This window comes from Carcharodon carcharias, chromosome 6, assembly GCF_017639515.1.
Source record: "Carcharodon carcharias isolate sCarCar2 chromosome 6, sCarCar2.pri, whole genome shotgun sequence".
NCBI lineage: Eukaryota > Metazoa > Chordata > Chondrichthyes > Lamniformes > Lamnidae > Carcharodon > Carcharodon carcharias.
In genome coordinates, this window is record NC_054472.1 from 47,298,782 (window position 1) to 47,442,960 (window position 144,179).

Below are 144,179 nucleotides of genomic sequence, written 5' to 3' on the forward strand. Positions count from 1 at the left end.
CTTTAAACTAAATCTAAACTCCAGGGGATCTAACACCGAGTCCACCTTTAAACTAAATCTAAACTCCAGGTGCTCCAACCCCGAGTCCACCTTTAAACTAAATCTAAACTCCAGGGGTTCCAACCCCGAGTGCACCTTTAAACTAAATCTAAACTCCAGGTGCTCCAACCCCGAGTGCACCTTTAAACTAAATCTAAACTCCAGGGGATCTAACACCGAGTCCACCTTTAAACTAAATCTAAACTCCAGGTGCTCCAACCCCCGAGCGCACCTTTAAACTAAATCTAAACTCCAGGGGATCTAACACCGAGTCCACCTTTAAACTAAATCTAAACTCCAGGGGCTCCAACCCCGAGTGCACCTTTAAACTAAATCTAAACTCCAGGTGCTCCAACCCCGAGTGCACCTTTAAACTAAATCTAAACTCCAGGGGATCTAACACCGAGTCCACCTTTAAACTAAATCTAAACTCCAGGGGCTCCAACCCCGAGTACACCTTTAAACTAAATCTAAACTCCAGGGGATCTAACACCGAGTCCACCTTTAAACTAAATCTAAACTCCAGGGGTTCCAACCCCGAGTGCACCTTTAAACTAAATCTAAACTCCAGGGGTTCCAACCCCCGAGCGCACCTTTAAACTAAATCTAAACTCCAGGGGATCTAACACCGAGTCCACCTTTAAACTAAATCTAAACTCCAGGGGCTCCAACCCCGAGTCCACCTTTAAACTAAATCTAAACTCCAGGGTAACTAACACCGAGTCCACCTTTAAACTAAATCTAAACTCCAGGGGATCTAACACCGAGTCCACCTTTAAACTAAATCTAAACTCCAGGGGATCTAACACCGAGTCCACCTTTAAACTAAATCTAAACTCCAGGGGCTCCAACCCCGAGTCCACCTTTAAACTAAATCTAAACTCCAGGTGCTCCAACCCCGAGTGCACCTTTAAACTAAATCTAAACTCCAGGGGTTCCAACCCCCGAGCGCACCTTTAAACTAAATCTAAACTCCAGGGGCTCTAACCGCGAGTACACCTTTAAACTAAATCTAAACTCCAGGGCCTCCAACCCCGAGTCCACCTTTAAACTAAATCTAAACTCCAGGGGATCTAACCCCACATGAACCTTTAAACTAAGTCTAAACTCCAGGTGCTCCAACCCCGAGTGCACCTTTAAACTAAATCTAAACTCCAGGGGATCTAACACCGAGTCCACCTTTAAACTAAATCTAAACTCCAGGGGTTCCAACCCCGAGTGCACCTTTAAACTAAATCTAAACTCCAGGGGATCTAACACCGAGTCCACCTTTAAACTAAATCTAAACTCCAGGGGTTCCAACCGCGAGTGCACCTTTAAACTAAATCTAAACTCCAGGGGCTCCAACCCCCGAGCGCACCTTTAAACTAAATCTAAACTCCAGGGGCTCTAACCGCGAGTGCACCTTTAAACTAAATCTAAACTCCAGGGGCTCCAACCCCCGAGCGCACCTTTAAACTAAATCTAAACTCCAGGGGCTCTAACCCCGAGTCCACCTTTAAACTAAATCTAAACTCCAGGGGCTCCAACCCCGAGTCCACCTTTAAACTAAATCTAAACTCCAGGGGCTCTAACCGTGAGTGCACCTTTAAACTAAATCTAAACTCCAGGGGCTCCAACCCGAGTGCACCTTTAAACTAAATCTAAACTCCAGGGGCTCCAACCCCGAGTCCACCTTTAAACTAAATCTAAACTCCAGGGGCTAACAACAAGATGCAGCACTCATAAATGTAAGTTCAAGGGACCATGAGCACAAGAAGGACTGGTCAGGGTTGATCTTCTGTTCTACAATGTTTTGTTAATACGGGTTACTGGTGTGACCATTAATACCAGATATAGTGTGAGTGCCAGCATGATATAAATTTTGAACGGTCCAGGCATCAGAAGCACATCTTCAGCAGACTAATGGTCCTCTCTATCATTGTCCTTGTGGGAACATGACTCCTATTATAACACTGCTCTGCCTCTGTTCTTCGGGGACGGAGAGGCGTCATAAGCCACCTTTTCAACGGATAGCACCTGTCATCCAGCAGCCATCCATCCAGCTGAGCTGGAGCACTGAAGAGCCTTGGCACCTGTGAGTTTCTGAGGATATAAGCATCATGGGAGCTGCCAGGGAACCTTTCCTAGACTTGCAGAACCTGCATCTTGTGGTCACACACTATCTGAATGTTCATTGAGTAGAATCCCTTCTGGCTGACCCACTGGCGCCTTGATGGCCACATGTGTGCAGTCAATTGCACCCTGGACACAGCGGAACCCAGCAATCGCTGCAAACCCTCTGGCTTGCTCAGGCTGGTTGGCTTCATCCATACGGTAATGAATAAATGGCATTACCCACCTGAACAGAGCTTCTGTCACCAGCTTGATGCAACTGTGGACGGCCGATTGGGACACTCCACACAGATCCCTCACTGACCCCTGGAAAGAGCCAGAAGCAAAGAAGTTGAGGGCCACTGTGACCTTCAAAGTCACTAGCATGGAGTGTCCACCCACACAGTTGGAGGTGATCTCAGGCCCAGGTTTCTGACAAAAGGAGGTCACAGTCTCCCTGCAGAGGCAGAGGCTCCTTTGGCATTGCAACTCGGACATATTGAGGTAGCTGCATCGCTGCCTGTAAATCCTGGCATCAAGATAGTGGTGTCTTCTGCGGCCCTTCCGCCTTGGACTACCTGTTGGCCCTGCACCCCTTATGCCTGCGCCTCTCCTCCCACAGGTCCCCCCCACCTGAAGCTGCATAGGGACACATGGTCTCCTGTCCCTCTGCCCCTCTGTTCCTCCTCAGAGGAGTTGCCACCAGCGGAGACCACAATCCCCATTACCAGGGTTACTGAAGGCTGCCTGGTGCCTGGAAGGGTCCGCATGGTCAAAATCCTCCGGGGGCCTTGGAGACACCAGTGAGTCCTCAAATGAAGCCTGGAATTGCTAAGACTGAATTTCAGGATAGAGATGAAGCTGTCAAGTTCAAATAAGCAACCAGCAGCAATCTATCTTCTGAACTTCTCACTACTTACACGGACAATGCTGCTGATGCTTTCTATCCCGCCCTTGAATGAGGTTTAATTAAAAGTGGCCTGCCCGCCTGCCCATTTTGCCTGTGCGACAAGCGTGAAATTGCAAGGCCAATGTAAAATCAGGATTAATTGGATTTTTAATGGCCTTAAGTGGCCCTTTTTTTGTTGGCGGGTGTGGCTCCGACAACCGTGCGTGCTTGCTGACCTGAAGATTGCTCGCGGGACACTTGCCCGACATCATCTGGCATTATTTCATGTCCATTTGGGTCAGGTGCGCACCCACCGTGAGGTGTAAAATTCTGGTGTTTGTGTGTGTGTGTGTGAGATAAAGAGTATGTAAGCTAGAGAGTTAATTTGAAAGAGAAAAGGAAGTGTTAATTCCCAAATACTCTGCTGTGCAAGACCTCAAGGCTTGTCATCTACAATATGGCAGGCCCTGCCTGTCAAAGATATCGATGGCTGCTTCCTCCATTAGAGCCAAAGCTTGCAAAGAGGCAGGAACACTTCCTATTCTAAAGGCCTCCCTCTGATTGTGTGCCAGCTTCCCCTGCAAGAAAAGTGAGAGTCTGTTGGTTTGTGCTATGTTGAACAACTTCAAATCGTATGCATGTTTAGAGGAAACTACAGCAAATGAAAGGAAGAATGAGAAGTTCTTGTGAGGGGATGTGTTCAGTGTGTGAGTAAAGGCTGAAGGAGGTGTAATGAAGTTTCCCACTGTGAATGAAGGGGAGATTAGTGAGGCGAGGCAGGGAAGCGCTGCTGGTGATGGGGCCAAAGTCTGATGTTTGCAGGGTCATCCAAAGAGTAAGGAATATGTGGAGAGGACTCACCTCAGTAATCCTGGTAAGATAATTAAATTTCTTCCTGCCGGTGATGACTTGTCCAGCCATCTCCCTCCACTAATGCTGGTTAACGAACCCATTCTCCATCTAAAGGGAACATGGCTTCTTTCCTGGTCCTTACTTTCTCCAGTGACACCTTCTACCGCAGTATTTGATAATTGAAGTCTAGTGGCTGTCATCATTCTTCCAGCTGCTGCACTGACACGAAGCCCACTCACCATCACTGAAAACTCTCCTTCCCCCTTAACAGCTGAAGGCTGGATTTAAGAACTAGCAGGTCCACAGAAATTTTCACCTTCCCAAGCAGCGAACTGCCTGTAAAAGACATAATTAATGCTGACCTTGCCTCTGATGTTTGGATGAAGCCCAGTTATGAAAATTGATCAGGCCTCCCACTGATATAATTGGCCTTGTGGTAAGGCTGCAGTGCCCAAAAATCGGTCACTAAAAGCTTCTGTGTTGGTGCAAAATTTCTACTGATCAGATCAAGAGTCTGAATCCTGGTTTAAGATTCAGAACTGTGTTAAATTTAACAAATGATGGCCAATGTGACATGTTGATTGGAAGCTGCAGACTCTCAGAATTAATATATTAATTGCATTTGATGACAAGTAAGTGAACTAAAACCCTAAACAGCTAATGTGTAACCTCTCTTAGCACCCAGACCCTTAACCAAAGGAATATTTTAGTCATATGTAAGTGACTTATTTTTTTGTGCAATCATGCTAGGGAGTGTTGATCTGTAGAGCTCTTCTGATTCTAATTTTTGAAAACAGATGGTGTAATAATTCAGTCTAAATTCTTAATCTTTTCTTTTCCAGAGAAACAAGCCTTGTTTAGTGATGTAAGCAGCGAGCACCGGGAAGATAACTTGCGGGCCACATACCCACCCATAGGACGAGGTACATATGGACAGTCATTGTCTGGTGCAACCAATTGCAATACCGTCATTCATAAAAGGAGTTGCTGTCTTGCTGCCCATTCTAAGACCAGTCCTGCAAAGCCTAGGATAATGACAGTAATAAAAGCAGATGGGCAATCACATAAGAAGGTGACCATTCTTTTGAACAGACACTGCACGCAGACATTTGAGCAACTTGTTAGTGATATTGCAGAAGCTTTGGGACACCTCCATGGCAAAAGTGAATGTGTGAAGAAACTCTACACTTTGAAAGGGAAAGAAGTGAGAAGTATTTCTGACTTCTACAGAGGAGATGATGTGTTTATTGCTACTGGGAGAGCGCAGCTCACTCTGAATGATATACAGAAAGTCTTAAGGGAACTCTACCCCAACAATCCATATGCCCAAAGCTTGATCCAGCGACACTGGTGTCATTCTGAGAAGCCTCACCACAGATGCAATGAGATGGGATTAAAAGCAACTGCTGAGTCTGAGCATACTGAGATTGCCCCTTCTGAAAGACAAATTGCAAAAAAGATGGAAGAAGTCAGAGCCAGAGTGGGACAACAAGAAAGGGAAAAAGCTCGGAAATGGGAACAGGAGAGGTGGGAAAGAGAGCGGAGGGAGCTGGATGAGAAAGCAAGGCAACAGAAGAAGGAGAGAAGCTTTGACAGGGACAAAGAAGAAATGGAGAAATGGCAAATCACCAAAAAGGAGAAGCATAAACAAAAAGAGAACAATAGAGAAACAGAGAAGGATGTAGGAACATGTGAAAGAGGATGTAAAAGAACAGAAGAAATAAAGATGCTGCATATAGGAGGACCTGAATGGGAAGAAGATAAAATTGAAGTCCCTAGTAAGCAAAAAATGTCTTATGAGGTTCAGGAAATAGAAAGGAGAGAGGGAGCAAAAAACAGAAGTAAATGGAAAGAAGATAAATGTGATACAGAAAGAGAACAGCCAGTGAAAAATATAAGAGGGGGACAGAAGAAAATTAAAGTGGAAGAAGGATTAAATAAATGGGAGAAAGTGAAGTCTGAAAGACAGCAAGGACAAATCGAGGATCACCAATGGAATACAGAAGATAAACTGCCTGGTATAAGACATGAAGTCTGTAAAAATACAAAGCAAGAGGATACAAGAAAATGCTGTTGTGGCCATGAAACATCAAGGAATGAGGAAAAACAAATATGGGGCGATAAAGAAATGGAAGAAACTCAAAAGAAACATGTAAAAACTATTAGAATGGAACAACTTTTAATGAGAAAAGACAATAGCATTCACACGAGAGAAACAGAGGTACTTGTGTCAAGACCACAACAACCAAAACCTCAAAGAGAAATTGAACGTTATTATGAAATTGGCAGAACTATTGGAGATGGTAACTTTGCTTTGGTAAAAGAATGTCGGCTTAAGAATACAGAGTATGAGTATGCAGTGAAAATCATTGATAAATCTAAGTTAAAAGGAAAAGAGATTCTGATCGAAAATGAAATTGCAATTGTAAGGAGCCTTTCTCATCCTAATATTGTGCGGTTCATTGAGGAGTTTGAGACAGAAGAGGAGATATATCTTATTATGGAGTACATTCATGGAGGAGATCTATTTGATGCAATTACAGATAGTGTTAAATTTACTGAAAATAGTGCTGCCTTTATGATGAACAACCTTTGTGATGCATTAGCATACATCCATAGCAAGAACATTGTACACAGAGATTTGAAACCAGAAAATCTTCTTGTAAGTATTAACAAGTTTTTACATTATAGAATACACCTATTCTTAATGTTGCATTCTTCTTAATTTATCCATGACCAGTGAGTGCCACAGTGTTAAATCCGTAATTTCCATCACCCCACCAATTGGTGGTTGTTGCCTTAAGTGGTTTAGCTCTTAAGCTCATGCATTCCCAGTTCAAACCTCCCCTTCTCTCTCTTCTCCTTTAAGATACATGCATATGAATATAAGACTTAGGAGCAGGAGTAGGCCATTCGGCCCCCTGAGAATGCTGTGCCATTCAGTAAGATCATGGCTGATCTGATTGTGGTCTCAACTTGACACTCTGCCTACCCCCCGATAACCTTTGACTCCCTTCTTAGTCAAGAATCTATCGACTTCTGCCTTAAAAATATTCATTGACATTGCCTCCACCGCTCTCTGGGGAAGAGTGTTCCAAAGATTCACGACCCTCTGAGAGAAAAACTTTCTTCTCATCTCTGTCTTAAATAGGAGACCCCTTATTTTTAAACTGTGTCCCCTAAATCTAGCCTCTCCAACAAGGGGAAACACCCGTTCAGCATCCACCCTGTCAAGTCCCCTCAGGAACTTATTTGTTTCAATAAGATTGCCTCTCATTCTTCTAAACTCCAATGGCTACAGGCCCAGCATGTTCAGCCATTCTTTGTAAGATAACACCCCCATCCCACGTATCAGTCGAGTGAACCTTCTCTGAACTGCTTCTAATGCATTTAAATCCTTTCTTAAATGAGACCAAAATTGTCCGTAGAGGTGGTCTCACCAACACCCAATACAACTGTAGCAAAACATCTCTACTTTTATATTTCATTCCCCATGCAGTAAATGACAATGTTCCATTTGACTTCCTAATCACTTGCTGTACCTGCATACTAACTTTTCCTGATTCATGGACCAGAGCACCCAGATCCCTCTGTACCTCAGAGTTCTTCAGTCTCTCCCTATTTAAATATAATGCCGCTTTCTATTCTTCCAGGCAAAGTGGACAAGTTCATATTTTCCCACATTATACTCCATCTGCCGAACTTTTTCCCACTCACTTCACTTATCTATTTCCCTTTACAGACTCTTTATGTCCTCTTCACACTCACTTTCCTACCTATCTTTGTGTCATCAGCAAATTTAGCAATCATACATTTGCCCTCTTCGTCCAAGTCATTGATATAAATTGTAAATAGTTGACTTGATGTTCCTTAAAACTTCATTTTGATCATGCATTTGATTAGCTGCCCTGAAATCTTATGTGGCTCATTGTTAAATTTTATCTGATAATATCTTGGTATGTTTAAAGGCACTATATATGTGCAAGTTGTGGTTTAGAGAAAATCATGGCTTTGCCCACATTGTATTTTGAAAACCGTTGAAATAACATCCATTGATATTGAAATGTGAAGAAAAAATTCAGTATGCTCCACCTTACTCTTTAAATGTAATTTGTCCTTCACATTATCCAACTCTAACCTTCCCAGCGTACTTATTTCTTTGCTGTAGATAGTTTAGAGATTTATCAAAGACAGTGGATGGCTGAACATAGATTACAAAGCACCCATCTGATCATGTAATAAACAAGGAGTAAAATGACATGAGCCTTCACAATCTCTCAGCAAATTTCAGATAATGGATTAAGAAGCTTTCCCCTTTTAAACCTTAGGGTAAAGTTTAGGGTTTGAGGCTTTTTATCTCAGGAATGTAAAATGTGAGTTCAAACACGGATCTGATTTGCTTTCTGAATATATTTCTATCTTTTGAAACACATGATGAATATTAAAGTATCTTCAGCAATCCTTGATGGGAATATAGAATGGGGACCCGTGGGATATGCTTTTCATTTCAAAAGTGAGGAAACCATTGTAAACCTGTGAGCACTGAATTTGTAAATGATTTGTGAAAGTTGTCCTCATGGCTTGAGTGAATCTTTGGTTCTGGCTTGTACAATATTTATCAGTGGATGAGTTAACAATTCTGTTCAATGCATTTGAAGTTCTATATTAACTTTTAAAAGTGTTACTTTAATAGAGATTATCACGAGAAGAAAGGTATTCTAGTTCCTCTATTCGTTGAACTGACAGCAGATGGTGGAATGTAACTTTTTTCACTCATGAGCTACTTTTGCATTTCTTTCTGCCCAAGAAACTGGATTAAAATTTGATGATTTTCCTGTAGTTTAGTTTGCAATGATGTATGTTGGCCCAGGACACCAAGTGAGTGTGATAATTGATTTCTAACAAATGTTGGGATTCTTAAGACTTCATTATCAAAAAAGCCAAGGGGGAGTAGTTTTAACCTTTGACAAAAGAAAAATCTGTAATTGAGCAACCAATCCAATATGCTGGAATTTATATCATTGCCAAATGTTAATATGTTAAAAGACCCCATTCTCTAGTAGGTGATAGTCTGGTTTTTCCATTCCACAGAAGCAGCAGGAGGGCCCATCTTTAATATCCAAACCCCTTTTGGACTCACAAGCTGAGGCATTCATTACCTTCAACACAAAGGTGGCCCTCTTACTTAAATATAATTGGCACAAAGAGCTTCTTTGTAGACCATTATACTCATGAGTCAATGGGGTCCTCACAAACGCAGCTGTGCAGATGAAAGTAGTCTGGCATCTTATCCACATGGAGATCTTTAGCCCAGAAAGGCTTTCATAATCTGTCCACCTATCCATGTCCCCGCTAAAAATAAGTTTATGAGAGGAAAACCCCATAAAGACCATAATGGTCATCTTGGATTTAATTTGTAGGTCTGTTTAAAAAAAATCAAAAGATTCCGAACTAATTATGATCGACTTTTTATCCTTGGCTGCATATCCAGGGTCTTCTCATGAACCTGCAGGGCAGGCTGATCGTTTGTAAAAGTGTCTTTAAGTAAATAAATTAAGAGCGTTAGAAGAGAATAACGAAAATGGAGAGGAGAGTGCGAGAGGAGGTCACTGGGACAGGCAGTCATCAGTACCTAGCGGAGAGTGTGAGAGGAGGACTCTGGGACAGGCAGTCAGCAGTACCTGGAGGAGAATGTGAGAGAGGGACCCTGGGGCAGGCAGTCAGTTGCACCTAGAGGACAGTGTGAGAGAGGGACCCTGGGGCAGGCAGTCAGCAGCACTAAGAGGAGAGTGCGAGAGGAGGACCCTGAGCCAGGCAGTCAGTAGCACCTGGACCTAACAAGACAGGAGAAACATAAGTTCATTGGTTGGTGAAAAATTGCTGTTAGGGAGTGTCATCAAGTAGCTGACAATTAGAAAAATGCATTCTTTTTAGAAAAAGGGGCTACTTTCATTTAAGTAAGAAACACAGGCAATAGGGAAATAAAGTTAAGTCGAGGTGAGGTAAAATAAAGTTGCATAATTAGACCAAAGTAAAATAAAGTTAACGCAAGGTATGTAAATTGAAGCCATGGCAGGATAGCTCAGTCGTGTGGAATGCATGTCTTATATTATGTGGGAAGTCGTGGATGCTACTGGTGTCCCAGATGAAGCATCACCAGCTGCAGAACCTTGAGCTCTGGGTTTTGGAACTTGAGCGGCGGCTAGAGTCACTGTGGCGTGTCCACAAGGCTAAGAGCTACCTGGATAGCACTTTCAGAGAGGTCGTCACACGCAGCTTTAGGAGCCTGGAGGTAGAAAGGGAATGGGTGACTGCCAGGCAGTGCCAGAGAACCAGGCAGGTAGTGCAGGAATCCCCTAGGGTCCCACTCACCAATTGGTTTTCTGTTTTGGATATTGGTGAGGGCATTGGTTCCTCAGAGGAGTGCAGTCAGAGCCAGGTTTGAGGCACCACAGATGCTCTGCTGTACAGGAGGGGTAAAAGAAGAGGGGAAGAGCAAAAGTGATAGGGGATTCGTTAGTTAGGGGAACAGACATTTCTGTGACTGTAGAAGTGATTCCAGGATGGTAAGCTGTCTACCTGTTGCCAGGTTCAAGGATGTCATGGAGCAGCTACAGGACATTCCTCTGGGGGAAGGTGATCAGGTAGAGGTTGTGGTCCATGTTGGTACCAATGACTAAGGTAGCGTCGGGGATGAGGTCCTGAAAGCAGACTTTAGGGAGCTAGGAAGAAGTTTGAAAAGCAGGACCTCTAAAGCAATAATCTCAGGATTACTCCCAGTCCCACATGCTAGTGAGTATAGAAATAGGAGAATTAAGCAAACAAACACATGGCTGGAAAGCTGGTGTAGTTGGTGGGGGGGCATCAGTTTTGAGGCACTGCGACCGGTTCTGGGGAAGGTGGGACCTGTACAAGCCGGATAGTCTACACCTGAACAGGACTGGGACGAATATCCTCGTACGGAGATTTGCTGGTGCTGTTATAGGGGGAGGGGGTCAAACTAGATTGGCAAGGGGATGGGAACTTGAGGACAAATCCAGAGTAGGGAACAGGAGATGGAGAATTAATGAGCGACTCTGAATGACAGAAGCAGCACAGGTTAAAAAGTGTACAGCACAGGAATTTAGCAATGTTAAAAGGTATACTTGTAAATGCAAGGAGTATAGCAAATAAAGCCAATGAACTGAGGGCACCGAGAGGCACATGGCAGCATGATATCATCACTATAACAGAAACATGGCTTGAGGAGGGGCAAAAATGACAGCTCAACATTCCTGGTTATAGTTTTCAGGCAGGATGGGGGGGATAAAAAGGCGGGGGTGTAGCATTATTGATTAAAAAAACAATTACAGCTGAGGAGGGATGATATACTAAATGAAGGGTCAAACGACGCCATATGGGTTGAGCTCGGAAATAGAAAAGGGGTAGCCACACAGCTAGGAGTACACTATGGACCTCAAATAATGGAAGAGAGTTAGAAGAGAGATATGCAGACAGATTTCTGAGTGCAAAAACAATACCCTAATATCAATTGGGATACAAACAGAGTGAACAGAGGGCGCAAAATCTTGAACTCTTTCAAGAGAACTTTTTTAGCCAGCACGTAACAAGCCCAACGAGAGGGGGTGCAATTTTAAATTTAGTCTTTGGAAATGAAGCTGGGCAAGTGGATGAAGTAGCAGTGGGGGACCATTTTGGAAATAGTGACCACAATATAATTAGATTTAGCATCATTATGGAAAAGGACAAAGATAGAACAGGGGCAGGATGTTTAGGTCAGCGGGCGTGATCGGCGAGTCCAGGATCGGCCAGGAAACGGACCGCCGACTATGATCGGCCCCCTGACCGTGATCGGCCCCCTGACCGCAATTTCATGCTGGCTGACCAATTGATGGCCAGCCAGCACGAAACGTGCACTGAAATGCTCAGTGTTGCCGGGGTGGGGGCAGGAGGAGGGTGGGCACTGACGTAAATGCAGGTGAGCACTGAATGAAAGCTCCCCCTAGGCAGAAAGCTGCCTCAGGGAGCTGAAGACTTCAAAACAGTTAAATAAAACTTGTAAAATAGGGGAAAAAATGTGCAAGCATATCAGGCAGTTGAACATATATATGATAAAAATGCTGTCCATAGATTTTTTTTTCTATTTAATGACGGAAACCTTATCCCACCCTTGGATGGCATTTCATGAAAAATGCATGTCTGCCTGGCCAATTCACCCGTCCATGAAAAATTGGAGACAATTACAACTTCAGTGACCTTAATAGGCCTCTTAATTGTCGGTGGGTGCGCTTCCGACTTGCGCGCATGCCCGCTGACTGAAATATCACACAAGCACGGGATGACATCGGAACGCTCGCCCGATGTCACCTCACGTGACTTCCCATCTGATCAGGTTGGGCGGATGCCCACACGCTGACCTAAAATTCTGCCCCAGGAGTCAAAGTTCTAAATTGGAATAAGACAAATTTTACAAAGCTGAGAGGTAAGCTGGTGAGAGTGGATTGGATATAGGTATTAGAAGGAAAAACTTTGTCAAATCAGTGGGAGGCATTCAAAGGCAAGATTCTACAGGCACAGTGTAGACACGTCCCCACAAAGTAAAGGGTAGTACTGCCAAATCTAGTGTCCCCTGGTTATCCAGAAGCATAGCAGCCAAGACAAAGCAGAGAAAGAAAGCTTATGACAGTCACAAAAGACTTAATACTGAAGAAAGCCTAGAGGAGTATAAAAAGTACAGGGTTAAAGTAAAAATGGGAATTAGGAAAGCAAAGAGAGGATATGAATTAATATTGGAAGGTAAAAGCAAAAAAAACTCAAAGATGTTTTACCAGTACATTAAGAGCAAAAGAATAACTAAGGAAAGGGTCGGGCCTATCAGAGATGTACATGGTAACTTATGTATTGATGCTGAAGATATGGGCAGGATTCTTAATGAGTACTTTGTCTCCATCTTCAGTAAAGAGAGGGATGATGCAGACATTCCAGTTCAGGAGGAGGAGTGTGAAACATTAGATACAATAAGCATAAAGGAAGTACTGAAGTGACTGACATCTTTGAAGGTGGATAAGTTACCAGAGCTGGATTGATTGTATCCCAGGCTGTTAAAGGGAGCCAAGGAGGAAATAGTGGATGCTCTGAGGATCATTTTCCAAACCTCACTAGATACAGGCCAGGTACCAGAGGATTGGGGGTCTGCAAACATTGTGCCATTATTCCAAAGAGGTGCAAAACATAGGCCAAAGAATTATAGACCAGTCAATCTGACTTCAGTGGCAAATCATTGGAATCAATTCTGAGAGTCAGGATAAACTGTCACTTAGAAAGGCACAGGTTGATCAGGGACAGTCAGCATGATTTTGTTAGGGGAAGATCATGTCTTACAAACTTAATAGAATTTTTTGAGGAAGTAACATGGAGGATTGATGAGGGTAGTGCAGTGGATATTGTCTAGATGGATTTTAGTAAGAAATTTGACAAGATCCCACATGGCAGACTGGTCAGAAAAGTAAGATCCCATGCAATATAGGGGAAGATGGCAAGATGGATCCAAAATTGGCTCAGTTCAGTGACAGGAAACAAAGGGCAATAGTTGGAGTTTCTTGCGAATGAAAAACAGTTTCCAGTGATGTTCCACGGGGCTCAGTGTTGGGGCCCTTGCTGTTTGTTGTACATATTAATGATTTAGACATAAATGTGGGAGGCATGATTGGGAAGTTTGCAGATGACACAAAAACTGGCTGTGTAGTTGATAGTGAAGAGGATAGCTGTCCACTCCAGAATGATATCAATGGTTTGGTTGAGTGGTTGGAAAAGTGGCAGATGGAATTCAATCCAGAGAAGTGTGAGGCAATGCATTTGCGGAGGGCGAACAAAGCAAGGGAATACTCAATAAATGAGAGGATACTGAGAGGAATTGAGGAAGTGAGAGACCTTGGAGTGCATGTCCACAGGTCCCTGAAGGTGGCAGGACAGGTGGATAATGTGGCAAAGAAAACATATGGAATGCTTTCCTTTATTGGATGAGGTATTAAATGCAAAAGCAGGGATGTAATGATGGAACTATCTAAAATGCTGGTTAGGCCATAGCTGGAATTTTGTGTATAGTTCTGGTCATCACATTACAGGGAGGACAGAATTGCTCTGGAGAGGGTGCAGAGAAGATTTACAAGAATGCTGCCAGGGCTTGAAAATTGCAGCTATGATGAAAGATTTGATAGGCTAGGATTGTTTAACTTAGAACATAGGAGGCTAAGGGGGTGACCTGCTGGCATAAAACATGTGTTTATTTACCTGAAGTTGATTTACTCAGCAGTCCGCAAAGTGGAGCCTCTTTGGTACAGACTCTATTCAACTTGCTTGCACACATAATTTAGCCTACACACGAAGGGGTAAGTTCCTCATATACACAAGGTCAGCCTCCCAATGAAACCGTATGCTCTTACCGCAAGAAGTTTTTCAGAATACTTCTCTAACTGTTTGGTGACTAGTGAGTATCTAGTAAGTGTTTAAGGTTTATTCTATCGCTAAGGTTTAAGATAAAGTAGGAACTATACTTTTTGTAAGATTTATTAAGTAGGGCCAATTGATATAAAGCTAGTAAAAGTAAACCAAAGTAAGATGAAGTAAACATAAAAGAAGTAACTTGAAACCATAGCAGGACAGCTCGGTCGTGTGGAAGGCGTGTCCTGTAATATGTGGGACGTCGTGGACGCTCCCGATCTCCTAGACGACCACATGTGTGGGAAGTGTCACTAGCTGCAAAACCTTGAGCCCCAGGTTTCAGAGCTCGAGCGGCAGCTGGAGTCACTGTGGCGCATCCACAAGGCTGAGAGTTGCGTGGATAGCATGTTCAGACAGGTGGTCACACCGCAGCTTAGGAGCCTGGAGGTAGAAAGGGAATGGATGACTGGTAGGCAGTCCAAGAAAACTAGACAGATTGTGCAGGAATCCCCTGGGGTCCCATGCACAAATCGGTTTGCATTTTGGAAGCTGGGCGCTGGTTCCTTAGATGAATGCAGTCAGAACTAAGTTTGTGGCACCACAAGCAGCTCAACTGTACTGGAGGGCAGGAAGAAGAAAGGAAGAGCTATTGTAATAGGTGATTCGTTAGTTAGGGAAAAAGACAGGGATTTCTGTAGCCGTAGACATTACTCCAGCATGGTACGTTGCCTCACTGGTGCCAGGGTCAAGGATGTCACGGAGCGGCTACAGGACATTCTTTAGGGGGAGGGTGATCAGCCAGAGGTTGTAGTTCATGTTGGTACCAATGATGTAGGTAGGAAAGAGGATGAGGTCCTGAAAGCAGACTTTAGGGAGCTAGGAAGGAGATTGAAAAGCAGAACATCTAAAACAGTAATCTCAGGATTACTCCCAGTGCCATATGCAAGTGAGTATAGAAATAGGTGAATTAAGTGACTGGAAAGTTGGGTAGGAGGGAGGGCATCAGATTTCTGGAGCATTGGGACTGATTCTGGGGAAGGGACCTGTACAAACTGGATGGTCTACACCTAAACAAGACTGAGATGAATATCCTCGCAGGGGGATTTGCTACTGCTGTTGGAGGGGATTTAAACTAGATTGGCAGGGGGATGGGAACCTGAGGGCAATTTCAGAGCAGGGACGGAAGATGGAGAATTAGTGAGTCACTATGAAAGACAGAAGCAGCATTGGCTAAAAAGGGTGCAGCACAGGCAGTTGGCAGTTTTAAAAGGTGTATATGTAATGCAAGGAGTATAGCAAATAAAGCCAATGAGCTGAGGGTGCACATAGACAAATGGCAGCATGATATCATCGCTATAACAGAAACATGGCTTAAGGAGGGGCAAAAATGGCAGCTCAACATCTCTGGATATAGAGTTTTCAGACAGGATAGGAAGGGGGATAAAAAAAGGTGGGGGTGTGGCATTGTTGGTTAAAGAAATAATTACAGCTGTGAGGAGGGATGATATACTAAATGAGGCATCAAATAAGGCCATATGGGTTGAGCTCAGAAATAAAAAAGGGGCAGTCACTCTGCTAGGAGTACACTATGGACCCCAAATAGTGGAAGAGAGTTAGAAAAGCAAATATGTAGGCAGATTTCTGAGTGCAAAAATAATCGGGCAGTAGTGGTTGGGGAGTTCAACTACCCTAATATCAATTGGGATACGAACAGTGTGAGGGGCACAGAGGGCACAAAATTCTTGAACTGCATTCAAGAGAAATTTTTTAGCCAGCACATAACAAACCCAATGGGAGGGGGCAATTCTAGATTTAGTCTTAGGAAATGAAGCTGGGCAAGTGGATAAATAGCAGTGGGGGACCATTTTGGGGATAGTGACCACACTACAGTTAGATTCAGCATCATTATAGAAAAGGGCAAAAATAGAACAAGAGTAAAAGTTCTAAACTGGGGGAAGACAAATTTTACGAAGCTCAGAGGTGAGTTGGTGAGACTGGACTGGATACAGCAAGTAGAAGGGAAAACAGTGTCAAATCAGTGGGAGGCATTCAAAAGCGAGATTCTACAGGCACAGTGTAGACATGTCCCCACAAAAAAGGGTGGTACTGTCAAATCTAGAGCCCCCTGGCTATCCAGAAGCATACAGGCCAAGATAAAGCAGAAAAAGAAAGCTTATGATAGTCACAAAAGACTTAATACTAGACAAAGCCGAGAGGACTATAGAAAGTACAGGGATGAAGTAAAAATGGAAGTTAGGAAATCAAACAGAGGATACGAAAAAACATTGGCAGATAAAATAAAGAAAATCCTAAGATGTTTTACTAGTACATTAAGAGCAAGAGAACAACTAAGGAAAAGGTAGGGCCTATGTTAACTTGTGGGTTGATGCTGAAGATGTGGGCAGGGTTCTCAATGAGTACTTGTCTCTGTCTTCACTAAGGAGTGGGATGATGTAGACATTCTAGTTAAGGAGGAGGAATGTGAAATATTAGATGCAATAAGCATAGTGAGAGACAAAGCACTGGACAGATTGGCATCCTTGAAGGTGGACAAATCACTAGGGCTAAATGGATTGTATCCTAGGTTGTTGAAGGAAGCCAGGGAGGAAATAGCAGATGCTCTGAGGATCATTTTCCAATCCCCATTAAATACAGGCAAGGTCCCAGAGGATTGGAGATCTGTTATGATACGACAGAGGATATGTGCCAGGCAGATCAAATCCATGAGGGAAACTTGATCGCGCTTTCACAACGGTTTTGCAATTTCTATTTATTTCGAGACGCATGCCCTGGATTCAAAAGTAATAAGTCTACCAATACTTCAGAGATCTTTTAGAAAACTAAATTAAACATTTATTAACAAAAGGAAAGATTTCAAGCACATACATAGGTCTACAAATTACGACTGTAATCACTCTTAAAACCCCTGGTTAACCTCGCTTCCAGTTACACACCCATTAAGGCAACAGTAAAAAAATATTGGTTTTAAACAAATCTAGTAAGTTCAACACAATATCCTGGACAGTAGAATTCAAACTGGCTTTTCCCAACTTTGGTTTCTGTAGACATCCATGAGAGCATTATGGATAGCACATTTAGAGAGGTGGTCACACCCTAGCTGAAGGGACTTGAGGAAGGAAGGGAATGGGTGACCACCTGGCAGTCCAACAAAAACAGGCAGGTAATTCAGGAGTCCCCTGGGGTCACGCTCCTAAATTGGTATTCCATTTTGGAGGCTGATGAGGGCACTGATTCCTCCGGGGAGTACAGACAGAGCTAAGCTTCTGGCACCACAAGCAGCCTGACTGTACAGGGGGGGAGGAAGAGAGGAAGAGCAATAGTTATCAGTGATTCTATAGTCAGGGGAACGGATAGGCGCTACTGTGGCCGTCAACGTGACTCCAGGATGGTGTGTTGCCTCCCTGGTGCCAGGGTTCGGGATGTCACTGAACAGCTGCAGGGCATCCTGAAGGGGGAGGGTCATAAGGCAGAGGTGATGGTACATCTTGGTACCAATGACCTAGGTAGAAAGAGGGATGAGGTCTTGCATCAAGAATTCCAGGAGTTAGGCAGTAGACTAAAAAGCAAGTACTCTCGGGTTATAACCTCTGGATTACCGCCAGTGCCATGTGCTAGTGAACTCAGAATTAGGAGAATAGCGCAGATGAATACGTAGCTTAAGAGTTGGTGCAGGAGGGATGGTTTTAGATTCCTGGATCACTGGGACTGTTTCTGGGGAAGGTGGGACCTGTACAAGCGGGACGGTCTACATCTGAACCAGAGTGGGACTAACATCCTTGAGGGCAGGTTTGCTAGTGCTGTTGGGAGGAGTTTCAACTAATTTGGCAGGGGGAGGGGACACAGAATGTTAGCAGAATAGGGACACATCATAATACAGTAAAACAATCAAGTAAGAGGGAGTACAGCTGCATCAAGTTTCAAGGGCGTAAGGCAAGGCTGGATGGCCTCTACTTTAAAGCCAGGAGTATTACAGGTAAAACGGATGAGTTAAGGATGAGGATTGACACGTGGAATTGCGATATAGTAGCCATCACTGAGGCATGGTTGAGGGAGGGGCAGGATTAGCAGCTCAACATTCCGGGATATAGAATCTTCAGGCGAGACAGGGGAGAGGGTAAAAGAGGAGGAGGCGTTGCATTATTAGTTAAGGAGTCAGTTACTGCAGTAAGGAGAGATGATATTTGGAGGGGCATTGAATGAAGCTTTGTGGGTAGAGTTTAGGAATAAACAAGGGGCAGCCACATTGTTCGGTGTTTATTATAGACCCCCAGATAGTCAGCGGGAAATTGAGGAGCAAATATGTGCACAATTTGCAGAGGTGTGTAAAAACAATAAAAATAGGGTGATTTCAACTTTCTCAACATTAATTGGGATAGACTTAGTGTTAAGGGCTTGAATGGAGTGGATTTCTTGAAATGTGTACAGGAACCATTTTAGGTCAATATGTAGAGGGTCCAACAAGGGACGGTGCAGTGCTGGACCTAATTCTGGGGAATGAAGCTGGACAGGAAGCTGAGGTGGTGGGGGGGGGGGAGCATTTTAGTGATAGCGACCACAACATGGTACAGTTTAAGCTTGTTATGGACAAAAAAATAAACAAGTTGCAAAAAATGTTTTGGATTGGGGGAGGGTGGATTTTTGTAAAATAAGGCAGGATCTGGCCAAGGGAACAGCTACTTGTGGGGAAATCTACAGAGGAGCAGTGGGGGGCATTCAAAAAGGAAATGGGGAGGGTACAGGCTCAACATGTTCCCTCTAGGGTGATAGGAAGGAGTAACAAGCCCAGAGAACCATGGATGACCAGAGAGATATTCAGAATATGAGAGAAGGAAAAGAGAGGCTTTTAGTAGGTACAAGGGAAGCAAATCAGCGAGGCATTAGTGGAGTATAGAAAGTGCAGGGTGGAGCTTAAGAAAGCAATTAGGAGAGCAAAGAGGGGATATGAATAAGCTCTGGCTGGTAAAAGTAGGGAAAATCCCAAGATATTCTATAAGTATACCAATGGGAAGAGGATAACCAGGGAAAGAGTAGGGACTGAGGGAGTAATCTATGGGTGGAGCCGGAGGACATTGGTAGAGTGTTGAACAAATAATTCACATCCATCTTCACCCAAGAGAATGAGGATGAAGATATCGAACTCGGGCAGAGAGACTGCGAGGTTCTTGAGCAAATTGATATAGGGAGTGGCAAGGTATTGGAGGTGTTGTCAGGCTTAAAAGTGCACAAATCTCGAGGTGTTGGCAGGCTTAAAAGTGCACAAATTTCCAGGTCCGGATGAATTGTGTCACAGACTGCTGAGGGAGGCAAGGGAGGAGATCGCAGGGGCTCTGACCCAAATTTTTAATTCCTCTCTGGCCATGGGGGAGGTGCTAGAGGACTGGAGAACAGCTAAAGTGGTTCCGCTATTTAAGAAGGGTTGTAGAGATAAGTCATGTAAGTACAGACCAGTGAGTCTCATGTCAGCGGTAGGGAAACTGTTGGAGAAAATTCTGAAGGAGAGAATCTACCTCCACTTGGAGAGGCAAGGTTTGATCAGGGATAGTCAGCTTGGCTTTGTCAGAGGGAGGTCATGCCTAACAAATTTGATTGAATTTTTTAAGGAGGTGACCAGGTGTGTAGATGAGGGTAGTGCAGTTGATGTAGTTTATATGGATTTCAGCAAAGTCTTTGGCAAGGTCCCACATAGGAGACTTATAAAGAAGGCAAATGCACATGGGATACAGGGTAATTTGATAAGGTGGATTCAAAATTAGCTTGGTTGTAGGAGACAGAGGGTGATGACAGAAGGCTGTTTTAGTGACTGGAAGCCAGTGTCCAGTGGCGCACCACAGGGATCCATGCTGGGTCCCTTATTATTCGTCGTTTATATAAATGACATAGATGACTATGTGGGGGGCGGGGTGGGTAGGATTAGTAAATTTGCGGATGACACATAGATTGGCCGGGTGGTTAACAATGAGGTTGAATATCTTGGGCAACAGGAAGATAAAGACGGGATGGTCAAATGGGCAGGTAAGTGGCAGATGGAATTGAACCATGAAAAGTGTGAGGTGATACACTTTGGAAAGAGTAATTTGACAAGGAAGTATTCAATGAACGGCCTGACACTAGGAAGTTCTGAGGAACAGAGGGACCTTGGCTTGTGTGTCCATAGATCTCTGAAGATGGAGGGACATGTTAGTGGGGTGGTGAAGAAGGCATATGGGACTCTTGCCTTTATCAATCAAGGCATAGATTACAAAAGTAGGAAGATCATGTTGGAGTTGTATAGAACTTTGTTGAGGCCACAGCTGGAGTACTGTGTGCAGTTCTGGTCGCCACATTATAGGAAGGATGTGATTGCATTGGAGGGGGTGCAGAGGAGATTCACCAGGGTATTGCCTAGGATGAAACATTTAAGTTATGAAGAGAGGTTGGATAGACTTGGGTTGTTTTCGTTGGAGCAAAGAAGACTGAGGGCGACCTGATCGAGGTGTACAAGATTTTGAGGGGCATGGACAAGGTGGATAGGGAGAGCAGCTGTTCCCCTTAGTTGAAGGGTCAGTCATGAGGGGACATAAGTTCACGGTGAAGGGGGATGTTTAGGAGGATGTGAGGAAAAACGTTTTTACCCAGAAGGTGGTGATGGTCTGGAATGCACTGCCTGGGAGGGTGGTGGAAGTTGGTTGCCTCACATCCTTTAAGAAGTACCTGGATGAGCACTTGGCATGTCATAACATTCAAGGTTATGGGCCAAGTGCTGGTAAAAGGGATTAGGTAGGTACGTCAGGTATTTCTCATGTGTTGGTGCAGACTCGATGGGCCAAAGAGCCTCTTCTGCACTGTGTGATTCTGTGACAGTAGGCTTAATGCACAAGTACTGGAGTCTTCTCACACTTCTGGTAGATCTTACAATGCCTTCCCTTACACATAGCCTCATTCTCCTTTATATATGTTTATCCCTTTTAATGTAAATTCCATTGTTCCCATACGTCTTTGGAACTTTACCTTTCTCATACAATAAATCTTTTCATGGTGCTAATATTGTTGATAACCTTTAGGAAAAATAAACACACTGCTTGGCCTAGCTTCTCTGGACAGGTGTAAATATCCTACCATCTCTTTGAAATTCAAACTGCCCTGATTTATCTAAAAATGCAAATTCTCCTCACCTTACATTCTAAGACTTCAGGCATGTTTACATATTTAGTATTTCAAACCTAGCTTCTTTTGATGAGTCAAAGTCTCCAGACCAGCTGTCTCCAATTCAATTAAATCCCCCCCGCCACACACAGAGAAAGTATCCAAACCCCACTATTAACCTATTTTTAAAATAAATCACAGTAATATTATGAGAATTATTATGTTTTTGTGACAACCCCTTCTTATGAGAAAATGAACTATTATAATTTAAAAAGATGGCTTCATTTTCTTAACTCATTTTACACTGTCTCCTTATATACTCACTGTATTTATCTGTGTACCCACACTTTTACATTACAAGACCCATGCTTTAACATAACAATATACATACATATTTATATATACAAATCCTTGATATCAACAGAAGTCATTTCAGTCTAGTGTCCAGTTTTTAAATGTCCAATTTCCCTTTTAGCTTTAAATTCTCAAAATTCGGTCTCAAAATTTATCCAGAAACTTTAAAGGACTGTGGTCTGTATAAATAATTGTATCTGAAGAATTGTTTGCAATGTAGATCTTGAAAGGCTGCAATGCTAACACCAGACCCATAGTCTCCTTTTTCAATTGTTGAATATCTTCTCTGTTGTACATTCAACTTCCATGAAAAATACCTTATCGGTTTCTCAATTCCAGTGTCATCTTTTTGCAACAGTACAGCCCCAATGCTTATATTGCTTGCGTCAATGGCCAACCTAAATTGCTTGGCATAATTGGATAGCCAAAACTGAGTCGTAGTCAATCCAGTTTTTAAACTGTCTAATGCCTTCTGATACCCCTGTGTCCATTGAAACTTCTTGTTTTTTTTAATAGTTCAGTCAATGGAGCAACCACGCGGCTAAAATTTGGTACAACTTCCCAGTAAAATCCACTCATGCCCAGAAATTTCAAAACTTCTCATTTTGTTTTAGGCACGGAGAAATCCACGATAGCTTTGACTTTCACATCTCTCAGATGTTATGAATGTTATGGCCCAGATATGTAACTTGCACTTCTGTAAATTCACTTTTAGCCAAGTTCATCACCAAATTAGCTCCTTGAAGTCAACTAAATACTGCTTCCAGATGTTGTAAGTGCTACTCCCATGTTTGATTGAAAACTATCAAGTTGTCAATATAAACGGCACAATTGCTCTCTCCTGCAATTACTTAATTTGTCAGTCTTTGAAATGTTGCAAGTGCATTTTTCCTACCAAATGGCATGACTTTAAACTAGTATAACCCATCTGGCATCACAAAAGCCAATATCTCCTTTGCTCCCTCCGATAACGGTACTTGCCAATATCCTCTCAGCAAGTCAATCTTTGTGATAAACTTTGATTGTCCCACTTTCTCAATGCAATATTCCAATTATGGTATAGGATATGAATCTGCTTTTGTCACTGCATTCACCTTTCAATAGTCCACACTCAGTTTTTGTGCTCCATCCGGTTTTGGTACCAGCACAATAGGCAAACTCCAGTTACTGCAACCAGACGCAATTATATCATTTTGAAGCATGAATTTAATTTCTTCCCCTACTTGTGATAACTTTGCTGGATTTAATCTATAAGGATGTTGCCTTATCGAAGATGAACCTTCTACACTCACATCATTTGTAGCTAAATTTGTCCTCCCCAGCTTATTCCCACAAATCTCCTTGTGTGACGGCCATAGCTTCTCCAAATCACTGACACTTATCTGGAAGGTAACTTAATATTACATTTAAATTTTCAAGTACCCCCTCATTATCCAATTTGATTAGTGGAAAATCAATTTCAGAATCCTTCATTTCTATCTCTTTCTCCTTATCTACCATCACTTAATACGTCATTTTGTTCCTCTTCCTTGTTAAAGTACTTATAAGCATGTTTACATGACATACCCTCTGCTTCTTTCTTCTATCTGGATAATTTGTCAAATAATTTACTTCACTCAGTTTCTTTTCAATCCTGTAAGGCCCACTAAACCTTGCCTTTAACAAGTCAACCAGTACTGGTAACAAAACTAACACCTTTACCCCAGCAACAAAACTATGAGCTGTAGCTTTCCTCTCTGCCTTCGCTTTCATCACTTGCTGTTATATCTTTAAATGTTCATGCTGTATCCAATCCTTCTCTGAAGTTTGATACATAATCCAGGAGAGTAGCTTCCGAATTTTGACTCACCAATTTCTCATGAATCAATTTCAATGGTCCCCTTACCTCAAGACCTTAGACTAATTCAAAAAGACTAAATCCAGTCGATGCATTAGGAGCATCCCTAAAAGCAAATAACAAGAATGGAATTTCCCTAACCAAATGTGGATAATCCTGACTACACAGCCTCATCATAGTTTTTAAAGTTTGATGCCATCTTTTGAAAGCCCCTTGTGATTCAGGATGGCTGTTGACTTAAACTGTTTTGTCTCCAAACCGTTCATTACTTCCTTAAACAGCTGTGACATGAAATTTGAACCCTGATCTGATTGCATTTCTTTTGGTAAACCATATATGTTAAAAAAAATGTAGTCAACTCTTCTGCAATTCTTTTTGTTATAATATTTCTCAAAGGTATTGCATCAGGACACCTTGTAGACACACCTATTATTGTCAGTAAGTACTGATTTCCACTTTTAGTCTTAGTGAGTGGTCCTACACAATCAGTAATGAATCTAGTAAAAGGTTCTTCAAATGCTTGAATTGGAGTTAAAGGTGCTGGCTTAATCACTGCTTGTTGTTTCCCTTTCACGTGCCTTGTGTGACATGTTCTACAGAATTTGACTACATCTCTATGCAATCCAGGCCAGTAAAAATGTTTTTGTATTTCACCTGTGTCTTTCTAATTCCTAAATGTCCCCCCACTTTGAATTTCATGAACTATTCTTGGTATCTCATCTCTATTTCCAAATGGTACAACAATCTGATGTACTTCCATCCAGTTTTCATCTGCTGAAACCTGATACAGCCACCACTTTCTCATCAACACATTGCCCTTAAGGTATAATATTCTGGAATTCATTCTGCCTCTGTTTCTGAGCAAGCTGCCTGATAAAACTGATTTATTTGTGAATCCTTTTTCTGCAACTCTACCAACAGCCTTGAGCTAAATACCTCAGCTTCATTCTCCCCCATTCTTTCTTCCTGAAAATCTTACCAAAGACAGTGTCAGTTAATTTAACTTCAAAGCCTTTGCCCTGCCTTTTAACTTCCTCTTCTTCCTGTTTCAACCTGTGAGCTTGTGATCTTGTTACCACACAATCTGGAAACAATCCAGGATGCTCTTTCTGCAACACTTCTGTTGAAAACACTTTACTGGCTGCTCAACTATCAAAGACATCACCCACATCTGTGACCCAGCTATATCATAGAAACATAGAAAATAGGAGCAGGAATAGGCCATTCGGCCCTTCGAGCCTGCTCCGCCATTCATTATGATCATGGCTGATCATCCAACTCAATAGCTTGCTCCCGCTTTCTCCCCATATCCTTTGATCGCTTTCACTGCAAGAGCTATATCTAGCTCCTTCTTGAAAACATACAATGTTTTGGCCTCAACTACTTTCTGTGGTAGCGAATTCTACAGGCTCACCACTCTCTGGATGAAGAAATTTCTCCTCATCTCAGACCTAAATGATCTACCCCATTTCCTCAGACTGTGACCCCTGCTTCTGGACTCCCCACCATCGGGAACATCCTTCCTGCATCTAACCTGTCTAGCCCTGTTAGAATCTTACAGGTTTCTATGAGATCCACCCTCATTCTTCTGAATTTCAGTGAATATAATCCTAACCGACTCAACCACTTCTCATATGTCAGTCCCGCCAGCCCAGGAATCATTCTGGTAAACCTTCGCTGCACTCCCTCCATAGCAAGTACATCCTTCCTCAGATAAGGAGACCAAAACTGCACACAATATTCCAGGTGTGGTCTCACCAAGGCCCTGTATAATTGCAGCAAGACATCCCTGCTCCTGTACTTGAATCCTCTCGCCAACATACCATTTGCCTTCTTTACCGCCTGCTGCACCTACATGCTTACCTTCAACGACTGGTGTACGAGGACACTCAGGTCTCGTTGTACATTCCCCTCTCTGAATTTATAGCCATTCAGATAATCTGCCTTCTTGTTTTTGCTACCAAAGTGGATAACCTCACACTTATCCATATTATATTGCATCTGCCATGCATTTTCCCACTCACTCAGCTTGTCCAAATCACCCTGAAGCATCCCTGCATCCTCCTCACAGCTCACCCCTCCCATTCATTACCCATATCCTTACCTAAAATAAATTGAACCCCTGCAAAGGGGAATTTATCCACTACTCCAACAATCACTTCACCTGTTTTCCCCTTACTCTTTAATTTTACCTTCAACAATAGAATAGTTTTAGCATCTCCATGAACCCCACTTATATTATCACCTGTTCCTGCAATACTCCCTCTGAACAACAAATGACACTATTCCACAACATTAAGGATTGACTAGCCCCTGTGTCTCTTAAAATTTTAAATCTTTACCTGCTCCACCCTGTACACATAGAAAGACTTCCCTTTCACATACAAAATCTTTAAATATTTCTGCAACCTGCTCCTCAGAACTCCCTTGGGTAAATTCTGAATACATTCCCACTTCTTTACTTATCACTGATTCTTCCTTTTTTACCTGTACACAAACCACTGGTTTTTCCTGTCCCTGAACCCCAGAACCCACAGTACCTTTACCTCCAGAACTTTTCTGCATCCCAATAATTCTAACAGATTTTCTCTGTAATTTCCAACACACTGACTTTGTGTGCCCAACTTTATTACAATGAAAACATTTCAATTTTAGAGTGTCACTTCTACCCTCAGCACCGTTCTTTTTAGTCTGAGAAAAAACTTCCTGGGAATTTCCATCTACTCTTCTTCCCTGACTACCCACCTTCCTTTCACCTTCCCACTTTCTACCCTTCTCTGATTTAAAAGTGTGACGAGAAAAATGTTTAGATCTATGAACTAACTCATTACAGAATCACCCCTCTGTTCCTCCTCATGAGTTCTCACTGCCGAAGGAATTGAATCTTCAAATTCCTCCAAAAGAATTACTTCTCTAAAAGCTGCATATGTTATCTCTATCTGTTATGCCTATATCTGCAGGTCAAAGTTACGTTGCTTTACACTCTCAAACTCAATACAAGTTTGCCCAGCCTGTTTTCTTATATTCCTAAGTTTCTCCCTGTATGCCTCAGGAACCAACTCATATGCACTCAAAATAGCCCTTTTTAACACATCATAATTCACTGACATTTCTTCTGACAGTGAAGCTGAAACCTCATGTGCTCTACCCACCAACCTAGATTGTAACAGCAATGTCCAATTTTCTTGTGGTCATTTCATCTGTTTAGCTAATTTCTCAAGTGAAATAATTCTTTACATCTCCACATCTCTTTCTTCAAACTTGGAAGAGCTTGCACAAATTTAAGCATCTCCCCACTGGGTTTTAGATTAAAGGTTTTTTCACCAAGAGAACTTTCCTCAGCATCTGAGGACTCTTTTTTAAGTCCAACTTTTTAAGTTGGTACTTTCTGTCTCTTTCTTTCTCTCTCTCTCCTCCATTGTTAACTTTTCCTTCTGGAGATTAAGTTTTCGCAATTCCATTTCTTTTTGAAATAATCTATCTTGTTTCCTATGGCTTTCTGCTCCCTCTAGCCTTTTCAATTCCAATTATTTTTATTTTGCCTCCAATTCAAGCTTTTTCAGTTCCTTTTCTTATTCAAATTCAAGCTTCTTCATTTCTAACTGACGTCTCACTACCTTCAACTGTGATTCACTAATGTCAGGTATCACTTCCAATTTCAAATGCTGTGCTATTATTTCAACTATGTCTGCTTTCTTTGCTCCTACAAGTAACCTCAACTGCAATTTATCCACCAACTCTTTTCAGTGAATAACATACTTTTTGTAATCCAATCAGAGTTATATTTTCTACTTCCAAATAGGTTTTAGCCATGGATACAACCATGTTTGCAGTCTCACTACTTTAAAAAATCTCTCACAGCAACTCCTGAATTCAAAGGGCTTCTCCTACTCATACCCTTAAGATTCGCCAACTCCAAACTAATCAAGGAATTTCAATAATCCCAATAGTTAATTTGTTACGTCATGGCAGATGATGTGTGCCTGGTGGAACAAATTCGCGAAGGAAACAATCATGCTATCACAGCGGTTTTGCAATTTGTATTAATTCAGAAGTAATAAATCCACCAATACTTCAGATATTTTAGAAAACTAAATTAAACATTTATTAACAAAAGAAAAGATTTCAAGCACATATATATATCTACAAGTTACTACTATAATAACTCCTAAAACCCCTAATAAATCTGGCTTCCAGTTACAGCCCCATTAAGGCAACAGAATTCAAACTGGCTTTTCCCAGCTTCAGTTTCTATGGACAGCAGGCTTAATGCACAAATACTGGAGGCTTCTCACACTTCTGGTAGATCTTACAATGTTTTCCCTTACACATAGCCTCATTCTCCTTTATACATGTTTCCCCCTTTTAATGTAAATTCTATTGTTCCCATATGTCTTGGGCACTTTACCTTTCTCATAATATAAACCTTTTCATGGTACTAATATTGTCAGTATCCTTTGGGAAAAATAAACGCACTGCTTGGCCTAGCTTCTCTGGCTAGGTGTAAAAATCCTACCATCTCTTTGAAATTCATACTGCCCTGATTTATCTAAAAATGCAAATTCTCCTCACCTTACATCCTGCACCTCCAGACCAGCTGTCTCCAGTTCAATTAAATCCGCCCCCCCACAACACACAGAGAAACTATACAAACACCACTATGCACCTACTTTTACAATAAATCACCATAATATTATGAAAATTATTATACTTTCGTGACAAGGTCTGTGAATGGTAAGGAGGACAGTGTAGAACTTCAAAAGAACATATACAAGTGGTGGAGTGGACAGATAGATGGCAGATAAAGTTCAGTGTGGAGAAGTGTGAGGTGATGCATTTTGGTAGGAGGATCATGGAGAGACAATATAAAATAAGGGGTACAATTTTTAAAGGGATGCAGGAGCAGAGGGACCTGGGTGTATATGTGCATGGATCATTGAAGGTGGCAGGACAGGTGGAGAGAGCTGTTAATAAAGCATACAGTATCCTGGGCTTTATTAATAGGGGCATAGAGTACAAGAGCAAGCAGGTTATGCTGAGCTTATATAAGACACTAGTTAGACCTGGGCTGGAGTATTGTGTACTGGTCTGGGCACCACACTATAGGAAGGATGTGAACGCATCGGAGAGAGGGCCGAAGAGCTTTACAAGAATGGTTCCAAGGATGAAAAACTTCATTTATGAAGATAGATTGGAGAGATTAGGACTGTTCTTCTTGGAGAGGAGAAGGCTAAGAGGAGATTTGATAGAGGTGTTCAAGATCATGAGGGGGCTGGATAGAGTAGATAGGCAAAAACTGTTCCTGCTCCTAAAAGGATCACGACCGAGAGGGCACAGATTTAAAGTGATTTACAAAAGAAGCAAATGTGATTTGAGAAATAACTTTTTCACACAGTAATTGGTTCGAGTCTGGAATGTACTGCCTGGACATGTGGGAGAGGCAGATTCAGTCAAAATATTCAAGAGGGCAACAGCTGATTATCTGAATAGAAACAATGTGCAAGGGTATGAGGAAAAGGCAGGAGAATGGCACTAAGTCATAATGCTCATTTGGAGAGCCGGTGCAGACATGATGGGCCAAATGGCCTCCTACGCTTTAACAATTCTGTGATTCTGTGGATAACCTATTTATTCATTAACCATTATTTATTGGATCTGCTTCATTTTAACTCCATGGTCTTGGTCACATTTCCTGGAAGTTATTTCCATAAATCTGGGGAGAAGGCGATGTAGCAGTAATGTTGCTATGATAGTAATCCAGAGGCCCAGGCTGATTCTCTGGAAACAAGGGTTCAAATCCCACCACAACAGGTAGTGGGATTTAAATTCAATTAATAAAATCTGGAAATGAAAAGGGTAGTTTCAGTAATGGTGATCATGCAACTATCATCAATCGTTATAAAAAACCCACCGGGTTCACTAGGGAAAAGAACCTAGCCTCCTTACCTGGTCTGGCCTATATGTGACTCCAGCGATATGGTTGGCCTGTAAATGTCCTCGAAATAGCCTGGCAAGCCACTCAAAATAAGGGCGGTTAGGGATTGGCAACAAATGCTGGCCTTGCCTTTGCTCCCTGCTTCAGAACCAATTTTGGATCCAATTTTCCATTTTCTCTTGGATCCCAGGGGCAGGATTTTCCCTCCGTTGGGCAGGCGTGGCGGGCAGGCCTGGGAGCGGCTGTGAAATGGACTGCCACCCACAATCAGGCCCTGACCATGCTTTCACACTGGCAGACCAATTAAGGCCCGCCCAGCATGAAACATGGCTCTACCCTGGCTGGGTGCAGGGGCCTATTGGCCACTGGGTCCAATGGCGACCCAGCAGCTGGTTTAAAAGTGGCCCAGGCAGCCCCTGGAAGGCTGCCGCAGAGAACATTCCCGGAGTCGACACTGTGCAACTGGACACAGCAGGTGGGAGGGCAGTTCAGGTGGGCACTCGGTCCTCCTGCTTCTCTGATGAGTGCCTCGCCATCCTCCTGGAGGAGGTGGCTGCCAGGAGGGATATCCTTGTCCCCATGGATGGGAGGAGGAGGCCACCCCACCTCACCAAGGTGGCAACGCTGGTCAGCAGCCATGGTGTGGTGTGGCACTCCTGGGTGCAGTGCCGGAAGCCTTCAATGACCTGTTACGCTCAGGAAGGGTGAGTATCATGTTGGCATGAATCATTTTGCAGATGTTTTAAGGTCTGCCCCCAACCACCACCACCACCACCACCACCACCACCACCACCATGGTCCTCAGGGGTGCTAGAGTCTGAATGCCAACTAGTAATCATGCAGAGCCGGCCAAGGGGATGAGACCTGGCTGCTTGGACTTGGTGACTTGGGGTAAATAGTGAGGAGGATAGCCTTAGATTACAGGAGGATATAGATGGGCTGGTCAGATGGACTGATCAGTGGCAAATGGAATTAAATCTGGATAAGTGTGAGGTGACACACTTGGACAGGACAAACAAGGCACGGGAATACACGATGAATGTTCGGACCCTTGGAAGTACCAAGGATCAGAGGGACTCTGGTGTGCATACCCACCGGTCCCTTAAGGTAACTAAGACCTCAGGTGGTTAAGAAGGCATATGGGATACTTGCCTCTATCAGCTGAGGTATTGAATATAAGAGCAGGGAAGTTATGCTGGAACAGTATAAAATGCTGGTTAGGACACAGTTAGAGTATTGCGTGCAGTTCTGGAATCCGTATTTTAGGAAGGATGTGATTGCACTAGAGAGAGTGCAGAGGGGATTTACCAGGATGTTGCCTGGGCTGGAGAGTTTGGTTATGAGGAGAGATTGGATAGACTGGGGTTATTTTCCTTGGAGCAGAGGAGATTAAGGGGGGACATGATTGAGGTGTATAAAATTATGAGGGGCATAGATAAGGTGGACAGGAAGGAACTTTTCCCCTTGGTGGAGGGATCATTAACCAGGGAGCATAGATTTAAGGTAAGGGGCAGGAGGTTTAGAGGGGATGTGAGGAAGAATTTTTTCACCCAGAGGATGGTGGGAATCTGGAACTCACTGCCTGAGAGGATGGTAGAGGCAGAAACCCTCATAACATTTAAGAAGTATTTGGATGTGCACTTGCGATGCCATGGCATACATATGGGCCTCGTGCTGGAAAATGGGATTAGGATAGTTAGGTACTTGTTTGACTGGCACAGATTCGATGGACCGAAGGGTCTTTTTCTGCACTGTAGACCTCTATGACTGTATGGCTCAAGGGCCATGACTTGGGTGTGCCCTGCCAGGTGTTCCTCAGGTGGGGTTGGCCAGGCTGCAGTGCGCTGCATGTACAGAGTGGACTAATCAGTACTCCTCTGTTTCAGGAGAAGACTACCCACAACAACATAGAAAGGTCGTGGACCGGCATAGGCCTCCTAATCCTCTCAAGGTATGAGCAAGATGCCTTAAAGTTCGAGAGCTAGCACACCCCACGTACAACCGGGTGTGGAGAGGCGGGTGTGCCAGACGAAGGTAAGAGTGCAGTGCACAGAGGTGAGAATTTCAGCTTGTGCAACCATTCCAGTGTAGTATTTTCATTGATGTGAGCCTCGAACCTGGAGTCCCCGTTGATCATTGGAATACGAGGGCACCATGATGCAGATCTCCATCATCTCACCAGGGTGTCTGACATGCACAGTGACAGTGTGATGGCTTTAACTAATGACATGTCCTTCTTTTCCCTTTTAGGTTCACCAGCAGGCGCCCGATCTCTGGTCCCTGAAGTCCACCCCTGACACCGGAGGACCACTGTGCGTCATTTGCACCTGCGTCACACACATTCTCTAAAGCAGGCACCAGTACAGATACCAGCACCGCGGTGGCTAGCATCTCAGTGCACATTGGTGAGGACACTTCACACTCGCTTGAAGTGCAGTTGGAGGCGGAGAGTGCCCAGGGCGCCGGCAGTCAGAGGACTGCTGGGGACCAGGACGATGCTCAGTCGAAGGCAGATGATGAGCTTCTGGAGTCGTCCATTAGGTGGTAGATACTGGAAGTCCAGCGAGATGTGTGGGAGGATCTGGCGGAGATCCATGAAGTCATGCATGCCACGGTCTCCATGATGGAGGCATCCATGCAGACCGTGAGCACCACGTTGACCCTCATGGTCGAGCACACTGCCTCCTCCATTGTTTGAGTGGCGACTCTCATGGAGAGGCAGCTCCAGGTTCAGAATTGGGGGTTCCTGGGGTTGCGCTCAGACTTGCAAGCCCTCAGAGTGGCATTGACCTTAGGTGGTCAGTGTCCGTGTGTGAGATGGATGAGGCACCCATCAGTGGTGTGCAGGGAGGTCCAGAGCAACCTCACATTGGTGCATGAGCTGTCTGTCATCTTTGTGGGCTCCTCTCAGGGCACTCTGGATGAAGGCAGCAGCTGCTCCGCCCCTCCGCCGGTGATCATGGCATCTGACGAGACTGCGGCAACTGGAGAGATGCCAGGCATGGCACTGGCTGCTCCCTCCCAGGCAGGACCAGCACAGGCTCCACTGGCGAGAGGACAACCACCAAGGTCATCAAGGCCAACAAGACAACCGAGTCAGCAGACTGTTTCCAAAGCTGGTGCCAGCGAAGGGGGAACACCTAGATGTAACACTCACAAACGTAAGTTAAAGACTTCAGAGCACAAGACCGACAGCTCATGGGTGGTTTTGTGTTCATTTTTGTTTACTTTATGGGCTGAATCTTTGGCTCGGTGAGTGGGGGCGGGGCCCACTCGCCAAGGCATAAAATGATGCACAGTGACATTGTGCATGCGTCCCGATATCATCGTGCATCATTTAGATTTTCAGTTTGGCAGGCATGCAGCCCTGTGTGTGAATATATGTGGCTTCTAGCATGCGTACGTGAGCCACACTGCAAGCCGGACCGACCGTCGTAGATTGGTTTTTAGAGTAATTCTTAGCACAATCAGGATTGTTTAGCAAGTGTTGTCCAATCGTGGAATCACATCTAATGTTGGACACAATGGCTGGGATTTTCAAGTCCCGTCAGTGGTTGGCATCATCGTGGGCGGACAGGAAAATTTAGAGAGCAACCGCTCTCCAAATTTTCTTGTCCTGCCCGTAACGATGCCTGTCACTGGCAGGACTGGAAAATTGCACCCTGTGTTTTGCCTTTTGCAGGCACAGCTGGTTGGGTATAATCAATACTTTGGCTGTTGTGAACAGCTGAAGGGATGTGCTGTTGCTTGGCAATAGCTCCACTAATCAGAGCCCACTTGCCAACCAATCAGCACTCTCTTCTCATGCAGTATAAATTGTTGCTCCCCCCCTCCAGTTTGGTAATTTCTTGCAAACTATCCTGATGAGTGCAAGAGGAAAAGCTTAAGTAGCATTTCTTTTTTCAGCAACCTCCTCTTTCTAATAGCTTTAAAAGTTCTACATGAAATGAGATTGGGTAGCCTCAGCCAAGTTCCTAATGGGAATGGTCCCACAACATAATAGAGTCCCTAATTCTTGCACAAAATCAGTACTCTCTCTTGTAGTGACCATAGGATAGATGGTGCAGAAAACAGAAAAATCACACTAATACACTAGGCGTTGTGGCATATTAGTACAATGCGGAGGGAGTTATACACTGCATCCAGGTATACTCCCCGATCAACATCTATTTGATTCTGCCTGAAAGGGAAAGTGTTCCGTTCCCTAACATCACCAAACTTTACATTGAACAGCAGGATATTTACTATAATTGTCAGTGCCATGGACCGTATCATTCTTATGGTTCTATGGGGTTTGTTCTCCTACTGCAGGTTCAGCACAAAACTGATGGAAGCACCGTATTAAAACTAGCTGATTTTGGCCTCGCTCTGAAAGTGACCAACCCCATATTCACTGTGTGTGGAACGCCAACATATGTGGCTCCTGAGATCCTCTCTGAGACAGGTATGAAAGACAAAAGGGAAAATGTATCCTAATGTCAGGAATGAAAGTGTTATAAACTTGATAAGTTTATTGTGAAATTTTGTTAATCATTATCCCTATCATCCCACAAAAACTCTGTAAGATATTTACTTGTGACGCGGCTTATATTGTTATTTGTACTTCATCTTGGTAATGCTTCTTTAGTTGTGTATTGTTCTTGTCTTCATTCCTGTGCTTCATTTATTGTTCTCCATTATCCATCAACCTCTACCATACATCAGAGGGCTTCCATCCCTTAAGGTAAATAATGGAATAACATCATGAGCCACTTAAATGAGAGATATTGGCCACCGCACGCAGACTGCACCTTCCAATAAAAACATGAGCCTTGGAATGTGCAAAAGCAATTTAGCTCACAAAACCAAATCCTTAAACCCATTATGTGTAACAGACCTTATTGTGGGCTTTGCACTTCCTATTATATGATCCAGGGGGAGAATCTTGTATAATTATTCATGGCTCAGACCTCTTCCACTCTAGCACTGCAGGAACCACTGTGGTAGGTGTCACCATGTAGACCAGGTTTTTTAAAAATGTATTCACGTGATGTGGGCTTCAATGGCTGAGCCAGCATTTATTTCCCATCCCTAGTTGCCCTTGGGAAGGTGATGATGAGCTGTCTTCTTGAACCGCTGCAGTCCATGTGGTGTAGGTACACCCACAATGCTGTTAGCAAGGGAGTTCCAGGATTTTGCCTCAGTGACAGTGAAGGAACGGTGATATATTTCCAAGTCAGGATGGTGAGTCACTTGGAGGGGACCTTCCAGCTGGTGATGTTCCCATCTATCTGCTGTCCCTGTCCTTCTAGCTGGTAGTGGTCATGGGTTTGGTAGGTGCTCCTAAGGAGCCTTGGTCAGTTTCTGCAGTGCATCTTGTAGATGGTACACACTGCTGATACTGTGCGACAGTGGTGGAGGGAGTGAATGTTTGGATGTGGTGCCAATCAAGCGGACTGCTTTGTCCTGGATGGTGTCCAGCTCCTTGAGAGTTGTGGGAGCTGCACTCATCCAGGCAAGTGGGGAGTATTCCACCACACTCCTGACTGGTGCCTTGTAGATAGTGGACAGGCTTTGGGGAGTCAGGAGGTGAGTTACTCATCACAGGATTTCTAGCCTCTGACCTGCTCTTGTAGCCACAGTATTTATATGGCTGGTCCAGTTCAGTTTCTGGTCAATGGTAACTCCCAGGATGTTGATCATGGGGGATTCAGTGATGGTAATGCCATTGAACATCAGAGGGTGATGGCTCTTTTGTCCATGAGCAAGGGTGTAGGGTTTTGTGGAAATGTGGGCGCAGTATAACCAATTTGCAAACCATGTGATTTCCCATCGATTCATTTAAATGACAAGTAATAATTCCTCCTACAACAGTTTTCTTTTCTCCTTTAAAGAAGTTCATTAGGTGTAAACATATGGTGGTATATTTTAATTCTACGCCGCTCAGTGGGTGCAAACACATAAACAATTATAAGCAGGTAACTTACACACTGATGTCCCACCGAGATTACACTATTTTCAATTTTTACTAACACTTCTGTAAATGTAGCCAAGCTGCCCACCTAAAGCCGGTGGGGCTTTTTTTTTTAATATGCACATTGGAGCCCAATTTTGTAATTGGGCATTGACTGCAATTTTAACTTCTGTCTGAGTAGAGAGCTGCTGCAGCTTCCTGGCAAATGAAGGCCCATCAGAAGAGGATTGGGTTCTGCCAGGTCCATTTGGCTTCAGACCTCATTAGAGTCTTTCCCCCAACATGGACAAAAGAGCCGAACTCCTGAGGTGAAGTGAGAGTGACTGTCTTTGACATCAAGGCCGCGTTTGACTGAGTGTAGCGTCAAGAAGCCCTAGCAAAACTGGAATCAATGAGAATCAGGGGGAAAATGCTCTGCTGGTTGGAGTAAGAACTAGCACAAAAGGAAGTTGGCTGTGGTTGTTGGAGGCCAATCATCTCAGCCCCAGCATATTGCTTCAGGAGTTCCTCAGGGTCATGTCCTAGGCCAACCATCTTCAGCTGCTGCAACAATGACCTTCTCTCCATTATAAGGTCTTAAGTGGGAATGTTCACTAATAATTGCGCAGTGTAAATTCACATTGGCAGTTCCTCAGTTACTGAAGCAGTTTGTGCTCACATGCAGCAAGACCTGGGCAATATTCAGGCTTCAACTGATGAGTGACAAGTAACTTTTGTGCTACACAAATGCCAGGCAATGACGATCTCCAAATAGAGAGAATCTAACCATCTACCCGTGACATTCAATGGCATTACCATCACTGAATCCCTCACTATCAATATCCTGGGGGTTACCATTGACCAGAAACTGAACTGGGCCAGCCATATAAATACTGTGGCTACATGAGCAGGTGAGAGACTGGGAATTCTGTGGTGAGTAACTCACCTCCTGACTCCCCAAAGCCTTTCCACCATTTATAAGGCACAAATCAGGAGTGTGATGGAATACTCCCCACTTGCCTGGAGGGGTGCAGCTCTACCAGCACTCAAGAAGCTTGACACCATCCAGGACAAAACAGTCTGTTTGACTGGCACCCCATCCACCACCTTAAACATTCACTCCCTCCATCTTTGCCCAATGACAGAAGCATGTACCATCTACAAGATGCACTGCAACAACTCACTAAGGTTCCTTCGATAGCACCTTCCAAACCCGCAACCTCTACCACCTACAAAAACAAGGGCAGCAGACACGTGGCATCATCACCACCTGCAAGTTCCCTTCCAAACCACACACCATCCTGACTTGGTATTATATTGCTATTGCTTCACTGTTGCTGGGTCAAAATCCTGGAAGTCCCTTCCTAACAGCACTGTGGGTATACCTACACCACATGAACTGTAGTGCTTAAAAAATGTGGCCTCACTACCACCTTCTCAAAGGCAATTAGGAATGGCAATAAATGTTATACTTGCGAGCGATGCCCACATCCCATGAATGAATGAAAAGGAAGCACAAAAGCCATTCGATGTAAGTTTTTTGCTTTACCAATAATCTGAGTGGCACCAGACAGCCAAGGACCATTCCATAGGCTAATAGTTACTTCCTGCCTTGAACTAGTGCAATAGTATCAATAAGGACTGGTAGCTTCACTCTACCACAGGAGACAATGAACTTGCCACAAGATCATAAGAATCAGAAGCCTATCGAGCCAGCTCCACCATTCAGTAAGATCATGGCTGATCCGATTGTGGCCTTAACTCCACTTGCCTGCCCCTCACCACCCCACCCCCCACCCCACCCTGCCCATAGCCCTTGACTCCCTTGTACATTGATTTTTCTAGCTCAGCCTTGAATGTATTCAATGACCCAACCTCTACCGCTTGCTGAGAAAGAGAATTCCAAAGATAAATAATCCTTTGAGGAGAGAAAGCCCTAATCCCCATCATAACTGCAAGATACTTTATATCAAAACTGTACCCTCTAGTTTTAGATTGCCCCACAAAGGGAAATATCCTCTCAATATCTAGCCTGTCAGAATCTTATATGTTTCAATAAGGTCACCTCTCATTCTTCTAAACTCCAATGAGTATAGGCTCAACCTTTCCTCATAAGATAACCCCTTCACCTCAGGAATCAACTTCGTGAATCTTCTCTGAACTGCCCCCAATGCAGGTATATCCCTTGATATGTAAATTTTTCCAATCTTCTAGCCTACCATCAATCGTTGCAACATCATACATATTTTCCTTCAATTTGCCAGCATCTTTAACTTTCTTAGTTAGCTATGGATAGTACACCCTTCTCAATTGAATATACCTTTATTGAATGATGAAATATATCCCTAAATGTCTGCCACTACCTATCTACCAGCTTAGCTTTTAACTTATTTTCCCAGTCAGTTGTAGCAAACTCTGTCTTCATACTTTTGTAATTGCTGCTGTTTAAGTTTAAGGCACCAGCTTCAGACCCAAGTTTCTTACCCTCAAATTGAATATGGGATTCTATCATGGCCTGAATCTTGTGCTCCGAGGTAGGGCATGTGCCCGACTCGAATGCATGTCAAATTGCGTGAAAAGGCGTTGGGAGAGTTTTCCGACATCATCGCGCACGCGTGCAATATTCGGCATGCGGGCGTGTGTGGGAGTCAGAGCACGCCGACAATTAAAGGGACAATTAAGGTCATTAAAAAGCCTATTGACCATGATTTTACATTGCCCGTGGGATTTTTAGCTCATTCACAGGCAAAACGGATGGGCGGAATTCGTGTTTTAATCATTTCCTCATCCACGGGCGGGATAAAGGGCCCCCAGAGCAGCAGCGCTTTCTCTGCCATTGCCAGTCCTTTGCTGTGTGAGTACAGAGCTGTCCCAGAGTTTTGTGGCATCTCGTTTGATTGTCGAGCCTGCCTTTCAGCATCTCAGGTCCTCATCTTCCCTGGAAGGTTCCTCTAAGTATTGCAGCACAGTGCTCCTTCATCTTCAAAGCACTGGTCCTCTACGTCCCATCTAATGAGGATAGTGTATTCCGCTGGTGCAACCTCCTCTGAAGAGGAAGAGAGGGGAAAGAGGGAGAGGAGGCCAAGTGGGCATGGGCAGCATCCCAGGGACAGACCTTTAAGAGAAGAGACACAGGCTCAGTTGGTGCAGGGCCAGCTGGGATGCCAAGGCTGGAGGGCACACCAAAGATGCCACTACCCAGTGTCTAGAGTGTTCAGGCAGTGCTCCAACTACCTCCTGATGTCTGAGGTCCAGTGCTGCAGGAGACTCCGCCTGTCCAGGACAGTGACAGCAATATGCCACATGTAGGTCCAGAAATCGCCTCCAACTGTGTGGGTGGACATCCTATGCTGGTGCCTTTGAAGGTCACAGTGTCCCTCAGCTTCTATGCCTCCGGCTTTTTTCAGGGCTCATTGGGGAATCAGTGAGGCGTTTCTCAATCAGCTGCACACAGTTGCTTCAAGGTATTGACTGATGCTGTCTTTGGACACGTCTGCACGTTCATCCACTTCTGGACAGATGAGGCGAGCTGGGCGGAGAGAGCATGAGGTTTCGCTGTGATAGCTGGGTTCTCCCGTGTCCAGGGTGTAATAGATTGCACTCACATGGCCATCAAGGTGCCAGCAGGTGAGCCTGGCACTTTTGTAAACAGAAAGGGGTTCCACTCAGAGAATGTTCAGATCATCTGTGACCACAGGACGCAGATTCGCCAAGTTTGTGTCCATTACCCTGGAAGCTCATACGATGCTTACGTCTTGCAGCATTTACAGGTACCAAAGCTGTTCATGGCTTCTGCACGAGTGGATGGTTGGCTCCTGGGTGACAAGGGCTATCCCTTGAAGAGGTGGCTGATGACCCCACTCCGTTACCCAAGAACTGAGGCTGAGGAGAGATACAACAGGAGTCATGCCTCCACATGGAGGATGCTGGAGAGGATCATGAGGCTGCTGAAGGTGTGCTTCAGATACCTGGACCAGTCAGGGGGATCATTGCAGTGTCCTCCAGAGCATGTCTCCCTCATAGTCGTTGCATGCTCTGCCCTGCACAACTTGGCTCTGTCAAAGGGGGACCCACTGGAGGCTGAGGAAAGTGAGGCAGCTCCACAGGTCACGAAAGTGATGGCTCAGAGGAAGGTCCTGGGGAGGTGCAGGATGAGGATCTCGAGTCACAGGACAAGAACCTTCATAGAGGCAGGGACACCAGGAATGCTTTGATCCAGCGAACATTCTGCTAGGCATCCAAGGCATCGATGCCTTGTGAAGTCAATGGTACTGTCTCCTTTGCTAACAATAAATAAATGAGAACCCAACCCAGTATGCCAGCACTGCACAATGCCATACTTTTACAAGCCTGTGCTGCATCTGACACCTCTTCATACCATCCAGACAACTCAGCCCATTTAAGTCAAATAAATGTTTATGTTACTTCACATGAATGAACAAAGAATAAAGTGTCCATCCCTAACACAAGAGTCAAAATTATTAATGCAGAAAATTTCATCTGTATCACGCCCCTGCTGTGCCCAAAGTGCCCTTAGCCATCTGCGGGTGCTGCATCTTGGCCCCTCCATTGCTGACAGTGGCATTGGAGGCAGCCTGCTGACTCTGCTGTCCTGGTGCCCCGATGATCTTGGCAGTCGTCGTCTGGCTGCTGGAGCCTGAGCAGACCCCGCCAGGGAGGGGGCATCCAGCTCATAGCTGGGCACTCCTCAATAGTCACGGCATCATCAGATGCAGCGGCATCATCAGATGCAGCAGCATTGGCAGAGGGGCGGAGGAGCTGGTGCCCTTGTCCAGAGCACCCTGAGAGAAGCCCTTAGAGATGACAGGCAGCATGTCTGCCAGCATGAGGTACGTTTGCACCTCCCTTCTCACCATTATGGACAGGGACCTATCAGGAAGGCTAGGTGCCTCATCTGTCTCTGAAACTGGCAGTGACCTCCTGAGCTCATTGCCTGTCTGAGGGATTGCAAGTCTGAGTGCAATCCCAGAAACCCCTGAGCCTGTTCCTGAAGCTGCCTCTCCATGACAGTGTCCACTTTCTCAATGGGTCAACGCAGAACTCATGCTCTGCATGGATTCCTCCATGACGAAGATCATGGCACGCAGATCTTCATGGATCTCTACCAGTTCTCCCCATGCATCCTGCTGAACATCCAGCATCTGCCACCTGATGGGCAACTCCACAGGCTCGTCATCTGCCCCGGACGCAGCATGGTCCTGGTCTCTAGCTGTGCTCCCACTGTTGGCGCCTTGGGACCTCTCTGCCTCTGCCGGTTCCTCATGTGACTGTGATGTACCCTCACCACTGTGCATTACCCGCAGAGCCAAATAACTAATGACCACCAATGTGTGAGTACCTGTGCTGCTGCCTGGTTCAGGGAGACTGTGTGACGCTGGTGCAGGTGTGATGTCTTCCTCAGAGCTCAGGGTCTCCGACGAAGGCAAAACATCAGTACATTCAATCATCAGTCACTATGCATACTAAACGGGCTGAGGAGACAATGGAGATCTGCTGTATGGTGCCATCTGCATTGGAGGTTCAATGGACTCTTTGGCTACAACAGTTCAGTTTCTGATGAGAGGAGCCTGCTATATTTCCAGTACCCACCACACATGCATCTGTCACCTGCACTCTTACCTTCATCTGAGACCCCCGCCTCACTGCGACTGGAGGAGCGAGCTGTCCGGTGACATTCCAGCTCCAGAGCATCGTTTTCATGCTTCGTGAGGATGCACAGATTTTGCACTCCTCCTCCGCAATGTTATGACTGCTCTCCTCCTGACAGGGAAAAATAGCCTTATTATTGCTCCATCTCCCTGAAGGTTCTTTCCTGGTTCCCACCCGCCCTCCCAGCCGGGCATTAGGCAGGCCATGTCACTGGCACATCTCACCCTGCAATACACTGAGGCCAGTTGTGCTAACATCCCAGCCTTGGCAGGGCAGGTTTAACTGCCAGTTGGCATACACACTCTTAGACCCCTGAATGTTCTGAGCAACGGGCACCCGACCAAAGTTCTCCATATAGGTCCTTGCCATTTCTACCCCTGCTGACCGCAGCAGATCATTGAACCTTTTGTGGCACTGAAGCCACGTATGGTGCACCATGTCGTGCCCACTGGTCTGGGTGGCGACCTCTGGCAGCGACTTCTTGGTCAGGTGGGGTGGCCTTCTCTTGCTGTACCTGGGCAGTAGGATATGCCACCTGGCACTGACCTCCTTGATAAACACTCCCAGGCACTCATCTGAGAAATGGGGAGCAGAGTGCCCACCTGACTTGCCCTCCCATCTTCCATGACCACCAGGTGCTGAGGCCATGTCTGTACACTAGGACACTTGTTGGATAGCTTCAAAGCAGCTCCCTCAGCCTCCCCCACAACTCCTGGCAGCCTTCAGGAAGCTGCCTCTTCCATTTTTTGAACACTCCGCCGGGTCCCCATTGGACCTGGCGCCTTACATGTTCCCACCCCCGCACACAGGAAACACATCTGGCAGTCGCGTTTCACACTGGGCGGGCCTTAATTGGCCACACGGCATAAGACCGTGTTCATAGCGTAAACTTGGCTGGGAGCGGGTTTTACATCCGCTTCTGGCTGTGCAGACTTCGTGGGCACCCCAAGGGTAAAATTTAGGCCCATGTTATGGTCACTCTTGCCTAGAGAATCCTTCACTATGAGATCATTGATTAATCCTGTCTCATTACATATCACCAGTTTAAAGTAACCCATTCCCTGGTTGGTTCGAAAACATATTGTTCTAACACACTGTCCTTAATACACCCTCTTCAAGGCTACTTATGCCAATTTACTTTGCCAGTGTACTGTCCCAAGGAAACCCACTAGGGAGTTAAAATCCACCCCATGGTTTTAGAAAGAGAGTAAGATTTTTTGATTTAGTGCAACATGTCCACAATTAACAACATGTGTCTATATAGTGTCTTTAAGGGAGTAAGACATTCCAAGGTGCTTCAAAGGAGTCTTAACAAACAGAATTTGACAGCGAGCCATGTGAGGAGATATTCGGGTAGTTGATCAAAAGTTTGGTCAAAGAGATGGATTTTAAGAAGGATCTTAAAGGGGGAAAGAAAGGTTTCAGGAAGGAATTTCCAGAGCTTGGGACAGAAAATTATGTGAACTTGTGAATCACTGCCCAAATTCCCAACATGGGTTCTGGCCACACCAAGAGTGCTACATTGTAAAATTGACCCCATTATGCATCATTATATTCCTGGACTCATAGGGCTGAAATTTCCCTGTGGGGGCTGAACTGGGCCCCCAAGGGGAAACAGTCACTCGTTGTGACTTTCACAGAGATGATGCCTTAATTGGCCTGGAGACAGGTCAGTCATCAAAACAAGGACTGCTTTCAAAGCTGGAGAGCTAATCAGAGGCCTTCCAGCCTGTAAAGACCAGTTGGCTGATACAGAAGAGAGCGAGCCTTCAAAGTGGAATTTAAATTAAGAAATGGCTTTTGCAGCCAGACCTTCACTGTGGAGGTGGGAAGGGGAGTGCCTCCACAGGGCTCCCTCTGGCTGCTCCTGCACTCAGGCAGGTAGGAAGGGCCTCTAGGCCTGCCCAGAATGCTGGTCCCCAGGTTTGCCGCTGGGAGATTGGCTCTTGCCACCTGATTGACTGGAAAATCCTAACTGGCCACCTTTAATTGGCATCAAGTGGCTCTTAAAGAGCTTGATTGGCTACCTCCCATGTGTGGGTGGGTAGCCCTGCTGCCTGCTGCCTGCTGATCCTGCCTCTGCAAAAATGACCTGGAGGCAATATGGTGCGGCACCTGGCCGGTAGGACTGTTTTTAGCTTCCACCTGCCCTTGCTCCAAAATCCAGCCCTTGGGCCCAGATTTTAGAATTGAACCTGCCAGTTACCAGCCTTTTAAAAAATAATTTACAGGATGTGGGTATCGCTGGCTAGGCCAGCATTTATTGCTCATCCCTAATTGCTCTTGAGGTGGTCGTGAGCCGCTTCTGTCCCTCCGGTAAAGGTACACCCAAGGTGCTGTTAAGGAGGGAGCTCCAGGATTTTGACCCCCAAAATATCAATTCCAGAATCTGGTTCAACCCAACACAAAACCTAAATGATTACAAGCCTAAGAAAACCGTTAACATAGGAATACCCGATCTGTCATAAAATAAATATGTAAGCATCATACACCAGATGTCATGTAGCCTCTGTCTAAAGGTTGCTAGTAATGAACTCTGTTTATTGTGCACACTTGTATTGAGTGTACTGTGTTTTTGTTGTCTTACTCTGACATTCCAGTTCAATTCACAAGCTTTCCAATTACGAACAATTTGTTTTGCTATTGGCCTGAGAAGAATTATACTTGACCCAAATTTAGGACTGCAAATCAGGTCATCTATTTGTATGAGTGAATAGATGTTAATCATTTCCATATTCCCAACTAATTGGTGTCATTTAGTGTCACCTGCAATGAGAAAGGTTGGTCAGCAGCAAAGTTAAGATGTTTCTATACCGAGGCTGTTGGGAAGAATGCTTGCAATTTGAAAATACCTCTCCCAGTCCTCTCTGCCTCAGGATTTGGAATCTCTGATATCGAACCATCCAGAATCTTTTCCAATGATATACATTAAAAGTCCTCCTGGGTGCTGTACAGTATTTCACACACCCAAACAAGCATTTGCATTATAATGGGACAAAATTATACAGAAATTCCAATGTGATAACAGCTGTCTCCCAGCAAGTCCAAGTTGGAGTAAAACACACCAACAAGTGGAATTCCAAAATCCATAGAAACATAGATAATGGGAGCTGGGGTAGGTCATTCGGCCCTTCGAGCCTACTCTGCCATTCGATATGATCATGGCTGATCCTCTACCTCAATGCCATACTCTTGTTCTCTCCCCATACCCATTGATGCCATTAGAACCTAGAAATATATTTCCTTCTTAAATATATTCAGTGACTTGGCCTCCGCAGCCTTAAGTGGTGGAGAATTCCATATGTTCGCAAACCTCTGAGTGAAGAGGTTGCTCCTCATTGCAGTCCTAAATGGCCTACCTACTTCCCTGATATTGTGACTCTTTGTTCTAGACCCCCCAGCCAGAGAAAACATCATCCCTGCATCCAGTCTGTCCAGCCCTGTCAGAATTATATACGTTTCAATGAGATTCCCTCTCATCCTTCCAAACTCTAGTGAATACAGGCCTAGTTGACCCAACCCAATGTCTCCTCATACGACAATCCTGCAAATCCAGGAATCCGTTTGGTGAAACTTCGCTGCACTCTCTCTGTGGCAAGTGTATCCTTCCTTGGGTAAGGAGACAAAAACTGCTCACAATATTTCAGGTGTGGTCTCACCAAAGCTCTGTACAGCTGCATTAAGACATTCCTACTCATGTACTTAAGTCCCCTTGCAACAAAGGCTAACATGTCTTCTTAACTGCTTGCTGCACCTGCATGCTTGCTTTCAGTGATCGGTGTACAAGGACACCGATTGTCCCTTTGTAAATCAACATTTCCCAACCTATCACCATTTAAGTAATACTCTGCCATTCTGTTTTTCCTACTGAAGTGGATAACTTCACACTTATCTATGTTATATTGCGTCTGCCACGTATTTGCCCATACACTCAATCTGCCTAAATCGCCTTGAAGCCTCTTAACTTCCTCCTCACTGCTCACATTCCCTCCAAGTTTCGTGTCATCAGCAAACTTGGAAATATTACATTTGATTCCCTCATCCAAATTATTAATATATATTGTGAATAGCTGCAGCCCAAGCACTGATCCCTGAGGTACCCCACTAGTCATGGTCTACCACTCTGAAAAAGACCCATGTATGCTACTCTTGTTTCCTGTCCGCTAACCAATTCTCAATCTATGCCAGTATATTACCCGAATCCCTTGTGCTTTAATTTTGCACACCAATCTCTTATCTTTTTATCAAAAGCTTTCTGAAAATCCAAATACACCACATCGGCTGGTTCTTCCTTATCTATTCTACTAGTTACGTCCTCAAAAATCTCCAGTAGGTTTGTCAAACATGATTTCCCTTTCATGAATCCATGTTGACTTTGTCTAATCCCGTTGATATTTTCTAAGTGTCCTGTTATCACATCCTTTATAATAATAATTTTTTTCCCCCCTACTACTGATGTGAGGCTAACCAGTCTTTAATTCCTGCTTCTCCTCCTCCCTCTTTTTATAAATAGTGGGTGTACATTTGCCTATCCATACCCCATTTCCCTTTATTCCCCTTTCCCACACTGATTTTGCCGTATTTAAACTTGGTTCAGTATGTGCAGTGTTCACATATGGGAATGTAGGAACAGGAATAGGTCATTCAACTCAATTCTGCCTCTACTGTATATATTCGATCAAATCATGACTGATCTGTACCTGAATGCCATTTGAACAATATTCTTTATACCTTTGACTAACAAAAATCTATTAATATCTGCCTTGAAAATTTCAGTTGATCCAGCATCCACAGACTTTTGGGGGAGAGAGTTCCAGGCTTCCAGTGCTTGTTGCATGAAATAGTGCTTCTCGATTTCTCAGCTAAACGGTTTAACTTAAGCTTTAATTTTAAGACTGGGTACTCTTGGTCTGGATTCCTCCACCAGAGTGAACAATTTTTCTGTATATACTCTTAGCAAACCTCTTGTCATTTAAAGACTCCCATTAGAATTCCCCTAAACATTCTAAATTCAAGGGCGTACAAGCCAGCTTTATGCAACTTGATTGCACAATTTAACACTTTAAGTGTTGTTCTGGTGAATATGCTCTGTACCTCTCCAGGGGAAGTATATCCTTCATGAGGTTCCAGCACTTTCTGTTTTTACTTCAGACCTCTAGCATCTGCAGTGTTTTACTTTTATCCTTCATGAGGGGCTGTGCACAAAACCAAACACATTATTGCAGATATTAGTATGACCAAGACTCTGTACAACAGAAGCATCACTTCTTCCTCCTTGCAATTCATTGGCCCAGGTGTTCAGGTCAGTGGCAGTGCTAAGCGCTTTGCCGCTGACTGTGAAGTTTTCTGTGGTCTGACAATATTGGGCATTTTCAGTCGGGGCTTCCAATTCTGGCTACATCAGAAATGGGCAGTGCAGCCTGTCCAGAGCAAATTCGGCGAGTGGAGAAGCAGATGGACAAAGAGAGGCTGTGCCCACTTATTACAACATTTGTTGCTGTATGCAGCAAAGTTTTTTAAAGTCTCAAGTCTTTCAATGAGTGAGTGGATGAGTGAGTGGTGGGTGAACGAGTGGGTGGGTGATTGGGTGGGTGAATGAGTGAGTGGGTAGTCAGGTTGTGGCGGGGGGGAGATAGGTCGAGTTGGGGGGTAGTCAGAGGTTGAGTCGGGTCGGCTTGGAAGGGGGGTAATCGGGTCAGATTGTATGGGTAGTTGGCTCGGGTGGGTAGTCAGTTTGGAATGTGTGGTCAGGTCAGGGGGCTAACTGGGTTGGACCAGGGTGGGAGCCAGGTGAGTGTTGTAGTTGGGTTGGGCTTATGGTCAGGTTGGGGGTTAGTCAGATCGGGTCGGTTGGTGATTGGGGGGTGTCAGTTGTGGTGCTCAGTTCAGTTAAGCTGGTTACCCTCTGAGTTATAATAGAGATTAAACTGTATAACATTGCCAGGGTATTTAGCCAGGTAAGTCCCATGCATCTAGCCTAATTAGAGTCATTTGTAGAGGGTCCTGGGAGTGTGAATCAGCCCATAGGAAGTTTAAACTACAGTGCTCGTGTGTGCGTCAGGACTTTTGCAGGGTCTCGACGCATATCGCAGACTTAAACCCGGATTTCACTGGACTGGACATTGGATGATTCGGGCCATTATTTTTGATCTTGATTACTTTTTGTACTTGTGCATTAACATTTAGCGGAATGTTGACTTTCACCAGAATGTGCATTTAGCCATTTATTTATCTTTGTGATATTTATCTTTGTTTAAGGCTATAATTTTAAGATACTGATGTCATTTTTGCGGCTGTAAGTTAAACTTACCCTCCTCACATTTGATTACATACAGTTACCATTATATTAAAATACTAAAGAGAAGGAGCTGTTCCCCTCACCCTCCTCCTGCTTTTTGTGATGCCCAGGCCAATAGATTACTGCTATAGCTCTCAACTACAGTTAGTATCTGTGCTACTGTTGAATAGTGAGCAATGACAGTCCACACTGACTTTAACATTCAGTCATATTCTTTTCATAGGCTATGGGTTAGAGGTGGATATGTGGGCCACTGGTGTAATCCTGTATATCCTGCTGTGTGGCTTCCCTCCATTTCGCAGTCTGGAGCGAGACCAAGAGGAATTATTTGAAATGGTCCAACTTGGAGAATATGAATTCCTCTCTCCGTATTGGGACAGCATTTCTGATGGTGAGCTTTATTTTATTTCAAGTTGTGACTAATCAGTTTAATCATCAGCAGGTAATGAGTTCACAGACATTGTCTGCATTTCCTTAGATTCGTTGCCCAGATTAATAATGAGATGTGCTTTTATATTATTTTCCTGATTACTATATCAGAACTTTTCATGTTAATTAACAAAATGTGTGGAACTAACATGATTATCGCTGCACTTAGTGTGGGAAAGTGGAGTTTAATTCTTTCCCCTTCATCAGCAAGATTTGGAATTCCATTCCACTGTGACAGGGATGTACAAACACTGTATATTGGGGAGTGTAGATGAGAATTGTGGAACATATAGGGCAACATCCAGGGAGTGAAATTCAATTTTGGCAAGAGTTCTTTCCAAGCCTTCAGATCTCAGCCTTGGCTTAATGGTAGCATTCTTGGTTCTCAGTCACCAAGGTCACCTGAGTTCCCGAGATTCAGGGAGGGTCCCATTAGATTGGAAAATAGCAAATGTAACTCCTTTATTCCAAAAGTTGTGGAGACAGAAAGCCAAAAACTATAGGCCAGTTAACTCAACGTCTGTCATAGAGAAAATGTTAGAAGCTATTATTAATGATATTATAGCAGGGCACTTAGAAAAATTCAAGGTCATCAGGCAGAGTCAATATAATTTTGTGAAAGGGAAATAAATCATGTTTAAGCAACTTATTGGAGTTCTTCAAAGAAGTAACATGTGCTGTGGATAAATGGGGACCTGTGGTTGTGCTGTACTTAGATTTCCACAAGGTATTTGATAAGGTGCCACATAAAGGTTATTGTGGAACATAAAAGCTCATGGTTTTGGGAGTAACATATTGGCATGGATAGAAGATTAGCTAGCTAACAGGAAAGAAAGAGTAGGCATAATAGGTCTTTTTCTGGTTGGTGGGACATAACTAGTGGTGTGCCACAGGGATCAGTGGTAGGGCCTCAACTTCTTACAGTTTATATGAATAACTTGGATGAAGGGACTGAAGTTATGGTTGCTAAATTTGCTGATGACACAAAGGTAGGTAGGAAAGTAAATGTGAAGAGGACATAAGGAGGCTACAAAGGGATAGACATAGGTTAATTGAGTGGGCAAAGATCTGGCAACTGGACTATAATGTGGGCAAATGTGAAATTGTCCATTTTGGCAGGGAGAATAAAAAAGCATATAATCTACTTGGTGGGAGATTTCAGAGCTCTGAGAAAAGGGATCTAGGTGTCCTAGTGCATGAATCGCAAAAGGTTAGTATGCAGGTACGGCAAATAATTAGGAAAGCTAATAGAATGTTATTGTTTATTGTGAGGGGAATGTAATACAAAAGTAGGGAGATTATGCTTCAATTATATAGGGCGTTGATGAGACCACACCTGGAATACTGTGTGTAGCATTAGTCTCCTTATTTAAGGAATGATGTAAATGTGTTAGAAGCAGTTCAGAGAAGGTTTACTAGGCTAATACCTGTAATGGGAGGTTGTCTTGTGAAGAAAGGCTGGGCAGGCTAGGCTTGAAGAGTAAGAGGTGACTTGATTGATATCTTTAAGATCCTGAGGGGTCTTGACAGGATGGATGTGGAGAGGATGTTTCCTCTTGTGGGAGAATCTAGAACTAGGGCTCACTGTTTAAAAATAAGGGATCACCATTTAAGACAGAGATGAGGAGAGTCTTGAGTCTTGGAACTCTCTTCCTGAAAAGGCAGTGGGAGCAGAGTCCTTGAAGGCAGAGCTGGATAGATTCTTGATTAATGTGGGGATGAAACTTTATTGGGGGTAGGCAGGAATGTAGTGTTGAGGTTCCAATCAGATCAGCTATGATCTTATTGAATAGTGGAGCAGGCTCAAGGGGCTGAATGGCCTACTCCTGCTCTTAATTTGTATGTTCATATTCTATTTTTCTACTGAAGTGGATAACTCCACACTTTTCCACGGTATACTGCATCTGCCATGTGCTTGCCCACTCACTCAACTTGTCTAAATTGCCTTGAAACCATTTTAACATCTTCCTCATCACTCACATTTCCACCAGGTTTTGTGTTGTCAGCAAACTTGGAAATATTACATTTGGTTCCTTCATCCAGATCATTGATATATATTGTGAATAGCGGTACCCCACTTGTCACCACCTGCCACTCTGGAAAAAAACCCATTTATTCCTACTCTCTGTTTCCTGTCTGCTAACCAATTCTCAATTCATGCCAATATATTACCCCCAATCCCATGTGCTTTAATTTTGCACACTTCGTCAAAAGTTTTCTGAAAATCCAAATACACCATATCCACTGGTTCTCTATTATCTACTTTTTAAAAATTCACTCATGTGATGTGGGTGTCACTGGCTAGGCCAGCATTTATTGCCCATCTCTAGTTGCCCTTGAGAAGGTGATGGTGAGCTGCCTTCTTGAACTGCTGCAGTCCATGTGGTGTAGTTATACCCACAGTGCTATTAGGAAGGCAGTTCCAGGATTTTGACCCAGTGACAGTGAAGGAACAGTGATATATTTCCAAGTCAGGATGGTGAGTGACTTGGACATGAACTTCCAGGTGGTGGTGTTCCCATTTATCTATTCTACTAGTTATGTCCTCAAAAAGCTCCAGAAGGTTTGTCAAACATGATGTCCCTTTCATAAATCCATGTTGACTTTGTCTAATCCCATTGGCATTTTCTAAGTGTCCTGTTATCACATTCTTTATAATAGACTCTAGCATTTTCCCTACTACTGATGTTAGGCTAACCAGTCTGTAATTCCTTGTTTTTTCCCTCCCTCCTTTTTTAAATAGTGGGGTTACATTTGCCACCCTCCAATCTGCTGGGACTGTTCCAGAATCTATGGAATTTTGGAAGATGACAATCAATGCATCCACTATTTCCATGGCCACCCCCTTCAGTACCCTGGGATGTAGATTATCAAGCCCTGGGGATTTATCAGCTTTTAGTTCCATTAATTTCTCCAGCACTGTTTTTCATGTAATACTAATTTCCTTCAATTCCTCCTTCTCACTAGACCCTTGGTTCCCTAGCATTTCTGGGAAGTTATTTTTGTCTTTCTCCGTGAAGACAGAACTAAAGTAGTTGTTTAATTGCTCTGCCATTTCCTTGTTCTCCAATACAAATTTTCCTGTTTCGGACTGTAAGGGACCTAAATTTGACTTCACTAATCTTTTTCTTTTTACGTACTTATAGAAGCTTTTATAGTCCACTTTTATGTCTCTTGTAAGTTTACGCCCATTCTCTATTTTTCCCCTCTTAATCAGTCTAATCCTCAGGTTTGCTACTTTTTCGAGCAACTTTATATGACTGCTCTTTGATGTTCACATGTATGAGTTTGTAAGACCTTGCACCTTAATTTCTTTTGTTAGCCATGGTTGGGCCATTTTTCCTGTTGTATCTTTGAATCGGAAAGGAATGTATAGCTGTTGACATAACTGACATGGGCATCATGTATTCCACAGAAGATAGAAACATGAGAGGGAAGGAGGTGGGCAGCAGCAACCTCCTGGACACTTACAGGGGCAGGCTGATAATAGGGGAAGTGGCAGAATGCTGCACAGGGGACTGCAAGCAAAGAGTAGCACAGAGAAGAAGACACCCTAACCAGGAGGTAAAGACAAAGGGTGAACTACCTCCAGATATCAGAGTAGCAGTATCACCAAAAACTGTGCCTCTACTGAGGAGCCATGTGTGCTAAGATAATAAAAACAGAAAATGCTGAAAAAACTCAGCAGATCTGGCAGCATCTGTGGAGAGAGAAACAGAGTTAAAGTTTTGAGTCCATATGACTCTTCTTCAAAGCTGAAGAGAGGTAGAAATGTGATAGATTTTATACTGCTGAAGAGAAGAGGTGATGGAGCAGATGGAGATAAATAGGTGGTCAGGGATAGGTGAGAGCTCAGGAGAGATTTGACAAAGATGTCACGGACACAAGACAAGGGGAGTGTTCATGGTGGTGTTAAAGACTAAAGAAGGTAATAAAGGTAAGTTAGCAGAATGTGTTAATAGCAGAATAAGGGTCAGCACTCTGAAAACAAAACATAAGAAAAAGTTACGTATGGCCCTCTGGGGAGAGGGGGTTGGGAAAAAAAATCAGAAAAAAATCAAAATCAAAGACAGAGTTCATGGTCTGAAGTTGTTGAACTCAATCTTAAGTCCTGAAGGCTGTAAGGTGCCTAATCAGAAGGTGAGGTGCTGTTCCTCCAGTTTGCATTGGGCTTCACTGGAACATTGCAGCAGGCCAAGGACGGACATGTGGCATGAGAGCGGGGTGGTGAATTGAAATGGCAAGCGACAGGAAGGTCAGGTTCATGTTTGCTGACTAAGCAAAGGTGTTCAGCAAAATGGTCACCCAGTTTGCGTTTATTCTCCCCAATGTAGAGGAGCTGCATTGGGAGCAGCAAATACAGTAGACTAAATTGAATAAGGTGCAAGTGAAGTGCTGCTTCCCCTGAAAGGAGTGTTTGGGGCCTTGGAGAGTGAGGAGGGAGGAGGTAAAGGGGCAAGTGTTACACCTCCTGCAATTGCATGGAAAGGTGCTGTGGAAAGGGATGAGATGTTGGGGGTGATGGAGGAGTGGACCAGAATGTCCCAGAGGGAATGGTCCCTGTGGAATGCTGGCAGAGGGATGAGGGGAAGAGGTGTTTGGTGGTGGCATCGTGCTGGAGTTGGCGGAAATTGTGGAGGATGATCTTTTGAGTGCAGAGGCTGGTGGGGGAAAAAGTGAGGACAAGGGGAACCCTATCATGATTCTGGGGGGAAAGGGGAAGGGGTGAGAGCAGAGGTGCAGGAGATGGGTCAGACATGGTTGAGGGCCCTGTGTACCACAGTGGGTGGGAAACATCAGCTCAGGAGAAAGGAAGACATGTCAGAAGCATCATTTTGAAAGGTAGCATCATCAGAACAGATGCAATGGAGGTGGAAGAACTGGAAGCAGGGTGTGAGGAGCTGTAGTTGAGGTAGCTGTGGGAGTCAGTGGTCTTGTACTGAATATTGGAAGACAGCCTATCACTAGAAATGGAGATAGAGAAGTCAAGGAAGGGAAGGGAAGTGTCGGAGATGGACCATGTGAAGGTCATGGAGGGGTGGAAATTGCAGGCACAGTTCTTGTCTTTGTGCTATGATGGCAGAGGAGATGAACTACAGTTGTATTGGTAGAGTTGTATTATACCTGATGCTGTCAAGGTCTCCATGGTCCTGAATTGCTACGCCTCAGCTTCATTCTAGGGCCCACTGGAGACAAGTGTTTCAGCTCCCGCACATCACTGCATCACGATGGTGATAGATGCCCTCTTCAGGAGTGCCAACCACTCCATAAATTACAGAACCAATGCAAAGAGACAGGCCAATAAAGCCAGAGAAGTCGGTGCCATTGCTGGATTCACTCAGGTGCAAGGTCTTACAAACTGCATGCAAGTGAACATTAAGGCCCCCACCGGCCAACGGCCTTCTTTAACCAGAAAGGATTTCATTCCCTTAACATGCAACTGGCCTGTGATCGCCACCAGCAAATCCTGCAGATGTGTGCTGGTTACCCTGGGAACATCCATGACATTTACATTCTCCAACACTCCCAGGTACTACAGCTTTTCACCTCCCCCACCCCCTGTGCGCCTTCAAGGATCCATACCGACAAGGAATATCGACTGAAGAGATGGCTGTTAACACCAGTGAGGAACTCAAGGCTGGAAGCAGAGGAACACCATAGCGTGAGCCACACCATGACCAGAACAACCATCGAGCAGACCATTGGTCTCCTCAAAATGTGATTCAGATGGCGCTCTTCAATATGCCCCAGTGAGGGTATCCTGGATGGAGGTGTCTTCTGTGTCTTACACATCCTGGCGCTGCAGAGCAGGGAGGCCCTGGCTGTTGAAGGCTTAGTGGAGCGCAAGGCGTCCTCAGACGAGGAGGAAGGTGAGGAATCTGATGAAGAGCCGCATGTTTGTTCCTGTATCTGTGACCACCAGAATGCATGTAGCATTGGGTCAATCTGGAGCCACATTGCAAGGGGAAGCAGTGCCATGCTCAGACCCCTTGACAGAGCCGCAGTCATTCCTTTGCAAGGAGATGCTGAAACCTCTACCCATTGCCACTGACATGGTGAGCTCTCCCTCCCCAGCATCCACACCATCACACTTACCCACTTGTTGCCCCCCCGCAACCTCCGCAAAGGGTGTTACTCACCCCTGTGGAGTGGCGAAGTTCATGGATGCAGTGTTCTCCATATGACTGCATGACTGCCGACTTCTGTCGAGGCTTGTTTGGTTAGGGTGGGAGGTCTCCACCTTCTGTCCTTGAGGAAGAGGTCCTCCTGCCTTGTGCTGGTAGCTTGGAGGAGAAAATGCACGGAGACATCAGTGAATTGTTAGGTTAACTGGGATCTTGCTTCTGCCATGTTCATAAGCACTTTTCCACAATGGTCTCCCTCTAATAATGCTGGAGGGGTCACTGGTAGCTGGATGCTGGAGGGGGTCACAGGTAGCTGGATGCTGGAGGGGGTCACAGGTAGCTGGATGCTGGAGCAATCACTGGTAGGTGGGTGCTGAGGAGTCACTGGTAGCTGGATGCTGGAGGGGTCACTGGTAGCTGGATGCTGGGGGGGGGGGGGGGGGGGGGGGGGGGGGGTAACTGGCAGCTGGATGTTGGAGCGATCACTGGTAGCTGGATGCTGGAGGGGTCACTGGTAGCTAGATGCTGGAGGGGTCACTGGTAGCTAGATGCTGGGGGGGTCACTGATAGATAGATGCTGGAGGGGTCACTGATTGCTGGATGCTGGAGGGGTCACTGGTAACGGGATGCTGGAGCAATCACTGGTAGGTGAGTGCTGGGGGGTGTCACTAGTAGCTGGATGCTGGGGGGGGTCACTGGTAGCTGGATGCTGGGGGGGTGTCACTGACAGCTGGATGCTGGAGGGGTCACTGGCAGCTGGATGCTGGAGGGATCACTGGCAGCTGGATGCTGGAGGGGTCACTGGCAGCTGGATGCTGGAGGGATCACTGGCAGCTGGATGCTGGAGGGGTCACTGGCAGCTGGATGCTGGATAGGTCACTGGTGGCTGGATTTTCGTTTATATATTTATAGGACATGGGCTTCAATGGCTAGGTCAACATTAATTGCCCATCCCTGATTAACTTTGAGAAGGTGGTGGTGAGTAGTCTTCTTGAACCGCTGCAGTCCATGTGGTGTAGGTACACCCACACTGCTGTTAGGAAGGAAGTTCCAGGATTTTGACCCAGCAACAGTGAAGGAATGGTGATATATTTCCAAATCAGGATGGTGAGTGGCTTAGAGGGGAATTTCCAGGTGGTGGTGTTCCCATCTATCTGCTGCCCTTGTCCTTCTAGCTGGTAGTGGTCGTGGGTTTGGAAGGTGCTGTCTAAGGAACCTTGGTGAGTTTCTGTAGTGCATTAGTGCATCTTATAGATGGTAGGCACTGCTGTCTCTGTTTTTGAGGGAGTGAATGTTTGTGGATGGGGCACCAATCAAGTGGGCTGCTTTGTCCTGGATGGTGCTAAGCTTCTTGAGTGTTGTTGGAGCTACACTCATCCAGACAAGTGGAGAGTATTCCATCACACTCCTGACTTGTGCCTTGTAGATGGTGGACAGGCTTTGGAGAGTCGGGAGGCAAGTTACTCACCACAGGATTCCTAGCTTCTGACCTGCTCTAGTAGCCACAGTGTTTATATGGCTAGCCCAGTTCAGTTTCTGGTTAATGGTAACTCCCAAGATGTTGATAGTTGGGGATTCGGTGATCGTAATGCCATTGAATGTCAAGTGGTGATGGTTTGATATTCTCATGTTGGAGATAGTCATTGCCTGGCATTTGTGTGGCACAAATGTTACCTGCCACTTGTCAGCCCAAGCCTGGATATTATCCAGGTCTTGCTGCATTTGGACATGGACTGCTTCAGCATCACGAAAAGTGCTGATCATTTTGCAATCATCAGCAAATATCCCCACTTTTGGCCTTATGATGGAAGGAAGGTCATTGATGAAGCAGCTGAAGATGGTTGGGCTTAGGATACTACCCTGAGAAACTCCTGCAGTGATGTCCTGGAGCTGAGATGACTGACCTCCAACAACCACAACCATCTTCTTTTGTGCTAGGTATGACTCCAACCAGCAGAGAGCTTTCCCCCGATTCCCATCGACTCCAGTTTTACTAGGACTCCTTGATGCCGCACTCAGTCGAATGCTGCCTTGATATCAAGGGCGGTCACTCCCACCTCACCTCTGGGGTTCAGCTCTTTTTCCCATGTTTTGGACGAAGGCTGTAATGAGGTCAGAAGCTGAGTGACCCTGGCGGAACCCAAACTGTTCATCAATAAGCGGGTCATTGCGAAGCAAGTGCTGCTCGATAGCACTTTTGATGATCTGTTCCATCACTTTACTGATGATTGAGAGTAGACTGATGGGGTGGTAATTGGCCAGGTTCGATTTGTCCTGCTTTTTGTGCACAGGACGTACCTGGGTGATTTTCCACATAGCCGGGTAGATGCCAGTGTTGTAGCTGTACTGGAGCAGCTTGGCTAGGGGCGCAGCAACTTCTGGAGCACAAGTCTTCAATACTATTGCCGGAATTTTGTCAGGGCCCATAGACTTTGCAGTATCCGGTGCCTTCAGCCTTTTGTTGATATCACGTGGAATGAATTGAATTGGCTGAAGACTGGCATCTGTGATGTTGGCTCCTCTGGGGAGGCCGAGATGGATCATCCACTCGGCACTTCTGGCTGAAGATTGTTGTGAATGCTTCAACCTTATCTTTTGCACTGATGTGCTGGGCTCCTCCATCATTGAGGATGGGGATATTTGTGGAGTCTCCTCCTCCAGTAAGTTGGTTAATTGTACACCATCATTCACGACTGGATGTGGCAGGACAGCAGAGCTTAGATCTGATCCATTGATTGTGGAATCACTTAGCCCTGTCTATCACTTGCTGCTTATGCTATTTGGCATGCAAGTAGTCCTGTGCTGTAGATTCACCAGGTTGACACCTCATTTTTAGGTATGCCTGGTGCTGCTCCTGGCATGCTGTCTTGCACTAGTCATTGAACCAGGGTTGATCCCCTGACTTGCTGGTAATGGAAGAGTGGGGGATATGCTGGGCCATGAAGTTACAGATTGAGGTTGAGTACAATTCTGCTGCTGCAATTGGCCCACAGTGCCTCTCGGATGCCCAGTCTTGAGTTGCTAGATCTGTTCAAAATCTATTCCATTTAATACAGTGGTATTGCCACACAACACGATAGAGGGCATCCTCAATGTGAAGAAGTTACTTCGTCTCCATAAAGATTATGCAGTGGTCACTCCTCCCGATACTGTCATGGACAGATGCATCTACTGCAGGCAGGTTGGTGAGGATGAGGTCAAGTATTTTTTCCCTCTTGTTGGGTTCCCTCATCACCTGCCACAGACCTAGTCTAGCAGCTATGTCCTTTAGGGCTTGGCCGGCTCAGTCTGTGGTGGTGCTACTGAGCCACTCTGTGATGGACATTGAAGTCCCTCACCCAGAGTACAATCTGTGCCCTTGTCACCCTCAGTGCTTCCTAAAATGGTGTTTAATATGAAGGAGTATTGATTCATCAGCTGAGGGAGAGTGGTACATGTAAACAGCAAGAGACGTCCTTGCCCATGTGTGACCTGATGCCATGAGACTCTATGTTGTCCAGATTCGATATTGAGAACTCGCCGGACAACTCCCTCTCAACTGTATACCACTGTGCTGCCACCTCTGCTGGGCCTGTCCTGCCGGTGGGACAGGACATACCCAGCAATGGTGATGGTGGTGTCTGGGATATGATTTGTTAGGTATGATTCTGTGAGGCTGACTATGTCAGGCTGTTTCTTGACTAGGCTGTTGGACAGCTCTTCCAATCTTGGCACAAGCCCCCAGATGTCACTAGGGTCGACAGGGCTGGGTTTGCTGTTGTCATTTGCTGGTGCCTAGGTCGATGCCGGGTGGTCTGCCTGGTTTCATTCCTTTTTATTGACTTCTTAGCGGTTGGATACAACTGAGTGTCTTGCTAGGCCATTTCAGAGGGCATTTAGACCTCTGAAGAAGGGTCATATGGACTCGAAATGTTTCCCTCTGTTTCTCTCTCCACAAATGCTATCAGACCTGCTGAATTTTTCCAGCATTTTCTGTTGTCATGCCAATAACTTATTCCAGCCCGTACTATCAGACGCATCCTTGTCTAGCTGTGTATTGTCAGTCCCAGCAAATATCTAAGTGTAACGGTGCATGGTCAGTCTCAGCCAATAACCAAGTCTAACCGTGTACAGTCAGTACTGGCCAGTATCCTAGTCTAGTCATGTACAGTCAGCGCTGATCAGTGTTCTAGTCTAGTCGGTTACAGTCAGTGCTGGCCATTATCCTCGTCTAGTCGTGTATAGTCAGCGCTCGTCAGTATCCAAGTGTAGTCGTGTACATTCGGGCCTGGCCATAATCCTAGTGTAGCTGTGTACAGTCAGTGCTCATCAGTTTCTTAGTCAAGTCGTGTACAGTCAGTGCTGGCCAGTATCCTAGTCTAGTCATGTATAGTCATTGCTGGCCAGTATTCTAGTCTAGCCATGTACAGTCAGTGCTGGCCAGTATCCTAGTCTGGTTGAGTAGAGTCAATGCAGGCCAGTATCCTCGTGTAGCTGTGTACAGTCAGTGCAGACCAGTATCCTGGTCCAGACGTGTACAGTCAATGCAGGCCAGTATCCTAGTGTAGTCATGTAAAGCCAGTGCAGGTCAGTACCCTGGTCTAGACATATACAGTCAGTGCAGGCCAATATCCTAGTGTGATCATGTACAGTCAGTGCAGGCCAGTATGCTAGTGTAGTCATGTACAGATAGTGCTGGCCAGTATCCTAGTGTAGTCATGTACAGTCAGTGCTTTCAGTATCCTAGTCTAGTTGAGTACAGTCAGGGCTGACCAGTATCCTAGTATATTCGTGTACAGTCAATGGTGACCAGTATCCTAGTCTAGGTGTGTACAGTCAGTGCTGGCCGGTATCCTTGTGTAGTTATGTACTGTCAGTCTGTTCAATGTCTTAGTCCAGTCCTGTATAGTGATTGCCAGCTGATATCCTTTCCTTGGTGTCAAGTGAAAGTTATTTGTAACTTGAAAATTACATATCTTTTCTCTCAAGTGGCTAACTTTAAATCAGTAACAGATGCTTTGCTCTACTTGTTTCCCCATTTAGTTAATTAATGAGGTTCAACTGCAGGATACTAACCAAACTTTGAATAGCCCTTAAGAACTGTAATTTTGTGCACTTCTTCGAAGAATGCCATGAGATCTTTTACGTCCTCTTGAGACAGGTGATAGGGCCTTGGTTTAAAATGCCACTGAAAGTGTCACCTCTGACAATGCAACAATTCTGCAATAGTGCACTGATGTGTTGGCTGGATTGTATGTTGAAATCCATAGTGAGGTCTGAACTCATAAACTTTTGACTCAGGAGTGGGAGTTTACCAATGGAACCAAGCTGACCTAGATAACAAAAAACTTGTACATGTGATGCAAAACCTTTTAAATACAGAGCACTTACTTGTTGTTAGTTATATGTAGCAAATATATCAAAGAATGGAAAACTAAGCTCTGCATTTATCATTATGGGCCAGATCTACTGGTATAAGGAGCAGCAATGCACTGAGCTTACCCTGCTGGTGTGTGTCGGGACCCTGAGGAAGCGCTGACGCATGCACAGGCACTATAATTGCCTGGGAACTTTAAACTTCCGACTAAACTAAACTAAACTAATATGTGCTGTCCAGCACCCTCCACAACTGTCTCTTACACTGATCTCAGTGTTGGAGACGTGCTAGATACCTGCTACTTACCTGAATACTTACCCTAGAATTGTTACACTGTTTAATCTCTGCTGTAACTCAGTGATTAACAGCAGAACCCAAACCAGCAACCCCGCGCCTCAACAATTCCCTCTTGACCCGACTACCCAACCCTCAATCTGACTACCCATCTGATCCGACTACCTACCCTCCAACGTGACTACTGACCCCACCCCTGCGAACTGACCCGGCCACCCAAACCCTCCGATCTTACTACCTATTCCCCAGCCCAACTATCCCTTCCCATCCCATATACTGAACCAACTACCCACTCACCTGCCCACCCACACATCCACCTATTCACTCACTCACTCATCCACTTACTCATTCACTAACCCACTCCCTAAGCCCACTGAAGGACTTGAGATTTTTTAAGACTTACCAGAATATGGCAGCTGCTGTTGTTAAAAAAAGGGGTGTGTCCTCTGTGCTGCTCCTCTTCACCAGTCTTCTCCGTGGATTGCTGCACTGAGTCTTCGTCGTTCCAGCTGGGATTGGAAGTCCTGGCTGAAGGTGCGCAAAAAGGTAAGCAGGCAATGATCTCTACAATCAGCAGTGATGCGTGCAGCATCGCCACTGATTGGTTGATCTGGGCCATTATGTGCTCCATGTAACATTTCACCACTTCAGGAGACTGCAATTAGAAACGTTACTTTCCAAATCTATCCCCTTGTTACACTTGGCTTTGTGTTAATGCTTCAGTGAAAGGTGCACGACTTAGATGCTTGTTTCGTGGTCTGCTTTGATCAGGTGCCAAGGATCTTGTGAGCAAGCTTCTGGTGGTGAATCCCAGAAACCGGTACACCGCACAACAGGTCCTTCAGCATGCTTGGATTTGGTCAGCAGCCAAAAGGAATACCCACAACTTGCAGAGGGAAGTAAGTATGAACATTGGGCAACATTTCAGGCACTGCCGTCGTCAGGAGATTCTGAGCTCTGCAACATAGAGTCAGCACTTGGGCTGAAACTCCGAAGTGTCTCAATTTCTAATAAGTGGCTGCAGGCATTTGATTTTCCAGCATTCATTAATGAACGTATTTGGAGTAACCAAAATAAATAACTTATATATTAAACAATTGAACTCATTTTTGATGTTATTGTGACAATGCTTTAATTTTATATGGTTGTATCTTACTAACGTTGTTAATCGTGGTAGGAGGGAAGGTCAATCCCTGCAAATTCTCAGCCGACCTGAGGCGGGCATGAGTCTCTCCCCTTACCTCCTGCATGTGTGGCACTGATAGTTTAAAACCATATGCCCTAGGAAGCATATTACGAATATTTAAACTAGGGAAATACAGCCTCTATGATATTTCAGGGCATTTAAGCAAAATATGAAAATTATGGATTAAAAATATATGGGCTGTTCCATCAAGCTAATCCCACACAGCATCGTGACCTCCAGCACTCCCTACTAGCCAATCTCATGGGTGAGGCAAAATAATATATATTTTTAAATTGCTAGTCCTGTTCAGGCCAAAAATAAATCAGTGCCAAAAGAATTCCACAAAATTCCTCTCCCACCCCCAAACATGTAAAAAAGCAAGTTTTAGAGACCACAGTGGCCATCACCCAACATCTCACCCATCTTATTTATACAGTGATATTAGGCTCAGTCAAGAATTCATCTTCCTTGAGGGCTGAAGACAAGGGCTGTTCAGTAGGCCTATTTTTATTGCTGGCGATACTCAGAGAATAATAACTTGGAGTGAGATATCCTGTTTGATAGGACTGTTAAATTCCAGCCAAAACATTTAATGTATAGCGTTTTAACTCACCAAAATCTGTACTTGGATATAAACAAATACTACAGCCTGATTTAGGGTCCAAACTTTTTTTATACATAATTATACTGGTAGAAGCAACTAGCTTAACATGCACAAGAACAACTTACTTTCTTCTGGAGTGCTGATTTATATTTGTTGTTGGGGTTTACTTGATTTAAGCAGCTGTTGTATGCTTGCTTCAGATTAAATTCTATTTGTATGCATAAAATAATCTGGAAGCACTTCCTGAGAGAAGGAATACCAGGTACTTGAGTTCCACTTTCACCGTGATCACTGTACAGTATACGATGTGTTACGCTTCTTCAGATATTTAATTTGAGACTGGGGTGTGCCTTTATTTGAAGACAAACGTATTTTCTTGTCTGTTTGGGAATAAAATAAAATGGACTACCGAGAAAGCTTTTGGTTTGCTAATTATAATCATTATTGATTTAATATTTTACTAAACTAATGTATTCTTTCCTTTAGCTCTTTAGCTGATCCAAGTGTGTCCTAGAACTTTGGGGTAGAACCATTTATCAAATGCAGTTAATTAATTATCACAGATTACAGTGGTGTAAATCCTTGGCTGGTTATTATTTTTAATTGGCTGGACATGCATGTCAGTGAGTGCTGAAGGCCAGTCTCCTTCCTTTTAAATAATGTACTACTAACTGAAATATGCTATAGTTATGAAGTTAAATTGGATGCAAACATGTTATTTAAGGGTTTGAAACTTCCAACTTCACTTGTAAGCAAAACAGAGTGAACTTAAATAAAGACCATTATAAGGGCATGAAAACAGAGTTGGCTAAAGTGGACTGGGAAAATGGCTTAAAAAGTAAGATGTTAGAAAAGCACTGGCCGACATTTAAGGAGAAATTTCATAACTCTCAACAAATATATATTATATTGGGAAAGAAAGAGTATGAGTAAGATGTGCCAATCCTGGCCAACTAAGGAAATTAAGGATGACATCAAATTCAAAGAAAAGGCATACAATGCAAAGATTAAAATCTTCTAGCATAGCTAGAAGATTTGGGAAAACTTTAAAAACCAGCAAAGCATGATTCGAAGAATAATAAAAAGTGAGAAATTAGAGTAACGTAGCAAGAAAAATCAACACAGACAGTAACAACATCTACAAGTAGATAAGAAGGAAAAGAGTCACTAAAGTGAGCATTGGTCCTTTAGAGGATGAGATTGCAGAATTAATAATGGGAAACAAAGAAATGACAGAGGAGACACAAAGAGCACTCAAAATCAAGAGGCAAAGAGTGAGGAGGACCTTAAAACAATCATTATCACTAGAGAAAAAGTACTAGGAAAACTTAAGGGACTAAAGACTGACAAGTCCCCTGGACCTGTAGACCTATAGACGGAAGTGGCTAAAGAGATAATAGGTTGTGGTCCTCCAAAAATTCCTAGATTCTGAAAGGGGTCCAGTGCGTTTGAAAGCTACAAATGTAATACCTCTATTCAAGAAAGGAGGTAGACAGCAGAAAACTATAGGTCAGTTAGTGTGACATCTGTCATTGGGAAAATGCTAGAATCCATTATTAAGGAAGTAGTAATAGGACATTTAGAAAATCATAATACAATCAGGCAGACTCAACATGGTTTTGTGGAAAGGGAAATTGTGTTTGACAAATTTATCAACGTCATTGAAGATGTAAAAAAGCAGAGTCAATGAAGGGAAACCAGTGGATGTAATGTATCTGGATTTCCAAAAGTCGTTCAGTAAGGTGCCACATAAAAGGTTACTACACAAGATGTGAAGGAATGCAGCTGTAAATACAAAGTTATAAGAGAATCCAGCTATAAATATGAAGTGAGGATTAAAAATTAAAGGCAAAATTCAAATTAGAAGCAGAGTTCATTTCTGGACCAAAGGAAAAGGTTTAAAAAGTTTGTAAACATTCATGGGCATAATTGTACAGCACTATCTTGTGACATATCTTTTAACACAAGGTAATTTTGAAAAACAGGAACCTGGCCTTTACCTCACCTCAGAAATACATTGATAAATTGTAAGACACTACAGTCTAACAGTGGATATCCTTAAGGATGACCCTAAGTAACTTAAAAGCAAAATACTGCAGATGCTGCAAATCTGAAATAAAAGCAGGAAATGCGGGAAAAACTCAGCAGGTGTAGCAGCATCTGTGGAGAGAGAACAGAGTTTACGTTTCGAGTCCATATGACTTCTTCAGAATAAATTGCTAAATAAATTGTTAACTGAATCAAGGAAGTAATCACTATCTGCACCTCCCAGTAGCCTGTTTGTTTGAAGGATATTGATGCAAACAGAGAATGTTGATCAGTATGAGTGTTCAGCAGGCTACCTGCTGGTTTAGCTCTTTTAGAGTATAAATATTGGAAGTAGGATTTTTAGATTTATTGAATTCACTCCAGCATCTCCCATGTAAAGATATGCTGCTGTATTGTAGTGATGATAGCTCTCCCCTTTGCTAAACTCGGTTGCGTTCTACTCAGGGATTTAAGGTAAATACCACTGTAAATATCTCTCTGTAATATTAGTAAGGTCTGGTCTATTAGAAACAGGATTATACCTAACTTTCCTAGAACTGTTAATTCTGCGATTAAATTACCATCAAAGTGAATTGCATGTTCACTCCTTTAATAAACTCTTATATAATTTAGAAAATATTTTGTCTCATATAGTCTTCTGTATACAAACTTGAAAACTCATCTCTGTACACTCTTTAGTATTAAGGAGAGTAGCCCAGACCCTTATAATATCTGGGTTGTTATAATCTAGCTAAGACTAAAAAGGCTATCTGGAGGACAGCAATATTATCTGGTGGTTCCTTTCCTTCGGGAGGGGTTGGATTAGTTCTTCAGACCCAATTAAGTGTGCATGAGGCTTGTCTTTCTCGACCTTAAGTGAAAGTGATCATCCGATGAGTATGCCTGATCTGGAATAGTCCCCAAAAGGGGCTAGGAATATAATCCACTTCAAACAGCTCCTCGTCTTGGAGCTGATTTATATTAAAAGGATAGAGGATTGGCTAACTAACAGGAAACAGAGAGTTGGGATAAATGGGTCATTTTCAGGTTGGCAAACTGTAACTAGTGGAGTGCCAAAGGGATCAATCTAGAGCCTCAACATTTTATGATCTACATAATGACTTGGATGAAGGGACCAAATGCATTGTGGCCAAATTTGCTGATGATACAAAGATGGGTTGGAAAACAAGTTGTGAGGAGGATGCAAATGTCTGCAAAGGGATGTAGATAAGTTAAGTGAATGTGCAAAATATTGGCAGATGGAGTATAATGTGGGGAAATATGAGGTTGTCCATTTTGGTGGGAAGAATAGAAAAGCAAAATTTTATTTAAATGGAAATAGACTACAGAATACTGCAGTACAGAGGGATCTGGGTGTCCTTATATATGAATCACAAAACATTACCATGCAGGCACAGCAAGTAATTAGGAAGGTAAATGGAATGTTGGTTTTTATTGCAAGTATGGAGCATGTAAGCGGAAAAGCCCTGCCACAACAAGTCTTCCTATAGGCATTGGTGCGACCACGCCTAGAGTACTGTGTACAGTTTTGGTCTGCTTACTTAAGAAGGGATTTACTTGCATTGGAAGCAGTTTCGTTCACCAGGCTGATTCCTGGGATGAAGGGCTTGGCATATGAGGAACACTGATGCAGATTGGACCTATACTGATTGGTGTTTAGGAGAATGAGAGGTGATCTTATTGAAACATATAAGATTCTGAGGAGGCTTGACATCGTGGATGCTAAGAGGATGTTTCTTCTTGTGGGGGAATCTAGAATTAGGGCCAGTTTCAGAATAAAGGGTCGACCATTTAAGACAGATATGAGGAATTTTTCTCTCACAGGGTCTTTAATCATTGGAATTCTGTTCCACAGAGGATAATGGAACCTAGATCATTGAATTTTTTTAAGGCTGAATTAGACAAAATTTTAATCTACAAGGGAGTCATGGGGTTGGTAGGGGGCTGGCAGGAAAGTGGCCACAATCTGAACAGTCATGACCTTATTGAATGGTGGAGCATGTTCACGGGGCTGAATGACCTACTCCAGCTCCTGATTCTTATGTTTTAGTAGTAGAGACATTCTGTGCACTGAAGGGTGAAAGTACATACAAGAGACAGACACCGCTATCATAAATTGGTGAATGGAGAGGATGTAATGTCCCATGTTCATTACTTTTGCGCTGTACATCTATTCTTGGATGTTTGCAATTTGACTGAAGGCAGAATGCTGGACATCAATCGACCCCACAATCCCTTTTTTATTTACCAGACTCTTTGTTCAAGATTTGTTAGCTCTGATCTCAGATATGAACTGAGGTCTCTGATCTAAAATATGAATGTGGCCAATTTTGCGTGTTTAACCGATAGCGCATATGCCTCACTTGGGAGGCCCGAGACCGCGCCATGCTCTAAAATTGGACTGCCTGCTTCACTGTCATCATCCCTCAGGTAAGCCCTTAGGAGGGGGAATGGAAAGGGGACCAGCAGAAGCCCTCAGGAACGTTCTGGAGTTGTGAGAAGAACTAAAAAGTTTACCTTTTTGTCCCCGTCGCATAGATCACAGCAACAACTGAAGAATTCTGCTCAACACATTGGGTCACCAATTCAGTGCAGAGGTCCAGAAACAGGCATTAGGCCCTTCATGTACATAGATAAGACGCCTAATGTCTGTTTCAGGTAAGCACCAAGGGTCCTGCCTATTGCTAACATGGCAGTCCTGGGCCCCTTACACTGAACAGATGCAAAATTAATCCTTGTTGCACCTGTTTTACACCAGTAAGTTGGTTGCAATGAGGTACAATTTCTACATATTTATGCTTGTAAGTTACTATTGCATCCCTGTTTTCAATGTCATTTTCTCTAGAACGCACTACTGGGTAGTCATTTATTCTTTCAGTCAGCCTGTATCCCAGGCAATGCAGTCTGAGCACAAAGAGAGCATTTTGTCTCATAGTTTGGATCCTTTCATTGCTTTCAACTCCTGTCCCACCCTGCTGTACAGCTAGCTAACATTGCCAGGTATATTCCGCTTTTTGTTCAACACACTAACCTTAAAGACTGGCGTACTGACCTTCATATGCGATACTTTCTGTTCATGCCTCAATTCCATAAATGACCATGCAGTTGCCTCTTAAATCTGCCTTCAATCAGTACAGGTGCTACACTCTTCACATGCAGTGGATGCTTGTTCTATCAGCCAAATTGCTAGTTCCTGAGAGAAAGAAATCCAGCAATGATGATAAACGGGCATATAATTGAACAAGGGTAGTGAAACCATTAAACAGGTTCAATGGACGTACAATTTATTAATGGAGGTGAAAAGACTAAATGGATTCAGTAGTTGTGTAATTGATTGACAGTAAAATCATTATAGGGTTCAACGGTGTGTAATTGATCAATTGGCAGTGAACTACTGGCATTACTCATATTGAGGGAAATGTGGGAATCTTAATGAAATCCAACACAGCACTACTTGAAATGTTCAAAATTAAACCATCATGTGAAATTGAAAGATCAGCTCAGGCATTAATAGAATGGAAATGAAGGAAATTAAACATTCTCTGCTTACTTTTCAATTATAACATGCAAGGGCCGTTAGCTGTTAAAAATGGCTCAGGATCTCTAGAAGTCTTGGATCTTTCTCAATTACTGGCAAAGTGGTATGTTTTCACTGTAAGCCTCCATAAATGTTGCCATTAAGAGGATCACAGCTATTTCATGAACTTATAGTTGGATATATAGTAAAGTATATTGTTGGAAATAATAATTTCCTCATAATTTCTTGATATCTTTGGCCTGTTGGTCAGATCTTATGTAACTACTAATTACATTTATAGAGCACTTTTAAAGTTAGCAAAATATTCCAAGGCCCTCCACAAGTGTTATCAAACAAAATTTGACACCAAGCCAATCAGGAGATAGGCATTTGACCAAAAGATTAGTCAAAGAAATAGGTTTTAGGGAACAGCTTAGAGAAGGAGTGAGAGATAAAGAGGTGGAGAGGTTCAGGGAGGGAATTCCAGAGCATTGGGCCTCAGCAGCTGAAGGCACGGCCCCCAGTAGTGGATCGATTAAAATCAGGCATGATCAAGAGGCTAGGTATGCAGGTCAAAACTATATACAGTTCTCCACGTGCGTTCTCACCAATGTGCAATTGCAGCATGACTTCCTTACTCTTGAACTCCAACCCTCTTGCATTAACGGCCAAAAAAACATTTTCCTTCTTCCACTTACATGGTATCTTTGCATGTTTCCTATACAGGGGCACATGTGTATCAAAGATGAGACTGTTGATTCACTGAGATAATGAATGAAGAGCCAAGACACTAAAATAGACCTGGCTGCCACTTTCATACTCTACTTTTTGAAGGAGTCATCAATTGTTCCATCATGCAATACTTGATCACTAATAGGTAGCTCAGCGATGCTCAACTTGTGTTTGTTAGAACCACCAGACTTCATCATAGCCTTGATTTAGTCTTAAGTGCAAGAGCTGAATGCTAAATTAGATGACAGAGTAGCTACTTTCAACATCAATGAACCAATCAATTGAATATGACAGCGAGGACCCCTGCCAAAACCCAAGACGATAAGGATTATGAAGAAGACTATCATATGACTGGAATCATGCTGAGACAAAGGAAGATGGCTGTGATAGTCAGATGCTAATCATTAGAGCTGCAGGACATTGTTGCAACGATTTCTCAGGGCATCATCCTCTGCCCATCCACCTTCAGATATTTCCTCAACCACTTTTTTATCCATCATAACATTGGAAGTGGGGCTGTGTGCTAACAATTCCAAAGTTTTTAGTTCCATTTGCAATCTTTTAATAATGAAGCAGCTCATGACAACTTACAGCAGGATCTGGAAAACATTTAGGCTTGGGCCAACAAGTGACAGGTGACATTCACATAATGGCTGGAATTTTCTGTTCTGGAGTCTAAGTTCAGTGGCAGACACGAGTGGGAGTGATTTCTGGTGAGGGTTGGAACGGCTGACCACGCACGATCTTGTACTGTTCAGCTCATGGCCTGTCCACCATATACAAGACACAAGTCAGGAGTGTGGTGGAATGCCCCCCACTTGCCTGGTTGGATGCAGTTCCCACAACACTCAAGAAGCTTGACACTGTGCAGGAAAATGCAGCCTGCTTGATTGGCACCACATCCACAAATATTCACTCCCTCCACCACTGACGCATAGCAACAGCAGTGTGTACCATCTACAAGATGCACTGCAGGAATTCACCAAGGCTCATTAGACAGCACCTTCCAAACCCACGACCACTACCTCCTAGAAGGACAAGGGCAGCAGACTGATGGGAACACTACTACCTGGATGCTTGCCTCCAAGTCACTCACCATCCTGACTTGGAACTATGTTGCCGTTTCTTCACTGTCACTGAGTCAAAATCCTGGAACTCCCTAACAGCACTGTGGGTGTCCCGACACCACACGGACTGCAGCAGTTCAAGAAGGCAGCACCTCACCATCTTCTCAAAGGATGGATAATAAATGCTGGCCCAGTCAGCGAAGCCCACATCCTGTGAATGAATATAAAATAAAATGCATTGGTGAGGAGCTCACCAAACCTTGTGGTGGGGGCAGGCAGGAAATTGCCATTCCTGCCATTACCTCAAGGGGTTGAAAGTCCGAGCGCCACATGTTAAAGCCACCCAGACAGCCTGCACTATCCCTTCCACCTTTTCCCGGTCACTGCTGCACCCTTCCCTGCTATCCCTTTCTCCTTTTCTTGGTCAAATGACATAACTTGCACTGCCAGCACCCGGTCACAAGCATAGGCTGGCATTTACAGACGCTTCCCCAAGAGGACAATGCAATGGCAACTCACAGTTAATCATGAAAGAAGTCTACCCTGCCAAGTGCATACCACTTATGTGCAGTTATAACAGCAAACATTCTAATTTTTCACTGGTGGTCAACTTAATTTGGAGAGGGAGTTTAACTCCAGCGAGCTGGCCTTTTAGTTAGCATGCATGATATGCCACTGCATGCGAAAGGGATTCCCAAAATTGTTCATTGGGAAGCTCAGCCTGCCTTTAGAGTCCTGAGGACATCATTGCTAAAGTTCATCCTGCCGTCAGGAAACTGATTTTTGGCCTCCCGCCAAATTAAATTCCCCCACCCACCAGGCTTCACGCTGCTGGTAGGACCAGAAGATTTTGCCCAATATAACTGCCATATAATGATCACCAGCAACAAAAACGCCCTAACACCTCCTTCTGACTTTGCAACAGCAGTAGTATCATGCCATCAACATCTGGGGAGCCACCATTGACCACGTGTTTAACAGGACCTGCCGCAGCACCACTATGGCTTTAAGAACAAAGCAGGGGTTGTGTACTCTGTGATGAAGGATTTACTTCCTGTCTCTTCAAAATCACTTCTGTTACATTTTGCTACTTGATGTAAATGTACCAATCATATGACAAGGATAGGTAAAACAATAAAATGGGTTCTTTATTAGAAGATAAGACTATGCACAGACAATGATAACTGGGAGGCTGATAATGCCTTGCAGTGCTGCTGCTGTAATCTGAGTACAGAGTCATGGGACTACTACATTACATTCTGGCTCAGTGGTCATGATTGACTGCAGTTTAAGACCTATTCCCTTAAAGGTACATATACATCATATCACATCATCCCCCTTTCTTCTAAACTAGAGGTTTACCCTTAAAGATTAAAACTATTTATATAGCACCAAAAGAAAATAACAGCATGTCTGACTATACCCTTAAATAAAGCAGCAGACTTACAAGCCTCTGAAATGTATCAGTGGTTTGCTTATCGGTCTAGACTTAGTTACAGTGACCTTGGAGGGAAGCTGCTGTACGTTTTCAGAATGATGGTTAGCAGTGCTGTGTTTGTGTTGCTTCTTAGATCACTTTCTACTCATAATAGCATTACTCGGTGTTTCAGGTTGTGGTGTTGTTCTGATTTAGCCTCTGTTTCATTGCACTATCATGCCATTTGGTGTTCATGCTTGATATGATCTTGGCTCTGGGCATATGCTGACAATTTCTGTTGGATTCCATGTGCCATCAAACTTGGACTCGAACTTTTTATCTGACATTCAGGTTTGGTAATCCATTGCCTGTATGCTGGTAGCAGGTATCTTTCATTTTCCCACTTTTCAATTATTGTATCTTGTACTCCTGGCAGTATCAATGAGTGATGACTAGGGAGGATTGTCCTTACCTGTCTGTCAAATAGTAATTCCATATTGGTTCCGAAGTACGATGATGTTTGCAAGTTTGGAATGGGTATACATATTTCGTTCACACTGTGCCATATATACTGGTGGCTGATGATCTGCATTGCAGAGTTGATGGTCTTATACCAATGATTTCCAATGCTGCTCCTTGTGGTCTATAGTCCTCATCAATGTCTTGATGATACCACATCGGTAGTCCTCCAAACACTGAATCCACAACATAAAATATCTGGAATGACCAGGGTAAGTTTTTGTAGTGATACTTGAGTGTAATGGATCCCAGAGACAGGATCTCTGAGCCATTGTACGTGGTGAGTTTGGAATGGTTGGTTGAACCATCACTTGCCACTTCTTGGGTTCATACATTTCAGTGTGTGAAGTGTAATGATGTTTGCACCTGCACTGGTATCCAGTTTTGCATACAGTTTGTGCTGTCCATACATCTGTGGGCATATAATCTGGATGGTGACAAAAGCTTCTGTTGGTACCACTATGCCAATATATTTTTTGATGTTCACTATGCTAAATGTCTGCTCACTTCATGTATCAATGGTCTGGTCATCCTCACTATCTGACTATGTAACTTGGCTAGACATTTCATAGCTCTTGTTTTGATGAAGTCTGTTACGTTCTCTTGGCTGATTGGAATGCTGTACCTGTCCAGATTCTGGTTGTGGCTTCTTGCGATGTTGAACCACTTGTTCTAGCCTTAGCTTTCTACATTGGTGCTTCCAATGCCCTCTAGCGCCACAAGCCTTGCATACATCATTAAAAGCTGGGCAATTTCTGGGTGCATGTATGAGGCTGAATCACCCGCATTGCTTACTAGACTTGCCTGAATTGGCCATCATGCCAACAGTGGACAAATTATGCATAGCCTGTAGCCCCTGCCTGCCTAGTAGATTGGCTTCATACTTGCATCCACTTTGCAGTTGTTTTTCCATGCTGTAACCTTTGGGTTAGTTTAAGAGGTCTTTTTAGAAGACATATTGGTATAGATGCTATCACAACTTTGATTATTCTGTCGGCTAGCTCTGTTGCCATAAGATGCAATCACTCCCTTTGCCTCTGCATCTACTTATGGATTGATAACTGGTCTGTCAGTTGTCTAAAAGACATGAATTCCAGTTGGTTTATTCAGAAGTTGAGCTCCAACTGTCATTGATCTTTGAGAGTTGACCATATTTTACCCAGAATTTTAAAGTCATCGTCCATCAGACCTGAAATGTTCAGTCTGTGGAGCCTTCATTACCTATAGCAATTTGAATCTTAATGGCTTGTTTATCTGGTTCAGAAAACAGCTCCACACGTTGTCAGAACAAAGTAAACTCAGACAGGAGATCCGTTGCCCTCCAGTTGAGTGTTGAAAATTTTGTGATCATCCTGTGCCATTTTGAAGGATTATTAAAGTTATTGGAGCAGGAACAAATATTCAGGCTTTACAGAGCCCTTCAGAATTTAGTTTGGTTTCCTGAGTTGTGGTACCTTAAGTGGCCACTGCCTTGGCTGGTCATAGGTTGTTGCTTGATTGCAAAGTTGGCACAGATGAACTGTTTCTGCTTTCTTTTGCTTATTGAAGCTCTGCCCACAAAACAGTGATTTGCAGCACAAAAATGCTCTATAGGCTTCAAGGGAGAAATTAAACTGTGAAAAAAAGATTTCTTACAGCTTTCTTCTGGCTGTTGTGAACTGTAGGAAGCTGTTACTGGGTGGACTCTTTACCCCTAACCTAATGACCAGTGTTTAATCGACCCACAGACCTACTGAAGGGCTCATAGATAGCGGTAATGGATTCCTCTCTCTATGGAATTCTGCTTAAAGCTAGACCATCCAGAATCAGCTATTTCCACAAACTTCGCAGCAAGTAGACTTATACTAATTAAGCTCTCCCAAATTGGAACAATCTTATTGGGATCCAGTGACTGCTGGCTGGAGTGAGGCACAATGTCCCAGAACAAAGATACAGTGCGTAGGATCCTTACAGTGCAGCAGAATCACTTACACATGGTGAGTTAGTAATTGATGGTTGTTTCACTTCCACACCAGTTCTTCTGCTGCGTATGAAAGGGTTGAGGCTTGTATACCAGTCAGCCAAATCTTCAAAAACCACACTGCCACCATATTATGTTCTTCTATTCAATGTAAATGTACTAAGCATATGACAAGGATTGGTAAAAAAAATAATGTGGGTACTTGATTAGAAGATAAGACTATATACACACAATGTTAACTGGGAGGCTGAATATATACATTTGCCTTTGAGTGCTGTCACTGTATTCTGAGTACAGAATCACAATACTACTACATCTTGGTGGTAGTGATCGACAGCATTTTAAGATACATATCCTTAAAGGTACATGTACATCATATCACAACAACTCCCAAAAGTTACAAATTTGAGTCTTTAGAAAGCATTTTCGGGAGAATCCCCACTCCATAACATATAAATTTAGGTTAAGTGAGTTAACCAACTAGTATGAAGGTCCAATGGACCCATTGAATTCACAATGTAAATTCATCCTTTGAGTTATTAGCCTAAGCTTGCAAACTGCCCACCTCATCAATTTGGATCTGAAGGGAAAGTGCTTGAAGGGGCTTTTGCCATGGACCCCTATTATGCTCTCCCAACCCCATTGCCACTCCCTGGGTCTAGTGTCACTCAGTGTGTCTATATTTGGACAGTTGCAATTGAAATGCACACTTTAATCTTCAGTGATAGAGAAGCTTAGCACGTCAGTGCAAAAGACATGGCTGGAACATTGGCAACCATCTTCCTGGGCTGTGACAACAACTCACCTGAAGACTTGCACTCCAGATCTAGCCACACCTTGGCCACGCAGTTCCAGCAGAATTCCAAGACTGGCACTTACCCACGAATGTGGAAAATTGGCCAGGTGTCCTGAGACAAAAAGGAAGAGAAATGCAATACATCCAATTCCTGCCCCATTAGTTTACTCTCAACAATCAGCAAAGTGATGGAAGGTGTTGTTGACAGTGCTACCAAGTAACACTTACTCAGCAACAACCTGCTCATCGATTCTCAATTTGGGTTCCGTCAGGAGCAGCTCCAAACATGGATAACAGACCTGAATTCCAGAGGTGAGGTGAGAGTGATTGCCTTTACCATCAAGGAACCCTAGCCAAATTGAAGTTGGTGGGAATTGGGGAAAACTCTCCACTCATTGGAGTCATACCTAGCACAAAGGGAGATGGTTGTGGTTGTCGGAGGCCTGTTATGATTGTCAGCCGAGGCTACCACTGGACAAGACTGATTCCAGGCTGGAACCCAGCTTAATAGATCCTAACTTTTATTTTTGTTTAATATTTGGAGAGTGGCTACTGAACAGGGTCACCGAAGTTAGCTGATGAACTTTTAACGATAAAGAACATTTATTCAACAAGAAAAGATGAACTGTATTACACTACTTCACCCACAACTATACCTTTTGCAGACATATACAGGTTTGTAAGGATAACACAAGTTGCAAATGCTATCTTATACTTTATTATCCACAGTAAGTACACAGTCCATGTAAACTAATAGGCACCCTATGGTCAGACACACCGCACTCTGAAACCAAATAACAGATGCCACTGCAACCAGATGCTATGCATATCTCCTCAACTCCCCCCAGATGCATGCCACACTGTGAGCTAACCAGTCTCACTCAACTCCATCTTTCACAGGAGGATTTCCAATTTCAACTCTCTAAGAACTCACTTTGGAATCTTCTCCCAAACCAATGTTTTCTCTCAAATACCTTCCATAAGGGATCACCTCCAGGGTTTCAAACTCTTCTTCTGATGTTCCTCTTCCCTGGGTCACCACATGTATTCAAGCTGTCTTCCACGCACTCTCTCTCACTGACTCAGCTGTCAACAGTACACCACCTGTTTCACATGCCAATAGCAAAGAGTTACAGACTTTCAGCCATCTCTTTGCACTTTCTTGCTTCTTGAAAACTGTTCTCACTTTGATGCAAAGGCAAAAACTGCAGATGCTGGAAATGTGAAACAAAAACAAAAAACGCTGGAAAAGCTCAGCATCAGTGACAGCATCATTGGAAGGCAGAGTTAATGTTTTGAGTGCTGAAGGAGAATCATAAGGAGTCGAAATGTTAACTCTGTCGTTCTTGCTTTTAATCTGCTTCCTGCAGTTTTTGTCTCTTTAAATCTGAAGTTTGGAGCCTTTCTCTCTGCCCCTCCTTCTTACCTTCACTTAACAAGATCTTTTTCAGGCTCCTATGCTTCCTTTGACTGGAAGGTCTTCTTTGGACATTCCACTCTTCCACTCTCCTGGATTTTTGGGGTTTTCCTTAGCTTGGGACTGGCTATTTGTCTCCTTTGCTTCAATCTCTCCTGACAGCAACTTTCAAAAAATCAAATGAATGCCACAGCTTCCAAATAAAAATCTGCTGTTTCTCTTCTCCTATGTGTGTGTCTTTGCGAGGGACCTGCCTCTCTGACCCCCACTTGCTCGGGAACAGTTCAATTATTCTACCCTTGTTTGTTTAACTTAGCAGCAACAGTCATAAAATACTTCATTAGAAATGCAAGCACCCTTTTAAAGTGAAACTAAAACTCCATTTGACCTTTGTTAACTCACAGACACAGAAATACAAGTCAAACGTAAACTTTAAAGCTAAAACTCATTCCTAACACCTACAAATACCAATATAACTTACTTAAACTCTCTCTATTTCCTAACACCTACTCCTTTGGAGGAGAGAATGCTTCACAACAATGAAGGTTTCTTTACAATGGCCTCACATCTGCCTCACACAAACTTAACATCATAGATCTCTACCAATAGCTTAGTACATACTATACAAATAAGTTTTCCATTTTTTTCACAATAGACATGTTATCATACAATTACAAAAATATACTTAAAAATCAATAAATGTAACAAGATTAGCAGAATTTGCACATTATAGTATTATCATAACGCAACTTTTATATTTCTGTTTCCTCTTAATTCACAGTCTTTAACTCAGCAAAGAATGTTTCATTTAAGTCTACAGCCCAGTCGTCCTTTTCGTTCACTGTAGGCTAATTCCATCCTCAAGCCCATTTTCCAAACTCAAATGTGGTAAATTCTCATTTTGGTTTAACAAAGTCAAAATGGCATTTTGGTGTGTTAATATCTAATTTCTTCTCTGGTCAAAATCTCTTTTTGCCATTTCAAGGGGCAGGATTATCCCCTTGACAGAAAGGTGAGGGGCCGAGTGCCCACCCCGCCTGCCCACCCACCTGGCATTTGTAGCCATTGGACCCGGTGGCCAACAGGCCCCCACCTCCAGCCCAGCTCAGTCCTTTCCAGCCTGTGCGTAGCCATGTTTCATGCTGGGCGGGCCCCGACCGCAATTTCACACTCGCGGGCCAACTAAGGCTGGGTCCAATGGCAACCTGGTGGCTGGTTTAAAAACGGCCATTCTAACGATGGATCTGAGTGCGGCTGCAAACGCCAGGCGGCAGGGCAGGTCAGATGGGCACTTGGTCCTGCTTTTCTGATGAGTGCCTACCTGTTCTCCTGGAGGAGATGGCCGCCAGGTTGGACACCCTTGAGATGGGAGGAGCAGGCCACCGCACTGTAGCCCAGGTGAGCAGCCATGATATGGTGCAGCGCATCTGGGTCCAGTGCCGAAGTACTTCAATGACCTGCTGCACTCAGGAAGAGTAAATACTGTGTTGGCATGGGTCAGTGTGCAGAAGGTGTTAAGGTCTGGCTGTCCCCCCCACGCGGACCTCAAGGTTGTTAGAGTCTCAGTGCCAACTGTCAATCACGCCAGAGCTGGCCAAGGGTGTGAGCCCTGACTGCTTAGACTGAGTGCCTTGTGGCTCCAGGGCCGCGACTCGGATCTGCCCTGTGAGGTGGCCCTCAGCTGGGGTTGGCCAGGTTGCAATGGCTCTGCAGGTAGAGAGTGGACTAATCATTCTCCTCTTTCTCCTCTGTCCTTTTGGAAGAAGACAAGCCCATAACCAAGCTAAGAGGGTACATAGAAGCGGCGGCCGGCCCAACCTGCTGCTGGTCTCCCAGTTTGAACAGGACACCCTTGAGCTTGAGAGCCCCCCGTGCAACTGGGCATGGAGAGGCTGGGGTGCCAGACAAAGGTAAAAGTGTAGTACACAGAGGTCAAACTTTCAGATTGTAGAACCATTCTAGTGTAGTCTTTTCACTGATGTGAACCTCGAACCTGGAACCCCCATTGATAACTGAAAGGAGATGGCACCATAACGCACACCTCCATTGTCTCACCCATGTACCTGGCATGCACAGTGACAGTGTGATGACTTTAAATAATGACAGGTCCTTCTTCTCCCTTTTGGGGTTGCTAGCAGGTGTCCAATCTGCAGACCCCGAAGGGTCACCCCTGACACTGGAGGAGCAATGGGTGTAATTTTCACCTGTGTCATACACCCGCTCTCTGAGGCAGGCACAAGTACAGATACCAGCATCTTGGTGGGCATTATATCAACAGCTAGTATCTCGGTGCACATTGGTGAGGGCACTCCACAGTCGCTTGCGGTGTAGGTGGAGGCAGAGAGTGTCCAAGGTTCTGGAAGTTGGAGGACTGCTGGGGACCAGGATGATGCTCAGTCAATGGCTGATGATGAGCCTCTGGAGTCATCCATTAGGCGGCAAATGCTGGATGTCCAGCGAGATGTGCAGGAGGATCTGCCAGAGATCCATGAGGGTGTGGGTGCCATGGTCTCTGTGACCGAGGAGTCAATGCGGAACGTGAGCACTGTGTTAACCATCATGGGCTAGTGCACTGCCTACTCCATTGAGAGAGTGGCGACTCTCATGGAGAGGCAGCTCCAGGGACAGAATTCGGGGTTGCGCTCGGACCTGCAAGCCCTCACACGTGCACTGACCTCAGGTGGTCAGTGTGTCTGTGTGTGAGTTGGTTGAGGCACCCAGTATCCCAGCTAAGTGCCCGTCCATTAATGGTGAGCAGGGGGATCGAGAGTGACCTCACGCTGGCACACCAGCTGCCTGTCATCTCTGCAGGCGCCTCTCAAAGTGCTTTGGATGAGGGCAGCATCTCCTCTGCCACTCCACGAGTGATCATGGCATCTAATGAGGCTGTGGCGATTGGGGAGATACCAGGCGTGGTACTGGCCACTCCCTCCCAGGCAGGGCCAGCACAGGCTCCACTGTCCAGAGGGCAACCACCAAGGCCACCAAGGCCAACAAGACAGCAGAGTCAGCAGGCTGTCTCCAAAGCTGGTGCCAGTGAGGGGGGAAGAACCTAGACGTAGAACTCACAAACGAAAGTTAAAGACACCATGAGCGCAAGAGGCACAGGTTACAGGTGATTTAATGTTCATATCTGTTTACTTTATCTATATTGGTCTGGGATTGAAGACCAGAAACATTTATGTAAATAGTTTTGAACTGTCACATGAAAATAAATTTTGTATTTGTTATCATGGCCTGAGTATGCCTCACCTTTTTATTTTATTGGTGTGGGATACACCAGTATGTAAAGCTGGATGTAAGTGTCTCTGAACTTAATTGCACAGGTTCTGAGTGTTCTTTGTATTCAAATGAAAGGGTCATTTCAGACATCCGGGATGGAGGATGCAGCCCCAGCATGTGTTTGAAGCTGATCTTTGGTAGCCTAGCTGAATCAAGGCATCCCTGGTGTGCCTGCCTCCCTGGGGGTTAGTGAGGTCTGGCTGCACACCCTTAGTGTTCTCCACACCGTGCTCCTTTTCTGACTCACTACTGGACTCATCATCTGTGGCCTGTGCAGCTGCGTCAAGATTCCCTTCCTCTGGTGCCCCCCACCGCGCCCCCCCCCCCCCCCCAACCTTGCCAGTGCCAGATTGTAGAGAACACAGCATGCAACCACTATCAATGACACCTGCTTTGGGAGTTATTGTAGTGGTCCCGCTGAACGGTCCAAGAATTGGCAGCGCATCTCGAGAAGACCTATGATCCATTCTACCTCTGTGCTAATGGAGGCATGACGCGTATTGCAATGCTTCCCTGCCTCTGTTCTTGGGTGGCAGAAAGGTGTCATGAGCCACCTCTTCAATGGATAGCCCTTGTCACCTAACAGCCATCCATCCAGTCGGGCTGGAGGATTGAAGAGCCTCAGCACCTGGGAGTGTCAGAGGATGTACACATCATAGGAGCTGCCAGGACTTGCAGAATCTGCAACCTGTGGTCACACACTATCTGCATTTTCATGGAGTGGAATCTCTTCCTGTTGATGAAGGCACCTGGCTGACCCGCTGGTGCCTTGATGGCCACATGTGTGCAGTCGATGGTACCCTGGACACAGGGGGACCCTGCAATCCCTGCAAAGCTTCTGGCTCGCTCAGCCTGGCTGGCCTCGTCCGTATGGTAAAGAATGAAGGCAGTACCCACCTGAAGAGAGATTTGTCTCCAGCTTGTCGCAGCTGTGGACAGCTGATTGGGAGACTCCACAAAGATCCCCTACTGAGCCCTGGAAAGTTCCAGAGGCATAGAAGTTGAGGGCTGCTGTGATCTTCAGAGCCACTGGCAAGGGTTGTCCACCCACACAGTCAGAGCAGATCCCCGGCCCAGTTATCTGGCAAGTGGAGGTCACGGTCTCCCTTGAGAGGCAGAGCCTCCTTCGGCATGGCACCTCAGACATATTGAGGTAACTGCATCAGCGCCTGTAAACCTTGGCAGCAGGATAGTGGCATCTTCTGCAGCCCCTTCTGCCTTGGACTTCCTGCTGGCCCTGCGCCCCTTGTGCCTGCGCCTCTTCTCCCACAGGTCCCTCCCCTGGAAGCTGCATTGGGGCACGTGGCCTCCTCCCCCTTCTGGCCCTCTGTTCCTCCTCAGTGGGGGTGTCCTCAGCGGAGACCACAATCCTCATTACCAGGGTAAGGGAAGGCTGCCTGATACCTGGAAGGGACCACATGGTCTGACAGACAGCAATGAGTCCTGGAATGAAGCCTGGAAATGATAAGAATGAAGCCCCAAACAGAGATGAAGCTGCCAAGTACCAATAAGCAACTAGCTGCAAACTATCTCCAAAACTCCTCTCTATTCACACTGGCATTGCTGTTGACCCTTTTTATCCCACCCTTGGATGAGGTTTGTGAAAATGTTTGCTGGCCGCTTGCCTGTTTTGCCCATGTGACGAGTAGAAAATCGCACGGGCAAGGAAAACTCAGTCAATTGGACTGTTAAGGGTCTTAAGTGACCTGTAAATTAAGGCAGGCACCACTCCGGCACCCGTGCACGCCCACTGAGCAAAATACTGTGTGAGTGTGCGATGGTTTCGGGATGCTCGCCTGATGTATTGCATGCTAATTTACTCCCAATTAGCCAGGAAGTGGGACAAAAAATTCTGCTGAAGGATATTGTTGAGATGCTTTTTATGTTCATACAAAAGTGTTTTGTATTCCTGCTTGGTTTGATCTTTAAATTTTTTATGATTTTGTTGTTTCTCCAGATCCCATTTCGAACAGGTCTTTTCCATTTCTCTTTGAGCAAAGTCAATTATATTCTCCCTTTGGAGTTTCATAGTTCGTTCCAACCCTTCAATTCTTTTGCATAATCCACAAACTATAACATTCCACCCCTTTACAGGTTTTGAATGGCCTTTTGCAAACTGTCCATTTGCCTGTTCCAACTGCTGTATTTTGTATATTAGCACCAGCAAGCACTTGTAAATCAGTGTCTTTGACTTTTGTCAGTGTCATTGACTTTTCCAGACCATTTTGCAATTTCAGTCATTTTTGTTGGCAATTTTTCATTTTCAATTCTGCAGGCACTTTAGCTGTTTTCATATTGTCCATTACTGAGGTTGACACATCAGTAGTTTTACTTGGGTCACTTATCTGCTCAACTGGACCACAATTTGGCAAAGAATTTTTATTCACAGGAATAACTTTGGAACTGTGACGTGCCATTCAACCAATTATTCTGATTCACCAACAACACTTTTTCTTTTGCAAGGCACTTTCCCTGATATTTTATAGCAACTGCTGATACTTGAAGTTCAGCAAATTTTAACTGAAGATTCACCTTTGTTAAGTTTGCTTCTACAAGTTTATCATTTAGACATTACAAGTCCTCAGTCAAGTGTTCTCTTTTCTGTGACTGGTTCTCAATTGTTCTCACCAATTCTCTTCTTTATTTAGCAAACTCCTCTTTCAAACATGAAAGTTAATTTTCTACGTTAATCAGGTTTTCTTTCAATTGCTTGTTACCTGCAATAAGCATCTCATTTTTGGCCACAGTAGTTTCCTGATATTTGCTAAGATCAACATGATCAACCACCTGCTGCAATACAGTCATTGCCGCATTACTGTCTCCACGAGCCAAGTCATTACCCTGAATAAAATCCACCCCTTCAATAGGTGATTTAGGAATAATTCCCACTGTAACAATTCCATTTACAAATTGACTTTGTAAATTAACTTTGCACAAAGAAACATGTTCATAATTTCCATTAATACCTCTTATTAACACTTTTTCCTTCATATAACTACCTGGAACACAAATTGTATCATCAGCCACCATCAATAACTATTCTGCCCCTGTATCTCTCAGAATTTAAATCTGTTTACTTATTTTGTTGGAGGAGTAAGAGAACACTTCTCCCTTCCTTACAAACATCCACACCCTCTGTTAGTCTGACTTCCTTCACCAGTAATCAAAGAAGAATTCTCTGCACTACCCTGAACCATATCCCCCTTTCCTGTATGTTCTGAGGGAACGTGTTTCACCTGTATCACTGCTACAGTTTTAACAACCATTTCTCTTTCTGATGCTACCTTTCCTGAGGATTCCTTAGGTGTTCTTACTACTGCCATTTAATTTCCAGCAATCTGCCCTAACATGTTCCATCTTGTTACAATGGGCTTTCGAATGTCACTTCCACCCTCAGTACCTTCCTTTCTGGTCTGAGGAGAAATTTCCTGAGAACTCCCAGCTGTGCCTTCTTTTCCCGAACTACTTAACTTCCTTTCACCTGCCCATCTTATAGATGTGTACAGCACAGAAGGAGGCCATTTGGCCCATTGTGTTCACACCAGTCAACAAAGATCTGACTACAATAATCCCATTTTCCAGTGCTTGGCCCATAGCCCTGGAGGCTATGGCAATGCAAGTGAATATCTAAATACTTCTTAAATGTTATGAGAGTTTCTGACTCAACCACCTTTTCAGGCAGCGAGTTCCAGACTCCCATCACCCTCTGGGTGAAAGTTTCTTGTTAACTCCCCTCTTAGCCTTCTACCTCTTACCTCAAAAAAATGCCCCCTGGTTATTGACCCCTCTACTAATGGAAAAAGTGCCTTCCTATCCACCCTATCAATGCCCCTCATAATCTTATGCACCTCTCTCAGGTCCCCTCTCAACCTTCGTTGCTGCAAAGAAAATGATCCCAGCCCATCCAATCTTTCACGTTCTAACAAACCTGTGTAAGGGTATTTCTTCTCATCTCTGTCCTCTCAGGGCCTATTTCAAATTGGAGTTCCCCCCAAAATCTTCTATCCTTCTCAAGTTTATGGGGATGATGGAAAAAGGGTTTAGATCTATGGACCAGTTCATAATCGTCAGCCATCTCTGCTGCCTGTCTAGCTGTTTTAACCTTCTGTTCCTCCACATGAGTTCTCACTACTGAAAGAATTGAACCTTTAAATTCTTCCAAAAGAATTACTTCTCTAAGACTTCATACGTCATCTCTACCTTCAATGCCCATATTCAACTGTCAAAATTACTTTGCTTTACCCTCTCAAATTCAATAGAAGTTTGCCCAGGCTGTTTCCTTATATTCTGAAATTTCTGCCTGTGTGCTTCAGGGGCTATCTCATATGCACTTTTTTACGGCATCATAATCCACCAATACCTCTTCTGAAAGTGAAGCATAAACCTCATGAGCTCTACCTACCGACCTGCTCTATAAGAACAATGTCCAGATTTCTTTTGGCCCTATCATTTGCTTAGCCACCTTTTCAAACAAAATAAAGAACGGCTCTACATCCCTTTCCTCAAACTTTGGGAGAGCTTACATAAACTTAGACATCTCACCACTAGGTTTTAGATTGAAGGTTTTTTCATCAACAGAACTTCCGTCAGCACCTGAGATCTTTTTTTTAAACTTCCAGCCTTCTAAGCTGGTACTCCTTTCTTGTTCCTTCATTTCCTCTTCCATTGCTAACTTTTCCCTCTGGAGATCAATTTTTTGCACTTCCATTTCTTTTTGAAATAATCTCTCTTTTTCCCTTTTTTTTGGTGCCTCTAGTTCCAGTTTTTTAATTTCCAATTCTTTTTCCTTTTCGTTTGCCTCATTTTAAGTTTTGTTAGTTCCTTTGCTTGTTCAAATTCAAGCCTCTTCATTTCTAACTGAAGTCTCACTACCTCCAGCTGTGACTCACTAGTGTCAGGTATCACTTCCAACTTTAAATGCTGTGCTATTATCTCAACTATGTCTACTTTCCTCGTTCCTTCGGGTAATTCTAACTCCAGCTTATCCACTAATTCTATCAGCTTACTCTTGGTTAATTTCTGTAAACCAATCAGAGTTACATTTTCCATCTGTAAAAATGTCTGAGTGACTTCCAACACCATTTCCAAATCCAACTTGCACAATACCTCACAGCAACTCCAATTCCTATGTCCAGTACTTCTTTATCTCCATGTACTCATCAAAAGGATTCACAGATCCCACCTTATAACCAATAAATCCCGAACCAATTATTATTCTGTGTCTAATCACCCACTGTCCGCGTTTCAAATTCCGCAAGAGCCCCCCACTTTATTATGATCCCCAGCTGATGTTACCACTGGGCAAGCCTGATCCCAGGTAGATCCCAGCTTGATAGACCCTAACTTTTATTTGTTTGTTTAGATACGTGGAGAGTAGCTACTGAACAGAGTCCCCAAAGTCAACTGATGAACTTTTAACAAAAAAAAGCATTTATTAAACAAGAAAAGATGAGCTATATTACAATACTCCTTCACCCACAACTATACCTTTACAGATATATACAGGTTTGTAAGGATAACACAAGTTACAAAAGCTATCTTATACTCTATTGTCCACAGTAAGTTACACAGTCCATGTAAACCAATAGGCGACCTGTGGTCAGACACACCACACTCTGAAACCAAGTGACAGATGCCACCTCAACCAGATGCTATGGATCTCTCCTGAACTCCCCCAGAAGATTGTCACACTGTGAACCAACCAGTCGCATTGAACTCCATCTTTCACATGGGGGTTTCCAATCTCCACTCTCCAAGAACTCACTTTGGAACCTTCTCCCAAATCAGTGCTTTCTGTCAGGCACCATCCGCAAGGGTTCACCTCCAGGGTTTCGAACTCTCCTTCCAATGTTCCTCTTCCCTATGTCACACATGAATTCAAGCTGTCTTCCACACACTCTCTCTCACCAGCTCAGTTGTCATTAGTACACCACTGTTTCACATGCCCATAGCAAAGAGTTACAGACTTTCAGCCATCTCTTCACACTTTCTTTCCTCTTGCAAACTGTTCTCACTTTAAATCTGTTTTCTGCAGCTTTTATCCCATTAAATCTGAAGCTTGGAGCCTTTCTCTCTGCCCCTCAATCTTAACTTCACTTAACAGGACCTTTTCCAGGTTCCTATCCTTTCTTTGATTAGAAGGTCTTCTTTGGACTTTCCCCTTTTCCATTCCCCTGGGTTTTTGGGGTTTTCCTTAGCTTGGGACTGGCTATCTGTTCCCTTTGCTCCAGTCTCTCCTGTCACCAACTTTCAAAAAAAAACCAACTGAACCCCACAGCTTCCAAATCAAAATCTGCTATTTCTCTTCTTCTGTGTGTGTGGCTATGGGAGGGATCTGCCTCTTTGGCCCCCTGTTGCTAGGCAACGGTTCAATTCTTCTACCGTCGTTTGTGTAACTTAGCTGCAACAGTTGTAAAAAACCTCATTAGAAATGCAAACGCCCTTTTAAAGTGAAACTAAAACTCCATTTGACTTTTCTTAACACACAGACACAGAACTACAAATCAAACTTAAACTTTAAAGCTAAAACTCATTCCTAACATCTACAAATACTAATATAGCTTACTTAAACTATTTCTATTTCCTAACAAGGCCAATCATTTGAGCCTCAGGATATCATCATAGGAGTTGCTCAGGGTAGTGTCCTAAGCCCAACTATCTTCAGCTGTTTCACTAAATGTAACATTAGGGTTTGTGGGATTGTGTACTTATCATCTCCCATAATGATGATGTAAGAGAATACATGACTCGGAGTTGAGGCAGAGAATGTTCATGGCTTCAGCAGCGTAACACCCAGTCACGTGTAGCTATACAGTTGTATAAAATAAACCAGTTGTTGTCTGAACATACCAAAATCTCAGTAATCATTCCAAAGCTAGACTAACCAACATACAACATGGTGGCAGTGGTGCTGGACTCCAAAACACTGAAAATTCAACTTTAAAGAAGACCAGATGTCAGACCTGTAAAAGTGGCACCAAACTGCAGAACTCTATCAGACACAGTTGAAGAACTGCAAATCTGTTCCATAGATAAAGTGGAGGCAGAAAGTGTCAAAAAAATCAACTTTCCAAGTCATTCAGGGCAGCACGACATCGTGGTCTCTGAAGAAAACCCCCATCCAGCTTCGAGTCAGAGAAACAAACAAAGATCATGGAACTGATGAGCAACCCTTAAAAAGGGTAAAAATTGATTTTAATGGTGGACTGGACTGTCAGCACTGGGAAAAACAGATCCTTAGCAAGGGCGGTTATGGAATACCCTGCAGTCTGGATGCGAGGTCAGTGCCATTAAACATGGCAACTGCGAGGCCGCACGAAAGAGAAAAAAGACAAAGGAAAAGCAGTTGCAAATACTCAATGCTCCAGGGGAAGGGAGTGAAAAGGTTATTGATATAACTTAAAGCAAAGCAGTTTTTAACAGTTTTGCAGCCTTCAAGAAATAAATGCCAAGTCTAGCCAAGAGATTCCCCAGTGAGAGACAGTGATTGCTGGGTGTCTCGGTGAGAGGCTGAACAGCGTGGGAAAGTTTCAAATACTGGAAAGAAAATTTAAAACTTCGGGTAAATCTCCTAAAAGCATTGAGAAACCATGGTTCCTAAATTTATGCTGCCATAGAGAATTGCACGCACGAAAGGATCAAATCAAACTCAAAACTAGGCACTTTGGAGAGAAAGATTCTTGAGGTTCCGAATTGCTTCAGGATTGGACAGTTAAGTCTGAAGCTGAACAGGTCAACACATTACTCCGTAGGAACAGTAGCAGATTATGTTATTGCAAGATAGGGTGTCACTGAGACTTCTGATAAATGTGAAAATGCCTTAACAGCCTTCTATAATGGATCACCAACTTTAAACTAAGTTCTGGAGTGAGTGTAATGATTTTATCAGACAAAATGATGGAAGATGTCATCGACATTGCTAGCAAGCGGCACATGCTCAGCAATAACCGTCTCACAATGCATGGTTGCCAACACTTTGCCTGCAGCCAATATACGATCCAGGTATATGGTCCAGCAGGGATCGAACTAAAAGTTAAAGGAAAGTTACAGACAACATTCCAGCACAAGGATATGCAGATATTGGAAACATTGTATGTTCTACAGAATCAGGAATTCTCTCTTTTAAGTAGAAGAGCTTGTATATACCTCAATCTTATCAGGAAAGTGAAAGAAGTCAATCATCAAGAATCCAAGGGTGAGGTTCTGAAATGAATCCCTGAAACTATCCAACTGCAATGAAGATCTGGATTGTGACTTCAGCGCTGACTTTTCGACACTCTTCACAGAGGTTGTTAGTTCAGCAATTTTGTAGGAGGACATCCAGGAGTGGGGGAGCCTATTCACCCACAATGCACAGTGAAAATATTAGATCAGAAAAAACATGAGAATGAAAGTGGTCACATCATTCTGCAGTATTGCTTCCAAAGTGGAAGATGAAAATCTGATGATGGAATACTCTGTTCAATTACCACATTCATCCAACAGTGCTGACCTTCTAGAAAGTACATCTACCCAAAGTGGTCATCGAGGATGCTAGCATTCAAGGAATTCAAAAACTACACATGGAACTAAGCCACACAATGTCTGCCTTCCCTATGTGGGAAGAACTTATTGATAAACCAGGTCTGCTGGATCTTGAGGGAAAAAAGACTTTGATCAGTTAGATTCCTCACAGCTTCCCATTCTACCCAAAAAACTACTTCCAGGGCTAGAATTCCAGGACAATCTGAGAGTTCAAGAATGAGAGACTGTAGGGAGTCATTGCTCCAGAGCTAAGAAAGGACAGAAAACAAACAAAGGAAAGAGGGCCAACTCAAGAAGCCAGAACCGGGAGTATGTGGAATGCAAAGAGAGGAATAAATCTGCAAAATCAAATTAAGAGAAAGGGAAATGTGATTGAGAAAATTATAATAGTAAAGAGAGGAGGAAACGGATCAGGTCCAAATCCAGAAGTCAGGTCAAGGGAAAGAAGGAGTAATAGTCCAGGGCGATGGCAATCAACAGAGATCTTATTTAGTACATACTTCAGAAGGTGCTATACATAGAAACCGGAGGAATCATTTCTATTCATCAAAGACAACAATCAGTCATACATTTGGAAGAACCACACGTTGAATCAGAAATTAATAAAGAACCAGATACTATGGGCAGAATTTTGCTGTCAGCGAGCAGGGGGTGGGGCCTTCTTGCTGACACGTAAAATGACACGGGATGATGTCGAGCGGAACCCCTGACGTCATCCTGGTCCACTTAAATTTTCAGGAAGGCCATTGACAGGATCATTTATACAATTAAAGGACCAGCCCGTCCAACCTTAAGGTTGGCGGGCAGGCCAGGAGCCCTGGTGACAAACAGATAAAACATGAAACCTCATCCATGGGCAGGATGAGGTTTCATGCAGGGTTTTAAAGTTATTATGTTAATTCTGAACATGTTCCATCTCATGTGACATTGTCACATCAGGGGGACATGTTAGGGAATTTTTTTTTCTATTTTTAATATTTTTAAAAGTGTAAGTTATCTCCCTGAGGCAGCACTTAGTCTCAGGGAGATGTGTGCTCTTTCGTGTGCATGCGTGAAAGAGCGCACTCTCGCTTTTGGGGAATTTCCCCCTCCACCCACACAGGAAGTACAAAGCGTTTCCCGCCTGATGTCATGCTGGGCGGGCCTTAATTGGCCTGCCCACATAAAATGGTGGCGGGGCCCATTTCTCCAGCGGGGATCGGCTCCCCACCTGCCGGAGACTGGGTCGGGTCTATTGACCTGACAGGCAGAAAATTCTGCCCTATGACTCTCAATGAAGACCATCCAAGTCAAGAAAAAGGAGTTTAAAAAGAGACTACTGATCTTCCAAGTCTGACAAGAACATGATCAGGGAGAGTTGTGAAGCACCCTGACAGCTTGAATCTGTGATGTCAGAAACTTGGAGTGAGATGGGATAGGATATAACATTCATGCCACACAAGTGCCATTTGGAAAATTGCCCAGGTATGTCCTGTCCACCAAAAGCTGGTTAAATCCAACCCAGCCAATTACCGCCCCATCAGTCTACTCTCGATTATCAGCAAAGTGATGGAAGGTATCATTAACACTGCTAGCAAGCAGCACTTACTCAGCAAGAACCTTCTCACTATGCTCAGTTTGGGTTCCACCAGTGCAAGTCAGCTCCTGACATCATTACAGCCTTGGTCCAAACAAGGATAGAAGAGCTGACGTCAAGCAGTGAGGTAAGAGTGACTGCACTTGACATCAAGGCAGCAGTTGACCAAATGTGGCATCAAGAAGCCCTAGCAAAACTGGAGTCAATGGAAATCAGGGAGAAAACTCTGGTTGGAGTCATACCTGGTACAAAGGAAGATGATTGTGGTTGTTGAAGGTCAATCAACTCAGTCCTGGGATATCATTGCAGGAGTTCCTCAGGGTAGTGTCCTCGGCCCAACCACCTTCAGCTCCTTCATCATAAAGTCAGAAGTGGGGATGTTCGCTGATAATTGCACAATTTCCAGCACCATTTGTGAGTCTTCTGATACTGAAGCAGTCTGTGCCCATGTGCAGCAAGACCTGGACAATATCCAGACTTGGCTTAGGCTGATAAGTGTCAAGTAACATTTGTACCAAACAAGTGACAGGCAATGACCAACCCCGACAAAAGAGAACCTAACTATCACCACTCGACATTAAATGGCATAAACATCTCTAAAACCCCAATATCAGCATCCTGCTTGTTACCATTGACCAGAAACTGAACTGGACCAGTCATATAAATAGTGTGGCTACAAGAGCAAGTCAGAGGCTGGGAGTTCTGCAGTGGGTAAATCACCTCCTGACTCCCCAAAGCCTGCCCACCACAAGACACAAGTCAGGAATGTGATAGAATGCTGTCTACCTGCCTGGATGAGTGCAACTCTAACAACACTCAAGAAGCTTGACACCATCCAGGCAAAATTAGCCCACTTGATTGGCACCTCATCCACTGCCTTAAACATTCACTCCCTCTGCCAACGATGCACTATGGCAACAGTATAAACCATCAACAAGATGCACTGCAGAAACTCACCAAGGCTCCTTCGAAAGCACCTTCCAAACCTGCGATTTCTACCAACTAGAAGGACAAGGGCAGCAGATGCATGGGAACATGATTACCCGTAAGTTCCCCTCCAAGCCATCCACCATCCTGACTTGGAAATATATTGCCGTTCCTTCACTGTCGCTGAATCAAAATCCTGGACCTCTGACCCTAACAGCACTGTGGGTGTACTGACACCATAAGGACTGCAGTGGTTTATGAAGGCAGCTCACTACCCCCTACTCAAGTGCAATTAGGGATGGGCAATAAATGCTGCTCTAGCAAGTGATGGCCAGATCATGTGAAAGAATAACTTAAATCAGTAGATATCCAGCAAGAAAGAATCTAATAAACTCCCCTTGATATTCAATGGCATTAACATCGCTGAATCCCCCATCGTCAACACTCTGGAGTTACCATCGATAAGCAAATCAATTGGATCTGCCATGTAAATATTGTGGCTCTAAAAGCAGGTCAGTGGCTGGGAATTCTGCGCTGAGTAACTCCCCTTGTGGCCTCCCAATGCCTACTCACCATCTAAAAGACACATGTCAGAATTATGATGAAACACTCTGCACTTGGCTAAATGAATGCAGCTCAAGCAACACTCAAGAGGCTTGGCACTAACCACGACTAAGCAGTCCACTTAATCGGCACCGCATCTACCACCTTAAACATTCACTTTCTCTACTACTGGCGCACAGTGACAGCAGTGTATATCATCTGCAGCAGCTTAATGAGGCTCCTTTGACAGCATCTTCGAAACCTGCAAGTTCTACCACCTAGAAGTACAAGGACTGCAGACACATGGGAACACCACCATCTGTAAGATTCCTTCCAAGTCATACACCATCCTGACTTAGAACTATGGGCTGGATTTTACACTTCCCTGCCAGCAGTTTTGAATGTGCGTGGGGATGTAAAATCCAGCAGCTAGATTTCTGCTGCCTATCTGCCGGCCTCGACATGTCTGAGACTTTACAGGGTGAGGGGAGAGGCAGTGGCAGGGTTGGTGTAGATGACTTGCCTGCCCTTGGGCCTATTGAGGCCCTTAAATTATTTGTCACTTAAGGGTTTCATCCTGCTCCCATCAATATTTTACCCATGGCGTGGGAGGCCTATACCATATGGGAAATCTGGCATCTTTAGCTATGCAGTCCGGTGCTGTGTAAGTGGTAAGGAGAGGGTGCGCGGTGGTGACCTCCTTTGCAGGTCCCCGGGCCCATTGGAGGCACCTCTCCCTCAAGATCATCCCCTTCCTATAACCTACTCTCCTCATCTCTTGAACCTGGTTCCCCAACCCTCTCATCACCCGCCTCGCTAAGACCCATGACCCTGGACTTAACCAGGCTCCTTGGCATGGTGACATTGCTTGTAGTCCCAGCAGTGACCACCACTCCTAGCTGGCACTGCCGAGGCTAGAGAGCTGCTGGCCATCCAATTGGTTGCCAGCTCTCCAAGAGATGACTTCCTCCTGTGATAGAACGGGACTCTCGTCTTAAAGCAATTAATGGTGGCCCCCAGCATTAAATTAGGATCAGGGGTGATTTCCTCCTCCGACTTTTTATCCGGGGAGGTGTGGGGGACCATGACATCCCATAAAATCTAGCCCCATTATCATCGTCCCTTCACTGTCACTGGGTCAAAATCCTAGAACTCCCTTCCTAACAGTACTGTGGGTGTACCTGCACCACATGGACTGCAGCGGTTCAAGAATTCAAGCTCCCCACTACTTTCTTAAGGGCAATTAGGGATGGGCAATAAGTATAAAATAAAAACAGAAAATACTGGAAAAGCTCAGCATGTCTGACAGTATCTGTGGAGAGAGAAACAAAGTTAATGTTTCGAGTCTGTATAACTCTTCTTCAGAGCTGCCTTACCAGTGACGCCCACATCCTTAGACCAAATTTAAAAAAAACTTTGCTCTTTTTGTATTGTTTGAGTATAGGGATAGTTCCAATTTTGGAGCCTTGTTATTTCCCAGGGGTCATGTCCTGTTAAAATTGCAGTTGTAAGCTGGCAGCTTTCCCAGATGTTAGATTTACATCTCTGTATTTACTTGTCTACACCATTTCTCTGGGGTTCTGCTATCTCTTGACAAAGAGCTCTCATGGAAGCTCCAGCCACATGTTTAAAGACGACATCAAGGACTCACTATGAATTAAAACTAGCTGACACTGTAAATAACCTAACAATCTCAATATTGATTTTTCCTGTCAAGCCAAAGTTTAGACTGGTACATGACTATTATGCCCGGATCTTCCATGGGCCAACGATCAACTTCAGCTTGCCACTCCACTCAAACTTTTCCACACCTCGACCCTACTCCGCTTTTCTTGCCGGGTCTTCCGAGCTTGGCTTCTCCAGAAATGTGCAGTGCAGCTTCCCTTGGAAAATGTAGCCTCGGTGGGGGGGTGGGCGGTGGAGACGATAGGACACGCCGCTTTTATATGGCGCCATCTGCTGTATGGTAAGATTAAATGTCCAGTGTGAATGTTAATGAATGGATGAATGGGTGAGTGGTTGAATGAGTGGATGGGTAGGGTGGGTAGGTGGATGAGGTAAGTGTGTAGGGTGGCAGGGAAGAGGTGGTTGGTAGTAGGAAGATCTGAAATAGGAGCAGGATTAAGCCATTAACCTCTCGAGTCTGCTCCACAAATGGCAGCTGGGTGATGTGGTAGGTGGGTTGGGACTAGTCACATAAGCTTGGGGGGTAGTCAGGTATCATCGTTCATTCATTGTCACTGGGTCAAAATCCTAGAACTCCCTTCCTAACAGCACTGTGGATTTACCTGCACCGTGTGGACTGCAGCGGTTCAAGAAGGCAGCTCACCACCACCTTCTCAAGCGCAATTAGGGATGGGCAATAAATATAAAATAAAAACAGAAAATGCTGGAAAAACTCAGCATGTCTGACAGTATCTGTGGAGAGAGAAACAAAGTTAATGTTGCAAATCCATATGATTCTTCTTCAGAGCTGCTTACTAGTAATGCCATATCCCAAGACCAAATTAAAAACAACTTTGCTCTTTTTGTCTTGTTTGCGTTTAGAGATAGTTCCAATTTTGGACCCCTGTTATTCCCCAGGGCGTAGTTGGGTTGGGTTGGCTCAGGGGTAGTTGGCGTCGTTGGGGGGGGAGGTGGGAGGGTGGGGGTTTGGGTCTAATGTGTGGAATGTGGTCTGGAGGGGTTGGAGGTTGTCGGGGGCTCGGCAGTATAGTGTAAAGGATTAACAGAAGGGATATGCTAAAGTATAACGTGGATGATGTATCACTGACATCGGTCAGCCATGTGATAGACTCTTGAGAGAGAGGTTGTAACGTCATGATCAGGAGGATGCTTACTCTGTAATCAGTTTAGATGTAGTACTAATAAACAAGTGCTAAGTAGATACCAGCGTATGACTACTGTCTGCCTAGTAATTAAGTACCATGCCTAGAGTGCCTAGATAAGAAGGACCATCTCAGAATATAGTGGCAGCTGTGGAGACATTGATGTAAAAATTACATTGGTGTTATCGACAGAATCACAGACTGAAGAAAAACTTGACAGTAGCTCGTAGTCATGGCTCGACGGAAGAAGAGGGCAAACTGGAGAGAGAGGTAATGATGACCATACTCAGTGAGCAGTCCCTGCCCCAACCTACCCATTTGACTGTCTCAAGGACCCGCAGAGAGGCCAGAAGTGGGAATTATGGAAACACCATTTCCTTTGCTATCAAGCAGCATCGGCCTTCATGCTAAAGAGCAAAGCATCAAGTCAGTTCCTTTCTTTATGCTTTAGGTCCAGTAGCAGATGATATTCTCCTGAGGCAGGGAGTGGAGTAGTCCAAAGGGGACTTTGAGATTGTTCTCACAGCCTTTGACACCTAGTTTAGGCTGAAGCGAAACTTACTATAGAATGAACACATTTTAACCAAAGGTCCGAATGAGCTGGGGATTGGCTTTTTTCTATCAGATCTATAACACCTAGGGATATGGAGTACTGAAGGTCGAGCTAATTTGTGATCGCATAGTCATGGTCATCTGGGATGAAAAACTCTCCGACTTTCTGCAGACCAAAGATGACCTTACTTTAGATGAAGTGGTCCAGTGTGCGAGGCAGGCCGAGCTTAGAGAGTTCAGCTGGGCTATATTTTGGCACAATTCCGAGGCTTCACATGACTCCTTTGACTGGGTAGGCCCAGGGGCATTGGCTCCACCCATAGGAAAGCCTGGCAAACCAGACGACAGGGCGGGAAACTCCATACCAGCACTTCAAGATGCTTATGTTGTGGCACGAAGAACCAACATAGAAGCTAGGACTGCCCAGCAAGGAGTGCAGAATGTTTCCAGTGTGGGAAAACTGGATATTTCAAGCATTTCTGTGAATCCAACAACTTTAATCAAGGCAGAATATGCAGAAAACATTTATGACACACACTCCATCCAAGAGATTGGAAATCAGGACAAAGATGAAATTACAGAGTTCCTAGAGGAAATTGATAGCCTTAGTCCAGACTATTGGTTAGTTACAGAGCAAGTTCTATGCTTTGATACCACTTTTAAAATTGATACTGAAGCTGTTGTTAACATACAGGCAGATGATCTTAACTGGTTTCAGCCAATACCCCTTAATTCATCAGACATCAGATTGCAAGGTCCAGGCAGCACAGAAACTAAAGGCAGGATTATTGCTCCTCCTCCTTACCAGGAGTGACAGATCATTGACACTCTCTATGTTGTCCACAATCAATGTACATCCTCATTGACAGGCGATGTTGGTGTACTTTTAGGAATTCTGAAAAGCTAGATGATGCCCAACATTTGAATAACTCAATGTTGTTCATGGAACAATCTTCAACCTTTTATTTAGAACCAGTGGAAATTCAGCCTTTAGCAGTTGAGGAAGTTTATTCAATCAGCAGCAAGTTCCTTTCCTTCACAGAGACACCATCCTCTGGACCAATGTTTTTCATTGCAAGGCCCTTGAGCCAGTGCCAGCTCCCATCAGCGCTAAGTGCGGCTCCCCATTTTCAGTAACTGCTTTATCCTCAGAGGGTTGCGGCGAGCTGGAGCCCAACCCAGCATTATATTCCTATTTATTTTATTTTTAACATTAAAAAATGTGTACCGAACCAATCAAAAGTCAGCCTTCTTTACGAGACACATTGACCACATGGTCACCAATAGGTATATCTAAGTAAGTGCATTGTATAGTAACAGTTATATTACCATAGCAACCACCATAGTACTAACAGAGTATTTAACCATTACTGTCGTGTATTTTTTTGGCCCGAGTGAGTTACTGGAGTAGTAAGCAATGATAATTTAGTAGTCGATGTGGCTCTCACCCTGCAGATTTTTTTGCTAAAGTGGCCCTTGCTTGAAAAATAGTGAATAAAACTGTACTAGACCCCGGGCGGAGATTGGAGTTATGAATCTCTCAGCTCTTCATAAAGCTAGGCCAGATGTGGCACATGCAGGAGGCACTGCAGAACACAGTGACCATCACATGAAAACCTGCTGGACATGAATTGGCTCTTTCCAGAAGGAAGTGATGAGGAAGAAGCCATTGCAGCACTGAGTGAACAGTTGGAGGATAGGACCCAAGAGGTTGGTCTGTCTTCCCAATAGATAGATGCTCAACTTGACGTCTCTGATACCTTTTGTGAGGAGTCCGCTGTGTTTCTAGCAGCTGAGCAGCAGCCAGATCTTTGTTACACTGAACTTACCAATGCATTATCTAGTCTATCTCTTGTTGTCCATGAAGAGTCATCCTGAGAATGCCTTGCCTGATCCTATGTCACAGTCCATAGAGGATCACACTGCCAAAGAGCTGGTATCTTCGAGGGCTGAAAGTCAATTGACACCCATGTTTCAGTCCCAATCGAAAGTCTTCTTCCCTTTAGAGCTGTATATCAGCACAGAAGCTGTGGCAGAATATTTAGCACTTCTGAAGCTGCAGAATCCCAGCTTGTCCCTGATTTATTCATCTACAGGAAATTCTTCTTCAGTTTGTCATTGAAATTCATCTCATTACAGAAGATGGCACTGTCTTATCTCCATTTCCTCAATAATTCTTCCCATTGCCCAGAGTGGAACAATTTCACACAGATAAAACTGTGGCTCTCTTACCACTGCCTACAGAAAGTAGACAGTCCTTTCAAAATATCATTGGGAAATCATTTCTTCTTTTCTGGAAAGGCTTACAGGAATTTTTTTTATCTTCATCATCCAGATTAATTGGAATCTCAGATCTTCAATGCCTTTTCTGTCCTTGATGTAGCAGTGAATGATACAGTTGTGAGAGTCTTCACTGGAGTTGAAAATCATTCCTCTTCTGAAGGTTTTTCCTTGTGTGCTTTGAGGGAGCAAAATGATCCTCCGTGGGTTCTGTTTCCTTCTGTTCTAGTCCCAAAGAGTCCAAAGGTTGATAACCTTCAGTCTTCTCTTTTGGATCAGTCTTTCATTGAAATGCCTTTGTTGCTCTTGCAGTTCAGTAGTCCTGAACCCTACACTCTGCTTACCAGCAATGTGATTAAATTACTGTCTCATTTTGCTAATGATGACATGCTCCCAGATGAAGAAGAAAGCTCTTGTGTCCCCAAGACTTTTTCCTCAAGGGCTGAAAATACTGAGGGAGTTTGAATCGCTCACAACTGTGACTTGGGGAGGAGGAAGAATAGGAGCTGGAGTTGGGTACAAACTATAGTTGTATAAAGCAAGTTATAGAAACGAAATGTAAATAGTTAAAGACATAGGCCAGGATTTGATGGCCCCGCTGCGGTGTGCCTTCCCCCGGAGGATGCAATGAGCCATTTAAATCTCCATTCATTTCAATGGGACTGTAGTATCCTGCTGGGCGGGAGGGGCTATAAAATCCTGGGCATTGTTTCACATTATTGTTAAAAATGGGATAGTATACTTGGGGGGAGGTATATTTTAAAGGACTAACAGAAGGGATATGCTAATATATGGTGTGGAAGATGTATCACTGACATTGGTGTGGATGATGATGTATCCCTGACATCTGTTAGACTCTCTTGAGAGAAGTTAGAACACCATGCCTAGGAGCAACATGCCTACTCTTAACTTGTTTAGTTGTAGTGCTAATAAACAAGTGTTAAGTGAGCACCAGAGTATGACTACAATCTGCCTATTAATCAAGTAGCATGCCTAGAGTCCCTAGAAAAGAAGGATGGGGTAGTCAGGAGGTGGGGGTTGATGGTGTTGGATCCAGTGCCCATGGTTTGCTGGGGCTAAAGGATCCGGGTTGCAAGCTTTGTTTGGGGTGACCAAGTCGGTACAGAGACAGAGAACATCAGGAGGTTGTTGTTGGAATAAACACATGCTGTTTATTTACAAACTAACTCTACAACTAAACTTGTGTGCTCACAAAAACTCTGTCTTCACTCATCAGTGACTAACTCAACACTCTCACATAGAGGTAGCCCACGCTACTCTGCTATTGGACAATAAGATCATGCAACCTTACATTACAATACTTGTCTTGAAGGTACATTACATCTCAGGTTACTACAGATGGTCAGGGGGTAGACAGTGGGTCGAGCGGGGAGTCGGTGGGGTAAGTGTGGGTGATTGGGGGCTGTCAGTTTGTGGAGTTGCCCGTATGTTAGACTAGGTTTCTTCTGTCCAATATTTCCTGGGAGCTAACTAGGTACGTCCCACAGAACTATTCGAAATCTCCCACTCTAATTCAGAGTCAGAGATTTTTGCAGAAGTTCCCGGGGAGGAGGGAATCGCCCATCAGAAGTTGAAACTTCCTGGGCAATTTCCACAGAGGGGCCTTTCACAGGGTCATGCTGCATATCTTTGATAGTATGTCCGGTCTCCGACAACCCGGAGGCCGGGTATTTCGAGCATTATTTTGGGACAGCTGAGTGTCAGAATGGAGTTGGAAACGCGTTTCTGTTATGATGTAAAGAAGAGATGAGGAAAAAAGAGGGTGTGAGACAGAAGCTTCTGGAAACACTAAGAACTGCTGGTTTTTAAGTGAGTAATGGGTAAAATGGAGAGAAAATTAGTTTGCAAAAGCACTATGCTTTTATAATCTAATTTTCTCTCCACCAAAATCGTAATCAACTTTCACAGGTAAAGAAATAATTTTTTGTGTTTTGTTTTGTTGAAAACTAAAGGGCAGTTAACCTCACTCTTTGACTTGCTAAATTAAAATAATGTATAAAATACTGGAATTAGTAGGAGCAAATTTTCCTTTTGTAGACCCTCACTCGGAGATCAGCATGCCTGATTCACATTGCCCTCCATTTTTGATGACTTGTTTCAGTGGCTGGAAAGTCAGGATTGCTACAAATTGGACCCTCTGATCAACATATCTGTCAAGATTATCACCCTAAAATTAACACTTTGACATTGTATGAAATAGAAGTAGGAGTAGGCCATTCAGCCCCACGAGCCTGATCTGCCATTCAATAAGATCATGACTGATCTGACTGGGGCCTCAGTTCCACGTTCTGCCTACCTCCGATAACTTGTGACTCCCTTGTCAGTCAAGAATTCATCTACCTCGCCTTAAAAATATTCATTGACCCTGCCTGCACACTCTCTGGGGAAGAGAATTCCAAAGACTCATGTCCCTCTGAGAGAAAAATTTCTCCTCATCTCTGCCTTAAATGCATGCCCCCTTATTTTTAAACTGAGGCCCCTAGTTCTAGTCTCTCCCACAAGGGGGAACATCCTTTCAACATCCACCCTGTCAAGTCCCCTCAGGATCTTATGCATTTCAATAAGATCACCTCCCAATCTTCTAAATTCCAATGGATACAGGCCCAGCCTGCCCAACCTTTTTTCATAAGATAACCTCCCCCCATCCCAGCTATCAGTCGAGTGAACCTTCCCTGAACTGCTTCTAACAAATGAATAACCCTCTCTTAAATAAGGAGACCAAAACTGTCATAGTACTCCAGATGTGGTCTCACCAATGCCCTATACAACTGTAAGCAAAACATCCCTATTCTTATATTTCATCCCCCTTGTAATAAATGATAACATTCCATTTCCTTCCTAATCACTTGCTGTACCTGCATGCTAACAGTAGTATAAAGGGTTAACAGAATTAATAAGCTAATCTATGAGGTACATGATGATGTAGCACTGACATCAGGCAGTCATGGGCTATGTACTTTAGATAGCATGGAGGAAACCCTGAGGGGGGATGTGCTTTCCCTGCAACCTATGCGTATATACTCCAAATAGTGTAAATAAACTAGTTTTTAAGTAAATACCCTAATATGCCTACAGCTTTTCCTTGTTCGAATCCATGTTTAGCACATCCTACTAAAGTTAGAGAAAAGCCTTTGGAATTCCACTGTTGAATGGGTGCTGTTGTTAAATTTTGGACTGTTGCCTTAAAGGGGGTGTGTAGTTAGGAGTCAGTTTATTTAGGAATTTTGGGACTTGTTATAATATTAAGTAACTGTAATCTTATGTATGTGCTTGAAATCTTTTCTTTTGTTAGTAAATGTTTTAATTTAATTTTTAAAGTCTCGAAAGGGTGTTAGTAGACTCAATACTTTATCTTCTCGTAATAAAAAACAAATTGCAAAACCATTGTGATAGCTTAGTCAAGTTTCCCTTGTGGATTTGGTCTGCCTGACACACATCACCTGCCACATCATAACAGGCTGACAGGTGGCAAGTAACATTCATGCCATACAAGCACCAGGCAATGACCATCTCAAACAAGAGAAAATCTAACCATTGCCCTTTGACATTGCAAAAGTACCCCACTATCAACATCCTGGGGGTTACCATTGACCTGAAACTGAATTGGACTAGCCATATAAATATTGTGGTTACAAGAGCAGGTCAGAGGCTGGGAATCTTCTGGTGAGTAATTCATCTCCTGGCACCTCAAAGCCAGGCCACCATGTATAAGGCACAAGTCAGGAGTGTGAAGGAATACTGTCCACTTGCCTGTATGTGTGCAGCTCCAACAACACTCAAGAAGCTCAACACCATCCAGTATGAAGCAGCCCGCTTGATTGGCACCCCTTCCACAAACATTCACTCCCTCCACCATTGATGAACAGTGGCTGCAGTGTGTACCATCTCCAAGATGTACTGCAGAATCTCACCAAGGTTCCTTAGGCAGCACCTTCCAAACCCATGACTGCTACCATCTAGACAGAGAAGGGCAGCAGATACATGGGAACACCACCACCTGGAAGTTCCCCTCCAAGCCACACACCATCCTGACTTGGAAATGTATTGCCTTTCCTTCCCTGTTGCTGAGTCGATATCCTGGAACTCCATCTCTGACAGCACTGTGGGTGTACGTACACCACATGGACTGCAGCGGTTCAAGAAGGCAACTCACCATTGCCTTCTCAAGGACAATTAGGGATTGGCAATAGTGCTGGCCTAGTCAGCGATGCCCACATCCCATAAATGAATTTTTAAAAATGACCATAGGGTAAGAGAGATCCTCAAGGCTTTCCAGGAAGCAGACCTCGTGCTGAACGACAAGTGTGAGATCACCAGGGCTAACATAAAATTCCTAGGACACATCATCCAATGTCATGGCATTATAGTCCATCCATGGAAAACAATTACTGAGATTCCCCAACCTATATGCATCAGCAAAATTCAATGTTTCCTTCGCATGGTTTATCAGGTGGGAAAGTTTATCCCTAACTTGGCCACACTCATGGAACCCTTAAGAGATGTCCTGTGGAAGGGCCATCAATAGTTCTGGGGTGCTAAACAACTCAAGGCTTTTCAATCCATTAAAGATGTCTAGTCGCCTCTGATGTACTGGCTCACTCCAACCCGCTTTGCCCAGTGTCATCACTGCAGGAAGCACTGGCTTCGGCACTGTTTTCATCCAGCTGCAAAAGAAAAATGATAGAAAACCTGTTAATTTTGCTTCTCGAGCCATCAAGAAAACTGAACAAAGGTATGCCACTACTGAGAAAGAGGCACTGGTGGTTACATGGGCTGTTTACCTAATGGGACTGTTTTTCCATGTGGAAACAGACCACAAGCCCCTCATAACACTCCTCAATTCTACAGGGATTGGTAGGATATCCATATTCAACGGTTTTGCCTCTAGTTGATGCGGTACCATTATACAGCCATCTGTGTCCCAGGGAAGTGACAAAACACAGCTGATACTCTCTCCAGAGTCACATTGACCATGCTGTCACCCTCAATTCTACATTGCTGTCTGAAAAGGAAGCATTTTTCTCAACTGTCATGAGCCTACTACCTATATTTTCACCCAAAAAGAGGATGCTGAATGGGTTCAATGCAGAAGCTTTGCCTCCAATTGTGATCTATATACAGCCCTACAGGCTATCCTGTTTGTAAATACTATGAACACCAAGCCCATTTGATGTTGAGGATGACCTGTTAGTTTACGAACATCATCTAGGTCATTCCACACCCCATGCAACAAGATATTCTTCACAGCCTCCATAGAGGTCACCTCAGCATTGCTAAATTCAGAGTGAGAGCCTTGCAATTGGTATAGTGGCCGGGCATCACATAAGTGGTCCGTGATTTTGTCCTATGCTGCCACACCTGTCACATTAACATTTTGACAGCAACGGAACCCATGGTGCCATCTATCTTTGCACACCACTTGTGGCAGAAGTTAGGGCTCGATTTCTTTGACTTCCATGGCAAGACTTACCTCATGGTTATTTATTATTATTCTCAATGGTTATAGATAATCAGACTTCATACAACCATATTGGAGTCTGTCATTAAATCATGTTTTCTATTCAGGAGTTCCCGAACAAAATTATTTCAGCTAACGGGCCCTAATTTGCAAATTACTATTTTTGGTAGTTCACCGCTGATAATGGGACCTCCCTCTTCACCTGAAAGCCAATGGGGAAGCTGAGCGAGCAGTTCACAGCAGTAAGGATCTGCTATCCAAGAATTTGGATTAGCCTTCAGCTCGTATTAATGGGCCATACACCAAACCAATGTATTCTCTCTGACTGAACTCTTCATGGGTCACTATTTAAAAATGCAGGTTCCCCTACTGCCTACAGCCTCACACAGCCCCACCTCCCCCCACAACTGACCAAGAAATGTTAATGGTACTATACCAGGCACCTTAATTGCCAGGCCAGTGAGTTTGCATCTGGGATCGAAAATCTGAAAACCTGATTCTCAGCAGGACGGAGCACCCATGCTCATATTTGGTCCAGACGCCATCTAGCTTAATCTGAAGAAACAGACAAGCTCTCATTCCACTCAAACCCACTAGACCATAAGGTTTTGACTACCACATAATGTGGACTAAAGACCCTCAAAATACTCCAGATGCTTTGAGAGGTGTTGACCACCAGAACCCACTTCCAGACTGCCGACAAGTGGAGCAGGGCACCAGGGCATGCTCGTGAAGAGTGGTGAAGGCTCCTTAGAGATTCAGCCTACAGCTGTGGGACTCTGGGGTAGGGGGAGAGGGTGGGTGCGTGGGAAGAGGGAGGGGAGATGAGGAGGCAGTAAAGTAAATAGTTAAAAAACAAGCACCATGTAAATAGTGGAAGATATGGTTTCATATTGTTGTTAGAAAGAAGATAGTATACTAGGGGGGAGGTGTAGTATAAATGTTTAACAGGATAGATATGCTAATCTATGAGGTACATGATGATGTAGCACTAACATCAGGCAGTCATGAGCTAGGAATTTGAGACAACAGACAGGCATCCCTGAAGGGAGATGTGCTACCCCTGTAACCCACTATGTATATACTATAAATAGGTGAATAAGCTAGTTTTTAAGTAAATACTCTGATACGCCCACAGACCTTCCTCGTTAGAATCCAGGGGCAGGATATTGATGTCAGCGAGTGGAGAGCAGGGCCTGCTTGCCGACATGTAAAATGAAGTGGGATGACTTCGGGGAACTCCTGATATCAGCCTGCGTCATTTTAATTTTCAGGTCTGCGGGGGCTCAACCGAGTCAGCTGTGCATCCTCCGAGGCCATTTAAAAAGAAATTAGGCTAGTTAATGGACCTGCCCATCCAGCCTTAAGGTTGGCGGGCAGGCCGGGAGCCTTGGCGGGCTTCAGAAAAAACATGAAACCTCATCCACAGGCGGGACGTTAATTAAAAGTGATGGACATGTCCCAACTCATGGGACAGTGTCACATGACGGGACATGTCAGGAAAATTTCACTCCTCTACATGTACTATTTTTAAATTTGGTGCCGATCTCCCTGAGGAATTCTGGCCATTAATTGACCGGCCAGCATGAAATTTCGGTTGCTGGCCGATCATGGTCAGGGGCGTGTTTCCCGATTGGTCCTGGGCCTGCTGATTGCACACGCATGATGAGGGAAAAATTCAGGCCTAGTGAATTTTGGAAATTGAAACCAACGCATCTACTATCTCAGTAGCCACTTCTTTTAAGACTCTAGGATGAAGTCCATCAGGACCTGGGAACTTGTCAGCTTTTAGTTCTAATAATTTACTTAGTACCCTTTCCCTGGTGATTGTAATTCCATTCCCTGATGGTTGTAATTATTTTAAAGCTCTTCCCTCCCTTTCACTCCCTGATTCACAATTATTTCTGGGATGTGATTTGTATCCTCTACAGTGAAGACAGATGCAAAATATCTGTTCAAGTCATCTTCCATTACCTTATTTTCAATTATTAATTCCCCATTTTCACTCTCTAGAGGAACACTTTACTTTTTTCCTTTTTAAATGCCTGTGGAAACTCTTACTGTTTTTATATTTCTAGCTAGCTTTCCCTTGTACTCTAATTTCTCCCTCCTTATTAACCTTTTAGTCATTCTTTATATTCTGTCTAATCTTCTGACCTGCCACCCATCCTTGCAGAATTATATGCTTTTTCTTTCGATCTGATACTATCTTTAACTTCCTTAGTTATCCATGTGTGCCCTTTCCTTAGAGTGTTTCATTCTCACTGGAATGTATCTTTTCTGACTGTTATGAAATATCTGCTTAAATGTCTGCCACTGCATCTCTACTGACCTATCCTTTAACCTAATTTCCAAGTTCACTTGAGCCAGCTTTGTTTTCATGCCATCATAACTGGCTTATTTAAGTTTAAAACATTAGTCTTAGATCCACTCCTCTCTCTCTCTCAAACAGGATATGAAATTCAATCACATTATGATCACTGCTACCTAGAAGTGCCTTCACCATGAGTTAATTAATTAATCCTGTCTCATTGCATATTATTAGATCTAGCGCAACCTGCTCTCTGATTGGTGCTAAAACATGCTGCTCTAAGAAACTGTCTGGAAAACACTCTATGAACCCATCATCAAGGCTACCTTTGCCAAGCTGGTTCATCCAATTTATATGCAGATTAAAATCACTGTGATTAACTACGTACCTTTCTCACAAGCCCCCATTATTTTTTCCTGTATACCCTGTCCTGCAGTGTGGTTACTGTTAGAGGCCTATAAACCACTCCCAGCAGTGACGTCTTACCTTTACTATTTCTCATCTCTACTCAAGCTGATTCTCCAGGAAGAATCTTGCCTTCTAGCCATCAATGGGATTTGTGATGGGTAAGGGTGGACGGTATGGCGGGGAGCAAAAAATCAGGATGATGTTTCCCTCCAGACCCTCATGGCGGGTTGATAATGGGTTAGGTCTCCCGCTGAAGCTCAGTGGGAACCCATTTTGCATCCCATGCATGCTCATTAAAATCCCAACAGACTGGCATCATGCACCCCCATCAAGTCTTCCGTGGGAAATAATGCTGTTCTGTAACCTGACTGGACAGTTGTGGCAAGGGAGAGCTTTAATCTTACCAAAGAGCCAAAGCTGGCTGCACCATAAGCTGGCTGCAGGAATGGTGAGCACAGAAGACATGAGGGGGTGAGGTCTGGAGGAACCAAAGGTGGGAGAGGGGTGAGGGTGGTGGTTGCAAGACATGAAGAGGGAAGGTGTCCGGAAGAGATGAAGAGGGGGGTGGTGTCCAGGTAAGAAGATGGATGCAGGAAGATGTCAGGAAGATATCATTTTCATAATGTCATTGGAATTTATTGTAGAGTAATAGTGGGGTTTGTGTCTATGGGTCTGTGTGTGTGTGTGTGTGTGTGTGTGTGTGTGTTTAACTGAATTACAGACAGCTGATCTGGGTGCTTTGATGTAAGAAGAGAAGCTAGGTTTGAAATGCTAAGTAGGTAAACCTGGGTGAAGTTTTAGAATGAGGTGTAAAGGGAACATTTTTAAATAGACCAGACTGGCTTGCATTCAAAAGAGGGGGCTGAAATGTTTCACCTATCCGGGAGAAGTTAAGAAACAGTGGGCAGAATTTTTCCATTGGCGAGCTGGGGGCGGGGCCCGCTTGCCAATGCGAAAATGACACAGGATGACATCGGGAGGAACCCCCGACGTCATCCCGTCCCATTTAAATATTCAGGAAGGCGAGATCAGCTGTCTGCCCGCCGACCTATCAATGGCCAATTGAGGCCATTGACAGGATAATTAAGCTAATTAAAGGCCCTGCCCGTCCAACCTTAAGGCTGGTGGGCAGGCCAGGAACTCCAGCGGGCTTCTGAAAAAACATGAAACCTCATTCACTGGCAGGATGAGGTTTCATGTTTGTTTTAAAAATCTTTAATAAAGTTTCTGTGATATTTATTAACATGTCCCATCTCGTGTGACATTGTCACATGAAGGGTACATGTTGATAATTTTTTTATTTTTCTATTTTTGTGGTTTATAAAACTTTCAGCACTCTCCCTGAGACAGCACTTAGTCTCAGGGAGATGTGCGTGAAAGAGTGTACTTTGACAGTTGGGGAATCCCTCCCCGCCTCCCCCGTACAGGAAGCTCATAGTGCTTCCCGTTGGGCGGCTCGCTGGGCAAGTCTTAATTGGCCTGCCCACTCAAAATGGCGGCGGGGCCCATTTCGGCGGCGGCAATTGGCTGCTTGCCTGCCGCCAAGGCAGTGGGACTGCCCCCCATCAAGGGCAAAATTCTGCCCAGTGTGTTTATTTTCCTCAAAGATTACTGGTAAAATTGGTACAATCATAGATTTTTATTATTAGAGAGGTACAGTCCAAAGCCATAGTGAAACAATGGGAAATTGCATTCAAAGGCAAAGATATGTATAAAAGAGAGAAGGCTGTGTGTAAGGGCAGGCATTGTAAGATCCAACAAGTGTGAAAAGCCTCCAGCCCAAACTGCTGTCTGCAAGAACTGAAGCTAAGAGAACTCACTTTGAATTTGACTGTTCAAGGTATTGTGTTACTCTACTTGGGTCTTTTAAAATCCATGTGTTTTTACTTTTGCCTTATTGGAGGTGTAACCGGGAGTTAGGTTAATTAGGGTGCTAGGAATTATCATAGTAGCAATTTGTAGATCTATGTATGTGCTCAACATTATTTATTTTATTAATAAATGCTTAATTTAGTTTTGTAAAAACCCTCTAAGCCTCGGTGTCCTTCTTTTTACCAAATTCAAAGCCCGCATCTCGAAATATACATATTGCAAAACAGTTGTGGCAGTTGTTTCAACTTACTGTTTGGGGTTTGAGCAGCTCAGCATTTACCATCTACTGTGCCATAACAGTGGATGAGAGGAAGGGATGTGGATGGAGTAAATGGAGAAGGAATTCGTGAAGGGAAAGGGGGAGAGAGGGGATAGTGGGGGGTAGGGTTGGGCCAGAGTGCTTCAGAGAGAGAGGTTACTCAAGTCAAGGCTGGAATCCTGTAGGGAGAACTGGGGTTGCTAGTGATAGGAGGGGGCGGTGACTGTGCATGGGAGAAGTGGGATGCTGTAAGGTGAAAGCTCACGGTTCGGGTATGGTGTGTATAGCTCTCATCCGGCGGGTCATTGAGGGGGACAAAGATGCTGGCACGGATTATGGGAGTGGGGAGGATCAGGGTGGGCAAAGGAATGTGACTGGGGTGGGCTCAGCGGGGAGGGAAGACATGTCCAAATTCACAGCGATAAAGTCCGGGATGATGGGGGGAGGCTCAAGTCTGAAAGGTCTTTTTCTGCGGCATAACTTTTCTATGGTTCTATTGTTCTAAGGGTTATCGAAGAGAGAGTGAATATGACAATGTGGGGGCTGATTGTGATGGGGGGGTGGGGGGGGAAGTTGGTGGGTGACAGGAGGAGTATAAAAGGAGGTGGAGGCAGTCTGATACATGACACGCACCATCCTGAGACAGAGGCAGCTCAACACCAAGGCAAAGCCCTCAATTCCCAACTGCAAAACATCATGTTGCTTTGCCTGGATCTGTTTAAATCTATTTTTGTTTACTTTGCCTTAACGGAGGTGTAACTGGGAGCCAGATTAACTAGGGATTTTAGGAGTTATTGTAGCAGTAATTTGTAGACCTATGTATGTGCTTAAAATGTTTTCTTTTGTTAATAAACGTTTAATTTAGTTTTCTAAAAAACCTCTGAAGTCGTGGTAGATTTAGCACTTCTGAATTCAGGGCACACATCTTGAAATAAAATACAAATTGCAAAACAGTTGTGACCGTGTGATCAAGTTTCCCTTGTGCCACACATCAATTGCCAAGCCATAACAATGACATATATTTGGAAGTGCAAAAACTGTATACAATGATTGTACACCAGTGCTAATTCAATACTTAATTTTCCTTACTCTACTGTTACGTCTAGGTGCATCCCCAACACCCGTAGCAGAGGTGGAGGCAGGTTGCCGACTGCTACTATTGTCTGTGATGACTCCGGCAGGCGTCCTCTGAAGGTCCAAGGCCTGGAGGGCTCTGGACTGCTTTTGGTCTCCTACTCAGGGGCAGATACACCCTTTTCAGCCTTAGCAAGTAGAGTTGATGAGGTCACTGGCAGAGGGGATTGTGAACACCTGGATACCCTTGGAGATTCCTAGGTTGATGCCCCCAGGGTGTCACCTGATGCTCTTCCTCCCTTTGGATGCCTCTCCCTGACTCCTTGAGGAGAAGGGGCACCTGGAGGGTGGTTGAGGTGCCCCATCCCCTCTCATGTAACCACTGTGAAAGTTCACTCATGGCTACAACAATGGAATACAGGTCAGAACACTCCCAGCAGAAACTGGGTGTTCTGCTGGACCAGGTTCTCCATGGTGTCTACCGTCCTCCTCATGGAGACTTTGATTATTTCACATGCTGGAGCCACTACATCAGCAACTCTGTTGAGGGCCTCTGACACATCTGTCTGCTGTTGCTCTGTGTCTCACTGATATTCCAGTATCCTCTCCATGACCGCTACCAGAGGCTCGTCATCTAACTCAGCCTTAGCAAAGGCCTCTTCTCCAGCTTTCCTCTGAGTGCTAGAGACCTTGGCTGTCACTGCATGTCTGTCTGGTGACCACCAAAGTGTGAAGCCGAGCCTAAACTATGAGCCACTGAGGTGTGAGTCTCTGGGCTGGTGGAGGGTGCAGGTGAATGCTGTGATGGCTCTACAGGTGTGAAATCATCCTCACCCTCTTCTGAGGTCTCCTGCAGGCTGTGGCTGACTTCAACTGTGGGGACTGGCCTCTAGAATAGAGAGAGGTGAAAATGAGTGATTGCCTCGATTGGCTCAAACATGGCACGCAACAATCACCTTGATTTTCCAAGGTTGCCTGGATTATGCATGCTTCCTCACTAGATGGTTGGGGGAGGCCGACCTCGATGTCAGCACAGGCATAGTCCCCTCCCAGCTCGGCAGCCTGCAGGCAGTGAGGGGCCTGAGCACGGGCAATGGGGGGATGTTTCTCTCTCTCTCCCTCTTGTTGTGGGCCATCTTCTTCTGCATAAAGACAGATAGGTAGATTGTGAGTATGTATGATGAAAGAGCAGGTCACAGGCTGCTAATTATGTGGCTGCTAACTGACCTCATGACTCCCCAAAAGCTAATCACTGTGTGCATAGCACAAATGAGGAGTGAGATAGAATAATCTCCAGTTGCCTGGATGAGTACAGCTTTCAGAACACTCAGGAAGCTGGACACCATCGAGGATGATGCAGGCCGTTTGACTGACACCTCATCCAGCACCCTCACCATTCACTGTGCACAGTGGCAGCAGTGTGTACCATGTATAAGATGCACTGCAGCGACCCACCAAGGCACCTTGGCCAGTACCCTCCAACCCCATGAGCTCTACCACCTATCAGGACAAGGGCAGCAGACACATGGGAGCAATATCAACTGCAAGTTGCCCTGCACTCCACCCCATAGCTGTGCTTTCACTGTGGCTGAGTGAAAATTCTGCAGGGATTCAATAAGACAGCACCCCACCACTTTGTTAAGGCCATTTAGGAATTTGCAAGAGAAATGCTGGCCTTGCCAGTGATGGCCAGGTCCCATGAGACAAACACAAATGAGTGGTGAGGTAGGCTGGGAGAGTAGAACGTTCACTTACTCCAATGGAACGGATTGGACCGTTAACCTGTTTCCTGTACTGCAGGATGGTCCTCCTCTGAACCCCACGGGCACTGACTGCCCTAGTTACCTCCTTCCAGACCGCAGTGGTCAGCTCAGCTCAGCCTCCTGTGGTCATCCCTGGGGAAGAGGACATCCTGCCTTTCTTGAACTGATTCCAGGAGATGCTCCAGGGATGCATTGCTGAAGTGGTGGGCTGCAGTTTGCTGCCTTCTGCTACTCACCCTTCTTCCCGTTAATGAATGCCTGTCTGGGTGGCTGTTAAATTTGGCGCCCGGACATGTTGGTGGATCACCAACTTCCTGCCCACCCTGCCACGAGACTCGATGTGGAATGTGCACATGTACAGCTAATGAGACGGGGAGTGAACGATTGCGCGTAAAATCCTGAGTTGTTCCGTGGCGGTAGTCACTCCGACTGTCTCATCCCGCCACAGAAATTATGGCGGGATGGGAAGATTACACCCTGCACTTTGATCTCCAGAACTAAAATCCTCTCTCTCTATTGTACCAATGTCATCCTTAATGAACAGAGCTAGCCCTCCACCTTTCTTTTCCCCAGCTTCCTGTCCTTCCTAAATATCATGTTCAGGCCCCAGTCTTTGTCATCCTGTAGCCATGTCTCTGTTATGGCTACAGATCATCCATGTTTATTTCTCTTTGTGCTGTCAATTCACCTGTTTTGTTATGAATGTTGCATGCTTTCAGGTACAGAGCCTTTAGTTTTGTCTTTTTATTATTTTTGTAGTCCCTAGCCTTATCTGCTGGTGCATTCCTAGGTTTGTACACTCTGTCCCTTCTTGCCATTCTGTGATCATCATTTCCCTTATTCCTAGCATGCTGTCTTGTCTTCTCTTCTCTATTTAATTTATCACATCTTCCCAAACTTGATTGCTTGCCTCCATTACTTATTTTAAATCCTTCTCTACCGCCCTAGTTATACAACTCACCACAACTTTCATCCCCGGCATGGTTCAGGTGAAGACCATCCCAACAGTATAGCTCCCACCTTCCCCAGTACTGGTACCAGTGCCTCATGAATTGAAACCTATTTCTCTCACACCAATATTTGAACAACATATTTAACTCTCTACTCTGATTTGATTTACTATGTCAATCTGTTTGTGGCTCAGGTAGTAATCCAGAGGTTATTACCTTTGAGGTTCTGCTTTTTAATTTAATCCCTGGCTGCTCGTACTCTCTCAGCAGAACCTCTTTCCTAGTTCTACCTATGTTGTTTGTAACGACATGGACCATGACCACTGGATTCTCCCCCTCCCACTGTAAGTTCCTCTCCAGCCCAGAGCAGAAGTCCTGAACCTTGGCATCGGGGGAGGCAGCTGTCTGAACTCCCATTTTCGGCTTCAAAGAACTGTTTCTATCCTCCTGACTATACTGTCCCCAAATACCACTACATTCCCATTAACTGCAGCACTTGAATAGCTTCCTGTACCATGATACCATGGTCAGTTTGCTCATCCACCTGCAGTCAACACTTTCTTCCATGTAAGCTGCAAGAACCTCAAATCTGTTGGGCAATTGCAAAGGCGGAGGCTCCTCCACATCTATGTTCTGCATCACAGTATTTGCCTCACTTGCAGTTGCACCCCCCTGTCCTTGACCAAATCAGGAGGCCCTATCCCAAGGGGTATGATTGCCTCCCAGTACAAAGAGTCCAGGTAGCTTTCCCCCTCCCTGATGCATCACAGTGTCTGCAGCTCGGCCTGCAGCTCAATGATTCTGAGCGGAAGCTCCTCAAGCCACAGCCACTTACTGCAGACGTGTTTGCTCTGGATCACATCGGCGTCCAGAAACTCACACATTCTACAGTTGTAGCACATCACCTGCCCTGCCATCTTTATTATGTGTTAATTTATTCTTAATTAATTTATAACTAATAAACAGTCCTACTCTCAATAATCTTTACCACTGCTAGTAAACCTTACTACAACTAATAAAAGCTTACAATTACTGATAAATTACACAAGTTTTGAAGGTAAACATACAAAATATTCACCAACCAATCACTAATCTGTTTTTCTGTGATGTTACACTTTGATTTCTCTCAGAGCCCGGCTGTTCCATTCTGCAGCCACAGACTGGACTGGATTGGACATCTCTTCTAGGTGGTAGTTACTGCCTCTAGATCCCCTTTTCACCTGTTCTTCTAGAAACTCTTTGATCTAGAAATTCACTGAACGCGTAGGCCTGAGGGACATCTGATATTAGACTGCGGACTTCATTCAACTGATCCCAGATCACTGACCCCGATGCTTTGAATGTTGAACCGCTGCATCATCAGCACTGACCCTTAGGTAGGTCGCTAAGTAGAAGGGGAAACAATTGGGAGGAGGAGGCAATGGTCTGGAAAAAGAAGAATAGTCCAGATTAGGGAAGTGAGTCAAATCGGTGACTGGGATAACTAGAAACTCTGGATGCCACATTGATCTTGGTATTTTCAGAAACGTTTTGGTGGACCTCTCTTTAAGGATCTCCAGTTAGGCAGCGTGTAGACATATTTTTTCCCTAAACTCATCTGCCGGGCAACACAATTTTGTACAGGGGTCTTCAAGCGGACACTTGGCCCCCTCTTTCCATTTGCCGAATTGTTGCAGAAGTGGCCTCTTTGCTCATTTTGTTGGAAGGTGCATGGCCTTTCCTTATGAGGTTCTAATACCATTGAATTTCTAGGCCTTTATAGCTTTATTCAGTTACCATTGTATATGAATATATAGAAAAATTAGGGTGTACCTGACAAATTTTGAAGATTAACACAACACCATATTTTACTTAAAATTACAGTTGCATCAAAAAATCAATTGGATTCCACAATGCAGTTGTCTTCAGGAAGACTCAAAGATTTGAATTAACCTAATTTAACTTTGCGGTTGCTTCAGCTGTGAATTTACACTCTCCTGTCTGGGGAGCTGCTGCAAATTGCTTATTATATATTCCAGTTTCCTGCAGTAATGTTGTCAAATGAATGTGAATAATCTCTTTCTCTATCAAGAGCAAAATTCATAACTGCAAAGGAATAATAAACAGCTGTAGCTATGTGATGAATAGTTCATTTGGAAAATGTTAGGAAGCCATTAAAAAGGAAGCAATTTTTAATGTATTTTTAATCAACTGTTGGGGGGAATATAGTAAGAATTTATTGAAAGGGAATCACTTAGAATCTCCAGGCAGCCAGTACCATCAAGTACATTAACAGTTAAGGGTTACCAGATGAACTTTGCACACCCTTAGGGCCTGAAATCACCAGAAAGACCCTGGGAACTAGATTGGAGACAGAGGATGAAAACAATATAGATTAAGTGAGTTCTTCAATAAATAAGGAAAAGACAGATGGTTCCAGCTTAGATAGGGGGAGAAGGCTCTGCCTGGGTGAAGGGGGATGTATGTACTTAGAACCAAAGATATCTGTTTAATGTAAACCTGTATGCTGGCAAGATTGGAATCTGAACAATGTTCTTGTATGTGATCAGTGACATATAAATAAGCTGTATACTTGTAATTTGGCAGAGTACTACCTCAAGCTGCTTTGAGATGATTCTCTCCTTGCAATTGCTCGAATAAATGTTCGTGACCTGTACCTGAGCCTCCTGTAGTTAGTTTGTCAAAGGTACCACAGCATAACCAATTGATTTATCTGTTTGGGAAAGGTGGATGAATGGGGGCATCCAGTTGGTACCAGTAAAGAGAAAAAACAGGTTGCCATTTGTAAACCTGGGCCAGAGTTTATGCTCACTAGTCCATGAGTTACCTTTAAGTTAAAGAGAATGAAGTCTATTTTGTCTTTTGGCCAACTGACCAGTATGGTTGCCAATCCTCCAGGATTGTTCTGGAGTCTCCAGCAATTGTAGATTGTTATATTTTAATATTGGTACTGCTGATAACCTTATAGAGATTGATAGATATTCACAAAGACGCAGAGGTGGTTGAACAAACTGCTTTGTTTATTGACTGCAGTAACTGAAATAACCAAAACAAACATGGACTGTGTGACACCACAATGCCCGGCTGCCAAGTACAGCAAGTTCAATAAGATATTCAAAAGACATTCAATACAGAATATAGATTAATTCTGTGACACTGCTGCTAGCAATCATATAGACATTACAGCACAGAAGGAGGTTATTCGGCCCTCAAGTCCAGCCAGCTCTCTATAGAGCAATCCAATCAGCCTCATTCCCCTGTTCTATCTCTGTATCCCTGCAAGCTCATTTCCCTCAACTGCCCATCCAATTTCCTGTTGAAATCATTTATACTCTTTCACTTCCACCACCTTTGTTGGGATCAAGTTCAATTTGGGCCTGACAACAGGGTTCAGAGACCTATTGTTCTCAGATGCTGCCAAATCTGTTGATTATTTTCAGCCATTTCTGTTTTTTTTTGCAGATTTCCAGCATCCACGGTGTTTTGCTTTTGTCCTCTGGATTACTATTCCAGTAACGTAACCATTATGCTGCCATATTCTACTTTGAACACTTTGGTTTATTAGTTAACAAAACTAATTGGAAGTGGTTGGGAGTCAAGAATTATCCCTTTGGTTAACAAAGTGTCTGTTTACTTTCCATCTGGTGCATGAAGGGACAGCACTGGGGGGATGCACGTGTTGGGTGACTAATAGTAGTTGGAAGTCATGTGATGAAATTTTCCAAATACATCAAATCTGAGATGGCACCCTGTTCGTGGCAGAATGAACTGTTTAGCTGCCCATCCTGCCAGAGAAATGGTCACTACTCTCAGTAATGGTGACCACAAAACTACTGGAATGTCATTAAAAAACCATCTGTTTCACTAGTGTCCTGGAGGGACAGAGACTTGCCATCTTCACGAGTAAGGCCTATATGTGACTCCAGAACCCCAGCAATGTGATTAGCCTCTTAACTGCCCTCAGAATTTGCCTAGCAAGATGCTAAGTTGTATCAAAACCTGTAATCCACATGGATTCAAGAAGGCAGCTAACCACCACCTTCTCAAGGACTATTGGGGCTGGAAAATAAATGCTGGCCTTGTCAGTAATGTCAACATCCCATGAATGAATAAAGAAAAGGAAAGGTTGAAGAGGCTGGGAATCTTGCCTTCAGAAAGGAGAACACAGATATATCGCCATTTACACCTCATCCAGATACAACCTTTGTTCCTGATAACCTATTGCCACTCTCTTTGGCTTTTGCATCATGAAATCTTTTGTTAGTTAATCTCTCTTGCCCTCCATCCTACCACAGACCTTCCCTTTTGCTCTTCCCTTCCACTGGTTTAAAAACTCTCGCATACCCATCTTTCTTCAGTTCGGATGAAAGGTTATTGACCTGAAATGTTGACGCTTTTTCTCCACTGATGCTGCCTGACCTGCCAAGTATTTTCAGTATTTTCTGTTTTTATCTGCTTATAATCCTTCTAGCACCTTCCCGATTATAAATGTTAGTCTGATAGGCCTGGAGTTCCCTGGCTCTGATTTGTCTTCTTTTTTGAAAATAGGAACTACGTGAGCTGGCTTCCAGTCTACTATTGATATTGTTATATAAGGATAAGCTTGTGCCACAGGCAGAGTTTATGTGTTTTCTTACTGTATATGGTCAAATTGAGGTGTAGGTATTTTCTTACCATCGAGTGGTTGCCCCAATTTAAATAATCCTAGCTGCTTTTGTGAGCTTTAAAAGAAAGCAGATTATTTATTATCAGACACCTGTCTCACTCACTTAACTCACCCATGCTATGACTCACACAAAAATTAGGTATGGATGAAGAAAAAAATACGATTACAAAGTATGTTTGCCTCAGTCTCTTTTCCGTGGTAGGCCTGTAGTTTCTTAGATGAGTTGATGCTTCTAGTTGAAGCCTTGGTCTTGTAAGCAGAGGTTTCTCAGTAAGCTGTGAGGCTTCTTGTAGTTGAATTTCCAGGAAGTTGGTTCTCAGGGGACATTGAAATCAGAACAGATTGGAAAGCGTCCTTCTTCTCCTACTTTCAAGGTATTGCTGTTTATTACCTTGGCTGCTTAGTTGACTGCAGCTGGCTTGATGGCTTTCTGATGGTCTTTCTGTCTCAGAACACTTCTGCTGTTATTTTAAAAGCAGGCGACTCTCATGGCTATCTTACCCATCCAACCTATTACAAGTCCAAAGCTCTGTTCCAAATAAGGTGGTGTGTTAGGCCAGTAAACATCTTGTGTTGTTGCTTTTCACACACTGGGAGCTTGAGACAGAAAAAATCTTTGTGTTTGAACAAGGGCCATCACAATACAGCGAAAGGCCGATGGGACACAATTCACATTTGTCTAACACCAATTGGGTTTCAATGTCTCCTTTGCCCCTGTTGAAACATGGGTACGAGTTGTCTGCAAACCCCATTGTCTGTAGGCTTTGGACCACCTTTGGACCAATGAGATATGTGAGTTTCACAAGTAGCTATGAGGCTTCTTAACTCAGGTCCATAATTAGTGATGTATTAGCCACAGACTCTCCTATCTTCAGCTCAAATGCCAAAAGTAACACATTGGCCATAATTTTTCCATCGGCGAGTTGGGGGCAGGGCCCTCTTGCCGACGTAAAAATGAAGCGGGATGATGTTGGGGGGAAACCCCCAATGTCATCCTGCCCTATTTAAATATTCAGGAAGGCGGGCGGACAGCGAAATCAGCTTGAATTGAGGCCATTGACAGGATAATTAAGCCAATTAAAGGCCCTGCCTGTCCACCCTAAAGGCTGGTGGGCAGGCCAGGAGCTCCAGCGGGCTTCTGAAAAAACATGAAACTTCATCCACTGGAAGGATGAAGTTTCATGTCTGTTTTAAAAAACTTTGATTAACTTTATGTGATATTTATTAACATGTCCCATCTCATGTGACATTGTCACATGAGGGGGACATGTTAATAATTTTTTAATTTTTCTATTTTTTAAGTTTATAATACTTTCAGTATTCTCCCTGAGACAGCACTTAGTCTCAGGGAGATGTGTGCTCTTTCGCCCGCATGCGTGAAAGAGTGTACTTTGACAGTTGGGGAGTCCCTCCCCCCCACATAGCGCTTCCCGTCGGGTGGCCTGCTGGGCGGGCCTTAATTGCTCCACCCATTCAAAATGGCAGCAGTGCCACCATCTTAACAGCTTCTGTGGTCACTTTTTAAAATATAGCTTTAAAAGTTGTAATATGTTCATGACTGTACTGGGCATGACACTTAGCTTGTACTTCCTTGAGTATAGGGAGTTGAGGATTCATCTGATCAAGGGGCTTAAATTGTTAAAAAGAATTGATAACATAGATAGAGAGAAACTATTTTCTCTGGCAGGAAAATCATAAATTTAGAGCTAGGGCCCTTAGGAATGCAATCTGTAAACATTTTTTCATTTAAAGGGTGGTAGAAATTTTGATCTGTCACTCCCTCACAAACCAGTGGATGCTGAGATAATGCACCTTTCAAGATTGAGATAGATAGATTTTTGTTGGGTAAGGGCATCAAGGGATATGGAGCAAAGACGGTAAGATGGAGCCGCGGTGAGTTGTACCATAACCTAATTAAATGGTAGAGGAGGCCCAAGGGGCCAAATGGCCTACCCCTGTTCCAGATGTTCCTATGAAAGCCACAACCTTGGCACAGAGCCGCATCCATGAATGAGCGGAGCATGTAGTGGGATATGCATTATGCAGCAGTATGTGTCCAGTCCAACAAGAAAAGACACTGTTGGACCTGGTTCTTGGAAATGAGGTGGGCCAAGTAGACCAAGTGTCAGTGGGGGAACATTTAGGAGACAGTGATCATTGTATTGTTCATTTTAGGATGATGATAGAAAAGGACCATTGGATTGACCAGAGTGAGAATAATTAACTGGACGAGAGCCGACTTCAATGGGGCAAGAACAGAACTGGGCCAGATAGACTGGATTGAAAGATTGGCAGGAAAAACTGTAGCTGAACAATGGGCTACCTTCAAAAAAGAATTGGGTTGGGCACAGTCGAGGCATATTCTATTGAAGAGGAAAGGTAGGGCAAACAAACCCAGATGCTCCCTAGATGAAAAAGGAGAGAGAACTTAAGGTAAAACAGGTGTCAGGTAGAAAATACAATTTAGAGTCAAGAAGAATACAGAGCTTGAGAGAGAGGTGAAAAATCTTATTTGAGAAGCGAAGAGGGATTATGGGAAAAGACTGGTAGCCGACATAAAGGGGAATCTCAAAGTCTTCTATAGGCATATAAATAGTAAAAGGGCGGTAAAAGGAGGAGCAGGACTAATTAGGGACCCAAAAGGGAATTTACACATGGGCGTAGGGGTCATGGCTGAGGTATTAAATGAATACTTTGCATCCGGCTTTACCAAGGAGGTAGATGCTACCCAGGCCATGGTGACAGATGAGGAAACTCTTGTCACTAGAAGGGTTCAAAATTGATAAGGAGGAAGCATTGAATAGACTGTTGGTACTTAATGTTGACAAGGGCACTGGGACCAGAAGAGATGAGTCCAAAGATATTGAAGCAAGTGAGAATAGAAATTGCAGGGGCACTAGCCATAATTTCTTGAGTCTTCCCTAGACTCAGGGGTGGTGCCAGAGGACTGGAGAATTGCAAACATTACGCCCTTGTTCAAAAAAGGTTGTAAGGATAGGCCCAGCAATTACAGACCAGCCAGTTTAACTTCAGTGGTGGGCAAGATTTTAGAAACAATTATTCAGGCTAGCATTAGTAGTCACATGGAAATATATAGGTTGATAAGGAAGAGCCAGTGTGGAATTCTAAAGGAGAAATCATATTTAACTAACTTACTGGAGTTTTTTGAAGAGGTAACAGAAAAGGTCGATGAGGGTAATGCTGTTAACGTGGTGTACATGGACCTTCAAAAGGCATTTGACACTGTGCCACACAAGAGATTGTGAGAAAAGTTATTGCTCATGGAATAAAAGGGATAGTAGCAATGTGGATACAAAACTGAAAAAGGCTGAAAAATAGGAAGTAGGGATTAATGGTCAATGGATATTTTTTCAGTCTGGAGGAAGGTTTGTAGTGGAGTTCCCCAGGGGTCGGTAAGGGATCCTTGTTTTTCCTGATATATATTAATGATCTAGATCTTGGTGTGCAGGGGGCAATTTCAAAGTTTGTGCATGATACAAAGTTTGGGAGTGTTGTGAACTGCGAGGAGGACGATGTGGAACTTCAAGAGGACTTAGACAAATTGGTGGAGTGGGCAGGTAGGTGGCAGATGAAGTTCAATGCAGAGAAGTGTGAGGTGATGCATTTTGGTAGGAAGACCATGGATAGCCAATATAAAATAAAGGGTGAAAATTGAAGAGGGTGCAGGAACAGAAAGATCTGGTAGTATATGTGCATAGATCATTGAAGGTGGCAGGACAGGTGGAGAGAGTAGTTAATAAAGCAGATAATATCCTGGGCTTTACTAATAGGAGCATAGAGTACAAGAGCAGGGAGGTTATGCTGAATTTATATGACACTCGTTAGACCTCTGCTGGAATATTGTGTACAGTTCTGGGCACGACACAATAGGAAGGATGTGAACACATTGGGGAGAGTGCAGAAGAGGTTTACAAGAATGGTTCCAGGGATGAGAAACTTCAGCTATGAGGATAGATTGATGAGATTGAGACTGTTCTCCTTGAAGAGAAGCAGGCTAAGAGGAGATTTTTTAGCGATGTTCAAAATCATGAGGGGGATGGACAGAGTAGATAGGGAGAAGCTGTACCAATTGTAAAAAGATCAAGAACGAGATGGCACAGACTTAAAGTGATTTCCAAAAGAAGCAAATGTGACACGAGAAATGAGTGATTCGGATCTGGAATGCACTGTTTGGAAATGTGGTGGAGGCAGGTTCAATTGAGGCATTTAAGATGGCAATAGCTGATTATTTGAATTGAAACAATTTGCAGGGGTACAGGGAAAAAAACATGGCAATGGCGTTAGGTCATAATGCTCATTTGGAGAGCCGGTGCAGACATGATGGTGTTCTGTGATATCATGGTTCCTTCTATCTCCACACCCATTTTCCATCGGACAAAAAAAAATCATGGGGAGTGTGCAAATCTGCTTTATGCCAGGTGCAGGTATTCAGATAGCCAGACTTCATATACTTTGATTTTCAGATAGCATTTAATAAGTTTTAACAAATGATTAAAAATCGGTAAAAAAACCCACAGACTTATTCGATGATAATTGGGGAGATTGAAAATTGACATGACATTAGGAAGTATCAAGGAGGATATATCAAAAAGGCTTTTTTATGGAGCATAAAATTGAAAGTCATTGTTGAATAGACAATGCCTGCATTTTGTACGCCGGGTCATTAAAGCAAGAAAGAACTTGCATTAATTTAGTTTCATTCACAACCTCAGCATTCCAAAGGGCTTCACAGCCAATGGAATATTTTGATGCATAGTGAATGTTGCAGGAAAACACAGGGTTAACTCGCACACGTTTGAGCAAGAGATTGCAGTGGGTTCGGGGTAATTTGTGGAAGATCCATTTTACTTTGCGAGTGACAACGAACTGGCTGCCTACGATGGTAGCAGAAGCAGAGATGATGAATGATTTCAAAATGAAATTGGTTGGGCGTTTGAGGGAAATACACTTGCTGGGCTCTGGGGATGGAGCAAGGAAGTAAGACTGATTGGATTGCTGTACAGAGAGCTGGCAATAACTCAAAGGGCCAAATGGCCTCCTTCAATGCTGCAATGACTTTATGGGTGGAAATTTCCGTGCCCGTGGCATTGGGTGTGCTCAGTGGCATAATATGGTGAGAAGGCCAGAAACTGGCTTCTAGACGTCATGAAACCAGTTTGTGATCGTCTGTCGATGGCAGGCCGCGTTTCCTGTCATCGGATGTCGGGAACCTCATTGTAATACATCTGCATATCATTATAAAGTAAATCGGCCGGAACCATCCACGGCCTGCCCCACTGCCCCGCCCCACTGCCCCGCCCCTGCTGGATCATCCGCCCACAACAGCATATATAAGATGTGCACATGGCGGGTTGCCTGGGTTGCCTGTTGGACTTCAAGGTTGAGGTGCATTGCGGGGGAGAGGCAACTTGGGGGTAGAAGCAAGTGCTTCGCTGCACTTGATCATCATGCACAAGCACATGCAGGGTTGGTGGGGGTTACGCGTTAAGAAAGTCTTGTATAAAGTGAACATTCCTCTGCAGCTGAGACATGGAGTCGGGCCTCTAGCTTATCTGCCCACTCAAGCAAAGCAGAGGCATGAAAGTGCCACCATATGTTCCAGAGCTTTTAGCCCTCGGACACGGATTGCAAACTAATGAACATTTTAGTGGACTGCAGTGCATTGGACAACTGGGCATGTTGTATAATCTCCTTGCGAAAGCTGGCCACGGAGTAGTGACTGGTGGAAGCGCTCACAGCCCCTTGCAATGTCATCATCCCGGTTTGGACCAATCTTCTATGGTTCAAGCTAACATTGCAGTATTGCAGCGCAGGTTAGGAGAATGCCTGTGCCTGAGCTGAGGGCATAGCATGCAGTCCAGTGGGCGAAGCTGCTGCCAATCAGTCAGCTGAAGTGGGGCAGAGGTGGCTGGGGACTCGGGCAGCCATGCAGCACACCAAACTCTGGCCATCCAAGTGCTTGCCAGCACTCTCTAGGATGTGTTAAGGGGCCTTCAGTCTTAGGCAAGAGAGATTTTTAGTATAAAAAAACAAAAAATGCTGGAAAAACTCAGCAGGTCTGGCAGCATCTGTGGGGAGAAAAACAGAATTAATGTTTCGAGTTCATATGACTCTTCTTCAGAGCTTCTTCAGAGCAGGCTCTTAGTATACCCATGCTAACCCACACACCTCTTTCTTTTATCCTGCAGGAGGACTACATCAGGAGCATGGAGCCTGGCGAACTAGCCATATGCCTTGTGGGGTACAGTGGGTGAAGATAACAGAAAAGAAAGCGCCGGAGGTGCCTGGCTGTGCAGGGGGAGGAGTAGCACCCTCAGGAAGAAGAGGTGGCTGGGGCTCCCTCACATGCTTCTGAACAGCCACAGTGAGCCATCGTTGGTTGGCTCCTAGCTAGCCACAGGGCCTATAGATGTCGCGTTTCTTTCCTGCAGATGACCGAGAACCTGTGTCACCGAAAACTGCACGTGTCTAGGGAACTGGTTGGTCATACCTGCCACCTGCTGCAGGATTTGGCACCACGGGGACATGGAGGACTGAATGTACCAGGAGCAGCTAAAGTGACTGCAGTGCTCAATTTTTATGCCAGTGGCTATTTTCAGGGCTGCACAGGTGACCTCTGTGGGATATCACAAGCCTCCACCCACAAATGTATCATGAGGTCATGGGTGCCACCTTCATGAAGGCACACAAATTTGTGCATTTCACCCAGCACCAAGAGAGCCAGGATGCAAGAACAATTGGATTTGCCAAGATCTCGGGTTTCCCATAGGCGCAGGGTGCCATCAAGTGCACTCCTGTGCTGCTCAGGTCTCTGCCACAACAAATGATCAACTATGTCAACCACAAGAGATTCCATTCGCTGAACGTACAGCTGGTGTGTGATCACCACAAACACATCCTGCAGGTCTGCGCACGGTTTCCAGGGAGTGTCCACAACTCCTACATTCTCAGTTGGTCACAGATCCCTGACGTCTCCCAGGGTCCACAGAGGCTGCAGGGATGGCTCCTCGGGGACAAGGGCTACCCACAGACGCCATGGGTGGTGACACCCATGCAGCGGCCTCAGACTGCAGCACAACAAAGGTGCAACGAGGCTTATGCTGCAACTCACAACATGGTGGAGCAAACCATTGGGATGCTGAAGTTGAGGTTCAGGAGCCTGGTCCGGTCTGGTAGAGCCCTGCAATATAGGCCACAGATGGTGAGGAGTCCTCAAAGATGACAATAATGGGGATGAGGCCCTCGCATTGGCAAGATGAGTCAGGTGTGCTTGGGAGGCCCTCATAGCTGCTAGATTTGTGGAGGATGATGATGATATGCAGTGAGGAGACACCATAAAATCCTTACATTGCATCTATGAACCTTTGACTCCAGTCTGGCTTATGACAGCGCACATACCCTCTGTGATAATGCTCCTGTCATGGAGACACAGTGGAGGCCCTAACAGTTGTTTGATTGCAGGAGGATGATGACGACAGGCGGTGAGGACACTCCATAGATCCTCACATAGCCTCTGAGAATGTGTGACTCCTGTCTGGCCGAGGGCAACTTGCTTGCACTCTGTGATCAGGGTCATATCACAGAGACACAGCCATGAAACTTTAAATGCACCTGATACCTTGCCGCCTTCAGCACCTGACCCCTTCAGGAGCACAGCGTCACCGGTCACAGATGCTGAAGGGATGGGGGCCAGCCCTACCTCAAAGGTACTGAGAGCACACAGAGAGAATGATGGAACTCAGTGACACCTACCCATGACATTCTGGTAGCAATGACAAGCACTGACGAGGTGCAGCTATCAGTAATGTGTCCAGGGAGTGTGAGGCCAGATCATCACTTTGGTCTGAAGACTGCACAAAGCACAGGGAAGAGGCCCCGGACTGAGACACCTGCCTTTAACTTGTGCAGAAAGGTTTCATATCTGAGTGACACGAACACTGCTCATCAGAACAAGGAGCTATAGGCAGGGAGACATTGTTGAGAGTTTATGTTGAGAACATTATGCACAAGTAGTTAATACCCATGCCCAGGCTGTGCAATTACATCTTCTTAACCTTCCTAACCCTGCCTCTCCATCTTGGTACTCCCTGGACTTGCACAGCGGAGGTGGAGGCAGCCTGCTGACTGTTACGCCCATGACCTTGATGGGCATCTATGGACAGATGAGACCTGGAGGGCCCCGGCCTGCTTTCAGGGTCCTGCTGTGTGGCAGTGGCACCCTCCTCAGCCTGTGGAGGTGGAGTTGCTGAGGTCACAGGAAGAGGTAATTTGGATGAGCCAGACACTCCTGGATTTACCTGGATGGATGGCCCTGGGGGGTGCACTTGCTGATCCTCCTCTCTTTGGGTGCCCAAGGGCCCCTAACTGATTTTTTGAGGAGAAGGGGTCACTGGAGTGAGATTGGACTGCCCCACATCCCTCTTGTGTACACACTGTTGGAGGCCAACTATGGTGTCGAGGCTGGAGTCGAGCCCACGCAGCATTGCAGGAGCAATATCCTGGACCAAGGTACCTATAGTGGCCACCATCCTACCAGTGTTGACCTCGGTGCATTGCAATGCCGGCTCTATCAGTTCAGCCTGAAGGCAGATGGACTCCTCCATTGTGCCTTGCAATCTGAGGAATGCAGTGGATATCCTTTCCTGATGTTCCTGAGCTTGCCTTTGCAGCTCCAGCAACTGTAATATGACCGAGTCCAGAGGTTTATCATCATCCGGCTTGGATTCAGCAAATTTCTGGTCTACAGCAGTCCCCTGAGTGCCGAGGATCTGGAAAGTCCCTGCTGTTGCCTGCTATGGATTTGGGAGTATGATGTTTTCACTAGATTGTGATCCTGAGGCTACTGTAAAGCTAGGTCCCACCAAGGTGTGTTCTCTGAACTGGTGGAGTGTGTGGGTGAGCACTTTGCTGGATCTTCAGGGAAGGTTTCAGCGGATTCCTCTTCTGAGCTTCTCCTGGAGCTTGATTGAAGGCCCTGGGTCATGGACTCTCTCGGCTGTTTCCCAGATGTGCCTGTGAAAGCAAGGGGAGATAATTAGTGCATGGCAGTGACCTGTGAAACAGGACACATCACTCACAGCAAGGTTGTCTGATGGATGTTGCACTGCTGGATCCTCACTTGGTAGAGCACCATCGACCTCACCGTTAGCACAGGACCGGTCCAGATCTTCACCGGCTAGCTGGATAACTCTATTTTCAAAGCTCGCAAGGACCTTGATTTTAGGATTCCTACGCTGGTCTGCAAACTCTCTCTCTTGTTGTGTGCCAGCTTGTCCTGCATGAATAGAATTGGAAAGAGTGTAAGCAGGGTACCTGCCAGGCCAGATGATAAGTATGCCTGGCATGTGAGGGTGGTGAGTGGTCCCATGGATGGGATGAGGACAATGAAGGTGTGCATCAGAAAGGGAATAGTGACGTCCCTTGAGCTGGCAATGAGTGAGGCCCCTGTGGAGGTGTGATGGGTTTGTGAGTGTGTGAGTTGAGAATGATGAGAAGAGTGACTTACCGTGAGGGAACGGAGGAGATCATTCATCCTCTTGTGGCACTGGGTGGCTGTCCTCTTTTGCAGGGCATTGGCGCAGACCACTGCTGCCATCAGCTCCCATGCTGAATTGGTGAGGCCACCGCCTCTCCTGTAGCCAGAATGTGGATAGAGGACATCACAGCAGGCCTCTATGGGGTTCAAAAGGCGCTTGAGGGATGTGTCACTAAACTGGGGGGGGGGGGGGTGCTGCAGTCTTTTTGTCTTTCGCGTCCATCCTACCTTCTACTCAGCAGCTGTGGGCTTGAAGCACTGAGAGGTGTGTTCGTGGCTGCACTTTAAATATGACGCCCTACATGAAGAAGCAACGAGGTGACGGCATGGTGGGCGAATAAGAGCCCGCCTGCCATCGAAACGGAGTCTTTCCTGGGAATAAATAATTAATGTGGCAGGTTTCGAATGATACGGCATGAGAAGCTGCCATTGCAGCCGGGGGTTAAAACGTCATTTTCTTCACCCACTACCGCACTTGGGGCAAATCTGGGACAATTCCCCCCTATGTCTTTATGTTTGCTAGCAGCAGGAGATTAATTATTGCTATAGGCCATGATGGAGAGGCGGGGGAGGGGGGTGTGGGGGCGGTGCTGAGGGTGCAGGCAGTTAGCCCAGTTGGCTGGACAGCTAATGTGTGGATCAGTTTAGTGCCAACAGCATATGGTTCAATCCCGATTCTGGCTGACTTAGGTTTGGGGCCTGCTGCTTCACCCTAGATTAAAAAGATGTCACTTTGCTGTGGTTCGGTGAATAATTGTCAAGGATCTGCCTTTGGGCAGAAAACTGAAGAAGATATGGCCATGACAGAAAATCATGTACTTTACTGGAGCATTTATGCAACTGGCCACTGGGTGACACTCCTCAGCTGAAAATAATATCATTGTGTGGTATCAAGTGCACTAGGTGTCTGTAGAACTGTATTACCAAAAGAAATGAATATCTTCCAGCTTATTCTCTGTTAATATTTATAATGACATTTAAATAACTGAAGTCTCAAAATACGGAATTAAAATACAAGAGTGATTTCATTGGTTTCAAAATGATGCAGATTAGCTAATTGGATAGCTCTATTAAAGAGCCAGTGGGCCGAATAACCTGCTGCTGTGTTGTGTCATTTCTATGAATTTCATCCATAATGATAGTTCATCTTGACAGATAGCTTCTCCAATAAAGCCAGTTTTTATACAAATGGTAGCCTGCTTGTCATATAAACACACTTCAAACATGTAAGGCTGGATTTTCACCCTGGAGGGGGGAGCCAGGAGTCAGGCTATTTCCTGGCATTGCAATCCTACCTCCTGACTAGCAATGTGTGCTCATGCTATCTTCAAGGGCGGGCTGGGGGTGTTGGTGGGGACAGACAGGAGTCAGTCTGCCATCCTCTACAGCAAGTTTGAGGCGGGAAGGTTAGAAGATTCACCTCCATCCGCGGGGACATTAGCTCAGTTCTGAAGATGAGCGTGAGGCCACTAACGCTCATCCCTAACATCCCCACTGACACCACTCACACCTCATATCCCTTATCCTCATAGCCCTTCATCCTCCCATATCCCCAAACCCCATCCATACCTCCTATAAGTCCTCTCATCCACAATCCCCTCCATACCTCCCTTAACCCCTAATCCTCATACTATCTCCATAACCCCACCCCCATTTTCATTCCCCCTTTATACCCCTACTACCAAATCCACTATGTTTGGGCTTAAGCCCTACAATAACATTTGAAAGCTTTTGGGATGTTCCTAAATCTGTCAAAAGAAGCAGTCATTCAAATTTCACTTCAAAGAGCCATTGTCCTCTTAAGTGCTCAAAATAACCAATTTTGCAACTTGACAGCCTTGTCAACAATCCCTGCTTAAGCTGAATTCATTAGGGGATTTGGAACTCATCCAAGCATTCATAATTAGACTGCATTCACCCACTATGTCAACAAAACTTCCAGAGCTGAAGTCAGCTAGAAGCTCAGCCATCTGTCCAAGCTTTGAAACAGCCAAACATTTGTCCGAGCTGCACTTTGATGGAAAAATGAGAGCAAAGGAGACAATTTACACAGTTAACTCTGAATTTCAATGTTGTGCATTGAATGTAGCACTTTATCGAGTGGATAATGTACTCCATTGCTTCTGAAGACTTTGCCACTTTCATAATGCTGTTCAAGTTAATGGTCACTTGTCTTTTCAAATCAATGCTTTGTCATCAATTGCTGTATTAAAAACATATGTAACTTATCATATAGCATTTCACTAGGACATGTGAAGTTGGCAATCCCTTTTGAACTTACCTGTCACATGGTTCTCAGATGTAAACCAGGGTTCCTCTCTGAGCCCATGCACACCATGCTGCCTTCAAAAGCTGGCCAACTCTATGAAAGTTCCACGAGGTATGAAACAACCACTTGTGCAATTGAACCGGAAACATCGGAACAGCTGGATCCGGGCTCGCAACTTACTCCCTTATCGTAAACTGTTCAAAATTGCCAGTGTTGGGAATGGAGGTGGGGTGGAAATCTGGTAATCTGGCATTTTTAAAGACCATTCGAGAAGCTGGCCGTTTGTCAGGACGGGAAAATCCAGCCCATGTTGTCTACTGTTTCTGTATTGGATCTGTTATACAAACTTCTTATCAGTAACAGATAGCACTGTTTCACTCCAAAACAAGTCATTAGGTTTTTTTTCTAATTCACTCTGTGTGAGGTATGGTGGGGGGGAGAAAGATTGGATAATGCCTGGTAACAGGCATGAGGGCCACAATCCATGATTAACCTGCGCCTATTCGTTCCGATTCAGGCAGCACACAAACTTTGTGCTACCTGCTAACTTAAATGATACTAGTGTGCAGCATAGTGCTAAACATGCTATGAGTGACTGGATGGCTCAACAGGGGACCCAGATTAATGCAAGGCTAGCACCATTTAAAGCTACCCTGCACGATACGTAACACCAGCCTGCACATCTTAAAAGAGAGGCGCATTCTGGCTCTGGCATTCTGGAAGGCTAGTTCTTGCAGGATACAGCAGACCATGGCAAACCTGGATATGTGCCCTGGCAAGTAGTACTGGGTTCTCCCAGAGCATTCCAGACAGTAGATCCACTGGTTCAGCACACCAATAATTTGTTCGGTGATTCCTTGTGGCAGCATAGCTCTGATTATACACATTGAGTTGTGGAGTGGAATCATGAGCTAGGTGTTAAGTAGATAGCCCTTGTCACCCAGCAGCCATCCCCTGGCTTGACATGATGGCTTAAATACTGAAGGAATGATAGACCAATGCAGAATAAATGCATCATGACTGCTGCCAGGATAGAGACTACTAAACTGCAAAATATGCTGAACATGGTCACACACCAACTGCAAATTCATGGGTTGGAACACTTTGCAGTTCTGCTAAATTTCAGTGTTTAAATGTTGTGTGTGGTGGATGGCATGCTGCAGCATGTAGAAACCTGTTATCCTGGCAAAGCCACATGCACACATTGAATTTTCTTTGACCAGTGGAAAGCAGGCAACGAGCTTCCCTCTCATAGCTTAAAGAGCCTCTGACACCTTTCTTATGCAGCAATGGACAGTGAACTGGGTGATGTTACAGATGTCACCCGCTCCAACCTAGATGGAGCCTGACACAAAGAATTCAGGGCCACGGTCACCTTCACAGCCACTGCCAGCATGGTTCTTGCCTTGCCCTGAGTTTTCTTGTCTGTCTGCATAAAATAGAGTCAACACACTCACTGCTCCTGGTTTAGGTTGAGGAAAGAGAAATGTTCCTGGAAGATCCTGGGTGACTAAGGCCTCTTGTTGAGACCCCTCTTTCTCTCCCTCCTCCACCTCCCTGAATGAGCAGCTTGGTCTCCTCTGTGCTGCCCTTGCTTCATCTCCATTCATACCGTAGACCAAAGGGGGATGGTAACTACAGGACACATGAAATTAAGGTCTTCACCATATGCAGCACCACTCCCTGTCAACCTCACCAACTTTGACAACTCAGCAAAGCATCAAACTGTTCTATAAACTCAGGCAGAGCCAACAAAACCAGCATCTAACTTGAGAGTGAGTGATAACCCCTTTAAATAGCGATGGTGGGGACATTCTTCCTGCAGCTAAACACGTGTTCAACTGAGAGTTTTTAAGAAATAGTGTTAGATGGAACTGCAAAGTCATAAAGGACAGTTTGGGTGTGTGTGGTCAAACCAGTACTTCATGCTAACTGATGTCATGATCTGCCTACCCTGCATGTTTACCGAGCACACTCCTAACACTCACACTATTGACCTAGCATGTGCAATATGGATCCCATTTTGGGATTAAAATGACAACCACAGCAACAAAATTACAGGTATTTTTGAGCCTAATTTTGCAGCCGGAATTTCTGTAATGACTTTGTTACTCCGCAGAACTCTGCATCGTGTTATATCTTTCCTGAAGATTAGATCAAAGTGCAATCGTGTCTCTGAGAGACAAATAAGGCATCATCTAAAGAGAAGCAGCAGAGTGGATTCTATTGTCTGCTTCATTAACTAAATTTATAGTTGCCCTTTTGGTAGTAGCTACAACGCTAAATATTAAAACATCCTTGAATATGAGAGCATTGTCCGTGCCTGCACTCTGTCGAAAGGATTTACATAATTTACAGAGCAGAGAACGTTGTCATCTCCCTCTTTGGTATCTGTTACTACTGCTTACAAAGTATAAATAAGACTTAGAAAATCTAATTTAATCTTGATGTAAATCAAAATCACATTAAAGAACATTAGATTTAGATTCATTGACTCAGAGAATAATACAGCACAGAAGGAGGCCATTCAACCTATCAAATCTACACCCGCTCTTTCAAAAAGCAATCCCAATTTCTTGCTCTTTCCCTGTATCACTGCAACTTTTTATCCTTCAAGTATTTATCCAATTCCCTTTTGAAGATTGCTAGTGAATCTATATCCACCACCCTATCAGGCAATGATTTCCAAATCCTAACCACTCGTTGTGTAGGAAAGGATTTCTTCATGTCGCCTCTGGCTCTTTTGCCAATCACCTTATCAATCTTTTGATCCTTTATCATTGGAAATAGTTTCTCTTTGTTTAGTCTGCTAAACCCTTCATGATTTTAAACATTTCTATTAAACCTCCTCTTAGCCTTCTCTGTTTTAAGGATAATACCACTGCTTTTACAGTCTGTTCATGTAACTGTGATCCCTCATGCCTGGGAACATTTTAGTACTTCTCTTCTGTAGCCTCTCCATGTCCTTTTGAAACTGTGGTGCCCAAAATTGGACACAATACTCCAACTGTAGCCAAGCTTGTGTTTTGTATAGATTTAGCATAACTTCTTGGTTTTTGCACTCCATGCCTCCCCTGATAAAGTCTGGGATCCCATCATCATCATGCGGCCTCTGCCCAAAGGCAGGTCCTTGTTGATTATGCACCAAGCCATGGCTATTATAAATGTTGTGATGTTTATTGAGGGTAGGGCGAGGAGGCAGTGCCTGAGTTTACCTCAGTCAGAACATAGGTCGGTAGATCAAACCCCATGCTATTGGTATTGATCTGAACTGCATGTTAGCAGTATATCCAAAAGTCTAACTGCTCTCAATCCCCCTCCTCCTCTCCCCCTCTTCCCCTCCCCTTCCAGGGATCCCATATGCTTTATGAATTACTGTTAAAAAGGGAATGAAAGCTGAACAATATGTAGTCTCACTATAAATTCCAGCCCTTTCTGACTTGCATCCTTGTTCTATGAATCTTGGCCCAGGAATTTCAAGGCCAGAGTTTGTGAAAAGCTGTAATGCCAAATATGTCCTGTGGGTAATTCATTGTGTCAAGACTTCTCAGGGATTCCTAACTCATTATATAATCTATTTACAATGTCTAATCACTTGTCTATTGTTCTGATGAACGGTCTTCGGCCTAAAGCCTTGGATGGAATTTAACGGTTACAACAGTGGGCTCACCACCAGTTAAAGAGCCAGTGACAACCCTCCTGCAGCCATTCTGCACCCCCCTAACCAGCGTTAATGCCTATCTGGCACTTACACCTTTGGCAATAAAATCCTCAGAGTTTTCAGGGTGGGTGACCCGCTTCCAAAATCTGCTGGCCAATCAGAGAACGGCAGCTTTCCAGTAATGACAGATCCAATCAAAATGGAAGCCTAACAAATCATCTACCAACCTTTCTGCCAAGTGTGGAATATTGACTGAACTGATGTAGGTTTGAAAATAGCACCAGATGCGAGACAGGTGAGAGAAAGAGTGTTGTTTATGAAGTCTCACTCTCTGTATGGAGATTCATCTTCTGGAGTATATAGTGGGATCAGATATCTGGTAGCCATGACATTTTGTCCATTAAAGTTCACAGTCAGAAAATTGTGGGTGGAGTGTGCATGAATTTCCAACATACTTTCTCAGTGGGTATGGCTCTGTGGTGGGAGCATAATTTTGTAAAATTGCCTCAATTCTCAGAATTATGATACTGCATTCATAAGTTTTGCATTCCACAATGTGTTTTTGCTCTGGTGCCTTAGCTTGTAGTGTAACCAGTGCCTGTACTATATGTACATCAAGGTATATTATGATCAAGGGTTGATGGAACAGATATTAATTTTTGCCCATGATCCTGGGGAGCAAACAGTGGGGACCTTTGTTAATGGTTTGGGCCTGACATAAAGGTGGTTATGCTTGTTAAAAGCTATTTAAGCAACAATTGAAGACTAAATTTCAACACTTATTCCCTTAAAGGAAAATACATTATTGGTGCCTGTTCCAAGCTGATGTTATAACTATCAAAATGGGTGGTGCTATAGCTATCACTGGACAGAATCTGCATATCCAGTACTAGATATCGAATAAGTTTTCTAAAACTTTAGACATAGTGAAGGGATTGAGATAGATAGTGGCGGTGAGGTAGAGCTTTATATCATCAGCATACCTGGCGTGTTTTTGGATGATATCTCTGAGGGACAGCATGTAGATGAGAAATAGGAGGGGGTCTAGGATCGATCTTTGGTGAACACCCAGAGCAAATGGTGCCGGAGCAGGAAGAAGCCATTGCAGTTGATTCTTTGGCTACGATTAGATAGATAAGAATGGAACCAGGTGAGAGGGGTTCCATTTAGCTGGACAGTAGAGGAGAGTCAGTGCAGTAGGGTGGTCAGGTCAAATGTGTCATAAACTGGATTGCTCTAGCTGACTCAGAAAGTCAGCATGGACTTGATGGCCATTTTGATTCTATGACTTTAAGCTGCAGACAGATTAAAAAGAATGAAGTACAGTTTACCATAGTCATAGTCGCAGTCACATAAGATGTAATTTGTGACTTTGATAAATGCTGATTGAGCACAGTGGCAGGGGCAGAAGTGTGATTGGAGGGATTCAAGCACCGATTCCCTGAAAAGATTGGTCAGATTTATGACAGCCTATTCATGGACCTGTGAGAGTAGTTCCAGGGATGAGGGGCTAGTTGGCATTCAGCTAGTTTCCTGTAATTGTTTGCTCTTAAAATGCTGAAAATGAGCTTAGCTTGTACTGTAACCAAGTTTTTGAGTTGTTAATTGGCTGGAAAGCTGGTTCTTTCAGAGCCCTGCTTACACTGTAGGAATATAGCCTACTTCCTTAGGAAGGCATCTGCCTAGCACACACAACAAATTATTGTCATGCCATTTCTGATAGGTAGTGAGGCATATGGTTTCATCATATTGTGCTACAATGGTAATGTCACTAGACTAGTAATCCAGAGGCCAAGTTAATGCTCTGGGGTAATGCAGCTGGTGGAATTTAAATTCAATTAATTAATAAACCTGGAATTGAAACCTAGTCTCAGGAATGGTAACCATGAAACTATCAATTCTCATAAAAGAAACCATCTAATTCGCTAATGTAAAAGACCAATATCCTTAAGGGAAGAGAAGGAAATCTGCCATCCTTACCTGGTCTGGCCTACATGTGACTCCAGCAATGTGGTTAACTCTTAACTGCTCTTAAGGACAATTAGGGATGGGTAACAAATGCTTGTCAGTCACATGCCATGAACAAATTTAAAAAAAAGTCTCAGTCTTACTGACGAAGAAGTTAATAATCTCCTTGGCACTTGTTGTTGAATGCAAGGGTGGAGGAGACTAGAGGGAAGAGTTGAAGAAGATAGTTTGCTGTAAAGGAAACCAGGGTTATCTTTGCATTCCAGGTTGGTCCTGGAATAGCGAGCAGTCTTAACTGAAGGAATGGGACAAGTGTTAATTACTCCCAGTTTACCGTTCATTGAAAATTAGCCATTACACATGTGGAATCTCATTCCCTCTCGTTTTAATTGCTGGAGATCTAAAACAAATGTAAAATTTTCAATCTTTTTAAGCTTTTCCTATCTCTCTCTTTTCTCCCCCTCTTAATCCAATCTTTGTTTCCCTCTACTTCTGTTGCAGTACCTGATTTTACCTTGAATCATTCCCTCTAATTGACGTTTCGTCCTTAGTCCTTGCACCATTAATTCCACAACTCTTTAAACAAATTTGCTAGAAAGAAACACCTGGGATTATAAAGCACCTTTCAGGATCTTAGGATATCCCAAAGTGTTTTAAAGCCAATGGGGTATTTTTGAAGTGTAGTTAATATTATAATGAAGGAAACACAGCAGCCAATTTGCACACAACAAATTTCCACAAATAGCAATGGAATAATAAGTAAATCTGTTTTTGTAATTGAGGGCTAAATTTTGGTCAGGACACCAGGGATAACTTCCCTACTCTTCTTTGAAATAGTACTCTTTTTCACTCTTTTACCTTGAAGAGCAAATGGGGTGTTGATTTAATGCTTCATCTTAGAGATAGCACCCCTGACACTGCAGCACTCCCTTAGTACTCCCTAGATTTTTGTGCTCAAGTTTCTGGAGCGGGACTTAAACTCAACTTTCTGATTGACAGGCAACAGTACTACCAACTGAGCTTCACATAGTACACAATTACCAGCCCTGTTCACTTATACCCCATTCTTTCCAGTGGGCTTTTACTGCTTGGACTGGGACCCCAGTGACTGGGGTTGCCTTCCTGACTGCATTAGTTTGCAGGTTTTCAGGTTGGAAAACTTATTTTAACAAGAAGACCACGTGAAGGTTGCTGTTTCCTTCCCATCCTGATCCACCCAACAGCAGAGTGCTGCTGCTCAGCTTCGTTCAGGAACTGACACACAAATGTGGTAGACATCCACCTCCAGGAAGTCATGAGGATTATTTCTGGGATGTTGAAACCAACACAGTTTGAGTGGCTTCCTGTGCTAGAACATACTTAATCTCCTGATGTCTACAGGGGAAAAATCCTCCTCAAAGAATACCACTAGCTGACAGCTAATGAAGCACTCCCATTGGCACATGACTTTAAAAAAAAAGCCCATGCGCTCAACTGAAATTCTGGACTTCCCTACAGAAACACAGTCCACACTCTACATAGTAATGATAGCACCACCTCTCGGTGACGCACCTCCTGGTTGACTGCAAACATTACCAACCATAACCGTGTAACTGACCCGAGTGGTGAAGTTCCAGGTTTCAACCTTCCACAGACAATCAGAACAACCCTCAACCGCTTGAGAATGGGCAAAGGAAGCTGTGGTCACTTGCTCCTCAAGTGGAGCATGAGGAACAGCTCAAATTGTGACTTTGGCCATCCAAGTCAGACCATCACCATTATAGTGAACTTCTGCCCTAAGAGATCCATTCCTGGTGGCATCAGAACCATTCACACTGAGTCAGCTGAAGCCGTTGAATGGATTGTTAACCTTGACATTGATCAATAACTGCTTCCCCAGCTATATGAATTAAAAAAAGACTCATGGCTCAGGTTCCCTGGTTGGCTTTTACACTTGCAATGAATAAATGACCCAACCTTTCATTACACCAACAGACTTTCGACGTGATTTGCAATGGAATTTGTTGTAAATCAGTGAGCTAAAAAGTGCATCATCCTCTACAAAACATCTGAGTGAACAGGGCAAGCACCCCCGATCAAATCAGATTGAAGAATTGTTAAGAAGCCTCACAAAGGTTAATCCAGGAAGTGTCAATTAGAATTTTGAATTCATTTCAAATCAGATGCAGAAAGTAAAATTAAGCGAGGGAGAGGATTGGGAAAGAAACTTAATCAGTAGTTTATGAATCAGCTGGTGAAAAGATGCAAATGATCAAACACACACCTCCTGGCAGTGAGACATTTACAAATGTCCAACTCCTAATTCTACAACCCACCCCAGTGTCAATAAGTGTCGCTTTATATTCTTTTGAGCAATCAAATGAGCAAAAACAAAACTTGAAAGGGAACTTATCAAAATTAAATTAAAATATTTTTGAGGCTGATGCTGCACTCCAGCCCCTGCAGTGCCTAACCCTCATGGAAGGCCTGAAGCATACCAGTGGACACTGCATGCTTCCTCTTCAAGGGCAACCAGATCGGAGGTAACCATGGAAGAGAGGCAGGCAGTGAGGTTGAAACGACCCCCTCAACCTCGTGCTCCCTGAACCTGTTTATGGTTGCCTTGGCCTGGTGGAGGAGCAGATCCACAGAAAGTCCACCAATTCACCTGCACCCTGCACACTGGGTGCCAAAGATCAGGAGTGCAGGGCTGAAGTGGAACCAAAAATTGAGGAGCAGCCCTTCAAATAGTGGCTGCAACCTCACATAACCTATATATACATGGGACACTGAATCCAGAAGGCTGTGGAAATAATAATTTGATGCACCCACCCTGTGGGGGTGTTTGAGTTGATCTATTGTGTTTGTCAAAGTCATTGTAGTCAGCAGTTGAAACAGATGGGTAATAGGATCATGCAGCATCTGATTCACTGAGGAGGCAGTTTGAAGCTCAAGCCTCGCAAAAGTCAGCCAAGATCTTTGCCATCTTAGCAGCTAACTCAGTGGGAACTAGACAATTTTGTTCATTCTCTGCTGCTGTTCCTATTGTATGCTGATTTGGCACCCCTTTTCTCATGCAGTATAAATTGTTGTCTCTTTGAAATTTAGCATTCTTGCATCTGTCCTGATGATAAAAAGCTTCAACAGCATGTCTGTTTTTTCAGCAGCACTCAAGTTCTGTACTACCAAATGACTATTCCACATTTCTCCTCAAGCTCTGAGCAAAGATGTTTCATCTGAGATCCTTATTGGATTTATTAATGACTTTTTTTATGGCTCCCAGTTTTGGGCTCTTCTACTTCATTTCATATTTTGCAGTTTTACATTTTTGCTCTAAGCTTCCACCCTTATTTGTTAAAGAGTGACAATCATTTCCTTCAGCGTTAAACACGCTGCGCCATAACTGTAAAATAGTAAACTGCCCAATAACAGATTAACTGCAGATTGCTGTGTTATTTTCTGATGTACGCATTATCTGTTCATTTTGGATAAAAATGCTAATTTATGTTGTATTTCTTACTGCTCCAGGAGAATGAATTCCATATTAGGAGCTCAGTCTTCAACTCAATAAAGTTTCCCGTTTGTGTGAAAACAATTACCTTACATTTGCAAAGCATTGCAATCTGATTCCTGCAATGTTTTAATATTTCATATCCTAAATTCTGTAGTCGATTAAAATTATTGAACTGAATTTTCATTTGTGTGTCCAGATCCTGCCATTGGCAGGAATGCAGATTGGAGATGTAGGGACCCAGAGGACAATTTTTGAGAGGGTAGCCAATTAAGTAGCTGCCTCTGGAAGCTCTGTTCAATTCAATTACGGACAGACGGCAGCACCCCAAGGCTGAGGGACCAATATTTCAGAGCCCTCCAGCACTCACAGATGGGCAATTCCACCGTCAGAGGTGGGTGCTGCAGGTTTGGAAGAGAGGGGGCATTTTAAGATGGAGGTGCTCTCTGAAGTGATTAAAAAAAATTTTATCAGTAAAAATGTCACAGATACAAAACCTTCTGGACACAGTGTGGTCTGACAGTAATGGCAGCTGGTGGTTCCCTAGGTAGATGGAGCGGTGGCCCCTTGTTATAGTGTTATATTATCTGCAAAGAATTTGGAACTAACTATTATGAGAATATAGACCTAGGGTGCCACATTCACTGTTGCACTGCAGTCAGGTGCCGAGCAACAATGTGCCAGTCCACCAACCATATGGAGAACTCTGAGAAATACACTGTATAAAGCTCCAGTATTTTGAGTCTAAAAGTGTGATTATTTCAAACTTATGGAAAACAGACGACGTAACACCCCTCCCCCATCTCCTCCAGTCTACCACCATAGAGCTGCCTCCACCTTTTGGCTGTGCTTTGGCCTCAGTTGGAAGCCTGCATGCTGACTAGAAAATTCCTATTGGCATGTGGGGATTGATATTAATAGGCCCTTTAATTTCTGCTTGTGGGTGGGTAGACATCACATTCAACCACCCTCCACCCCACTCCAGCAACACCACCACCACCACCACCACCAACGCCGCCCCCTCCTCTCCCCCCCCGCAACTGAAAATGGCCTGGAGGGGGAAACCACAGTAAGAGTCCAGCACGCCAGCAAATGAGGAGAAATTGTAGGCCCGTCGGTCTCCAATTCTATCTTGGCAACCATTTAAAAATTTGGTCCATTGTGGGTATAGCAAAGTATAATACTATAGCTACGTTACTTTTCACAATAGTTTCATGTTCATGTAGCTGGGTGTGCGGGGCCCAATGTAACAGGGGGCTTTGGAGCTACAAGCCTGAGTTTCAAGACCAGCCCTTTGCTCACTTTTTGTTACCGCGTTTGGATGAAGAGCTGGACATAATTGGATAAAAGTGAAGTTAAATGCATGAGATCTCAGGTTATCAATCAGTACAACCAGGCTACATGCCATATAGGAATGAAGAGCACAATACGCACAATTAGTCCAGCAAGCTCAAACATGTACAGCTGAGCAAGACAACATCAATCAAGTAAACACTTCTGTTTCATATACAGAAATATTTTTAAAAAACTGGCAGACATACAGCTTGCTATGAAGCTACTGCGAAGTTTCACAAGGATGTTCTAGTGGCCTGGGGCTGGTTGCAAAATGCACTTGACTGTTTCTAAAATGACTGCCACAGCAACTGGTTTAATTATGGCAGTGGTCCGAGGAAATTACGAATTAATTACTAATACTGGCTCCTAAGAGAGGATTTAAAAAAAAAAATCATTCATGGGACGTGGGTGTCACTGGCTAGGCCAACATTTGTTGCCATCCCTAATTGCCCTTGTTCAGAATGCATTTTAAGAGTCAACCACATTGCTGTGGGTCTGGAGTCACATGTAGGCCAGACCAGGTAAGGGCAGCAGATTTCCTTCCCTAAAGGACATTAGTGAACCAGATGGGTTTTTATGACAATTGGCATCATTAGACTTTTAATTCCAGATTTTTATTGAATTCAAATTTCACTATTTGCTGTGGTGGGATTTGGACCCAGGTCCCCAGAATTCTGAAGAAGGGTCATACAGATTTGAAATGTTAACTCTGTTTCTCTCACCACAGATACTGTCAGAACTACTGAGTTTTTCCAGCATTTCCTGTTTTTATTTCCCAGGACATTACCCTGGGTCTAGTCCAGTGTCAATACCACTATGCCGCTACCTCCCCTATTGAATAATGGAATGAAAAAAATCTTTAAAAAGTATCTGATTTAAAGTTGTGTGTGGGGAAATTATAAAATTATCAGCTGCAGAATTTGGCTCCGTTATCGGATCTGATTGGAGAGGCCACACTCAGTTTCTTCTTTTTTCCTGCCATATCAGCCAAAGAGATTTTTTTTTAATGGCAGCTGGAGCAACATATTTTGAACAGTGACTTCTCACTGCTGCTTTGACCTTACGGCGCTTGATAGTTGACAGTTGAAACAATTGAATTCCATTTTTGCAGCTTTTATATTCATCAGCTGAGATTCCTAGGGGACTATCTGAAAGCTCCAGTGATTTACTTAGCTCCGTGTCTGTGCCTGAACCTCCTCAAACCCTGTTTCTCTGGAAGATTCCTGCCATTGTCTGCTGAGCAGACTAAGTATCTGTACACCAAACTCATCTCACTGTGTCACCATCAACTTTAAAGGAATTCTGGAACTCCTGCTTCCACTAACAGAACTGTAGCTCCTCCGTGAAAGACCTTTCAATGGACCCTGACTTTTTGGACTCAGTGAACTGATATCCATATCTGTGGTGCTTTTAATTTAGGTTATTCATAGTTGTAAACACTCCGCTTTCCTATCTTCTTATTGTGTGCTTGTATGTTTGTATGAAGCTGTGAGCATTTTCTGGGTTTGAATGTGTGAATAAACTATGCTTCTGATTTAACCTAAAGAGAGTTTGCTGTGAGTCACAAACAGAGGGTTTGGGGAAACACACCACAGCCTATTTCAAAAATTAAAACAACTTTGCTTACAGACAGACAGAGAAAATAAAGGATTTCAGTTTTGCATCCCTCCCCTGTCCGTAACATCTAGCACAAAGGAAAATGGTTGTGGTTGTTGGAAGTCAATTATATCAGTCTTAGGCCATCGCTGCATGAGTTCTTCAGGGTTGTGTCCTAGGCCCAACCACCTTCAGTTGCTTCATCAACGACCTTCCCTCCATCATTAGGTCAGAAGTGGGGATGTTTGCTGATGATTGTAAAATGGTCAGCACCATTCGCAACTTCTCTCATGTACTGAAGCAATCCATGTCCATATGCAGCAAGGCCTAGACAAAATTCAGGCTTGGGCTGATACGTGGCAAGTAAGATTTGCACCAAACAAGTGCCAGGCACCAGAGGGAATCTAACTATCTCCCCTTGATATGCAATGGAATTACCATCGCTGAATCCCCTACTATCAATATCCTAGGGGTTACCATTGACCAGAAACTGAATTGGACCAGCTGTATAAATATGATGGCTACAAAAGCAGGCCAGAACTTGGAATTCTGCGGTGAGTGGCTCACCTCCTGACTGCCCAAAGTCTTTCGACCATTAACATAAGTCAGGAATGTGATGGAATACTCTCCAATTGTCTGGTTGAGTGCAGCTCCAACAACACTCAAGAAGTTCGACACCATCCAGTGCAAAGGCACTCCCTTGATTGGTGCCCCATCTGCTACTTTTAACATTTACCCCCCTCTACCACTGGCATGCAGTGGCAGCAGTGCATACAACTACAAGATGCACTGCAGCAACACACCAGGGTTGCTTTGACAGCAGTTTTAAACCTGCCACCTCTACCACCTAGAAGGACAAAGGCAGTAGATGCATGGGAACACCATGACCTTCAAGTTCCCCTCCAAACCACACACCATCCTGACTTAGAACTATATTGCCATTCTTCATTGACACTGGGTCAAAATCCTGGAACTCCCTTCCTAACAGCTATGGGTACACTTACACCACATGTGGTTCAAGAACGTGGCTCACCACCAGATTCTCAAGGGCAAAAATGGCTATCCTTCTGTTTAATCAAGAGAAAGGCAGCAGGGGTGATACATTGAACCAGCAACAAAAGGATGTGCACCAGGCGGAAAGAAAGGTGTGCAGGAGCTATGGACAACCATCTGAGTTCACAGACAGAAAGAAATATCCCACATGTGAATCCAATTGTAGAGCTTGTTGTCACAACCATGTAAAAGGCATTTCCTTAAACTGGTCCATGAGCTAAGAATGTGTGTATGTAGTCTCATTTCAATTTATGAGTGATTCAATTTAAAAAAATAACCTAGCAGACAAGCTTCAGTCTTAACTAAGACAATGATTAGTTTATTACAAAAAACTACTGCTAGAAGTTGTTTAAGTGAAAGTGATAACGTTCTTAACTAAAATACAAATAGAAAGATTAAAGTGCAGATAAAGGAAAAATATACTTAAAGATGAGATTTGAAATCAGTCTCTGTGAGATATCATTGTGAGCCTGTTGCTTGAATTCCTTCTTTTTGAAGTTAAGGGGTTGAAATTTGAATTTCGGTTTAGCAGCTGGAATGGCTTCTGCAGTCTTCTGTTCAAAGGTTTTCCTTTTCAGCTGGACTCAGCAGGTCAGCAGGTTTTTGGGGGAAGGTTTCCTATTCCTCACTAATTCTGTGATTACAGCACTTGTAGGTTGCCTGGACTCTTTCAGCAGAATAGCAGTTGATTTCTTGATACATGCCTCTTTGTTCTCCCTTGGCCAAGCACCAGCTCCCGGGGGTTCTGCACACAAAATGTCTGTTTTTAAACTGACTTTACACAATTCCAGAATTTAAAATGACTGCAATTCCAAAAGTGCTGGAAAAAGTGCTGAATCATGCTTCCATTTGGTTATTCCCAGTCTGGGGTCCAGAGTCCCATCCACTGTCTTTTTAGCTGAGGTAATTAACCTTTTAAACATCTCAGCCATTAATTTTAATAGATCCTAATCTCCAATCTTTGAGGAGATAAGAAATAGCTATTCACATCTCCAGGGAAGCCACAATAAGTTTCTGTTTTCCTTTGTGGAAAAGCAAATTAAATTTCAAATGTCTTCACATGTCTGGATAGCTCTATCTGTAGTCCACATGGAGCCTTCTAGAGCTTGATCACATTGCAGTTGAAAAAAGTCAGGTGACTTTTTCCAGCCATCTTTAAGGCTTCTTGTGTTCAATTAAAAGGAAGATTAGCTTTTTTTTAATAAAAATCTATAATGTCAAACTGCACATTCGTGACATTGTGGAAAGCAAATCACTGGGAAAATATGTGCAGAATAAGGAACAAAGATGGTAAGTGAGTTATCAGAGATAGAGTACCAGGAAGAATGAGAAGAAAAGGAAACCAAAACATCCATATGTTGGTACCCTAGAAGGTGATGATGAGTTTGAGGACACAATAAACATAGGAACCGTACATCTGCATGAAATCGCTGGTTGACACAGTTCCCAGTGAAAAGAAATTCCCAACCATTCAGGTCTGAAAGGGGGTGAGAAATAAACCCACAGCCATAAATCTGAAACTGAAGCTTGATACATATGCACAATTATATGATCCTTGTAAAGACTGATAGCTTTTAAAAAGAAATTTGTACTTCAGTTCATAGCTGAAAGAATGACACATTAAATTTCATGTTTTAAGACTGTAACAAATGACGAAAGACAATATTAACTAAACACTAAAATAAAAGCAAAATACAACAGATGCTGTGATGTCCTCTACCCCCACTCTGGCCACAGGAGAGGCAGTGGCATCACCAATTCAGCATGGGAGCTGATGGCAGCAGTGGTCAGCGCCAAAGCCCTGCAAAAGATGACAGCCACCCAGTGCCACAAGAGGATGAATGATCTCCTCCGTTCCGCCAGGGTATGTCACTCTTCTAATCACTCTCAACTCACGCATTCACAAATCCATCACACATCCACAGGGAAATAACTCACTGCCAGTTTTAGGGGACATCGCCATTCAATCTCACACACACCTTCATCCATGGCGCCATTCACCACCCACACATGGCAGGCATACTTATCATCTGGCCTGGCAGGTGTCCTGCTTACACTCTCTCTGGATAAGCTGGCACACAAGATGGGGAGGTTGCAGGCTGATGGAGAAATGCCTGAAATCAAGGTCCTCTTGGATTTTGAAAACAGAGCCATCCAGCTGGCTGGCGAGGATCTGGACTGGTCCTGTGCTGACGGTGAGGTCGGTGGCGCTCTGCCAAGTGAGGGTCCAGAAGTGGAACATTCATTGGGCAACCATACTGTGAGTGATGCATCCTGTTTCACAGGCCACTGCCATGCACCAATTATCTCCCCTTGCTTCCACAGACACATCTGACAGAGTCCATGACCCAGGGCCTCCAATCAAGCCCTGAAGAAAGCTCAGAAGAGGAATCTGAAGGCACCCTCCTTGAAGATCCTTCATAGGGCTCACCCATACCCTCCACCAGTGCAGAGACACACAACTCAGTGGGACCTAGCTTTACAGTAGCCCCTGGATCACAATCCGGTGAACACATGCACTATCTGATCCACAGCAGGCAGCGGCGGCGTGGACTTCCCAGGTGTTCAGCACTCAGAGGACTGCTGGAGGCCAGAAATTTGCTGAATCTGAGTCAGATAATGAACCTCTGGACTCGGTCATGTCACAGTTGCTGGAGCTGCAAAGGCAAGCTTGGGAACATCAGGAAGGGATGTCTGCTGCACTCCTCAGATTACAAGGCAAAATGGAGGGGTCTGTCTGCCTTCAGGCTGAGGTGCTAGTGCCAACATGCCAATGCACTGAGGTCAACACTGATAGGACGGTGGCCACCCTGGAGACCTTGGTCCAGGACGTTGCTCCTGTACTGCTGTGCAGGCTCAACTCCATTGCTGATGCCATAGTTGCCCTCCAACAGTGTGTGCACGAGAGGGGTGCTGGGCGGTTCAATCTCACTCCAGTTGTCCCTACTCCTCTGGGAATCAGCAGGGGCCCTTGGGCACCAATAGGGAGGAGGATCAGCAGGTGTTCCCCCCAGTCCATCCATCCAGGTGACTCCGGGAGTGTCCGGCCCATCTAAATCCCCTCATCCTGTGAACTTAGCAGCTCCAGCTCCACAAGCTGAGGAGGGTGCTACTGCCACACAGCAGGGCTCTGAAAGCAGGCCGGGACCGTCCAGGTCCTGGCTCCCCAGAGGACGCCCACCAAGGCCATCACAGACAGGGCATAGCAGTCAGCAGGCTGCCTTCACCTCTGCTATGGATGTCCAGGGACCACCAAGATATAGTGGCAGTATGAAAAGATAAGAAGATGTAGCTGCACAGCCTGTGCCAAGTGTTAATCACTTGTACATACTGTTCACTATTGTCAATAAACTCCCAAGAATGTTTCACTGCCTATGGCTTCTGGCTCTGATGAACAGTGTTTGTGTCATTCAGATATGAAACATTTCTGCACAAGATAAAGGCAGGTGTCTCAGTCCAGGGCCTCTTCCCTGTGTTTTGTGCTGCCTTCAGATCAAAGTGATGGTCCGGCCTCACACTCCCTGGGCACATTACTGACGCTTGCACCTTTATTGTGCTTGACATTGCTGCCAGAATATAGTTGGTAGGCGTCAGAGTTCCGTCATTCTCTCTGTGTGCTCTCAGCACCTTTAAGGTGGGGCTGGCCCCATCTCTTCAGCATCTGTGACCAGTGACGCTGTGCTCCTGAAGGGCTCAGGTGCTGAAGGTGGACAAAGGATCAGGTGCATTTAAAGCTTCATGGCTGTGTCTGCATGATATGACCCTGGCCACAGAGTGCAAACAAGCTGCCCTCAGTCAGCCAGGAGTCAGATATTGTCAGGGGTTATGTGAATGACATAGGGTGTCCTCACTGCATGTTGTCATCATCCTCCTGCAATCGAGTGACTATTAGGGCCTCCACTGCTTCTTCTTGACAGGAACATTGCCACAGAGGGTATGTGTGCTGCCATAAGCCAGACTGGAGTCAAAGCTCACAGATGCAATGTGAGAATCTTATGGTGTCTCCTCACTGCATGTCATCATCATCCGCCACAAATCTAACAGCTATGAGGGCCTCCTGGACGCACCTGCTTTATCTGGCCAGTGTGAGGGCCTCATTGCCATCATCTTCACCTTCAAGGGCCTCCTCACCCTCACCTCCATTGGTGTCCTCCTCATCCAAGGAGACCTTCAGCTCCTCCACCTCCTCCTCAGCCTGCTCCTCTCCCCGTTGCACTGTCAGGTTGTAAAGGCTGCAGCAGGCAATGACGATGTGTGACACCCTCTGCAGACTGTATTGCAGGGCTCCACCAGACTGGTCCAGGCACCGGAACCTCATTTTCAGCATCTCGATGGTCTGCTCCACCGAGTTGAGAGTTGCAGCATGAGCCTCACCGGTGCTCTGCTGCAGTCTGAGACCGCTGCTCGGGTGTCATCAGCCATGTCCTTTGTGGGTAACCCTTGTCCCCAAGGACCCATCCCTGCAGTGTCTGTGGAGTATGTCAGAGATCTGTGATCAACTGAGAACGTAGGGGTCGTACACACTCCCCGGAAGCCATGCGCAGACCTGCAGGATGCGTTTCTGGTGGTCACGCGCCAGTTGCACATTCAGCAAATGGAATCTCTTGCAGATGATGTAGTTGACTGTGTGTTGTGATGGAGATCTAAGCACCATGTGAGTGCAGTCAATGACACCCTGTACCTGTGGGAAACCCAAGATCTGGGCGAATCCAATCGCTCTTCCATCCTGGCTCTCCTGATCCCAGGTGAAATGCACAAAGTTGTGTGCCCTTGCAAAGATGTCATCCATGGCCTCATGGATGCATTTGTGGGTGGAGTCTTGTGATACCCCACAGAGGTCACCTGTGGAGCCCTGAAAGGAGCCACAGGCGTAGAAATTGAGCATCGTGGTCACTTTCAAGGCCACTGGCAGTGGGTGCCCTCCATGACCATGTGGTGCCAAATCCTGCAATAGCTGGCTGATTTGACCGATCAGTTCCCTAGACATGTGCAGTCTTCGGCGACCCT

At 44.3% G+C, this 144,179-nt stretch overlaps 1 protein-coding gene across 1 annotated transcript; it reads left to right on the forward strand.

The window, feature by feature from the left end:
• Nucleotides 1–3,993: 3,993 nt before the first annotated feature.
• dclk3 (doublecortin-like kinase 3) lies at nucleotides 3,994–60,705 on the forward strand. Its single transcript, XM_041189249.1, has 5 exons — nucleotides 3,994–4,042; nucleotides 4,717–6,536; nucleotides 33,895–34,027; nucleotides 47,707–47,874; nucleotides 60,459–60,705. Exons 1-5 carry the CDS (start codon nucleotides 3,994–3,996, stop codon nucleotides 60,653–60,655), a joined length of 2,367 nt encoding a protein of 788 aa, XP_041045183.1. The 3' UTR covers nucleotides 60,656–60,705.
• The last annotated feature ends 83,474 nt before the right edge of the window (nucleotides 60,706–144,179 follow it).

Bases quoted from the DNA above. Each gene is read 5' to 3' on its own strand.
- dclk3 (XM_041189249.1), top strand. From the start codon at position 3,994: ATGGCTTCTTTCCTGGTCCTTACTTTCTCCAGTGACACCTTCTACCGC. The intron at 4,043-4,716 runs GTATTTGATAAT...TTTCTTTTCCAG, and splicing joins CAGTGACACCTTCTACCGCA to AGAAACAAGCCTTGTTTAGT. The intron at 34,028-47,706 runs GTATGAAAGACA...TTCTTTTCATAG, and splicing joins TGAGATCCTCTCTGAGACAG to GCTATGGGTTAGAGGTGGAT.